Here is a 121,896-nt window from a genome sequence, read left to right on the forward strand (position 1 = left end):
AATCCAGGACACATCGTCATCATGTCGGATTTCCTATTTTCGGTATGAATATGCATGATTCAAAAACACGGCTCCTTGGTGAAATATTCCCAAAAACAAAATTTTCAAGTACCGTAATTAAACATGCCTAGTCAGGGCTGGACTGCGCGTCTGCAATGCCACGGCTAATGTTGCACAAATGGACCCAAGGTGGTGCTAAAGCATTTGCTACTTTACCCGAAAGAGAAAAAGAGTGACGTCAGGCAGCTAAGGGAAAGCAGTCATATGCTCTCTTGGATGAAAACAAAGCCAAATGATTACCCTAAATTCCGGACTCCAGAGCGCACCTGATAAATAACCACAGACGCAAATTTAAGGAAGAATTTCAACTTTGTTATTGTACAAGCCGCACCACATTTTAAACTGCAGGCTTAAACTGCGATAAAACTGTTTCTTACATTAAAAAAAATCAGCGGGGTAATGTAAAGAAAAGTAACACATCATGCCTTGTTGAGACACTCATTTGCAGACTGTTTCTACACCGGTCAATCTTAATCAACTAGCACAAAAGTCAATATCAATTCACTTAACATATATGCAGGAGTGCCAAAAAAGCTAATTCAGATTGATCTCAAGCTCTCCCATCCCTTCCGCACATGACTAAGTAATAAATAAGAGATGGAAAATAATTAGACATAAATAAATGTTTGGAATCTTCTAACAAGGGTTGTCGGGTGATTGAATATTATAGTGTTGCAGCACTATTATCGGGTATAATTTTCTTATCTGTCCAAAAACGGTGATGTTATCAAAGTCTAATACCAGTCTGATAATGGTCAGCCTAATTAGTATCGTGTATCCCACCTTAGTTTTAATACATGGCCGCTTTCTTGTGTCCCATTTTATCTGGAGGGACGAAAGCATGATCAACTTGGGTGCCGAGATGCTTAACTTGTTTGGGCGTTTGGGCATTTGGGTTGGCCATGGTCAGATTTTTTGTGTTTTTTGCTACTTTTTCTTTTCTTTGTTTTTGTGTATGTTTGTCTTGCTGTCGGTCACCCATCTCGAGGGATCTTAACAAGAGAGATAGATAGATAGATAGATAGATAGATAGATAGATAGATAGATAGATAGATAGATAGATAGATAGATAGATAGATAGATAGATAGATAGATAGATAGATAGATAGATAGATAGATAGATAGATAGATAGATAGATAGATAGATAGATAGATGGATGGATGGATGGATGGATGGATGGATGGATGGATGGATGGATGGATGGATAGATAGATAGATAGATAGATAGATAGATAGATAGATAGATAGATAGATAGATAGATAGATAGATAGATAGATAGATAGATAGATAGATAGATAGATAGATAGATAGATAGATAGATAGATAGATAGATAGCAATACTTTGTCACCATCAAGTTGCGCAAGGGATGGGGGAGCTTAAGATCAGTCATATTGTTGTGATTGTACAGCCTATTGAATTTTAGTCAGTACAGTACATTTAATTTTGTTTTGAAAATGTTCTTGTTGCATCACTGTGTATATTTTAATACAAGTTTAATTAAAATTGATTGCTGCGCTAGTTAATTAGGATGGACAGTCCAAAAACAAGTGTCTTAATCACGGCATAATGTGTTACTTTTCGTTCTAGACATTTCCCTGCTGATTTTTTTAAGAATGTAAGAAATGGATGTGAATGAGTTCTATTAATGGCTGTTTAAGCCTGCAGGTTCAAATCCCAGGCGGCTTGCACAAAAACAAAATTGCGTTTTTTCGTCAAATTTGCGCTTACGGCTTTTAACGAGGAATCCGTCCGGAATTGACAGAGTGTTTTTTCTAAAGTACCCATACGTGCATGCCACTGTTCAGAACCATTGAACGTCTATAAAAGTCAAAGCTTTATTTTAACTTTCATTCTAATCATTTTTCTTCATTGTAAGAGAAAACTTTCAGTCCAGCCCTGCAACTAATCAATAGGCTGAAGATGATTCTTCCACAAGACTGATTTGCGCACCCAAATGTATCAGGTTCATTTTCTCTAACATGGTGTGCTTTTATTTTATTTTCAATGACATTTTGACTGTTGTATGCGTGGAGCTGTTTCGGCTTAAAGAAAAGCTGACCTGAAAATATTTATTATTTCAGTTGTGCCCCTACTATTTCACATGTGGTATAATGCAAAATCCACTAGGATTTTTTGATTGTCTGTAGCTTAAAAATCAACCGCCATTGTTTTTTTATCAATAACATAAACTGAGCAAAACTGGCAATAAAAATATTCTGAAAAAAAAAAGAAATTTAAAACAAAGCAGGAAATTTATATTCATATTTCAATTTTAATTATAAAGCTATCGATTTATGTAAAAAAAAAAGGATATTAAAAAGTCTCATCGTCATTGATTAAATTAAACAAATAATTTTGTGGTTTTCTTGATGGTTTGTGTCTTAACTTTTAATGCTGCTTTTGTGGACTTTTCAAGGGCATTTTGTGTTGCGTAGTTTAGTGGATTAGTTTAGTGGCTATTATGTACTTCCTAACTGACATTTGAAGACGTCCTTTACTTGACCTTTTTTGACCTTGATAAAAGGCGGCGAACCCAATATGAAAGATGTTAGCCATGCATGTCAAACATATACGGCACGCGGGCCGGATCCGACCTGCCGTAAATTTCAGAGTATGACAAACAAAGAAGACAGTCTTTGTTTGTCAAAGACGGGGAAATAATACTACACTCACACAAACATACATATATATATAAAATATACGGCAATTTGTTACCAGGTACTTTCAGGGGTAACTGAATTACTTTAAGATGATGTTACTACGTCTCTATGCTGAAACACCTCAGGATCCTGTCAGATGGGCTGGAGATAGGGAGTTCTGAGCTCCCCTGCTGCCCCTTTAACCAAACCGCGGATATGCGGAAGATAATGGATGAAGTAACTGTAACCAATAATCCCTGAAAAACAAACTACATGACAAAAACCCAAAATTCAATATAAACTCTTTAGTGCTATAAAAAGTGTTTAAATATACACAATTCTAACTATTCAACTGCTAAGCAATGTTGACTGAAACATCAAAGAACCTCTGAGGAACAAGAAAAAATATAAATTAAAATGTGTATAACAAACGTAACTAAATCATCTCTCCTGCCGCTAGAGGGCAGTGTTGAGTTTGTATAGCGTTGTGAATTGGTTCAGGTGTAAAATTGCATTTACTCAACTGCTGATATAAACCAGTTAACACATTCAATGCCAAACATGAACGCCTATTGTTTGTGAATAAATGTGTGTTTGAAAATGGTTGAAATATCAAGGATAGGTTACCAATGTAGGCTGAATGATACCGCATAATACTGAAAAACAAAGCTAAAAAATTGGAGTTGACAGTCTTTCACTGCCTCAAAAAAGAAAGTCTGGATTCGGCCCCGGAGCCAAACTGAGTTTGACATCCCTGATTTAAAACCGTTTACCTGTTGTCAAATATGTGCTGCAACTTTTCTAAATATGCGCCATATGTTTTTAAATTTGCAGTACTCTTCACAATGCAATACAGAGGATAAAAAAAATGCAACCAAAATCAAATTATGGAAGACCGCATTGTGAACCAGTGGGAAATGGCCCGTTCGAAATGACGTCAGCGTGTTTTTCATACCCGTTTTTTATACCTTCTGTGCGTTCACTGTGATGCGGGGGCGCTAGCCGTTGTTGTCTCGTTTTTGCTTCATCCAATCACAAGTCCGATTGTACAGTACAGTAATGCCTTGTTTTTTGCAGGGGTTGTGTTCCGAAAAAGTCCTGCAATAGTCAAAACCTGTGAAGTACAAATGTTTTTTTATTTATTAGATATCCGTTACATACGATATATACGATTGTAACAAAATAACAACTGTAGATCTTTCAATGGGAGAAAGCAATGTAGAGAGCGGCCAGCTAGCTGCACGCTAACTGCACCCTAGCATTGGGGAAACTCACATTGAGCTAGGTCTCCGTGATGATTAAAATACAAGTCATGAATGTAGCGGTGTCCCATGAGTTGTAGCTCCAGGTCTTCCGTTTCATAGGTAATAAATCTGGCGTTGGTGAGATACAGGCTCGGCAGGGGTGGCTTAAGAGAGTTGTTACGTAGCCTTGCAGTAGCAGTAAGCCGGACCTGCAGCCTTTATATTGCTTTCTCTCCCGACCCCGCCCCAGTCTCTTCCTCGACCTGATAACAATCCACGGAGCACCCACTGGTTACCAGAGTTTTTTTGCGCTTTTGGCTTTCCTTACGAACTGTCACCGTGCTTTACAGTTTGTTTTGGGTGTACACATTGACTTGCTGTTTGTTTGACTGAGAGCATTAACAGTCGTGCACACAAACAGTCACGGCCACAAAGCACTCCGCAACCCGCCCCATGATAGCATTTGCTGAGCGTTGTCTGCTGCAGAACACAATTCATTGCACAATGATAATCCGTGAAGTACCCAAACCGCTACATATTCTAAAGTAAACTGCAATAGAGCAAGGGATTACTGTACATCAAATGTATTCGACTTGCTAGGCGGATTAAAGAGCGAACGGGGCTCCGCTTTTCTTTTCGAGTCGAGTTAATTGTCAGTTTTTGATGTCGCTTATTTGGCTTTATTGTTCTGCTTGATCATGAAAATTTCAATAAAGTTTTTTAAATCAGTGTCAGTGTTTGAGTCTCCGATGGTTGAGATAGACGACGAATCTGAAACTCTGAACATATCAAAAGTGACTCGTTCCCTGGACTTACTTCAAATGCACGCAAGCACATTCTGACCCAGTTTCTGGCTTAAACGCTGCATGCTCATTCTTAGAAAAACCAAGCACATTGACTCCCGCTGATGGCTACAAACGTTTAAGATCTGAATATTTACATTGTTTGATACTTCATTTTCAGACGTTAATTTGATGATTTGTCGTGCTCAAAAATGACATAAGGTCTTTGATATTGTTTCTGTTGAAAAGATGGCACAGCAAAAATCAATAGAAATATAAACAATAAAAAATATCAAGGATGACAATCAATTAAATAAACAAATAAATAAATAAATAAATGATTATATACATTATATTGTTGGTCATTCATTCATGTATTCATTCATTTATATATTAATTTGTTTATTTGGCCTACCGTTACACTGTTGACTACTCTGTGGTTGTCCTACCCAGGTTAGCTGATCCTGTACCTGGTTTTTAATATTAACATATAGTGGTGGAGGCCATCACGTAGATTTCTAAGCCTAGCAACAACAAGTGGCTAAAATATGATTGGTTAAATATTCAAATAAAAAAAGAAAACCTCTGGAACCAACCAGGGAGAAGTAATGAAAGGAAGCTGATTGACAATAGGGGCGGCAGTAGCTCATGAGGCATTCTCTGCTGGCCTAAAAATACCTGAATCATGTGATGTTAATTGTGTATTGTCCATCAATGGTTACTAAATAATTCCGAATTGTAAATGTAAATGAAGATCTTCACTTATATAGAGCTTCTTAAGTCACTGAAGACCTCCAGAAGTGCTTCACCCATTCACACACACTCACACACTGATAACAGCATCAGCCATGCAAGGAAACTACCGGCAAGAACTGGGAATCGAACCTGCGACCTCCCAAGATGAGCGCTTTACCACCTGGGCTACTACCGCTTCTATTGCCCATCAGCTTCTTTTTTGTTGCTTTTCCCTGGTTGGTTCCAGAGATTTGCCTTTTTTATTTAGATATTTAACTAATCATATTTTAGCCATTTGTTGTTGCTAGGCTCAGCAATCCACCTGATGGCCTTCACAAAATATCCTGAAGGCCATGTCCCGTATCATCAGTCTTCGAGGAAGCTGTTGGTTTAGCCAATAGGATTCTGAGTCAGCGTCTGAGACCCTGCCAAAAGGCCATGAGAAACGTCACTGGTATAACAAACTATGATTGGCTAGAGGGCGAGAATACACCAAAGATTGCGCCGTCAGCTGTTAAACTTAAACAAACCCAGCTGCAAAAAGGAATTATATTGTGATAATTTAAAAGCGAAAGGTCAGACAACTCCAAACCAAGCAAGCCTTTCGAAAACGGGAGAACGTATTGTCCTCCATTTTCAGCCTAGAGGTAAGATCTTGGGCCTGAGCCCAAGCCTGACGTGATACGTATTTCAAGCCGGGTCGGTACGTTCGGGTCGGGCCGGGCTTCTCCCTCGCTGTTGTTTTTTATTTATTATCCACCTCTCATTGTTTTATTACTAAAGGCAGGTGCGGGTTTCTTGGCTTACTTCCTACCTTATCCTCTCTCCCTGCCGCATTATCTGCTCCCCGAGGGGACCGTCTGGTTGACCGTACGGTGGACCGTCCGGCACCATCTGACACAGAGAACCGGGCATGCAGCAGGGGTCTGCCAGAATCACCTCTCTTTCAACCGAATACTCACAAATAAAAGAGCAAATTCAATTTAAAGAGCCTGCTCATAGAGCCCGTTTGTTACCGAATGCCCCATCAATACTTCAGACTGAAGCGTAAGGCCGAGGTGTCAAATCAACGGCCAGTCACTGTTAACAACATATTTTGAAATATAAACATGCTTAAAAAAAGAGCAACAAAATCTATGCCAAAGCACCCGAGACAGCTCTATCATGTCGCTTTTGTTTTACATCATCAAGGCTTGTTTGATGAGGAAAATGCTTCTGAGGATTAGAGGGAATTTCAATAGCAATTATTGCATTATTGATGAATCCAAGTCACTGCTTAAATAAGGGAGCGGCATCCTATTCCCAGGAGTGAACAAGTGACGTAAAGTACTGCGTGTTGATCTCGAGGCCAGTCTGATGGAGCACGATGATAGAGCTAAGTGCAGTGCAGCCTGGACTCCATCTTGAGTGATGCCTGTGGCAGATTATTTAGATGTGCGTCTGTCCTTGCCACTGGCTCACTGTTACATTATGATGCCAGCCATTATCTACCTTCTTCTTTTTAAAAAAAAAACTACTTCCAATTTTTGTTGCTGGAATTTTTCTAGGTTTATTGAGTGGTATTTTGAACAAAGGCCGAGAATTTAATGAACAATGGACAATAAAATAGACAACATTTAACATGAAATATTGTGAAAGAACACTCTTATTTGGTCTAATGCGTTAAATGCAAAGTTTAAGTTTTAACTTTCGTTTAAAAATCCAGTTTTTTTTTCAGTTTATTGACTGGTCATCTACTCTATTTTCGATTGATAGACCTGTTACTAGTCACAAAGTGTATTTATATGCGCACTGGTAAACATTTAGAATCAATCTTAATGTGTTTTTGTGTCTAAATTTAGAGTCAAACAACAATACACTTTAAATTTAAATGACAATACAATTGAATGTCAATTAGATCCATCCAATAAGCAAAGAAAACACGATTCGATGTTCTCCATTTTAGTTAATCCCAAATCCATGGTTATGTGCTATGAGCAAAACGTTGATTCTCAAAGTTCAGCAGTCCACAGTTAAGAACAAAGGAATAATCCATTCCTACCGGGACCCTAATGTGAAGCTCTATGATGGCTCAGATCCTTGTTGGATTCTTGGTCAAGATAGCTCGACACTCTGATCGTGGACATTTCCAATCTTCAGAGGAATTTTTCTGGGACTGCAAAGAGACCTAGCCTTTGACCAGGCCAGCAGAATAAATATATTCAGTCTTTTCTTTTGAGAATAGACTATGACAACACTGGTGTCAAGGAAGATAATATAGGTGACTACTCGTATCCAGAGCTAGTTACAATAACTTGTTACACAGAAAAAGGCACGTCAAGCAACAATATAAAATTATAATAAACCAATCCATCAACTATTAAAAACAGATATCAAATTTAATTCACATGTTACAATCCATTACTATGAGCAATGCTTTCTTAGTGCATAATAGCAACCTTTTAAGACTACAAAGAGAAATGGTAACAGAGAGAAATGAGAATAAACTCATCAAAACTCGTATTGTTCGGGTTTTTAGTCCTTTGTGAATCACACCGTCACCGGAGGGAGTCAAAACAAAGAAAAAGAGATTTTGTCTTCCAAGCAATGTCTTGCTAACAATTGCTATTGATAATCTAAGATGGCGTGCAAGGTTCTGCCTGCAGAGAGCAATGATGACAGGCATGCCGTCGGTTCTTGCTATGATGTTCATGATTTTTTTTACAAAACTTTATTGAAACAGAGAATCACAAATCATTGTTCAAAAATGGAAATAATTAATTTAGTTTGATGATTTTTTTTTTATATGATGAAACATTTACTACAATGTGTTTCCTAACAAACTATAATATTATATTTAAATTTCATCAATCTATTTTTAACAGCGGGTACAAACCATTTTTCTTTATTTTGGGCAACATGTTGACAGTCTTTGTCATGGACGGCATGAAATTCAGGACAATGATCTCAACTGGCACAGCGACAAGCTCCAAACTGCGGTTGTCATGGAAACAGAATGGCCCGTCCTTATGCAACGGATCCCAAAATTATTTTTTAGCAGGATAAAAGGCTTAACAATACAGGGAAAGAGCTATTTTAACAATCGCTGCTCTGGCAGGGTGCTGGTAAATTGAGACACAGCAATCATAGATGGAGCGCTTCATGAAATCAGGGTGATGACTTCATTTACTGGCCGGCTTGACTGTGTATTTCATTTCTAATTAATCGGATTAGAATGTGCACGGGAATAAACTATTTTGTCTTCACTGGGTCAATGCGTAAAGAGTTGCTGTCCTTTGTGCTGAAATGATGCCTTCTTCCAGTTATAATGGGTTACACCTTATAAAATAATGTTTAGTTAAAAATAAACAAATACATATGAAAACTACTTCTACTACTACCACTACTACTATTCATAACAAAAATAAATAAATAATAATAATAATAATAATAATAATGATAATGATAATAATAATGATAATAATAATAATAATAATAATAATAATAATAATAATAATAATAATAATAATAATAATAATAATAATAATAATAATAATAATAATAGGCAGCATGGCGGAGCAGTGGTTAGCGCGTGTGCGGCAGAGTTCTGAGGTCATGGGTTCAAATCCAGCCACCAGCCTTCCTGTGTGGAGTTTGTATGTTCTCCCCGTGCTTGCGTGGGTTCACCCCGGGCACTCCGGTTTCCTCCCACATTCCAAAAACATGCATTTCAGGTGAATTGTCCGGTCCAAATTGTCCCTAGGTATGAATGAGCGCGCGAGTTGTCTGTCCCTGTGTGCCCTGGGATTGGCTGGCAACCAGTTCAGGGTGTCCCCTGCCCACTGCCCAGAGATAGCTGCGATGGGCTCCGGCACCCCCGTGACCCTACTGAGGATAAGCGGTGCAGATAATGGATGGATAATGATAATAATAATAATAATAATAATAATAATAATAATAATAATACAACTTCATTTAACTAAATTGTACACAAAAATTGTCTCACTGACAGTCCTTATTATTAATACCTCAGGTGTTTGATACCTTTTTCTCCTCAGACTGATTACAATGTGTAGCTCATGAGTAGGCATAAGTACTGATAACCTGTGATTGGACTAACTCGTTACAAAATAACGCAATCCTGGAACATATTTACCTTTCTCAGTAATGAGTACTGTAATGCACCATTGCTAAAATGTTGTTACTCTAATGTTATCACCACGTGGTTTGTTACAGCGTTATTCAGATACTTCTTATATGCAGATCATTACAGTGTCCTCTGTTTGCTAAATAAAATACTGCAATATCCCTGTTCAACAAAGGGAGACGGCATGTCTATGTACATAAAAATTATACCTAAATACAGTTAAGGTGGTGCTGACTCGAACACATACGAGGACGCTGAATTTATCCTCATGGAGATATTTTCCCTATTGTATATACTGCATCCGAGGCAAATTTACAACTAACAAATGGACTAGTGAAATCAGGTGGTCAGTTTATATGCACATATTTGGTTTCGTGTCACCAGAAGCGAATGGTAAGCAGCGCATGGGGATGGGGGAGTCTCTTTTACCGGAACAACAAATCAGCAGAATATAAGGAAAAGGTGAGCACAGAATTTATGGTAATTTTATTTGTCAAATAAAATAAAATAAGAAGTATCTATCAATCTATCCATCTATCCATCTATCTATCCATCTATCCATCTATCCATCTATCTATCTATCTATCTATCTATCTATCTATCTATCTATCTATCTATCTATCTATCTATCTATCTATCTATCTATCTATCTATCTATCTATCTATCTATCTATCGATCGATCGATCGATCGATCGATCTATCTATCTATTCTCTAAGCAAAAAGAAAACGTTTTGGGCCAGGGGTCTCCATCTTGTTGGTGTTCTGAAAATAGCTCTCCAGTGTTGGGTCATTGTGATTTTCTAGCAATATATACAAACATTTGGTTGACTGGGTCTATTTTACACGATTTTTAATGATTAACCTGGTAATACAATGGTAATAAGGTGATACATTCTTCATCTCATCTCATTAGCCGTACCGCTTATCCTCATCAGGGTCGCGGGGGGCTGGAGGAAACCCACGCAACCACGGGGAGAACAACAAACTCCGCACAGGAATTCTGGAGCAGGATTTGAACCCACGACAGGTTCCCATGACATGAACTGTGCCGCACAAACGCTAACCACTGCGCTGCCGTGATACATTCTTATTTAGGAAATTCAAATCAATAAATTCCATGTCATGGGCTTCGTGGACAAAAAAATAGTCTATTCAAGTAGTTGTAATTATTTTCAAGCAATCAATTAAGAGAATAAAATGAGAATCTATTAATGTATTATACAAATTAATTTATTCTACTTTTGATTGATACACTTATGTCAGATGGATTTATTGCAACAATGGTAATGTACATAACAATCCATAACGTATTCATTTCTATAAGACTTTTCCATTTAAATTTTTCCTAGAGAATCACAGTGATGAGCTATTTCTGCAACTACTCCGCAGGCTACCCAGGTAGTCCTAGGAGGGCACGCTTACTGCCTGCGGGCAAGGTTGAGGTAACCCTGGGATTTGACTTCACATTCCCTTTGGATAGCTTGCCTGTCTTATCTTACATAATCTTTTCTTTTCAGCAGTATGTCAGACAAATACATTTTGTCATCTTATGATGTAATAGGGATAGACAAGCCCATTAACACCTGTAGGCACGCAAAACATAGCACACCCTATAACTAAAGCTTCATATGAATCACGATTGATTAGATCTCATCATCACGAGCGCCATCAATTGAGAACACTTTAAAGGTAATCCCAAATTCTTGCACATGCAAAAGGTAAGGAAGTACTACATGGTTTTTGCATAAAATCTAAGCATATTTCCTCAATATAACCCAATTATTCTCCGAGATAATTCCTTTTGAAGCAAACCTGTCTGGCTGTGACGTCATCAGAGTAACACCAGCACACTTGCAAGCCAGTTGTCCTTCAGACAGGCGGATAACCGGCAACATGTTGCACTGCTAACGTACTTAAAATGTGCCTAGATTTATTGTTTATATCCTGCTTGTCTCTTTTATCCAAACTGACACAGAAACTTGAACTACTCACAACAACAGTAGAGAGCAGTTTGTGTAAAGTCAATGCCTGCATCGTCACGAAAAAAATCCTTTTGTAGGGAATCCCAATTACACTATAACCTGAATAATTCAGTTAGATCGGGAATAAACAATACATTTAGACAAGGTTTATCTGATATTTTACAACAGTAAATATATTTACTCTGTCAGTCTTTAGTGTGGCCTGTTCCAAATGGTGTGTTCCCGACTGCGCTTTCTAACAAAACATTGCAAAATTACTTCGATGAAAAAGGGATGGAAACTCGTAACCAGATCGAACACGATCTGAGAAGAAGGGCCTTAAACACAACCTGCTAATCTGTGTTCAGGAACAAGCAGTACTTGTCTTCTCTTTGTCACATATCTCATGTTTGCCATCGTCCTCAACCAAATCCATACAGCTCTATATCTAATTCTCTGGCACTTTAACTGTTTTTTGTCTGTAGAGATGTCTGTCAGGGACAGTCTTTTGTCATAATCGGCCATAAAATCGGGATCAGAGAAGCATTGTTCAATTCAGTCGCTGTCTGTTTCGGAGCTGGCCTCACACGTTGTGTTAATGGGATTCATCATTTTGAAGGTGGTGTGATCCTTCAATGATGTCACAGCTCTAAAAGAAACAAGCAAAACTTATCAACTTTGGCACTAAATTTTTGGAGTACAAAACACTGTGCCTAATTGAAAAAAAATCAGTTTGGCAATACCCTGGTACCTTTAAAGGTAATACCAAACAAAATTTGCAGCTGCATACCACTCATTTCTGCCTGGAGGTAGGCGAGTGTGGCTTTTTTGTGTGTGTTTTTCGTCGTGTCGCGATTGGCAAAATTTTGTCTGGCTAGCTCATTGTTCACCCTAAGAACTGCGGAGGGCTTTCCTGTTTTGTTTGGTTTTGGTTGGTGCTTGTTTGCTGCGCACTGTGTGTTCTTTGGCCGGCTAGCTGGTTTTGCCATGTCCCTTGGTTTATTACCAGCTGGTTTTGCATTTATCTCTGTAGCTTTTGCCGCTTTTTGTTGTCGGTTCCTGGTTAGCCTGGCCGTTTCCCGGAAAAACGAGAGGCAAGTTAGTTCTATTGGGCTGCTCGTTCTTTGTTGTACCATTACTGCATCCAACAAAACTTTGGATAAAACACTCAAAACTGTCAATATATGGCACGCCAACTTCCCTCAGAGGGCGCCAACCAGGTGTGGAGCAAGACACACCTGTGCCTAATCTCTCCAGACCTGGTTATGACCCTATAGGACTGGTTGGACAGTATGCTGAGTCGAGTCATCATCATTATCACTATCACTATCTCCCTGTTTTCCGTTTCCAACCTGGTTTGTTCGGTTTGCTATTGTTTCTAGTTTAGAAAGTTTTTTTTATTTTTTTTATATTTTTTTGTTTTTACATTGTTCCTGTGTTTTTTTATTCAACGTCATCTTTTTTTTAAGCATGCCAGCTTTCGCTTCCCTGCATTTGGGTCCACCCGAAACCATAACAGTAACCTCTTTGACTAATAAACACGAAAAACACTGCGGCGACTGGCTTGCAGGGGTGCTGGGGTTCCTTTTGATGACGTCACAGACACGCTGTCATCAGGATACATTACCTTGGTAAATAAATGAAATACCGACATACAGATTTTATGCAAAAACTATGTACTCTTGCCATACATTTTGCACGTTTAAGAATTTGGGAATACCCCCAATTGCTGGCTGATCTCGCAAATCCTCCCCACCCCGTGAACATACAGGGCCTAATTAGGTCTGCTGTCAAAATGAACAGTAGTATACACAACCATCGTTCTCCCTAGCAAATGGACCAGAGGGAACGCGATACTTCTGCTTTCTGGGGTCCACTACAGGCGTTTTCCCTTCTGCGATGAATGTGACCTGACAGTCTGGGCTCCAGCGCTGACAGTGATCCGTGCGGAGGGAAGCTTGTGATTGTCGGCGCGATGTTTTCTCCCCGAGACACCCCCCACCCTGCACCCTCATCCCTGCCTGCGCCTTGCCCAAATGCTCGCCATGCGCTCGGCTTCACTGCAGGATCGCTACCGGCCAAATGGAGTGTCCTGCAAGACAAACGTAGGCGGCGACCCCCACCCCCCAATTCTGTGTCTGCATCCTTCCACGCGCAAATACGCACGGATTACACCCTGCAGCGGGAGTCGATCGAACGTGACATTTTCGTTTCTACACGTTGATTACCTTGCACTAGACTTCTGCAAATAGCAACCTTAATTTTAATCACGAATCAGGCTGTATTCAAAAGCATCTTTAATAATTGGCCGTGTATAAACCCAGCACCCCATGAAACCGACACCTCTTTGGGAGGATGGATAATGGGTGGGGGTCGTGGGGGGGGGGGGGGGGGGGGAAGGGGGTCTGATGGCTGAACCTGAGTCTGAGTGCGCGCAAGGGTGGGTTGGAGCTCTCTTATGTCAAATCGTCAATATTAAATGTAATGGTATCCGGTTTTGCCTTTCAAAATAAAAATCGGAATTCTGAGACTGAGCAATGTGTCCCAACTTCACAAGTTACTGTAATTTATTGTATTTTTTGTAGCTATACATTTTTTTAAGACGAGGGTCAGCAACCAGTGGCTCTATAACTTGATGTGGCTCTTTAGCACTGCCCTAGTGGCTCCCTGGAGCTTTTTCATAAATGTTTGAAAAAAAAAAAGATATGGTGTGTATGTGTGTGTTGGGTGTGGTTGGGGGTTGGGGCGGTCAAATCTAGATATTTATTCTTTGTGTATGATGGATTTCTTTAAACACATTTTTTATTATGAATTCCGTTTTTGTTCTAATTTACAAATACGTTTTGAAAGGCTTTTAATTTTTGCCAGCTCCAGACATTTTTTGTCCATCATGGCTCTTTGAAAAATTTGGTTTGCTGACATTTTTAGGGCAAAAGCATAGTTTGGGCATGAACAGAGGGGACATGCCTGCACCAATATTGAGCATCATTGCTATGCTCACAACAATTTCATGCAATTACTTAAAAAAATGCAGCACAAATGCAAAGACCAACCAAACCGATGCATTTGGTTTAGGGTCTGCATTTAAACTTGTTTTCGGTTGTAAAACAAAAATAGTCAATACAAATAGTACAAAGTAAAACAAATATACAGTAAAACAAAAGTAGTCCTAAAATGTAAAAAAAGAGTCATATAAATGTAGTAAAATATGAACATTATTGAAAGGAAAATGCTTATCTAGCTATTGGTTATGATATCTTTATTTTTTCTGCAGGTAAAAGTAAATAAATACATTGATTTGACAGTGCTGTAAGGAACTGATTGTTTGATTTACTTTTTTATGTTTTCTTCTGTTCATCAAAAAAAAGCTTACAATGAATCCAAAATCAACAACTTTGACAGAAGGAAAAACCAAAACGGCTGACGGGAAAGAGTCGGATCTCATCCAAAAACTAAGGAAGTGGCTACAGGTCAGGGATGAGACATACAAAATCTTAACCTGTCGTGGATTTGTTATGTTCTAATATCTCATCTCATCTCATTAGCCGTACCGCTTATCCTCATTAGGGTCGCGGGGGGGCTGGAGCCCATCCCAGCCATCTCCGGGCAGTGGGCAGGGGACACCCTGAACTGGTTGCCAGCCAATCGCAGGGCACACAGGGACAGACAACTCATTCGCTCATTCACACCTAGGGACAATTTGGAGCGGCCAATCCACCTGAAATGCATGTTTTTGGAACGTGGGAGGAAACCGGAGTGCCCGGAGGAAACCCACGCAAGCACGGGGAGAACATACAAACTCCGCACAGGAAGTCTGGAGCTGGATTTGAACCCACGACAGGTTCCCATGACATGAACTGTGCCGCACAAGCGCTAACCACTGCGCCGCCGTGCTGCCCTGTTCTAATATTTTCCCCAAATATTCCACACAACTTCCTTTCTTTTATTCTGAAAGAACACCATGCTACAATACTGCTCGCTTGACACATCTCACAGCTCTAGTGGCGAGGAAACACACCCGTCAGCAGCGCGCATTGGAGACGAGGGGGAGAAAAAAAAGCGCATCACGGACAAAGGAAATATGGGCGAGCTGGATAGAATTTGCAACCGAAGAGTCCAACAATGGATGAGCGAGTTCTGTTTCATCCAGCTGGGGTCCGTCTAGCCCACCTTAATGAGGTGCTGGGACGCGTGGTGCTGCAAGCTAAAACGGCGGAGGGCTGCTTTTAATCCGTCTGCGAATCCTATGAGTTTGCGATGGCTGTTGCGGGGATACGCAGCCGGCTAGGGAGCAACGTGCCTTTGTGTTATTTTGTGATAGTCTCCTTATGTTGTGGCCTTTCGTTTGGACAGTTGCGCTATTCGGTCAATGAAGAACTGGAAAATGGGGCGCTGGTGGGTGATCTGGCGCAAGACTTGGGGCTGGATATTCGAAAGCTGGCCAGCCGAAAAATCAAGGTAACCTCCAGCAGCAGCAGCAAGCGCTACGTGATTGTCAACCCAAAAAACGGCAAACTGCTGGTGAATGAGAGAATTGACAGGGAGGCGCTGTGCGATTTATCCAGCAGCTGCATCATCAATCTTGAGGTACTAGTGGAAAATCCCACCGAGGTGCACCATATTGTGGTGGAGATCATGGACGTCAACGATAATGCGCCGCAGTTCCCCAGGGACGAGTACCAAATTGAGATCACGGAATCCGCGCTGCCAGGGTCCCGGTACCCCATTGAAAACGCCCAGGATCTAGACATCGGGTCCAACTCGGTCCGGATATATCAGCTGAGCACAAACGACCATTTTGCGCTAGTGTCCAACAAACCATCCCTAAATGCCAAGCACATCGAGCTAGTGCTCAAAAAGCCAGTCGACAGGGAGCTGACGCCTTACCACCAGTTGGTCCTAAGCGCCATCGATGGCGGGACACCTGAGAAAACCGGCACGGCTATCGTCAACATTCGAGTCCTGGACTCCAACGACAATATCCCCGTGTTTGACAACTCGGTGTACAAGGTGAAACTGTTGGAGAATTCCCCCAAAGACACCCTGGTCATCAAACTAAACGCCACAGATCTGGACGAGGGCACCAACGGAGAGGTGTACTACTCTTTCAGCAGCTACACTCCAGAGAGAGTGAGACAGATGTTCAGCATGGACACCAACACGGGAGAGATAAGAGTAACCAGCAATGTAGACTACGAAGAGACCAACTCCTATGAGATGTACATCCAAGCAATGGACAAAGGCCCAGGGGCGGTGGCAGCGCATTGCAAGGTTGTGGTGGAAGTGGTGGACGTGAATGACAACGTCCCCCAGATTGTCATCTCATCTCTGTCCAGCCCCGTGAGAGAGGACGCACGGGCCGACACTGTGGTGGCCCTCATCAGCGTCACTGACCGGGATTCCGGTGCCAACAAGCAGGTGACTTTAGAGATCCCGGCTGGCCTCCCGTTCAAGATCAAATCATTCCGAAATTACTACACCCTGGTTACCTCAGCATTCCTGGACCGCGAGACCACCGATGCCTACAATGTCACTCTGAGCGCCACGGACGGGGGTAATCCTCCTCTTTTCTCACGGAAGACCATCCAGGTGGATGTGGCAGACGTCAACGACAACCCACCAAGGTTCGAGCAGACCTCTTATACAGTTTACGTAACTGAAAACAATGCCATCGGGGCATCTCTGTGCACCGTGAAAGCTCAAGACGCGGACATAAAGGAGAACGCACGCATCACCTACACTGTGCTCAACGACAACAACCATGGCATCCCCGTCACGTCTTATGTATCGGTCAAGGCCGACACTGGTGAGGCATACGCCCTACGAGCCTTTGACTATGAGTCACTTCGAGAGTTCCACTTCCAGGTCAAAGCCCAAGACGGGGGCATCCCCCCGCTCAGTCGCGTCGCCACTGTCTACATCTACATCATGGATCAGAACGACCATGCGCCGCTCATCGTTAACCCTCAAGGCAACGGCACTCGCTCCTTGGAGACGGTTCAGAAAAACGCAGACCCCGGAGCACTGGTGACCAAAGTGGTGGCCTACGACGCAGATGCCGGCCCAAACGCCTGGCTGGTGTACCTCCTAGAGACCGCAACAGACATGGACCTATTCAAGGTGCACGAACACACGGGTGAAATCAGGACCACTCGTCGGATTCTGGAGGACAACTCCACCTCCTTTGCGCTAACGGTCCTTGTGAAAGACCATGGAAAGCCCGCACTCTCCTCAACCGCCACCATTAATGTGGCAGTCATGGAGGTGCCCCCCAAGGTTGTGCCAGACCCCAAGAGAATCATCAGACCCCACAGTACCCTGCTTTTCTCAAACGTAACCCTCTACTTGATTGTCGCTTTAAGCGCCACAACCTTTGTTTTTCTGGTCACTGTGGTTGTGTTGGCCATTGTGCGCTGCCACGCCTACTGCACACAACCCGGTTCCTGCTCCACTTGCTGCGGCTCACAGAAACCGCCTCCAGATGGCGGGAACGGTAGCGTGAGCGCCGGTGTTGTCGGGGCTGCTGGCGGAATGGCCGGGCAACCGAATAACAATGTGGTACTCCGGAGAGACCTCAAAGTTGAACCTCACTATATCGAAGTACGTGGTAATGGCTCGCTAACAAAGACGTACTGCTACAAGACATGCTTGACGGCCACCTCTGGCAGTGACACCTTTATGTTCTACAACACTGGAAGGCCCATCAGTGGCACCTGGGGTAGCGGCGCCGATCGCTTCTTCACAAGTGGGAGCGGATTTGTCCGCAGGCTCAGCATGCCGGATGCCTCCCTTCAAATCTGCCCGGAGGTATGTTTTCTATCTTTCTGACTTCTATGATGCAGTTGAAAACTTATAGTATCCATCCAATTACATCTTTGAAACAAGAGTACCATCTAGAGGAGTCATAAAAAACTGCAAGAGCTTTCTTTATGCTTAATGAGGGTTATTTTATAAAGGTATTATATATATTTCTAGCTTAAGACTCCATGAAGGCAGAGCCATGTATTTGATTGGTGTGGCTCTTTGGTAGAGTGTTTCTTTCACAAACCAGGGGGTGTAATCATAGGACCAAGTAAATATTTAAGATTCATTCAGATCAAACCCCTCCAGCACACAACACAATCAGTGCTGGGATTTGTTGCTTTAGTCCAGTTTGCCCAATTGTTCCGTGCAGTATCCCAGCCTAACCCAGCTCAGCACTCACACCGCATTAGCGTCAGTCCTGATCCTTTCCCACATCCCCGTGTGATTTCTGATGATTCAGAGATTTACGTCTCCGTTTGAGCCTGTCATCACATCCACTCTCGGAGCGGGTCATGTCGTCTTTACCTCTTAGCTCTCGATATCTGACCAAGTGGGCTTCAACTAAGCGTGCGTGTGCTTTGGAACGAGACGACAATTTCACAGTCGGATCGGTGAACTTGACTGACTCGGGTAAAGTTACTCTCAGACTAGTTGTCAAGCAAAGTTAACATCAGGCTGTGGGTTTTTGGCTCATTTGCGCCATGGGTGCGAAATGCACCAAGCAAGCTACTTTTGATATTAATTATTTTTTAAGGTTCTGTTTTTCAAATTAGGATATAGATTAATCACCAAAACCCACCACTATATTTCCTTATCAGGTGAAGCCATTTTGTCCTGCTATTGACTGAAAATTACAAGGCAAAGGCTGGCATCAAACAAGATTGGCCTAGTTCCAAGTTTTGTCACGTACAATTGTCAAGCTTGGAAAAATTACATCCAGATTGTTGTTTTTAAAAAGTAAAAGTGTTCTGGCACCAGGAACTATAAAAAGTAGGTAGTTAACGATAATAAATGTAAAATCGCCACACCCCTTCTTTTAAAGTAGTTCAAAAAAAGGTGAGATTTTTTTCCATTTCTGCTTTTCTGTTGCACACCAATAATTATTTTTTATCTGGAATGTTGAGACCAATGTTTCAGTTTTGGCTTCCATGAATAAGAAACACAGCAAAAATATTTTTATATTCAACCTAAACAAATTATTTGGTCCAATTTAGACTGAAGGGAATCTACAGAATTAGAAAAGTACACGGTAATAATGTTATAAAAAGGGCGGCAACTAAAGAGTCTTTTAATAGTCCACTAGTCACCGACTATTGAAATTAGTAGTCCAATAATGGGATCATTTTTTTCTTAAATTTAACATGTAGTCTATTCAAATATGTGACAAAAGTAAACACAAGAAAAGCGGGTAGTATGAAAAAATCTTTTGTTGAACATACTGCAGATTCTTACAAAAAATGAATAAAAATGTCCTATTCAAAACCAATTAGGCACAGTTCTCCGTCAGTAGAGACATCAATCCATAAATCAACATGTCCATATTTTGGTAACAGGCAAATAAATAATAACCAAAAATTAAAATTAAGTAAACATTTTTTTTAATCTCTGTAAACCGAGAACAGGCTAATAAGCGGCAGGATAACAGTAAACAAAACAAATATGATATGCGTTTCATGAAGTGCATTCTGTTGTCAACTGCAAAGTCCGTGACAAAATAACTTAACGATTCTCAACACTTTGAAAACATAAGGTTTTAAAAACTGACTATTGTTCTCCGTACTGCATGCATTTCATTTCAAATATGTTTGTCAGGCACAGTCTGGCATAAAACTCAAGCCCTCTTGTATAGAAAAATGAATGCGCATAAAATGCATAATGAATGTCATCAAAATCAAATTGGCTTTAATGCTACTTGTATCTTACAGAGGCGAGTCAGACTCAGATTTGTTTAATTTTTCTTTAAAGGTTCGTGGTTCACCAAGGTTCTGCCATGATATGCAAGGTCTGCTTGGCAAACTGTGCTATTAGTCTTTTTATTAGCCGTATCCAGGCTAAAATTGTCCCAAACTTTAAGTTTCATTATGCTTTTTTGATGTTGACGCCATTGTTTCTGTATGTTACCGCTCAAGACAGAGACGTTATTGCGCATGACGGACTCTTAGCAAAGATTATAATCACAATCGATTTTTGTCATCAATGTCAACTAATCGTTTGAGCCTGAGTTTTAAATGTATGTATCATAGAAGTAATCTGCCTCCTTGTTATGGATGATTTACTTTTCAATCTTGAAGACTTTCATCCAGTTGCAGTGATTTCGTTTTGGTGACATGTTGAGGTAGTGTTTCAAAGAGTCTAGTGTGGCAAACGAAATTTGATTAACCTTCTACAGCATCCGTTGAACAGCCCTGCAAATTAAATCTGGGCAGAAAGAGAGAACAGAAACACTCCCCGATGAATTATAGTGTGGTGATGTGGATCCTTTATCTTGGGCATTTGTATCTGGCAACCTTTTTTTGGTATCCAAAACACAAAGTAACGAATAGATACTAATACTCTTTGAAAATATATATTCAAAAATAGCTAACAACCATCCTTACATATTACCATTTTGTAGATACTTTCCAACCTCTAGCCTGAAGAAGAATTGCAACTTTTATTTCTCACGTATAAAGTCGAGGTGTTTTTCTCTCATTTTTATAACTAAAAAGCTGATTTATCTTGTTTATATAATAAAATAAGAAAAATATAAAATAATACATTAATACATAAAATGTATAATACATAAAAAAAGAATGCGTAAAATAGGCAAAATTAACTGACAGTTTCCTTATTTGATACATAAAAGCTTCAACATTTTCTGCAGGGTTCTTTTGTACTGCATTAAAAACAACAACATACTAAATGTAAGTTATTATGATGTGTCTCTTGATTTTTGTTTACATTCAGAACAACCTTTTACAACTTTAGTCTTTGAAAATTTCATAGCACGGCTCCAAGTTACCAAATATTGTTCATTTTTAATGGACCAATAACTTTTATGTACATTTTCAAAATCCTCGGTCTGATAGATATTGGTCTACTAACTATTGTTTTGTTGGTCCTTGTCAAAGACACAAAAATGAGTAATTTTATGTTCTTTACTCAACAGTTCTTGTGCATAGGCTGTGTGTAACCAGTCATCATGAGGATGATAATAATAATAATAATAATAATAATAATAATAATATCAATAAAAGCCTGACAACAATAGCTGCAATTACCATCACGTGTGATGTCTCCTTATAAAAATCTAGTATTGATACGATTGCTGTTTTTAGTTCTTACAGATCCCTAATTTTAGGGAACTAAATTACAGGTCATTCACATAGTGTCAAATAAAATGAGGCATCTACAGTACGTGACAAAAAATTTATACCGACATTTTATTATAATGTTTAATAGAATAATACTGAAGAAACATCGCTTTGCTACAATGAAGAGAAATCTGTGTAAAGCTTGTATAGCAGAGTAATTGCTCCCCCCCCCCACTTCATAAAACTCAACTCCAAATCTAGCCATCAAGAACTAAACCCCCTGGCAACAATAGTGAGTACACCCCAAAGGCACTAACACCGTATATTGTATATCCAAACAAAGCACTGCTTGCCATTTTCCCTTATAAATACCATGTGAATTGTTACTCTTTCTAAGTCTCGGTATGAAAAGGAAGCAGGTGTGTTCAATTTGAAGTACACTCTGTCATACTGAAACAGGAACTATGAAACTCCCAATATGGCACACCATGGCAAAGAACCCTTTGGGGACCTAAAAAAAAAGAATCGTGGCACTATATAAGGCTGCCCAAGGCTACCAGATGATCATAAACACCCTGAAGTTGAGCTGCAGTACAGTGGTCAAGATCCCCTAGCGTTTTTCAAATTATTAACAAGCTAACAGATAGTCAAGCCATCCAGTAATATTTTCTTGTTGCATGGACTTTTTTCATAATGGAAGATTGCATATCCATTGACTCTTTTATTCAAAAGGCTCTATATTAACATATTACTGTGCTGAGCATCTACAGATGCAAAGTGAGGCACACAATACTCTTGCCTCATGGCTGATGGCGATAGTGAGAAGAAAGATTCTGATATGCCACACACATCGGCCACAAACAAATAAAATTTGTGTTAGCAGGCTAACAGCATGTCAATCCATTTAGTAAATTGGTTCCTGTTGCATGGACTTTTCTTTCATAATGAAGGACTTCCTACCTACTTAGGATATTTATTCTATCTTTTCCTATTTACTTTCAAGCTTTCAATGAATATGGCTGTCCCTCACTAAACACATACCTCACCTCACGTCAACGCGCTTAATATCTTTACAATTTGAAATCTGTTAGACTTACTCACCAATTCGACAATAGCACTTGCCAGAAGGTTTATTTGGTAATATTTCACAGCACTCCTGCCAGGAACATGGCCTGCTTCCAAATCTGGGAAACTCCAACATGGCTGCATCTCTCCTTCTAACAGCCAAACAAAAGCTGTGAAAGTCAATCACTTATCTTATTTAGCACGTTTCAGCATCTACGTGTTTCTGTGTGTGCTCTGAGCTTCAATGTGTATCATTAATAATTGATGAAGCTAAAGACTGGCTTGCCTCTGCATTGTGTGTGACTGAACTAAACTATTTTTGTGTTCTCTCTCTCTTCCTCTCTCTTTTTTTTTATTTTTACCTCCCTCCCTCTTTATCTGCTTCCGCACTCACCTCTTTGCACGCTCAGCCCAAAGCCCCAAATGCTGACTGGCGTTATTCTGCATCTTTGAGGGCCGGGGTGCAGAGGTAAGTAGGAAACAGTCGCCTGATTTAGATTCTCTAACTCTAAACTCATAAACATCAGCACAGACCTCCATATTAGCCAGTGGCAGGTCGTGCATTTCACACGTAGGCCCTCAGCTCCAGTCTGAATTAGTGATTCATTGTTAACAAACCAGCATTTTGAGCCAGCTCTTGGAAGAGGACGTGCGACACATAAAGCCTGTCTTTAGTAACAAAATCCAAGTTGAAAAAAGACTGTATAAACCAGGGCAAAAGCAAAACAAAACAATGACGAGTGGATCATAGAAAAAAAAGTCAGTGAGAAAGAAGCCCGGCCCGACCAGAATTTAACCTTAAGATCTTACCTTTAGGCTGAAAGTGGCGGACTAAACTTTTCCCCACATACAAAAGGCTTGCTTGGTTGGGAGTTGGCCGACCTTTCTTTATGATATTGATTTTTTTTCAAAAAGTTCGTCTTAAAAAATGTCTTTGGCAGTAAATCTGCAACCAAATACATTTTTGTCCTCCTTCAGCCTTTGTGTGTTGACAAAATCACCACTAAATCAACACAACAATATATTTCCTTGTGCAGCTCATTTTCTTCGAGTTTCATGGCTGTTGGCCCGATCGCTTTGGTGGATAACCGCCCCTTAGCCAATCATAGTTTGTCAAATTCTTGACGCTTCCTTACACCTCACAGAAGCCCATTCCCACCTACTTACAACACTTTTTTCGAACACTGATGTAATGGTACATGGCCATCAGGATTTTTTGTGAAGGCCTTGGGTATATTTCTGAGCCTAGCAACAATTAACAGCTGAAATGTGATTGGTTAAATGCTTAAATATTAAAGCACTCATCTCTGTTCAACCAGGGATAAACAATGTAATTAAGCTGACAGACAATTTGGAATTCGTCATGAGTATTGATGGACAAAATATAATTAACAGCACATGATTTACATATGTTTTAGGTCAGCTTTGCATTCCCTGACTATCCACCTCTAATATTTGCCTTCCAAAAAAAACTGCAATTTGCCTCTATCTGCAGTGTAACACTATATAGTCTACTGACATTCCCGGCATCACATCCCCCCAGTTCTAGTCTTGAAGCAGGAAGCGTGAAGGACAAACGAGTGATGACCTTTTTGCAGATTATCTCATGTACGCACACATCAGTGTCTGTTCGTACGACGCCCCTGCACGCGCTATGTTTATTTATATACTTTTTTGAAGGGAGGGGAGGTGTGAAGTTGTTAAAACAGACATCATAGGACATTCCAGACTGCAGTAACGCTTGATATTATGGGGACAGAAATATTGTGGCGCTTGACCGTAATGAAGTAGACTATAGTTGTACCGTAAGCCCTCGTTTTTTCGCGGGGGTTGCGTTTCAAAAAGGACCTTTAATAAGCAAAACCCGTGATGTCCAAACATTTTTTATCATCAAATAATCCATTATACATTTAAACCAAACAACAAACCTTATTTGAAGGCTTAAGCTTTTGTTTAACAAATAAAAGTGCTGTACTTTATACAAATAACTTTTATCCCGTCAAATTAAAACTTTAAACAAATATTGCTGCTATACTGTAATTCACTATAGCATTGAAAATGATTTCAGGACACAATTCTACTTTCAGATTATCAAAACAAAATGTGGCCTAAAATGCTTTTATCTTTAGCATGTAAAGAAGTCCAAGTTTATGGCCGATAAAAAAAAAACAATTCCTCGGCCTTTTGGTGCTTTTGTTGGTCCAGAGTTTTTTGTAAGTCTTATTTTAAGAAAAAAAATCAAAAGAATCTGTTGTTGAATTTTTTTTTTCGGTTGGACTGAAGTGAAGGGAAGGAGGAACTAAGGTGGGGCTGCTCCAAATCAGGATGACATTAAACAACCAAACCAGGAACAAAGTAAAGAACAAACAGGGGTCATAAAACAAATAACATGTCCAAACAAAATCAAACCTGACAATATCCAAACCAGAAACAAAGACCAAACCGAAAATGGAAATGCGAGGGGCTTACGATATATGCTGTCTAAGCGATCACTATAAAGTTTTGGATAATTAGGGACCGCTGTGTGGAGATTGAGCTCAGCACCCCCCCAAAAAAAACCCTCTCACGGCCCGGATGTGGCCCCCTCTGCCTTGACTTTTGCATATGTGGGTTAGATAAGCCATTTCGGTTTATTTTTTACCCAAATGCTTCCAACTTAAATGTTTTAAGTAATTTTGCATCAAAATGCTGATTGAGTTTTGTGGATTTGGTAAGTTTGTCTTTTGATGACCCCTGTGACAGGAAGATACTCCAACTCCTGATTAAGTAGCCTTTCCCCTCTCCTTTGTACTTAAAGGTCTTAATTTTATGCAAACAAGGATGACATCTCTCTTCCACACCCTCTGCTCCATCCAAGTTGACTTTAATTGGAAATTAGTGTTGATTTCCATGGTGCGGAAGTATCCTAATGTGCATCATGTCACCAGGGACTGTAACATGATGTGGATTAACAGAAAGCATCAGTGCGATTTGCTGCCATCGCCGTCTGCAACATGTCACAGTCCGTAATGTTCACAGACAGAGGAGACGCTCTCATTAACACTTGACCCCACGCAAGCGTACTGTAATCGACTTCTCGTTACACTTTTCAAATGTAGCACCAAATTGGCTGACCCATATTCCTAGGACAAACAGCAGGGGGCAAATGACATATTTTTCCGGACGCCATCCCATGTCAGAGGAAAGTTTTAGCAAGTCAAGGAAGCCATTTTGTATTCATGCAACATCCATCCCCAACTTGCGTGATGCGCTAAAAAGATTCTGGATGTGCTGCATTGCAGAGGGCACTGAAAAAGAAATTCCATGTTCCACAGGACTTCACTAATTGTGACGGTGCCAAAGGAAAGATGTTAACAAAATTGAATGTTATTTTGAGTATGGCTTTCGAGCAGCAGAAGTGCTTTTGTTCCTTTTTCCCCCGTAAGTTTGACATCAAACAGATCAACAGATTAAAATAAATAAATACATAGATTTAAAAAAAACTGGGTAACTAACTGCTAACTATCTAAAAAAAGTATATAAAATCATTACATGAAAATAAGCAACCACCTGACTGGCTGGCTAACTAACTAACTAACTAACTAACTAACTAACTAACTAACTAACTAACTAACTAACTAACTAACTAACTAACTAACTAACTAACTAACTAACTAGAGATTGTGATTATTTTTGGCTCGTTATCACAATGCACAAATGAATACATGAATAAATAAACGAATAAATAAATACATGCATAGGGATGCAAAAATATGATAAAATCAAATATCACAGTTGCAAATAAAATCAACAAAATGTAAACAAACTAACCTCACTAACTTAAGAAAGAAGATCAATACATGAAAATAATAAAAAAACACAACTAACTAACTAACTAACTAACTAACTAACTAACTAACTAACTAACTAACTAATTGTGATTGTTTTTTGTAATAAAATGAATAAATAAACAAAAAAAAGCAAATTGGTAAAAAATATGCCTAAATAACCCCAAAATAAAGTCAAAAATAAAATCAACAATGATGGATTGATGGATAGATAGATAGATAGATAGATAGATAGATAGATAGATAGATAGATAGATAGATAGATAGATAGATAGATAGATAGATAGATACAGTGCATCCGGAAAGTATTCACAGCGCTTCACTTTTTCCACATTTTGTTATGTTACAGCCTCATTCCAAATTGTATTAATTTAATCTCTTATCTTAAAATTCTACACAAAATACTCCATTATGACAATGTGAAAAAGTTTAACTTTTTTTTAATTTATTAAAAATGGAAAACTAAGAAATCACATTTACATAAGTATTCACAGCCTTTGCCATGAAGCTCAAAATTGAGCTCAGGTGCATCTTTTTTCCACTGATCATCCTTGAGATCTTTCTACAGCTTAATTGGAGTCCTCCTGCAATAAATTCAGTTAATTGGAGATGATTTGGAAAGGCACACACCTGTCCCACAAAGGTCCCACAGTTGAGTGTGCATGTCAGAGCACAAACACCAAGCATGAAGTCAAAAGAACTGTCTGTAGACCTGCGAGACAGGATTGTCTTGAGGCACAAATCTGGGGAAGGATACAGAAAAATTTCTGCTGCTTTGAAGGTCCCAATGAGCACAGTGGCCTCCATTATTCGTAAATGGAAGACATTTGGAACCACCAGGACTCTTCCTAGAGCTGGCCGGCCTTCTAAACTGAGCGATCGGGGAAGAAGGGCCTTAGTCAGGGAGGTGACCAAGAACCCGATGGTCACTGTGTCAGAGCTCCAGTGTTCCTCTGTGGAGAGAGGAGAGCCTTCCAGGAGGACAACCATCTCTGCAGCAATCCACCAATCAGGCCTGCATGGTAGAGTGGCCAGACGAAAGCCACTCCTTAGTAAAAGGAACATGGAAGCCCATCTGGAATTTGCCAAAAAGCACCTGAATGACTCTCAGACCATGAGAAACAAAATTCTCTGGTCTGATGAGACAAAGATTGAACTTTTTGGTGTGAATGCCAGGCGCCATGTTTGGAGGAAACCAGGCACCGCTCATCACCAGGCCAATACCATCCCTACAGTGAAGCATGGTGGTGGCAGCATCATGCTGTGGGGATGTTTTTCATCAGCAGGAACTGGCAGACTACTCAGGATAGAAGGAAAAATGAATGCAGCAATATAAAGAGATACCCTGGATGAAAACCTGCTCCAGAGCGCTCTTGACCTCAGGCTGGGGCGAAGGTTCATTTTTCAGCAGGACAACGACCCAAAGCACACAGCCAAGATCTCAAAATATTGGCTTCAGAACCACTCCATGAATGTCCTGGAGTGGCCCAGCCAGAGTCCAGACTTGAATCCGATCGAACATCTTTGGAGAGATCTGAAAATGGCTGTGCACAAACGTCTCCCATCCAACCTGATTGAGCTTGAGACTTATTGCAAAGAAGAATGGGCAAAACTGCCTAAAGATAGGTGTGCTAAACTTGTGGGATCATATTAAAAAAGACTTGAGGCTGTATTTGCTGCCAAAGGTGGATCAACAAAGTATTAAGCAAAGGCTGTGAATACTTATGTAAATGTGATTTCTTAGTTTTCTATTTTTAATAAATTCAAAAAAAGTAAAAAAAAAACTTTTTCACATTGTCATAATGGAGTATTTTGTGTAGAATTTTGAGATAAGAGATTAAATTGATATAATTTGGAATGAGGCTGTAACATAACAAAATGTGGAAAAAGTGAAGCGCTGTGAATTCTTTCCGGATGCACTGTAGATCTATGTATACAGATACATAGATATAATGACCTACTAAATTATTCACTAACTTACTTGAAACTGTGGTTAATATTTGCCATAGCAAGCACAATAAATGACTACATAATTAAAAGAATTAATGAATATATTTAGGTAATTATGGGTAACACGGTGGATGTGTCGTTAGCATTTCTGCCTTAATTTTTAGACTTTCTAAGTTCAATTCCAACTGTGTTCAGGGTGTTGTTTAATACAGTAGAGGGGAAAAAAAATGCCTGGCAAATACGGTTGCTAAGAAAAAACTATTGCCGTTGATTTGATTCTATTCCCATTGGCTCCTTTGCGATAATTAAATAACATTTCTGGATGAAGAATAATGTTTTTATGTCCTCTCACATCTACAAAAATGATTAACTTTACAAATGTCTCCATAAATATTGAAAGATAAAATATTTGCCTTCTATTTCCTGCCTTGCGCTTTTCAGTTCGGTCCACATGGAAGAGGCCTCAATGATGCAAGGGGCCCAAGGAATGCTGGTCCAGAATTGGCCTACCGTGTCGAGCGCAGCAGGTGATTAACACAGATGATTTTTTTTTTTTCTGTTTCTACTGAGAAGTGATTTGTACTGCATGAATGGAAAAGTTGAACATCTGCTGCAACAAAAGCGCTGTACATAGTATTGACCCCACGCATGACCCCAGCTTCATTGTTTACACACACATGGCTCAGTGCTAATTACTGACAAACGGCTTCTGTTGGCATTATAAGACAGATTTTCCACAGTACACGATATCGGTTTGACTCCTGTTTGCTGCCTTTTACTTGAAAGGTTCGCCTGAAACTCAGCCTGGTTCTTTTATCTTAAATTTTAAATTTTCTGGATGCCAGAAAGATTGAACACGCAACATTGGAGCCTTTTTCAGCATGATGCAGAAGAAGTTTTGTCTAAAATACATACCTGTCAACCTGTACGTTTTTGCTGTACAAAGTACGTTTATTATGCATTTTAAGACGTGTACATATACAAGAAAATCTCTACGGAAAAACGCAAATTTGTCAATCATGGGTACCATACGGTAAACACCGACTATCACGAAACGGTAAATCAATGAAGTCTAACGAGTTCGCCGTGGAAGCCTGTATCTCGGTATCGTTTTTTTTCATTGCAAACGAAGCGAGCAGTTTGATGCTACTGTGCGCATGCGTCTGCCGCCTGTGGATTTCCCATCATGCATCATTCCGAAAAATAAATAAATGTGGTGTACGATTATTTTGTATTTTGTACGGGAAAATACGACAGTTTGTAAGGGCATGGAGCCGTGGAGGTTGACAGGTATGAAGATAGTTCCTAGTCTTATACTGTCTTGGCTGTCCACCCACACAGCAGTGGCACCCTGGCCTCTTCCATGTGCCTTTGCATGAATCAATGGTTGTAACTGGTTCAAACAGGATAATAAGTGCAAGAGTGCTTTTAGATCGTAATATGCCAAGCAAGAGAGGTCACAGCAACCTAGCGGGTCAGCTAAAGTCGTCTATCTAATATCTGACAGGCCTCAACTGACATAGACATCGATTTTCTGACTGGCTTGAGGAATTAGTGCAGGTGTACTCACTCCAGAGTGAGATGTTTTATTACAGTCACTCAGTTTGAAGCTCACTAAATGTGTGAATGTATTTTGATTATTATTTTTTGAACACTGTGTTTTTCCTTAATATTTGACATTTGCTGTGGGTGTGATGAGTTCAAACTTTACTGGACACTCAAAAAAAAAAAAAAAAGTAATGCAGCATCAATGGAATTCGAGCCCGTAAGGAGGAAAGGAATAGAACTTATCAGATAAGGAATTCCAACTTGTTTGAAAGGTCTTCCCTGAGCCCTTTCTTTTTATCACTGTATTTTCTGCACCATCAGGTGCACCAACTAGATACAATGCACATTGAATAACTTGAAATAAATAACCGCCTAACTAACTATCCATCCATCTATTATCTGTACCACTTCACTCAGTAGGGTCGCAGGGGTGCCCATTTTCGCTGTCCTCGGGCAGTGGGCAAGGGACACCCTGAACTGAATGCCAGCCACTCGCAGGGCGCACAGAGACAGACAACCATTCCCCCCCTCATTCAGGGACAATTTGGACCGTCCAATTAACCTGACATGCATGTCTGTGGGAGGAAACCGGAGTGCCCTGGGGAAACCCACGCAAGAATTGGGAAAACATGCAAACTCCGCACAGGAATTGATCCCATGACCTCAGAACTGTGCCACGGACGCACTAACCACTCAGCTAACAGATTTTAAAATATCAAAACATACACATTAGCAACCACCGTCAATAACTCACTAACAGACTAACCGAGTGATTAACTAACCAGGTTACTAGCCTACTGACTGACTTGCTGTGATCTGGGTTTGATTACTGTCGCATCCAATTTTTGCAATTGTGATCAACAATATATTTCGACTGATCACTCAAGACACAAATAGGGTACCTATCTATTTTTAGTGCAGGCCTAGCCTGTACTGCGGTTTTAATTACATTTTTATCAATTATATGTGCCTTATAGTCGGGTGTACCTTGTATCTGAAAATATCACAAAACATTTGGGGTGTTTAATTTGGTGCAGAAAATACAGTACATATTCTATCGAACTATCTAACTAAGTATCAAACTTGAAATTGTGATTTCTTTTTGGACTATGTAGTACAAAGAATAAAAAAATAAACGTAAATAAATAGATAAATAAACAGCCCCATTTTTGGAGGTATGCTTTATAATTTGGTGCACCCTATAGTGCAGAAAATGTGATCCATATCCCAGGTTACAAAAGCAGATCCGCCTTCAAGGGTGTGGTAATCAAGGAACAGAAACATGACCAACAAACAAAAGAGTGCACGACAATTGTCAAAATAATGGTAATAATCTTCTTTGCAGTTGTTCAATATTAAAAACAAAATAAACATGCACCAGTTTTTAGGTTGATATTTGCTATAATAATAATAATACTACTAATAATAAAATAATAATAATAATAATACATTGTATTTTGAAGCACCTTTCAGGACTCCCAAGGTCGCTGTACATATGAGTAGGACACAACAACAAACGTAGAGTAAAAAAAGCAAGTAATAAATAGCCAATAAAACCCATTATAGTTAAAAGTTGCGGAATGTGAGGCAGATATGCATCAAAGTGCCCAATATTTTTTTCTAGGTTTAAAATCTACAGCCAATTGTCCATCCATCCATCCATCCATCCATCCATCCATCCATCCATCCATTATCTGCACCGCTTATCCTCAGTAGGGTCGCTGGGATGCTGGCGCTCATCCCAGCTATCTTCGGGCAGTGGGCAGGGGACACCCTGAACTGGTTGCCGGCCAGTCGCAGGGCACACAAAGACAGACAACTCTCTCGCTTATTCACACCTTGGGACAATTTGGACCGGCCAATTAACCTGACATGCATGTTTTTGGAATGTGGGAGGAAACCGGAGTGCACGGAGGAAACCCACGCAAGCTCCACAAAGGAAGGTTTGATCCCATGACCTCAGAACTGTGCCACACACGCGCTAACCACTGTGCTGCTGGGCTACCTACAGTGAATTGTCATCACAATAAATACCTCCAACAGGGTGTGATGAATATTAATTTTGGCCGGTTTCTGTAACTTTACATACATATACATACATACATATTAGTCCAAATAAAGAGACGTTTTTCTACTGACATGAACACAAAGGCAAACACTAGTATCGATAATAAGCAACCGGGGGGAAGGAAGCAGTAATATCGAAAGTAATTTAGGAGTGTGAGCGCTAAGGAGGGGTACAGAAAAATCAGTGGGGGGGATTGGGGGGAATCAGAAAGGTTAAGAGGATTGGCAAGTTCCTGCAGAACTGTTGTTGCTAGGGAACACCATGTGACTTGTTGCCTGGCAACAGCGCCTAACGGAGAGATTACTGCAGCAGCCGCACCCTTCATCAGTGGGGAGAGGGGTGAAGGCTGTTCCCATGGCAACCGCCTCATACCTTTGAATGGAAGAATTAGAGACCCGAAAGGAGCCATTGAAAATGTAGGATACTGAAAATGCAAGAGGCACGAGAGCCCGTTTTGAAAGTAAGAAATCGGCTTACTACTTTGCTCTGCCATCAATCAACGTCAGGCGTCATGGCAACCAGCTCAGGGACTCACACAGCACAGCTCCACTGCACTTTCCCTTTCTTCGTTTCTGGTGTTTCGTTAAAACGAAGCAAGGTCTGCTATTTATACCTGCGCCTGGATTCAGACATTTGTTACTGTCACCGCTGGAGGAGATATCTCATGAGACTTGGACAAAATTCACTTGATTAAACTCGGCCACTTGACATTTTGCTTCAGCAGTTCAAGCGTTAGAAATTAAATTGCTGCAGCACACATATAAAGGAGAATTGATGATGGAGCTGCACGAACAGAATATTTGTGTGTTCAGCAAAACTGGCAGTGTTAAATTTAATCTGTATACACGTTAATATTGGCCACTAAAAAAGCCCTAATTGTTTATTCCTATATTTGTTGAAATCTGTACCCATACACAATGGGAGCCAGAACAGAGGCAGGTGTGCTCAAAAAGAGGGATGGTATTCAACAACAATAGGTAGACTTTTTGGACAATTTTACAGGCTCGAGGTGTTGGTGCTGTCATGCACTTTCTGGACAAACCTTTACATATTATTTATGATTTTATTCTTGATGTTTAGTATATTTTGTGTATTGTTACCCAATGCTTAATCTATTGTAGCCTGGTCATCCCAGAAGAGGGATTACTGATTGTGGGGTCCCTTCTGAAGGTTTCTTATTTTTCCCATGCTAAGGTTTTTGAGTTTTTGCCTACCCGCATGTTGGTTTGAGATCAGGGGATGATGTAATTGTAACCTGTGCAGTCCTTTGGGACATTTTGGGATTAAGATCTGTACAGAAAATCTGACTTGACTTGAGTATAAAGTACCAAAAAAACAAGTGGTCACAAAACAACAGAATCTCCAAACCTGGCATGATGGTGGAAAAACAGCAGTAATTACATGGTTATGACAACCAGGATGACAATGGCAATAACCCAACTCAGTGTTCTATCCGAGCAGTTAATATTTAGCCTTGGGATTATGGTGTGGGGAGATTTGGCACAGGTGTATCCAGGTTCTCAACTGGTCGGCGCCCTCCGGGGGAAGATGGTATGCCAGATTGTGACATTACCTCCCTCTCAAAGGCCAAATGCCAGACAATCCAAAAAACATAAAAACTAAAAAGATGGAGGCTGCATCAAATAGACCTCCCCTGAAACAGGGGGTGGGTGAAGGTCCTTGTACGTCCGCGCTAAAACAGGGCCAGAAGCAGCCGATAACTCCTCTCCTTGCCACCGGGACAGCGAACTTCTTGCAAACGGTACTTTGGCAGTCATTGTCCTTTCCAGGCGGGTGACTTTCACCTTGCCTTCAGGACAGGAACTTTCTTGTTGTCTGGACAGGGACCTGAAGGGAACGAGGCCAGGACTGAAACAGAAACAGACTAGGGACCTTGTCCTTGCTGCCGGGACAGGGTATGAGTCCTTTAATGCAAAAATAGGGATACAGGAGACAGACGCATCCCGCTGGGTCCTTTGGTGGTCGGGTGATTCTGTCACTTTTTTTGCGGGTGGACCCAAACATTATCTTTAATTACATGCCCTTTCCTAAACAAAAACAACACATATTTTATTGATTTTCTATTTCATTTCTTTCTTACTTATTCACGATTTTAGTGGAACTTATTCTGATTCATAAAATATCCTTAAAACATAAAACAAATTCTGTAAAACCAAGAAAAATAGAGTAATTACATTAAAGGGCCAGTGTATTTTTTGTTTGTGTTTCCGGCTTTTTTATTTAGGCAGGCACAGCATAAAAATGGTCTAATATACAGTATATCTGCATCTTTTCGTAACTAGGATGGTATTTGCTAATTTGGATTGTATGCTATTTATGTGAGGACTCCAGCTAAAATCATGGCCAATAATCACTCAGACAAACTTAAACTCTTGAATATAAAATTAACACCATCCAGTATATCAGTCTTTTGTTTGACTCTCTGGTTTGTTAAGGTTTGACATGCTGTATATACCATTATACTCCAATAGAAAAAGAAACTGAGTAATTTGAATGTTTGTTTTTAAAGTATGCCCTTTGTTCAATGGCCATTAAGAAAAAGTCATACCATATCCCTAACGCCAAACCTTGTGCCTCTCCCAGGGATTAATCGCTGGATTAAATGCAGACCGTCAAATGTCATAATCCGCAAAAAACAGATCAGCATTACAGTATTACAAGATTTACTCCACTAATGTTCCGATAAAATCATCTTATCTGACACCGATGTATCATTAACGAGCTCATTTACATGCAGTAATTACCTTCTTTTAGCGCATTGAAGAATATAATCCTAAAAAATGGCTATATATATTGTTAGGATGCTTTTTGTACCAATGTTAAAACCAAGTCGTCCACTGCTGGTCGCAAATCTGAGCACGTGCATTTCTTGGACTCAGTGAACCCGTTAATGATGCGTGGCAAAATTTGGACGAGACTGCGTTTTACGGCACGCTTCTCCCCTAGGGAGAGCGGTGAAAAACGATTTCAGCATTCCAGTAATATCGTAGATAGCCCACAAAGAAAAATCAAAACGAATCTTTTGGCAAGGGCCTGTTTGATCTAAATAAAATCCTGCCGGAAAGTAGGTCAGAGCAGAGAGAGGGAACTGGTGTGGGCATGAGAGCACCGTGTCTGCGATGCTGTCCCCCGCCCCTTCATCCCCTCCCACCCCCTTCTTCCTCTCTGCTTTTCTTCTCGCTGTCTACATCTCGCCGCATATCATCTAACATTCCCTTTGCTTTGTTCGTTTCAGCTTTTTACGACCTTTTGACCCTGCTGATTTAGATATGCCATGTGTTGCTGTCCAAGCTTAAGCTAATTATTGCAATCTTTTAAATGGAATTCTGATGGATGGATGGATGGATGGATGGATGGATGGATGGATGGATGGATGGATGGATGGATGGATTTTTTGATGGACCAATGGACAAATGGATGGATGGTTGTATATATGGATGCTTGAATGGATAGATGATAGACAAATAGACAAATATACAAATGAATGGACTGTTGTATGAATGGGTAGAAGGAGGGATGAATGGATGTATGATGGATGGATGGATGCATGGATTGATGGATTGATGGATTGATGGATTGATGGATGGATGAATTAATGGATTGATGGATTGATGGATTGATGGATTAATGGATTGATGGATTGATGGATTGATGGATTGATGGATTGATGGATTGATGGATTGATGGATTGATGGATTGATGGATTGATGTATGGATGGACGGACAAATCCATGCAAGGACGGATATTGAATCCGTTTTAACCAGGTCAATCACAGTTTGGTTTGGTCGCGTCAATCAGAAAGAATTGTCAAAGATGGAATCAGTAGTGAGGACAGCAGAGGAAATAATAGGTACAGGCCTCCCGTCCCTGCAAAGTATCTACATCGATCGAACTAGAAAACGGACACTAGAAATTATAGACGATCCCAGTCACCCTGCTCGCAGGTACTTTGATTACCTGCCGCCAGGTCGCCGTCTTCGCTCCATTGCGAGCAAGACTTCACGTCTTAAAGAGAGTTTTTACCCTTCCGCTATCCGTTGTATGTTCAACGGGAATTGATTTAGGTTATTATGCATAGTATTATTATGCCAACGGCGTTCCTCCGACCTATTCTACTCTAGTCTTGTTATTTACATATTCTTTCTTTTTAAACTATTCTATATAATTACCTTGTATTATACACTACAATATCTTTTTTACTCTATTCTTTCAAATCCATTATTTTATCATTATTGAGTGTTCGCGTGTCAAATGATTTCTTGTAAATATCATGTTTATGGTTTATACTGGCTGAATAAATAAATACAATACAAAAATAGATGTAGGGCTTTATGCATGGACAAATAGTTGAATGAACGGATGGTGAAATTTCAGTAGCTGTCCAATATTGAAATTCTGTGTAAATGTGCATCCCGTCTTTGTATTTGCACAGATGGTGAGGGCGGCGGTGAGCTTTCCCCTCCGGTGGGCGCCGGCGTGGACAGCAACAGCTGGCACTTCCGATACGGAGCCGGGCAGAGCTACTGCCCGCCGCAGGGCCTGAAGCCCGGCGAGATCCCCCCCGAGGCCTTCATCATCCCCGGCTCCCCAGCCATCATCTCCATCCGCCACGACCCGGGCCCCGTCGACGACAAAGGGGACTTCATAAGCTTCGGCAAGAAGGAGGAAGCCAAGAAGAAGAAAAAGAAGAAGAAGGAGAAGAAGGAAAAGAAGGGCAAAGGGAAGGATGATGACGGCGACGATTGAGATGCTATCCTGAATACAGAGCCAGAAAAACAAAACAAACACAAGCCAATCAATATGAGCGAGGGAGTCTCTTTGCAGTATATGCATTGCAGTACACACTAGATTTACACTGTACAGTCGCCAAGCGCTTATTTGGCCGGTCCCGGCTCTCTGCACAAAGCAAAACTGCTATACAAAAAGTTCCCCTCTCTCCTTGGCCTCATTTGGCCTACTACTTTGATCCATACAAATCCATTTTGTTCTGATATGCTTTCAAAAGGCATTAAATAGGATCGGTATAGTTTATCTATTTCATCCCTGTAGAAGCCAATAATAAAAAAGCCCATTGCGTAATAAATTTGTCCTATTTTATACGACCTACTATTTAATATCCAAAGGCCAGTAATATAATGAATAATTTGCCACTAATATTTTAACTATTTACTCGAGCGATATAGATTTATTTAAGTGGATGCAGATATTGATTTTTTTTAAGGGAAACAAATTGCTAATTAAATATATATGATGGATCAAATAAGAAGAATGCAGTAAAAGTTTTGTGTTTAGTTTTATAGTATTAAACTCTAATTAGAAAGCTTTAAATACTTTATAACCCCTTAGCAACAGCAAAGCCGCAAGCAAAAATAACATTGAGGAAACATTCAAAATGCGGGAAACTTTAAATCATTGCCAAAATATTTGATGTTAAATGTTCACACATTCTATATTGGCCAGTTGTAAGGTTTTGGGCATTATAAGACGTTGAAAAAAATGTCACATTTATCTATTACGCCTTGGGCTTTTATTATGTCATTGGCTTCTTGAATTCCTCCCTCCCTTCCCCCTTTCCAAGTTTGTATAAAGAAAAACGAAATCCCGTTGAACAAAAAAAATACGTGAGTTAAATTTTCAGAATAGCACCTCAGAAATAACTAACTCAACCTTACGCAGATAAGTACAAAGACGAACCTAAACAAATGTGACTTTTTCCTTTCTTGTTAAGCTAATGTTGTAGAGATTCAGAAAATGTGAGCTTTTCTAATGAAAAAAAAGGAGAAAAAAAACATAACTCGTATGCAGATATTGAGTTTACTACTTGAGGAAAACTCAAACAAAACATGAATGAAGAAAACAATGAAATAGTTCATACAATAATAATCAAAATATTATCAGGTTGCCAACTTTAAGTCTATCACTGTGAACAAATTCAGTGTTATTTCAAAAATAGCCAATCAGGAACCTCACTTGGTTTCTGCATGGTCCAGGTCACTTCAAGGAATTTTCATTTAAATTTGTAAAAAGTGTATTTTTAAAAAAAGGTTAAGACCATGTGATACTTCCCCTCCACTAATACAAAATACAGTGACTATACATTAAGCAATTCTACCCTGGAACTAAGATTTTTTTTAATCCATATTAATAATCATGCATCAGTCTTTGAAAATATAAATAAATGTATAGCATGGAAAAAATAATTGTGGAATATATTCAACTCATTCCCTACCAACGACGACAAAAGTCATGAAGGATATGCACTACCATTTAAAAGTTTGGGGACGCTTGGAAATTTCCTTTTTGGACGGAAAAGCACTGTTTAATTCAATGAAAATTACATGAAAATAATCAGGAATACACCTATATTTTTTAATGCAAAATCTACATAGGTGTATAGAGGCCTATTTCCAGCAACCAGCACTCCAGTGTTGTACTAGTACATTGTTTGCTAATTGTGTTAGAAGGCTAACAGATTATTAAAAAAAAAAACCTTGGGCAATGATGCTTGCACAGCTGAAAACAGTCAAGCTGGCAATAGAAGCAATGACACTGACCTTCCTTTGAGTATGGAGTGTGTGTAATTCAACTTTCAAAATGGCCTGAAAAAGAAACAATTCATGTGAAACTCAACAGTCTATCCTTGTTCTAAGAAATGAAAGCCATTCCATGTCGGAATTTACAAGAAACCGAAGATCTCTTACAACAGTGTGTACTACTCCCCTCAGAGAACAGTAGAAAGAGAAGTGTTAAGATGACAAGTGCATTAGAGTCTCTCGTTTGAGAAATAGACGCCTCACACGTCCTCAACTAGATGTTTGGTTGAGTAGTACCGGCAAAACACCAGTGTCAACATCTACTGTGAAAAGGCCACTTAGAATTACTGGCCCTAAAGGCAAACTGGCAAGGAAAAAGACTGGTCAGGAAAAAGGAAAAGATTAAAACGAGCAAAAGAACACAGACATTGGATAACTCATTTGTTAAATAAGTTTGACATTTTTATGGGAAACACGAGATTGGTTGACTCCGAACTTTTCAACGGTAGTGTATATTTTTTTTGTGCTAGCAGCTAATACATTCAAAGTTTCGAGATTTTTTTCTGCAAGAGCCCCGACTTCTAAACGGCTCATTAGCTTGCATTTTGGATCAAACACCCAACGGTTCGAATCAAAGGCTGTAGTTGGGCAACTTGGCCAGAGGTGGCAGTCATGACTGAAATTAAAAAAGGTTTCACAACGTATCTTTTTTTTATCCAACATGTTTGGGGTAAAATTTAACATCAGTTGATGCGAAGACGTATAAAGCATTCTTGGTTGCTAGGTTGGTACGTAACCAAGTGTGAAAGTATCAATTCGCACGAACGGAACAGCTTGTTCTTTATAAATGACTACAATGTAAATGAAATCTTTTCATTTTTGGTGGCTGCAGTTGAGTGACTTATTTGCGCCGGCTTTAGTGTTAGCTTAACTATTTGGTTTTTGCCTCTTGTACTCTTGTGCCGCAGCATAAGATATTGTACGACCCCACCACCGCCTGATCGGTATCGTACCAAATCCAAGACTTTTGTAGAACGAGGAATTCCGAACACGGACTGTTGTTTTTTTCTTCTTGGTGTTTTCGGATCTCTGAGTCTAAGGGTGGAACGCTGTTCCCAACGATACGATTATACAAAGCAGCAGGATGCTTGTTGGAGCCTGATCCCTCTTCTTCTGTCTTTGAATGTTAAATAGATGTTCTTCAAGCTCTTCATCGCTTCGACCGCTCCAGTGCTTGTAGGACGTGCTTGCCCATCTGGCGCTTGTTTCTACGCCCCTGCCTGTCTACCCGGACCTCTTATGTCAGAAAGTTAAGAAAAAAAAAATCCCCATCACCCTCTTCCAAATCCCGCCCTCCCCCAAATGTTCTCTGCAGTCATGTCATGTTGTTGCATATCCATAAACGGAAAACCTTCTCGAGTTGCATTAAAGTCCATCGGGATACTCAAGTACTCCAGAAAATACCTGGTGTTCCAAAAGTCTTGTGCACATTTGAAGTCCCCATGTCTCCTTAACTATGAATGGTAGTAAGAGTTGTGCCATTTTAACAGTAACTACAACTACGTTTTTGTAAGGCTTTTGATTTTCTTTCGTTAACTCAACCAGAAAGGTGTTTTGTGTGCTTGAATTTGAAATGAATTATGGAATTTTCAATGTGCATTTCACAGAAAATTAGGAAAGGATCCACCAGAGAAGAAGTCTATAGTTATATGGCATGGTAAATTCAAAACAGACGGGTGCTTATGCCCAGAAAAAAACCTGATGCTCCTCAACATCAGAAGATGCGATAGAACAAGTTCAAACAGCTTTCCAACAGAAGTTGAAAGATGATGGATTTGACGACCATCTTCTTTTTAGTGATGAGGCAACTTTCCACGTAACTGGCATAGTTAACAAGCATGGCACTTGCATGCGGGTTACTAAGAACCCACTTCAACTTCTTGAGCATCCTTGAAATTCCCCAAAGGTGACTGGGTTTTGTGCTATTTCAAAGAAAGTAGTCTATGGACCATTTTCCTTTGAAAAAGCAACAGTCAATGGTGGGACAAACCTCTACATGCTGAAACTCAAGTAATGTATGGATTGAATGAGAAAGAGTCTGGTGAATGGAGCGCCACCACATTGGAGACTCAGGGTTAGACAGTTTCTGAACACAACACTGCCAGACAGATGCATTGGACGGTCTCGGCAGGATGATTATGATCTTGTGTCCTGGCCAACCAGATCTCACAGCATGTGATTTCTTTTTCTGGGATTTGTGAAAATATGGGTCTATGTGCCCCCTATTCAAAGAGACGTGGATGAGCTGAAGGCACAAATAACAGAAGCTGTTGCAACAAGAGACAATGCAATGCTGGGACGCGTTTGGGAAGAATTTGACTATTGGCTTGATGTGTGTTTTGTGACTAATGGTGCTCGCTTTGAACATTTTTGAACATTCCATGTAAAAATTGAGATTACATCCTGGATTTACCAGATGTGTTTTTACATTCCATAGTAGTTTCCAATATATTCACTGTCAAAATGTGCCCAAGACTTTTTTAACATCCTGTACTTTTAGTTGCTATTGTTCCGAATTAGGGGTCTCCACTGTGGTGCCCGCAGGCGCCACGTAGCCCCCCGAGAACACCTGAGTAGCCCACTGGCAGGTTCCGAAAATTGCTCTTTAGTAATGGGTCATTATGATATCCTAGGAAATTTGATTTTTAGCTGGTACTATGTTTTATTATTTGAATGTGCCCATTTTACTTCTAATAATTACAACCTGGTAACAACAGTAACAACATAGTAATAAAATAACTTGTTTTAGGAATGTCTATCAAACTGGTAGCCAAGCTTCAAGCTAATCAGTTACAAAAAGCAGCCCATAGCTTTACATTACAATTGATTTTATGCTACAGACAGCATGACAGAAATTCATTCATTTATTTTTTTAATGATGGTGAATATTTTTCACCTCATTTATTTATTTATGCATTTTTGCCTTTATCTTTTAAATGTATTTTCCATTTTTTGGAATGTCTTTAATTTTTGTGACCATTGTTTTTATCTGTGTTTATTTTTTACATTTTGTTGGCTTTATTTGCAACTGTGATATTTGATTTTGAAATATTTGTGCGTCCTTATCGATATATTTTATTTATTTATGTATTTATTTATGTATTTATGTATTTATGTATTTATTTATTTATTTATAAAATCAAATGCAATATGTTGACTATAAGATGGGTTAGAATTTGGAGGACGTTCATGCACTTACAAATATTTTACCTTTTTATGGCGACTGTAAACAAGTTTTCTTTTAAGGGTTTTTAACTATTCGTGTACAAAAAAAATATATGTTTTGCCCTTTCTTGAGGAATCTTGTCGTAACTTGGACTAAAATCTCTAACTAAGAGTTGTCTTACCTGCTAGCGTGACGTTTTCCTCACGTACTCGTTTAGGCATCAAAACCATGACATCCTCATGTTCCCTTCCTGACCCTTGTTACTTGTCCATCGGGTGTACTTCTGTGCTGTCAGATCACCGGGTGTTTGCATGTTATAAGAAAAGGAAACAGATAATTTATACATATATATATATAAGAAAATAAATACTATATACTGTATACTTATACTTTGTCCCAATGGGAAACACGTATTGGAAACGTCAAAGCTGAAAAAACGTCCATGCACATATAACCCGTTCCAAACAAAACCACAATTTGTATCAAAACCTAAAAAGTATCACTTTTTTATTCTGTAAAAAAAAGCATTGGGTCATCTATAAGCAGTTTTCAATATGCTATTGTGTAATGTGATTAAATGCTTTTTTTTGCATCTGGTTTCCGAAAATCAACCCTTCACCTTTTGAGAAGATCAAACAAACACTGTTTTGAGCTCATGCACACGCCCGCCGTAACTATCATTGCTTAAGAAACAAAGGTTGAAAAAGTTGGTTAAAAAAAAATTACATAACAAAAAAATGCTAAAAAAAAACTTGTTGATGTATTCTCTGCTTGTGTATAGTGAGTATTTGTCAGCCACTGGGCGTGGCAGTGGGTGGCACATGCTAGTGGACTGTGACGGTGCAAATCTGTTCATAAAACGATTTTGTACACCTGCTTATTGTCGAGGTGATAATAGTGGTTCTAATGAGTTCATCAACCTGGTCATGTGTTTTTGTTAATAAATCACAAATAAAGTTTTTCTTAACAATCTCTTTTGGAGTGTTTTTTGTCTAATTTGTACTGTCTTGTATTTGAATGTAGGTTTTAAATAAGGATTGGCGATACTGTAATTTTTAGTATCGACACGATCCAAGTAAATAGAGGGTGGTATTCTGCTTGGAAAAGTCGTGATCATTGAATAATTGAACCCTACCCCTTGAGTTGGTTTATATTTACGATAAACACAGCGCTGTCAAGACCACAACAGGAGGAGGACCCAGATGCGTAATGTTTACTCACAAGTTTATTGAGATAACTGTCAGCGATCCGGTGCTTGCTGGATGAGGGAAGCAAGCCGTTCACGGGATCGGAGCGGGTTCGGAATGCGGAAGTGGATCTTCCGGAGCGGGAGATCGTAGTGTGGTCAAACGGGAAAAAACAGGTCGTTAGCCAGGACGGGAGATCAGAACGTGGTCAGGGTCAAGAAACAGATCGTAGCCGGGGACAAAGGGGGAAATCCCAGACGAGTGGGAAACGGGTGACGAAACAGGACCGACGGGAGTCAGAGTCAAAATGCTTGCCTTGTGTAAACAGAGGTTTGCCGACGGACTGACAAAGGGAGAGTGAAAGCACTAGGCTTAAATAGGAGGGGGAACCAATCAGGTACCCAGCAGCAGCTGGCGCCAGACGAGCGGGAACAGGTGAATGTAATGAGTAATCATGACACAGCGCAAAAATTTTAGGAATCAAAAATTATTTGTTTTTAGTTCAATAACTACAATTCAAACTTTAAGAGTATAAAAAAATAAATACGAATATTTCTTGTCATGGTTTGGTGCCTGCAGTACCTCCCGTTCTCCAAGAAATGGCAGCTTTACCCATTTACCAGTGTCCCTCTCGACTCACCAGTCCAGGTGCTCCCAATCATCATTGGCCATCTTCTGCTATAAACACTCTGGTCTCCCACTCCATGTTGCTGTTTGTCATTGTACTCATTGTACTCATCTTCTGCTCCAAGCCACCTCGAGATATTCCTCAAATATTTGTTCTCCATACTTGCACCCCAACCTCAACAAATTTATCTTCCAAGATTCCTCTCCTTGGCTGTTCCATTGCCGTTTTTCCTCGTCAGTAGTGAGTTCCATATTGTTATTAAACAAATGCCTTCTGTTGGGGTTTGATTGCATTGTCCTTATGTCTTGCCTTTGGGTCTTTCTGACATTTCTATTAGAACTGTTTTAGAACAAAAGGTAAAAGAGCCAAATAAAAAAGCAATGTAACGAAACTACAAATATAACAATGTCAATATATCAACTATACCTTTCATTGCACAATATTTAAAAAATAAAACCAGAAAGTGCTCTTAGCTTCTGATAAGGCAGAATTTGGCCCTCACTTTTGCCTGGCAGGCAGGATGTAGTCGCAGGCCAGGTAGGAAGAGATACTATAAGTGAGCCACGCAAACAGGCATCATTTTAACGTGAAAGAGAGTAGGTCTGCTCTATCTACATATAGTAGAAGAGGCTCTTTGAGAGAATTGGTCTAGGGGTGAAGGATCAATCCCAGGACAATAGTATCAATCCAATCCAAGTACTTAATTAGAATTGATAACAATATTTGTATCGACATGCCCAGCCCTACTTTTAAACCAAGTGGGTGAACATTGCCTGCACTTTGTCCAGGGAAATGACCACCGAATAATTTTTAGGTCATATCAACAAATGTTAAAACTGTTTGGCGATTAACATATCTTCATGAGTAGAATAGGCTTTTTTTTTTTTTTTGGAGAACTTGAACTCATTTCAAAAGTACGCTAGAATACATGGACTATTATAGAAAATGGGCATTTGTATAAATACCTGTAGGTCGAGATATTTGCATGTATTTAAAAGAACATGAGCTTCACCTAGATGCGGAAGACATTGTTGTCCTTCATCTTGCCACGAGTACCCTAAAACCTCAAAAAGGCTGGGCAAATAAAAAGCAAAGTAAATTAAAATAATTTGCCTTGGTCCCTTTGAGTCTCACTTGTCTGCGATTGCATTACGCTAAAAGTATCTAAATCAATTGATCTTTATTATAGTTTGTCAGTGAATACATGTGAAATATTTCCAAATTGTCTGTATGCTTTGTTTCATTGCTTCTCCCTGGTTATGCTGCTTCCGGATATTTGCTTTTATAGATAAGTATTTAACCAATCATATTTGAGCAATTACTTGTTGCCATGGTCGGAAATCTACCCAGAGGCCTTCACAATCGGCACTAAAGGCCCTGAAGCATAAAGCGGTTGGTTTCGACGATCACATTACCGGAAATATAATAAAATAATAATTTCCCCTAATTTTGCTTTTATTTATCATTCCTTTAATGTCAAATTCCTGATTCTAAACTTGCAGCTCATACTGGTATTTCCTACCATCCCGAAAGCTGGTATCTACACCAATACCGATTAACACCCATGCAATCACATTAACAAATTACAAATGCACTGTGTGCAAATATGGCATCCACATATGCATATCAGTCGATGCTGGGTGGCTATTCAAGGACGCTCATGCTCACAAGGGAGGCTAATCCTCTCTTCCGTTTGAACAATGAGGTTTCATGTTAATTGCTGTCTGTGAGGGGGCGTCTGCGAGTGGGTTTGTGTGTTTTTGTAACGCGAGCGCCATCTGCATGTAGACTGCAGAACATCCTTTATTTCTTGACTGAATTCCCCCCGACGTTCTTGTCCTAAGCCATCTATTTTACAAGGCTGCTATCTACTGGTGGAAGTGAGTACAGTCTTGTTTAGCATCTCCTTAGAATGTTTAAGATTCCTCATTATAATGTTTGGTTAAAAGAATCTAAAAGCAAAAAAAGAGAAGCTGATATAATAGTCTATTATTTAAAGGAACACCAACAGGGATGAGGACTCTGGATCCCCCTGCAAACATGAAAACACATGGTAAGTGTGAAGCACATTGTAAAGCGCTTTAAGAGGTCCAGTGACTTGGGCTATATAAATGCAGTCCATTTACCATTTACCATTTAAACATTTACAGAACCAGTGTTAGGAGTACCACAATACCAAACAATGCGTTCCTGGAACTCAATTACTTTTCTCGGTAACAAGTACTGTATCAAGTTATTAATGAAATGCTATAACCCAAATGTCATTACAATAGAGTGCGCTACTTTTTGAAAGCACACCATGGATTACCAAATTTTGTGTTCTTTAACTGGTCCTCCCCCGCTCATGATATAACGTATAACTCTCAACTCATCATCAACACAAAGCTGGATACAACATACACTAAAGGTAAGCATTTATATGTATATATATACATATATATATATATATATATATATATATATATATATATATATATATATATATATATATCCAGCATATAAGACAGTTTTGGTGGCGCCGTCTCAATTACAGAGTACGAGGAGGCGTAATTTCTCCCCATTGATATCCTGATCTTCACCAAAACCTAAATACTCTCATATAAGCCACATTTACAACTATACAATAATATACTGAAATCAGGGAGTCAGTTTTTTGCACATATTTGGTTGGGTGTCATCAATAGTGTATGGAGGGCAGAAAGTGGGGGAGGGGGCGTGGCTTATACAGGAACAACAAAATCAATTGGGCAAAGCTGAACACAGACTTTACAGTAAAAGAGTGCTGGGCTATGGTCTTTTTATTTCTAAAATTATTGTTGTAATACACTCTGCTTAGAAGGGCGGCACGGCAGCTGAGTGGTTACCGCGTCTGCGGCACAGATATCAGGTCATGGGTTCAAATCCAACTACCAGCCTTCCTGTGTGGAATTCGGATTTCCGTCCCGTGCCTGCTAAGATTCCTCCAGAGACTCCAGTTACCCCCCATTCTAAAAACATATAAGTGAAGTTAATCCGTTGGTCCAAATTGTCTCTAGTTTTAAATGAACGAATGAGTCAGTCTATGTGTGCCCTGTGACTGGCTGGCAACCAGTTTGAGGCGTCCCCCTGCTCACTGCCCGAAAACAACTGAGAATAAGCGGTGCAGATAATGAATCGATGGACTAATCATCGAGAAAAAAATGTATTCAACATTTGGAAAAATGAATATTCAAGTGGCTCGAAGACAAAGACCAAAATTGATATGGAGTGTCTCAGCTATGTGAGTTTGCAAACTCTCAAGATTGCACAAGCCAATAAATATGAAGGCTTCCATAGGTTGATCTACACATTTTATTCCTTTTCTTTTATTACATGGTCATTTCAAATAAATTTTAGAGGATTGACTTGTATGTGACTATTTACGGTAAATTATAATCTAGTTTTGGGTGTTTGTAATCTGGTTGCCTATTGCAATAACTTCTTAAATGAAGTAACTATTAACTGTCAATAATTACTTCTTTTTTTGGTAGCGCGCCCAACGCAGTACAGCGTGCAGTTGGACCCAGAAAAGGATGTCAGGCTAAACATTTTCAGTCCGATATAATTACTAAAATCGCTTCCCTTGGGGGATGAAACAATCTTCTGAGCTCAAAGGAACCGTTGTTGTTGCCCACATCGGTTGTAACGGAAAATGAGGGAGCTCTAATGAAGACAACACACAAAGGCGTTCTATTAAACTCTGCTCGGCCAGTCTGAGTAAAGCTAACTGTTAACAATAGCTTGCTAGCTAAGTGCATCATTTTAGAAATATTTCTCTTCATAGAAAACAAATAAAAACATTATTAAGTCAAGTCAAGTCACATTTGTTTGCATATCCCTTAATAACAACAATTTTCAAAGGACTGCACAGATTCAGATTCAGATTCAGATTCAGATCTACTTTATTGTCATTCTAGTACACGTGTATACAGAACGAAATGTCGATGCATCTGACCCCCACAGTTTCCTTGAATGTACAGATATAAATAAAGTTGTATTGTAATTGGCTACGTATAGTATTTTACCATAGTGCCGATAGTGCAAGAAGAGTAGCTAACCAGATGTGCAAAATGGGCAGTCAGGTTAACAAGTCAGGTACACAGTAACATTAACACTGTAACAATAACGCTGTAATTACCATAGTGCAGAGAGCAATGTGCAATGAGTGGCAAGCTATAAAAAACTGCCAGTAGTGCAAAAAGTCAGATTAGCAGCCGTTTAGATTTAAGTTAACTATATGTTAGATTGACCATTTAACAGTCTAATGGCCAGGGGGACTAGACTATTGCGGAGCCTGGTGGTCCTGCACCGCACACTGCAGAACCTCTTCCCAGAGGCTAGCAGAGTGAACAGTCCATGATGGGGGTGAGAGGGGTCCCCGGTAATATTCTTAGCATGGGATAGGCAGCGCTTCTGGCCAATGTCCTGAATGGAGGGAAGTGTAGTCCCGATTATTTTCTCTGCTGTCCTCGTTACCCTCCTCACACTACCCCAGTCGGTAGCGCTGCAGCCTCCACACCACACAGAGATACAGCTGGTCAGGATACTCTCTATGGTGCCCCTGTAGAATGTGATGAGGGAGGGTGGGGGCAGGTGGGCTCTCCTCATCCTCCGCAGGAAGTACAGGCGCTGCTGTGCCCTCTTAACCAGTGACCAGACCATAGACTATTGCAAACTTGAGACTATTATTACTCCATCCCCTGATCTAGAACCTAAATGAGGGCAAGGAAAAACTCACAAACCTCAGCATGAGGAAAATGAAGAAACCTTTAGAAGAGACGTCACATGAGGTAATCCTCCTTCCAGGATCACCAGGCTGGATGTTGTATTAACAAACAATAAAATTAAAAATAGAACATAACATAGTTAAAGTATGATATAAAATAAAAAATACAAATAAAATGAAAAGCATGACCAGGTTGCAATGGAAGTAGCATTAGCAAACAATACTTCTATTGAGATTGCAGATCTGATCTCAGGTGGCAGAGCATTCCACAGCACCAGGATCTGGATGGGGAACACTCTCGAGCCTGCAGATTCCTTCCCATGGAGTCACAAGTAGACCAAAAATAATAATATTCGTTTTATAATGCAAAAATGCTGTGATTTTCAAAAACAAAAAACCCAAAGAACCTCTGTATGTAACACTGAACAGGGACCGCCTCACCTGCCTTCCCTGACTGCACATCATTTACTCACTTCCCTTTATATAAAACACTTAGTTTTCTATCTTCCAAAATATTTCTTCTTTAATAGCTCCTTTTGGTAGCATTTGCAATCTTTAAGACATGCAATGTCATTTATCTACGGTCCCTATCCTACTGATGCAAATCACATCCCACCCCCTTTGCTCCTATCTCTCTCCACTCAAATCTCCACCCAGCTGTTGGATCAGGATGCTGAGATGTGAGAGGACTGGAGTGGGAAATTATCGAGAGAAGACTCAAGGGCAGCAGCAGCAGAAGCAGCAGAAGCAGCAGCAACAGCAAAAAGTCCGTAAAGATTCAATTTAAAAATGACTCCATCAGATGAATATGCATTTGAGTCAGTCAAGCAGGGATGCAGGAGTGGATAACCGGAGACTCCATTGACTTTGAATTGTTCAAAACTGCAAGCCGAGGGACTTCAGAGGAAGGCGACGGAAGATCCCAGACTTAGTTTCTCATACAGACGTCAAACAGGTATAATATCGATGGCTGATATAAGGATACAGATTTGCATGAACTTGCATGAGAACCAGTCACTTGATTGAGTTCAAATTGCGGCCACCCAAATGGACTGTCCCTATGGGGTTGACTGACTACGTGTCATTTCCACAGTTTTGACATGTCTGGATGGCGTTTGGTGACGGGGATGAAGACGAAGGCCAGGGTGAGAGGAGTCTTGTCAGAATGTATTTGAGCAATTTGTAACATTTTTATTGACTCATCCAAGTAAACGGTCTGTTTTGGAAAACATTTTTCCATCTGGCTGTTTTACAATCCCAATGTCGATATGAACTTACTTTGAAACATCATTTTCCCATTGACAGATTTACCTAACAATTTTCAGCTTTCAATATTTAGTATGAGTTGAAATTTTCATGACCATATTTGTTTCCAGGACCTCAAATCAAATTCGGTGTTTGTAATGAATGGGAAAATAAACATTTGCTTTATAACATTATGCATTTCTAATTGTGGGTTGGATGACAATGCCTTAAGTTTCTTAGTCCCATGGAACTCTACTGACATCTCATTACTTGACAAAAAAACCCATCGGAATAGTCGTTTTGTATCGATTGATCCGTCAGGCGAATATGAATTGAAGATTGAAACATTCTTAGTGTTGAATCTTTACCAATGCTTTCACTTTTTAAAGGTCAAATGTGTAATATTTGACCACTAGATGGCACTGTGTTGCGTGGTACAAGCAAGGGCCAGTGATCCATGGCAGAGCATGGCGGCAACCTGCCGGAAGAACATGCCACAAATCCAAGAAGGCGTTCCACAGTGAAAAAGACATACAAATTTCTCAACCTATGATTTAAAAAAAAATTACATTGGTATGATAGTTCATGTATTTTTGCCCAGCATTCAAATCATTTTCTTAAACCAGATGAACGTCTGTTTGTACTACTAGGAGGCACAACATATTAAACATTTTATCTTTAAGGACGGAAATAAATTGTATAGACTAATGTATCAGTTAAGAGCTGTCTCGACACCGATTGTTTATTGAGAGAGAGAGAGAGAGAGAGAGAAAGAGAGAGAAGGAGAGAGGGAGGGAGAGAGAGAAGGAGAGAGAGAGGGAGAGAGAGAGAGAGAGAGAGAGAGAGAGAGAGAGAGACACCTATTTCAAATATTTTACGATTGGTTTGCAATCGGAGCCCAAAATGAATTGACGCATAATACTACTCAGTTGGACCATATTGATTCTTCCCCCAATAATGAAAACACCCCTGTGTGTACAATAATTTGTACATAACTCTCTCATGTTGAAATTGAACTGTGTTTGGTTGTTGTGTTTCCAGGAAAACAAAAATAAAGCCTTTTTAGGTCCAAGGGTCAAAGCCGATTAAATTCCTTGTCAAAAGTTCAGATCCTTTGTACAACTCCAGTCACAAGTTTCACTCTCTTGCACAGCTTTGTTCATAATAGTTGTATCGCGTTGTGCAATCCTTCACAGGCTTCATCTTCATGTGCCCCCAGATGTATTCCCCAGTCCAGAAACGATCCTTTGAGTCGTAAAGCGTTAAAAGGAATCAGCCTGAGGATGGGGAGACGAGCGGCTGACCTGACCACCTCTGTACCAGTTTTCGGCGTCCCGGCATTGGTCGGAACGCGTAACTGGAGGCCAATTGATGGCGATGGTACCAGGGGAGCGCAGCTACAGACGTGGAGTCTTCAGAGCGGCAGCATTGGCGTGCAAACGTCCCTGGGGAACAGAGCACCTTCACAGTTTATGTATGAACTCCGCACGCAATCACATCATGGCTATAAGGAGTATAAAGGGATACTAGTAGTGACAAACAGTGTCAAGGAAAACAGGGAAGCGGGTATAGACTTGAGGAGTAAAAAGGAAGTGACTTTTCAGGGGCTCCAAGAAGAAAATTATCAGGACCACAGACATTACAGTCCCACAAAAATCAAGTCAACCATAAAAAACAGTCCAAAAACCAAACCTTCTGCTCGCTACCGTAACGGTAGTGTTGTGGACTCAGAGGCAATGGGCGGCATTAGCAGTGAGTATGATGAATTGACCCAAATTTACAGACAAAACCGAAAAGGACTACAGAACCAAAACACTGAGTCAAAACTCTTTGGACCGCAAAATATATGCAACCAGTGTGGAGGCAGACAGGCAGCGGCAGTCCAGATTATAGGAAAGAAAATGCTTACTCCTCTTGCTTGCCAAACAGAGAAACTATTTCATCCAGCTCAAGACTTGCGTTCCTCCAGGACACGTCTTCACTCCCCCCATAATGAGCCCGACATCCGACCGAGCAACCAACAACCGCCCGAGAATTTATTTAACAGAGATAAAGAGACAACCTCTCACCAAGGATCATATCCTAGTGGGAAAACACAGCACCCTGCGTGCCCGGTCCATTCCTTTCAAGCATTCCCTGCCTCAAACGTTACGTCGACCGTCCACGCTAATGAAGTCAAAACTAGCTATAACAGTTCCGCAAACATCCCTGTTGAGGACAAACCCCTCAAAACAGGAAGTCTCCCGTCGACACCACTCATGGCCACAGCCACTAGATCAAACCACCCGCAAGCAAAGACTCACCCCAAAGACAAATATAAAGCATCTCAAAAGGTATGTGTCTCAGTGCATGCTGTACAGGAAAACACTCCCTCATGCTTGTACACAACACCTAATGGAAACACTTCAGGTAGCTTCCCTAAGACCATCCAAACCTTGAATGATACTCTCATGTCTACAAAAATCCACACATTTCCCCGTCGCGTACCCCACTCTACCACGCATGACCAGCGATTATACCCGGACCAGCAATCGGGACGACCAGTATCTTCAAATCTCAACCACGTAGTGATGCCAAACCATGTCAGACATCATACCGACCTCAAAAGGAATCCCAACTCAAGGGCCGAACACGACCCTAAATCAGTGTCCCTAAATCCTAAATTAACACATCTTGGGAAAGCGGCGGTTCTAAATGCGGCTTTCCCAACCTCTGATCCTCAATTGGGGATGTCTGCTCCTATCTCTACAAGTACTAATTATGCTTTGTGCAGAAATGCAGCCCTCAGGAGCTCTTCGAATGTTCACCCTTTATCTACTCTAAGATCAAACCCAAAGAACTCCTGTATTGCATACCATCCTACGCAAAAAATGAGTGAAGAGTCACACGAAGACAACAAATCCATGAATCATAACGGACTTCCAGGCTCAGACGAGCCTCGCCAAGCACAATTAGTCGACTTAACATCTGAATTCTCTTCTGAACTTAATCCTCAGAATCAGGAATCGAAAACCCTTCTGACCTTGTTACCAAACGCGTCCAAAAGCACTTATGTATCAAATGTGATAAAAAACAATTTAAAAGGAAGTTATTACTCAGGAATGGAATCTGACGCAACCTCACAAGAAAGCGTTTGCCCAATTAAGTGCAATGGTTCTTTTCTGCAGTCGTGCATGTACGCAGAACAACAAATGGGTAATTGTTACCAAGGAAACTCAGTAATAGAACAAAAAGGACAGTGTGCCTCATGCCCGAAGCAGATCCATTCAAAATCAGAGGATCTCTCCTTGGGTATCGCAGCCATGCACGCAAAAAGTACCGCTGAATCAAACATGGAAAAACATGCATCACCAAATTACCCAACAGAGGAAGAAAGTCTCAGGCCCATTATCTCAGTTCTTGAGAACACAAAATCCCATGACCATATTCAAAGGCTTCAATCAAACAAACCACGGCTTCAAAAGTCCCTTAAAGACACAGAGACTTGTAGAATAATACCATCAGTGCGGAATCCCACATCACTCCGTCACATCGGGCCTGAGGCAATCATTGGCCCTGGTTCGGAGTTTGCTGCCAAGCGGCAGGGGCCCGAACTGATCCCGGTCCAATGTTACCCTACCGAGGCGTTGATGATTTCCCCTCGTTGCTGTAAATCGGCAACCGTGCAGCACAGGCTTGAAAGTGTGCAGGCTAGTCTGGCAGCCAACGAGGACAGAATCGCTACTCTGCTGGACATCATCCGTGACCTGGAGGCCAGCCACACTGCCAAGGGGTACGAGCATGTTTGTGTGTGCGTTTGTGTGCATGCATGAGAGGCCATATGTGAATTAAATCAAAACAGCTCTCACATTAAACATCATACTCTCACAGATGCACAACTCGAGTGTCATACAGACACAGTCATACCCATGTACAAACATTACTATACTCTCTAATACTGTATGCTCTCACACATACTACTATAGTCTCATAGACACACAACTATATTCTCTTACACATGGTACCATACTCTCACCCACACAATTCTATGCTTTCACACACATACTACTATACAGCCTGCAGGTCATTGGTGAGAAACTTATTGAGTTTTTAATTTTGGTTGAACAGATTTTTTTCTTGGGATCAAGTTAGTTAAGTTAACCGTTATGGGTCCGATATGGCTGTAATAGGAAATTCATTTTGGTAATTGACACTAGAAAATAAGTTAAAAGTTGTGTTTAAAACAATATTACAGTGTTTTTTCAAGAAAAAACCCAACTGAATTTAACAAAACTTACATTTTTCCTGTTTGGTACAAATTTGAATCTACTGAAGTCAGGTCCCAACTGGATCCTAGAATATTTTAAGAATGTCTTACAGTTGTGCTCTGGGCTAGTGAATCATCATCTGCGCTGGCCTGATTTCTAAAAGCTCCGTGTTCAACATTTCGCTCCATTTGAATAAACATTCGTAAGCCTATCTGTGAATAAAATCTTTTTTTACCCACAAAAAAGACTTCCACCCATCACCCGGAATTCTAAGGCTTTTTTTTTTAAGATGCAAAGTGGAATACATTTCAAAAATTATGACGGGCAGCTGTCATTCTTTCATGCTTTAGTAGCTTATGGGATGGTCAATAGCCATAGCATAAAACAATACATTTTGACTACCGGTAAGTGTAATATGATCACAAGTATTTTCATTTGGTTTCTTTTACTGATTACTGAAGTCCATCCATTCATCCATTATCTGCACCGCTTATCCTCAGTAGGGTCGCGGGGGTGCTGGACCACAGCCAGTCGCAGGGCACACAGAGACAGACAACTCACTCGCTCATTCACACCAAGGAACAATTTGGACCAGCCAATGAACCTGACATGCATGCTTTTGTAATGTGGGAGAAAACCGGAGTGCCTGGAGAAAACCCGCACAAAGCACGGGTAGAACATGCAAACTCCACACAGGAAGGTTTGATCCCATGACCTCAGAACTGTGCAGCACACTCTCTAACCACTGCCCTGCCGTGCTGCCCAATTCCTGAACTCATGTTTCCTAATTATTAAAGAAGGACATAATAAAGCTGCGATTGGGCTTCCAGCAATGTGTCTTTGTCTATCACTGTCATCATATGCTGTGACTGTCTGAGGTCACGTTTCGGACCAGATTTGGTTTGATGTTGTGGCATGACATGCGTGTAGCCATTTTGCCTTGCCAAAAAGTGTTCATAAAGTCTTTTCTGCTTATCTTTTATGCATCAGTCACAGTGGTCAGTGCTGCAAAACTGGACAGGACTTCAAAAACTGTTCCACCTGCCAAAAGACTGCTTGCGTTGTCTACAGGTTTGTAATGATTGTGTTTTGAGACTTACTCAAAAATTTAACAAATGCCTTACATAGGATGGAGTCCCTTAGAAACACCTAAACAGGGGAATTATTTAATATGATCATTTACATTCGATTACTATACATTACATCTATTTCAGCCTCATAGTGGAGCCTTGCATCAGCATAACAGCGGTGATGAATTGTAATCCCCTGAGCCAGGTATTCTGTTTGTGGAGAGGAAGTTAGGAAGAGCACAGGATGTAAAATTCTTCTGATATCGTGCTTTACAAAGAAATGTCTGAGACCCTTTTTTTGCTGCGGCTGATGATGATGAAAAAGAGGCTTTCGATTTTCTGTTGATCTACTTTAGTTATCTCTAAATGTTTGTAGCTTACCTCATTCACAACCATCGAGATATTTTTAACATTCAGTGCCAGTGACAGTAATTAACATCAATCCACCATTTTGTATTTATGTAGGAGGCAGTTGATTACTTTAGCGGTTCTTCTTTAACTAATGTTGATATGTTTGTTTAAATATCAATAATGTTTTCGTTTTATGTTTATAATTTTTTCAGTGTCGAGTACGACTTCAGGCAGCAGGAAAGGCGGTTCTTGGAGGTTCTCAATCCACACTCAATAGGGAAAAATAATGCCAAGCACGTTTCTCAATCGTTTTCCCTGAACTTCAGTCTGCTCACAAAAGCCCTGAAGAAAGTGAAGAAGTCAAAGAAGAAAAGCAAAAAGCTCTACAAACTTCTGTTGAAGTGGCTGCCAAAGAAAACTCAGCTGATTTAGGAACTCTGAACTCTAAACACTTTTTTTCATGGAGAGGCTGTCAGGACATATACAATGAACTGACGGGTTAGATCATCTTTTACGTAAATCCTCTATGTTATGTCTAGAATGGAGTTAGTACATATTCGCTTTAGAACTGTTTGACTTTTATTTGGACATCAGTTCCTACTGAAATTACAAAGAAATGTGAAAAATGAATATATGGAATAATCAACTATTTTAATAAAGCTCTTGAATACAATATTTATTTTCATTGTGATTATTATTAAAATATATTTTGTTCATGCTCCACTCTTGATAAAATCCTCAGGATTAAAATGTTATTTATAAGAATGGTGCAATAGGTTTAATCAGTCGACGCGACTAATGACTCATTTTGAGTTGGAGATTAAGTGGCAGTGTTCCCTGGGGACCACGACAAACGGCAAAGAAGGGCAGTTTGGGGTTCACTGTCACTGTTCTTCCCAGGGGCAAGTGTCCTCTAGGGTGAGAAGCCACAATCGGCTGGAGATGCGAGGGATCAGCTTCCGTGGGATGGAAATTTGATATGACAGGCCGCAAAAGAAGAGACACGACGAGTTTTCAGACTGAGAAAGTGCTTGCCTCTGGCCTTTTTGCTCTGCCTGACACTTGCCTAATTTTTGTTGAAACGTGCTTTATGAAGAATGTGATGATGAATACATTTATTCAAGAATGTGTTTCATATATACATGACTTTTGCAACTCCAAAACATGATAGACGGACAGGTGGATGGATGGATGGATGGATGGATGGATGGATGGATGGATGGATGGATGGATGGATGGATGGATGGATGGATGGATGGATGGATGGACGGATGATGGAATGGAGGGAGGGAGGGAGGCTTGAAAGGAAGGTGGGGTTGGATGGATGGATGGATCAATCGATTAATGCAGTGGTTCCCAACTGGTCTGACTTCAAGACCCACCATTCCACCGTAATGACAAGCTGTCACCCTAACAAGAAAACATCCACATTTCTAATGTATCCAATAAACCGATTATATGGATAATATATTCAACTTTTAAAGAAAAAAAAAGCATATAAGCCTACATCGCAAATAAGTGACCCCCTAAAAGTTTTTTATAATAGCCACATATCGAAACTAATTCTAAGTATTTAATCAATTGTGGACTTGATCGTTGCGGTCACTCTTTTCAATAACATTCTTGGGACTCATTGTTATGGGAAGAAAAAGGAAATAAATACAAGACAATCAAGATAAATGTGATGATGTCCCCTCTCAAGCGTCTCGATTGACTGTACTGGAAGATGAGAACAAGCAGAGCTCTACCGCAATCTACTGTTAAGTAGTGCCATCGAACCTCCATTTTTTCATCTAATTAGCAATATTTTGTCAAGGCAAAGGCCTTGGACCCACTACAATCAATGATTTTTGTGGGACTGTAGTGTCTGTGGTCCTGATAATTTTCTTCTTGGAGCCCCTGAAAAGTCACTTCCTTTTTACTCCTCAAGTCTATACCCGCTTCCCTGTTTTCCTTGACACTGTTTGTCACTACTAGTATCCCTTTATACTACAATCTTCTTCGTTACCAGTTGAGAAATATTCGATTAATGGATGGACAGAGGGATGAATGGATGGGTTTTAGTTTAATGGATGGAGGGATGCATGCAGAGATGGGTGGTCAGCTGCATGGATGGATGGTCAGCTGCTTAGATTGATAGACATATGAACAGACTGCTGCATGCAGGGATGGATGAAACAATGGATGAATATAATAATAATAATAATAATGCATTTTATTTAAAAGCGCCTTTCAGGCCACCCAAGAACACTGTACAGACAATGGAAAAAATACAATTTAAAAAGTTGTAAGCGAAATAATAAATAAAAACAAGACATAAAATCATAAAAACATAGGAAATGGAGAAGCTATGTGTTGTAGGCAGTCCTGAACAGGTGTGTTTTTAGACGGGACTTAAAAGTGGAGAGAGGTGTGCAGTTTTGGAGGTCCGGAGGTAGATTGTTCCAGAGCTTGGGAGCAGCGCGACTGAAGGCTCTGGCTCCCATGGTGCTTAGATGGGCAGGGGGCACTGACAGTCGGAGGGGAGGACGAGGATCTGAGGGAGCGAGTGGGGACGTGCACCTGGAGATAGATTAAGGTTTAATGGATGGACAGGTGCATGCAGCGATGAATGGTCACATGCACAGACAGATCCATGCAGGGATGGATGGACAGATGAATGAATGGATGGATGATGGTTTGAGGGACGATCAGATGTACACAGGGATGATTGATCATATGCATCGATGGATGGATACATGCACAGACGGATGCATGCAGGGATGGATGGAACAATGGATGAATGCATAGATTATGTTTAAATGGAAGGACAGATCCATGTAATGAAGGATGGACGGATGGATGAATGGATAGATGATGGTTTGACGGACGAACGGGTGTATACAGGGATGATTGATCAAATGCATGGATGGATGGACCGATGCACTGACAGATCCATGCAGGGATTGATGAAGATGGATGAATGGATGGATGACGATTTGATGGACGAACGGGTGCATACAGGGATGGGCGGTCAAATGCATGGATGGATGGACAGATGCATAGACGGATGCATGCAGGGATGGATGAACAGATGTACAGACAGATCCATGCAGGGATGGATTGACAGATGCACAGACAGATCGACACAGGGATTGATGGACAGATGGATGAATGAATGGATGATGGTTTGATGGACGAATGGATGTATACAGGGATGGATAGTGAGATGTATGGATGGATGGACAGATGCACAGACGGATCCATGCAGGGATGGATGGACAGATGCACTGACAGATTGATGCAGGGATTGATGGACAGATGGATGAATGAATGGATGATGGTTTGATGGATGAATGGATGTATACAGGGATGGATAGTGAGATGTATGGATGGATGGACAGATGCACAGACGGATGCATGCAGGGATGGACGGACAGATGCAGGACGGATCGATGAATGGATGGATGGTTGGATGAAGATATTGACAAACAGATGGACAGTTGCATACTAGTAATGATGGCTTTCTTTAATCAAAGCACAAATGCTGACAGTAGCCCGCTTGGATGCTGCAGTGGAGCCAAAACTACAGGCACGCCAGCGTCAGGCCAGCATCCTTGCGAATTAGCTTGTTAGTCACAAACATCACCTCAGGGTATCGCTCAGCAGCAAAGAAGAGAATGACTGACAGTCAACACAGCTAGGAGGCGCCTTTAATTACTGTTGTCGACTCATAATCAGCTGCAGTCTGCAACCACAACAACTTTTACAATGATTATAAACAACTTTAATGAAGTGTCATTAACCCCTGCGCACAAAACGTATGTATTAGATTATATAAATGTTGTGCGCTGCCTGAGGGGCAGGTTGAGTTGGAAATGAATATGTGATTTGATTACTTTCTCTCAGGCAAAATCTTGCCATCTAGCTGATGTGTTTGTATCAATCTATCACCTATTTCGAGCCCGGTACAAACCGCTGGTTAGCTATTGTGTTGTTTGTAAATGATCTATTATGTATTTGTGCTTTTATGTGGCTCACTACTGTATCGTTCAAAAAACAGCTCAAGAGGAAGAAAGGTAAAAATAACAAAACTGTGTTTGGCTTGTGACAGACATTATTTGCCATCTGAAAAGACGTTTCCAGACAAGATGAGGTGAGTCATTTGATTCAATGCAAATAGGTAAAAGAACTCATGTAACCTTATTTCGAAGTTTATTCCGAAAATTGATGTCCTGTAACCCGGCTGGCTTTTCTCTCTTCAAAAAACTCATTTGAGCCTCACAGTGACAATGAAAGCATGGGATTGAGCTGACAAATGTCGGCGTATTTTTAACCCCTATCTGATTTTCTGCTTATACTTTGCGTGAGGACATTTGAATTATGTGTTTGAAAAGCTTAAGGAGGTTTTGATTTTACTCATCAGGGTTTTGATGGGATATGTTTTGGTTGTTCCTGTTTATAATCACCCACCCTTCAACAAATACATTTGAGACCTTCCAAACAATTGTAATCGCAATGCAACTGTATACAATCAACTACTTGTCTTTTTTTTTTTCTCGCGCTGTAAATATCAGTGATTCATTATCTGATTGACAGAGCAAGAAAGCAATATTGAACTAGCATAGAAAAAATATTTATGGTCTTGCCTTAGCTTACAACTAATGACTATACGCTGTTACTTTTCAACAAAAGCATCAATAGATAAGTAATCTTTCATTATGAAAAAAAATACTGAACGGCTTGACTTGTTGTTAGTTTATACTATCACTAATTCCATTGCTTGATGCAAAATGGCATGCCAAATATCCTTGGTTTCACTATCTTCACGAGGCAAAATCATTGCGTGTCTCACTCTGCATCTGCAGACCTTCAGAACAGTAATAAGTTACATACTAGTTGGCCTAATATTCATAATGTAATGTTAAAATTCAGCCGTTTTCAAAAACAAAATCTAAATGTTGTGAAGTTAAATGAGAAAGAAGAAAGTTTTAATTTTATGTTTCCGTTTGACAGGGGAGATATAGCCTGATCTGCCTCCCCTGATTGCACGTCACTGATTAAGATTCATACGTTTGCTGCATGGGTCATAATGAATAAATAAATGAATGAAAGAATGAATGGATGGATGAATGAACTAGTATGGCTGTGCACATTTAGAGCGGCACCAGTGTTAATGCGAAAGCGTTTTTTATGTTGCATTTCCTTTTTATTCTGGCCTGGTAGAAAAAAATGTCTTTCTGGGAAACCTGCTGTGTCAGCAAAACCAAAAATGCCATTTCAGCTATTTTTGCTGTTTTCACATCTGAAGTAACCTACCTGTCTGCCTGTAAAAGATTGTGATGATACACGTCTTTCTGGCCGGGAGAGTGGAATGTCAACCAAAAGTGCTATATTATGAATATTAAATCAATTAGTATTACTGTGCTGAGCGTCTGCAAATGCTGAGTGAGACATGCAATAATTTCAGCTCGAGGTGATAGCGCTCTTTGAGGGGCTTTTTCACATCCAGGGTAACCTACCTCACTGCCTGTGAAAGATGGTAGTCCTTTCTAAACTCATTCTTCCTTTTTTTGGGTGGACGGACACTCAAATAGACAAACCAACAAACAAACAGATAGATATATATACAAACCAAAACTATAGCACCACATTTGCTTTGCTCGCAGGTTAGAAAGAACAAATGAATGAATGAATAAATCAATGAATAAAAATTAGATTATACAGTATAAACTGCTCTACTATTTGTGCCTTTTAAGTGTGATAATATTCTTTACTTCATCAGGGACTTGTTGACCCGAAAGTCCGAGGACAAGAAAAAAAAGTCAAAGGCCGGAAGGATTTTTACATTCTGTGTTCTATGAATTTAACCCAAGAAGAGCAAGCAAACGGCCCTTGGACTCGAGCATTGTTTCATTGACTCATCATGTTCCAGACCGCTCTGCGCTGGTTCTTCCTCGTGTCCTTCATTGTCTTGACCGTTGTTGGGAACGTGCTGGTATGTCTGGCCGTAGCGCTCAACCGCAGACTGTGGCGCATCGCTAACTGCTTCGTGGTGTCACTAGCGGTGACGGATCTCCTGATGGGCTTGCTGGTTCTCCCCTTTTCTGCCACTTTGGAGTTGCGTGACAGCCAGTGGCCACTCGGGGGCACCATGTGCAACATCTACGTCTCGCTGGACGTCATGCTGTGCGCCGCTTCCATACTGAGCCTTTTATCCATCAGCGTGGACCGCTACCTCGCTATCTCGGCACCCCTCACTTACGCTGCGAGGCTTACCCCTCCGAGGGTGACGACGGCCATCGTGGCAATCTGGGCCACGTCTCTGGCTGTTTCGTTTGTGCCCATCCACTTGGGCTGGAACACTGTGGACTACAGGGTGCAACACTTGGACTGGCGCACAGGGCAGGGCCACAAAGAGGGACAGTATTGCCAGTTTGAATGGAACAATAACTACATTATTTTCTACGTCATGTGTTCATTTTACCTTCCTCTGCTGGTTATGTGCGGAATGTACCTGTGCATCTTCAGAGTGGCACGCCAACAGGTGAGTATTTATATCACTGTATAGGTATTTATAAAGCTGCTGTTCAAAAACATGTGGTACCTCTTTACACAAGCACCTCTTCAAACTAAAATTTCGATATAGGAGTATTCTGGTGAATACCAATATGGGCAAGACGAGATCATTCTATGAAAAAAAAGGAATCCTGTATAAAAATCGTTATACGGGATACACAATGTGAAATGAACAAAAAACTGAGAAAACGTATAGTTTGACAGGTATGCCATCTCCATGGCTCCTCCTGGCATTAGCTCAGGAGGTAGAGCGCTCGTTTTGGTACCAAGAGGCTGCAGGTTCGATTCCCGGCCCCTCTGTGTTATATGCTGAAGTGTCCCGATAGCAGGTAGTTGCCTTGCATGGCTGACGCTGCTATCGGTTACTTAGTGTATAAAAAAAGGGAAAAGTGTGAAGCACATTGTAAAGCGCTTCATTGACTTGAAAAGTGCTATATAAATGCAGACCATTTACATTTACTCCTTGCAACTGCCCCCACCTCCCTCCCTTCTGCAACACGTGCACACAAAGTGTCAAAGTGCTCATAATAAACTCACGTTTTATTTTGTTAATATCATATTATTTATTTTATTAATGTATTTATGTATGTTTAATTACCATTTGAATGTGTTTTAGTGAGGGAAGTGTGTTTTATAGCTGTTCTCTTGGGCGCTTTTGGGAGGATGCGAACGCACAATTTCGTGTTTAATTATTTCATATGGAAAACACACTTGTTACACGAGCAATTCGAGCTACAAGAACAATCCTGGAACGAATTAAGGTTCTAAGAAGAGGTACCACTTTATTTATTTTTTGATAAAACAGTTTTCAGATTTGGTTCAAAAGTGTTTCCTCAATTTTCATGTCGAATCTGTTCCATAATCACGCAAATGGAGTGAAATTTAGCCACGTATTTACATAAGTGTATTATAATTTCACTGCACCCGCTTTGGCTTGGTATTGCAGTGTTTCTAAATAATTTTCTTTGATACACCAGCAGTGATTTTTTTTTTCCAGCCAAGTCACAAGTTTCAAATCCGCGGGTTATTTTGCCCATCCCTATAAATAGAATTACGATACATATTTGCTTTAGCGACTGCTGGAACAAAATAGGCCTACTTCTAAATTTCGGAACAAAATAGTTTTTCCACAGTAATTCAGGAGCTAGTATGAGTATTGTCACACTTACGTTACTGACCTACAATCCCGAGGTCCGGCAATGCCGACGCTTATTTTCAGTTGCATTACACAATACAGTGCTGTCCAATGCTTGAATATGATACAGTATCCCTTTAGTAAAAATCATTGGCTAAGTCCTTTTTGAATCTTTTTGGGTTGACACAGACCATATTGGTAGTGGAGAAATGCTCCTTGTTTTGTTCTACTGATTACAGACGTTGCCCTACTTACGAACAATTCCTAGTAAGTTGAATTTGTTTGCAAGTTGCTCCAGTGCTATATTTTGTATGTTTAAGGTTAGTATATGTAGGTTTAAGGCTTGTATAAGTAACCTCTATTGTTTAGTACTAAAAAATAAACATTTAATAAAATAATATGCTCTATAAATATAAATAAAGTTAAGTTTAACTTACTTTTGGAAGAGGAGCTTCAAGAGGTCCTCATACGTGGTAGAAAGTGGCCGAAAAAAAGCGATCCAACAATTTTTTCAACCGCATCAAGCTTTTTTATTCCACTTTCATTTAAAATGAAATGGCTCGGCTCTTCTTTACGTTTCACACCAACCATATTGAACGAGATATTAAACAATAAGAATGTCAAAGTTCTTAGTGCTACAGTAGAGAAATTCTACACACGAACTAGGAGGAGGAAGCCAGATTTCTTCTTCTGGTGGATGCTGTGTGACCTCTCACAGCGCCAACACACGCCGGTAGCGGCTGAAAGAAGCACTACAGTAATGTCTTGTATCCCGAAAAAGGTGCACACAATACAAAATCTAACTTACAGCAATGTCCGGATATTTTTCGACATCCCCACAAAAAATGTTCGCATCTACCATTTTTCGTAAGTCGAATGTTTGTAAGTAGGGGAGCGTCTGTACAAACAACCTAACCGCCATGGCATGTTTCAAAAACTTCGACTCATATGCCAGGTGCTACGGATCCGTGCCACGACACCGTCATTTGCCCGAACGGCGTCCACCGCGGCCATTGCTAAAGAGCACAAGGCCACCATCACACTAGCCGCAGTGCTGGGGGCCTTCGTCATCTGCTGGTTCCCTTACTTCACCTATCTCACTCGAATGGGGATCGAGGAGCAGATGAACCCGCCAAGCACGCTTCATTCGGTGCTCCTGTGGCTCGGCTACTTCAACTCGGTACTCAATCCGATCCTGTACCCGGCCTTGAACCGGGATTTCCGGAAGGCCTACGTGGAGCTGCTTTGCTGCAGGGGAGCAGTGGGAAGAAAATGGCGAGCGAGAAGGAGCTCGACCCTCTCGAACGGACCAATGGTATCACTGAAGCTTCTGACAAGTAGAATTCAGGAAAGTGGGATAAACACCTTGGAGATAAAGAACTAAAACAGACTTTTGAACCATTATCACTTTAAAAGTGGGGTACGTCGTTTGAGGTGTCCTTAATAAGTTGAATGTTAAATATTTCCTCTATTCATTTTGTGTGAACAATGCCCAATCGAGTTCAAAGAGCCCTATTGATTATGCATCTATCTGCTTTTATTTTACTTTTATCAAAGCTGGGCAGAACACATTAGGTTTAAGGAATTGGGGTTGGAGAAAGTGCCGGAGAGTGACGTCATGCTTGCCCCTGCAGGCTTTTATTTTATTTCTACTCATCAGTGTAGCATGAAAATGGTGAAATTAAGAAAAGGCCCGCTTCTAGCTTAGTCAAAACACCAACCCAAACCCCCAAAAAATGAAAATAGAAGAGTTTATTCATGCACTTCTAAGAAATACACGTACTTGTACACGCATCATGAACAATCTGACTGAGGCTGCAATGATGACATGAGCCAGGAGATGGCGTGCAGAGAATAACAAAGTTCAAAATTCCATTCAGCTCCTTTCAAGCAGCTGCTTCAAAAGAAAAAACTATTGGGCCAAGAGTGGACTAGATCGGTAAATTCGACCGAACATAGATACTGTAAATTCTGTGTTAGCGAGGGCACCCGATTAAAAGCCGATTGGGCATGTTTGAGTAAGAAACTCAACTTTGTTTTGATACTTTTATTTCTTATTTGCAGCCGCCGGCTCAAACGGCCATAAAAAATAAACTTGTTCACATCCATTTCTTGCATTTAATAAAATCAGCGCGCATATGTCGAGTATCGAAAAATAACACAGTGTGCCACGATTATGACACTTGTCAATTAGCGCAGTAGTCAATAATAATTAAATTGGGATAAACGTATACGCTAGAGTGCGACTAAAACATTCTCAAAACAATCCCCCCCAATCTGGGTCAATCTATCTTTTTTTGTTAAAAAAAAACAAAAAAGATCAAGCTAATTTGACTTTTTCAATAGTCTTTGAATTGAGTCAGAGCAGTGGTTAGTGCGTTTGCGGCACATTTCTGGGCTCGTGACATCGAACCTTTCTGTGCGGAGTTTCATAGAACATAGATTTTAAGACATCTGCTTTCACAACTAAATCAATTTCAATTATTCATAGCTACATGTACATAGAAACACGTCATTATCGTTATGCATTTCCGATTGTATTTACTGTCTTTACGATCTAAAAGCGCACTTTAGAATTTTGGGCAATTATTTTTTTTTTAGGTGAGCGTTTAACTCTGAAATATACAGTACTTTTATGGTTTAACTGCGTATAATGAACTATTCAAGATGTGATGTTTGTTTATTGCATGGAATCAGCTCACTTTGATATTGCATAACTGTTTGTGACAACATCAGCGGTTAGGGTGGTTAGTGCGTAGCCCCACAGTACGGCGTTTCAGGGTTCAAACCCAGCTATCGTGGCCTCCCCGTGTGGAGTTTGCATGTTCTCCCCCTGCTTGTGTGGGTTTCCAGGCAGGCTGGTTTTCTCCACATTCTCAAAATCATGCATGTCAGGTTAATTGGCCGGTCCACATTGTCCCTAGTTGTGGATGAGCGAGTGAGTTGTCTGTCTCTGTGTGCCCTGCAACTGGCTGGCAGCCAGTCCCCTTCCCAATGCCTGAAAATGACTGGGATAGGCTCCAGCACCCCCTACTGGAGATAAGCGCTGCAGATAATGATTGAATATTTGTGACAATTTTTTTCCTCCTTCTTCGTCATAAATAACGTTTTGTTGACTGATCATTGTCAAATGGGTTGAAAAAAATCTTGTTTGAACCGAAAAATAAATGTTAAATTAAAAATGAAAAAAAACATAAAAACTGTTGATAATTGCAATGTTTATTATTATTATTATTATTATTATTATTATCACTATCATCATTTTTGTTACATTTTGTTGAGTGAAGAAGAATAAATTCGCAAAATAAAGATTTATAAGCTTTGTCTGTATTTGTCCACGAGGTGGCAGCCACATGTAGCAAGCTTGTAAAACGAATCCCGTTAATGCCCAACGCTGAATGCTTCAGACAAGTAAAAACTCATACCTGTTTAATTCAGAAAACATTTTAAACTGAAATCAGGAAAATTCAATAATAATAACAAATAATAATACCTATCAACGTTAATGAACTAATTTTCCAGAAAGGTCCCTGCAGCATACCAACATGAATAAATAAATGCCCTTAATTGTCATCATACACATATAACGAAATTCCTAAGAACAAATGATACATTTATAAAAATGGTTAAAAAGGGGATTAAAACAGGTTTGAGACACCATTGATTGTTTGTATTTATTCACAGTAATCTATTCACACATTATGCAACCGTTTACAGTAGGCACATGTAGGTGGTGAGAAAAAGAAAAAAATAACACCCTTTTTTTTCCTCAGTCGCTATTTTGGTTGCAAATTGATTCTTCACATTTGTAACTTGAATGAAGCCAACCAGTTTATAAGCATTATATACTGTAGTCCTAAATATCAAATATGGTATGCTTTGTACAATTGCCATGGAAATTACATTTCCTAACAATATGGCATAAAAACTAAGGAAAACACATAAGAAAAGAAAAGAAAGAAGAGGAGAGGAGAGGAGAGGAGAGGAGAGGGGAAGAGAAGAGAAGAGAAGAGAAGAGAAGAGAAGAGAAGAGAAGAGAAGAGAAGAGGAGAGGAGAGGAGAGGAGAGGAGAGGAGAGGAGAGGAGAGGAGAGGAGAGGAGAGGAGAGGAGAGGAGAGGAGAGGAGAGAAGAGAAGAGAAGAGAAGAGAAGAGAAGAGAAGAGAAGAGAAGAGAAGAAAAGAAAAGAAAAGAAAAGAAAAGAAAAGAAAAGAAAAGAAAAGAAAAGAAAAGAGAAGAGAAGAGAAGAGAAGAGAAGAGAAGAGAAGAGAAGAGAAGAGAAGAGAAGAGAAGAGAAGAGAAGAGGAGAGGAGAGGAGAGGAGAGGAGAGGAGAGGAGAGGAGAGGAGAGGAGAGGAGAGGAGAGGAGAGGAGAGGAGAGGAGAGGAGAGGAGAGGAGAGGAGAGGAGAGGAGAGGAGAGGAGAGGAGAGGAGAGGAGAGGAGAGAAACATCTTCCATAACAACATAGATCAGATACGGAATTCCAGGATAAACACTTAATAAAGGCCGAAAAGAGAAAAATGACATAAAAGAATGTCTCTATCATTTATTTTGTAGCAATGAATGCACCCTATGATTATCGATATAGTGGAATATCATTATTTACTTTATGTACTTGCGTCTTGTTTTAATCACTTGATGTCTGAGTATATCCATTCATCTAGTTGTTGTGTAGTCTCAATCTTATTTTAAGTGGTGCTCTGATTTACTGTTGGAGAGGAGTCCTTGAGTCTTACCTTGAGTCTTATAAAACCACCTGCAGTATTCAGTCTGGACTGGGACTGGTGTGAAGCTGAGATTTGAGGAATTTTCCACTGTCTTTTGTTTTGTTTTTGCCAAAGTCCTCTGTGATCAGCCCCTCTGGTTTATAAATAATTGTCTGACATTTTAATTGCCCATTCGTGAAATCATGCCCCGTGAAACCCTGTTCTGCACTCACCAGCCTTAGTTTTGTTTGTTTTGTTTTTATTGGAATAAAAACTTCAACAGAACTGTTTCATTCCAGTGTTTGGTTTACCCATTGAGTTTTGCAAGCCGGATTTTAAACGAACATGCCCAAGAAACAAATCCTGTCGTCCTTCGATGTATATGTACATTTATAGAAGATAAACAAACCAACGGAAAAGAAATGATAGAAATGTAAGCACAGGATTTTGGTCTTTTTATTTCTAATATTTTTTTTGTTAATACACCAAACCTAAAGAAAAAAGAAGATGTCTTGGACAGTTCTCAGAAAAGAAGAATGAGATATTCCAATGGTTTGAAGAACAGTGATAAAATGGATATGGTGTGCAAGTGTTCGTTTGCAAGCTCTCAAGATTGTACAAGCCAAGAAATTGTCATGATTACCTATTTGGTTCACCTGTGCCCGCTCATTTGGCGCCAGCCGCTCCGGGCTATCTGATTGGCTCCCTGTCCCTTTTTAAACCCAGTCCTGTCACTTTTCTTTTGTCAGTCCGTCTGCAAACCTCTGTTGATACAAGGCAAGCCTTTTTGACCCCAACTCCCGCCTGTCCTGTTTTTGCACCTGTTTTTCCACCTGCCCGTTCCTGATCTCCCCGTTTCTCTCCAGCTACGACCTGTTTTTGATGGGGCGGCATTAGCTCTGGAGGTAGAGCGCTCGTCTGGGGATCAGGAGATCGCAGGTTCGATTCCCGGCTCCTCTGTGTTGTATGTCGAAGTGTCCTTGGGCAAGACATTGAATCCCTAATGCCCAATAAGCAGGTTGTTGCCTTGCATGGCTGCACGGCTGCTAGTGGTGTGTGAGTGTGTGTGAATGGGTAAGTGTGAAGCACATTGTAAAGCGCTTTGGGAAGTCTTCATTGACTTGAAAAGCGCTATATAAATGCAGATCATTTCATTTAATCCCGACCACGTCTGCTTTCCCGCCCCGGCTATGGACCTGTTTTTCCATCCCTGACACCGCCGTCGCCCGCTACGGAAGATCCATTTCCGTATTCGGACCACAATCCGGTTGTGAGAGTGACTTGCTTCCCACGTCCAGCAAGCACCGGATTGTGGGCACAGCCCTTCCTCTTTCTTTCAATAAAACTTGTGGTTAACGTTACGCAATTGGGTCCTGATTCCATTCTGGTCGTGACAGAAATATGAAGAGTATACTGCTTCCACAGATTGGTGTTCATTTTTTCTTCTATTTCTTTTATTATTTGGTTATATTAAAGCGGTTTTGATGGTCTATGCGAATATAAATGGTAAATTGTAACTAGATAGTTTATTTCTGAGTAATCCGCTACTCTTTGGGTTACTGTGTTACTTTTTAACTGAAGTAACTAGTACTGTAAATGTGACAAATTACTAGTAACTATCAGTGACGACCCTTACACTGCTAATAACGATGGATCTGAGTGTCCTCGGAGTCTCGGCTCGGTTCCTCTAACGTTCCCTTGGAGCTTACAAAAAAAACCTTTAAAAATCAAACATGGCCAAAGGGAGCGACGGAGGAAGGGAGGTTGCTGGTTGATGAAAAAGGAAGAGGAGGAGAATGGAGCAGGCGGAGATAGAGGGGGCGTATAAGTGCTGTTGGCACTCTCAAGTCTGAATTTGTTACATGCACCATAGGAAAGATCTTCCACAGAGAGCTCGATTGCACTTCCAATAGCCTGCACATGTGAATTTAATTGATTTTTCTTCCACAAGTTGAGATCAGAACGGACTTTTTAATGTACAATCGTGAGCTGAAGTGATTTTTTCATCAATTGAATTCTTACGATAACTCAACTGGGTGAGTGCATGATCAAGTCAGATTTTTAAGTTGATTTTTCCTTTTTCTTTTAAGATGATCGCATTTAATCAGGCACTTTGGAGTGTGCAGGGACTATTTCGGTGAAGCGAAGCGCATCAAGGACTTAAAATTAGAAGAAAGATTTTTCTCTTGGATTTGTACATTCGTGCAAGGAATGGCTGGCTGTACCACCCGCTGCCGCCAGGGCGTGCTCAAGTTGATCCAGTCTGTTCGGAGATTGCTTTCGGGAAGCCTTGCAAAAGGTACTGGTGCTCTTTTATAGGACACAAAAAACATTCTGCCATTTATGTATGAACTCAAAGGGACAGTGTGTAATATATGACCATTTGATGTGTTATCAGTAGTTCCAGCAAAATGAGTGCCTGAAAGCACAAGGGAGAATACAAACTACAGAGACTTGAATTTTTATTCTCATATTTTTACCAAGTTTTTTATCTACTGGGGGGACCCACAACAGCAAGATGGCGGGAAATAATGTCAGTTCCTGATGTGAGGATCATGTTATGTAAAATAAATGCAGATTTATTGAACTACAGGTATCTTTTTAAAATCCCGTTTGTATCACAGTTTGTGTATATTTGCCTATTTTCCAAATCAATATTGTTTTTTTAACAGATAGAGGCTTTTCTTTGACCACCTGAAGGCGCTACACATTACTCATTGTCCCTTTAAGTAAATAGCAAAGCAGGTCTGGAGCATCCTGATCCGGGTGGAGAGAAATAAATCACAAAATGTAAAATCATGTGACTATGTGCATATATTTTAGCACCACTCAGAATCAACTACTATTTGTATTGATTTTTTTAAATGGGGAAACAAAGCATCATATTATTTAATATTGTTTTTCTCTCTACATTTTCAAATATTGCACAAAATAAACATTATCGTGACAACAAATGTAGAGCCACAAATATCGTAGGGATAGGCAGCATCAGTAAATTCTCCCAAATTCCAAATTTTCCAACATTTACAGTGCATCAAATTATATGTGCTCCCTATAGACCTGTATGTATTGGTACAACACACACACACACACACACACACAAATACTTTTTGTGGATACATTATACTGAGAAAGGGATGTTCAATACCACTTTTTTACGGACTGACCCAACTACCATACTCGACTTGAGTATTCATCAATACCTGATATCTTATACCCAGGGTTGGGTAGGGTTACTTTAACTTGATTACTTTCAATTACTTTTGGATTACTCCAATACCAAATATGCTAATAAAAGACAAAATAAACTAAATATGAATAAAATTATGACTCACAACACGTGGTAAGCTTTCTCTCCTGGCTTTGATCTCCGGCAAAACTAACATAAAATGCGACAGAAACAAAATGAAAATAAATCCAAACAGCTTGCCAACATCATTTTTGCCGTTCCATGTATTCCGTTACTCCCCAAGCCTGCACAAAATTTGGTAATTTTATTCATATTTAGTTTCTTTTGTCTTTTATTAGCATATTTGGTATTGGAGTAATCCAAAAGTAATTGAAAGTAATCAAGTTAAAGTAACCCTACCCAACCCTGCTTATACCGATACCATTATGCATAATGATACCATTAAAACATAACCGGTCATTTTCCACCAAAAGCAGTATAAATATTTCAAGCTAGAAAAATCCCATTATTTTTAAAGAAGCATTAAATTAATGTCGGTATAATATTGCTTGACTGTCATGTTATATCGATCTATCCATCCATCCATCCATCCATCCATTAACTGCACTGCTTATCCTCAGTAGGGTCGCGGGCCCATCCCAGCTATTTTTGGGCAGTGGGCAGGGGACACCCTGAACTGGTTACCAGCCAGTCGCAAGGCACACAGAGACAGACGACTCACTCTTTCATTCACATCTAGGGACAATTTGGACTGGCCAAATAACCTGAAATGCATGTTTTTGGAATGTGGGAGGAAACCAGGGTGCCAGGAGGAAACCCATGCAAGCACGGGGAGAACATGGAAACTCCACACAGGAGGATTCCATCTCATGACCTCAGATCTGTGCCGCTGATGCGCTAACCACTCAACCGTCATGCCGCCGTATATATATACATAGAGTACTTTATTGCTGAAATAGCACTGGACAAGAGGTAAGATTGTGGCTAAAAAATCCAGCCTGACCCGGCCCGTGGGTGTAAAAGATGGAACCAGCCCGAGCTCGGGTGACGATTTGTGTGACCTGGCCCAATGTCAACCCAAAGCTGCACTTTGGCGCCAAAACGCGCACTTAGGCGGCAAAATGCACTGAAGTACCCACAATGCCTAATTGCAGTGCTATGGTGCAGGTTCGGGTTTATATAGGGCTCAGTCCCTCGGAAGAAGTTTGCTCTTTGGCGCCGAAGTTCGGCGCTGAAGTGTATGCTTCGGTGCTGAAGTATGTTATTAAAGTTAAAGTACTGCTATTTAAGAGTAATATTACTCAAGTAGATATAAAACGTAGTCATCCAAATAACTACTTAAGTGATTGTGTCGAACAGCGTTGATGCGGTGCAGATCCTCCCTGGAGGGATAAAAAAGCGAGGAGAGAGAAAGCCGGCCCGGCCCAACTCAATGAATAACATTTTATGCCCAAAACTGGCCCAAAATTTGGTCCGGGTTTTGGCCGGGTTAGGCCAAGGCCCAAAATCTTAAATCTTTACTGGAGGGTATCCAATACTAGTATAAGTGACCGTTATGAGCCCCAATAGCTTAATCTTGGGTTTCACAACCTTTTTTGAGCCAAAGTACGCATTTTTTCATCAAAAAAAGGCATACTATCCTAGAAAATGTTTAAAAATAATTACAAGCACCATTTTTTGTCGTCTTTTTTTAAGCTTAAAGGACACTGTGTAATATTTAACCAGAGGATGTCACTGTAGTGTGTTGTGCAACTGAAATCCAGTGATAAAAATCACATATAAGACTAAAAACTATAAAGACTAATAGTGACCAAACCGCAAAATAAATTTAAAAAAAACAGACTTTCGCAAGGTTTTGGGTTTTTGGGTACGCGTGGCAGCAAGGTGGCCAACAATGTCAGCCCCCTTTGCGTAAGGCTCATGTTATGAGAAAAATGATTCAATTTTCTCAACCTACAAGTATTCAAAGAAAAGAATGGTTATATGATAGTTCATGTGTTTTGCTTATTATTCAAATCAACATGTTTTTTTAATGATTTAAATGAACTCACAGATCCCTTTACCGCCTGGGTCGTCGGGTCACCACTGCCGACGCAACTCAGGACAACTTTCTCCACTACTGACGGTTCCTGGCCCGCGTTTGGGTCGTAGCGAATTTGCCACAAGTCCATTCCTTGATGTTGTCTGCCCAGTTATTTTTATGTCTCCCTCTTTTGGCCCCCTTGGACTGTGCAGAAGAGAATTGTCTTGGCCTATCCTGATAATCATGTGATTTGAAAATACCACTGGAGATTCCATCTGCCAGAGTTGACAACAGTTCTTCGTAAGGTCCAATAAGCGTTCTCATGGTGTTGTGCACTGTTTTGTTTGTCACATGGGCTATTTAGCTGATGCCTAGAAGTTTCCTGTAGCATCCCATCTCCATGGCTCGGATTTTCCTTTCTAACTTTACTGTGAGAGTCCATGTCTCACAAACGTTGAGGAAAATGGAAGTAACCAGCGCTTGCATGACTCTGATCTTTGATTTTGCTGCTATGTTCTTGTCCCTCCAGGTTTAAGTCTGACTACTGCGGCTGTAGTTTGAGCTATCCTGGTCATGATTTCTAGTTCTGATCCCTCTTCTGATATGACAGCTCCAATAGAATTAGTTTGGTGACAGGTTCAAGCTCTTGGTGGTTGACGGTGAAGTTTGTGGTGCTTCCTTGGGGATTGTTGGTTATTACTTTTGCTCTTTTTCTTTGGTGATTTCCATCCCATATAGGGTTAATGCTTTGTCCAGGCTATTTATCAGATCTCTAAGTTCCTGTTCTTTTCCTGTCAATCCAGCTACATCATATGCAAAATGGAGGTTAGTAACGTTTTGTCCCCCAATGCCGACTGTACCTTCTTGCTGGTCAAGGGCTTTAGTCATGATCCTCTCCACGAAGATGTTGCATAAACTTAGAGAAAGAATGCAGCCTGGTCGCACACAGACTTGGGTTTGCAACCACGCTTCAACAGTATAATTAATCGGTACCGCAATGTTGGCATTGGCGTACAGCTGTTCAATGGTCTGAATTAGTATCTGGCCCATGTTGTAATTCCGCTGGTTGGTGCACACGGTGGCTTGCAATACTCTGTCAAATGCCTTCTTGAAATCCACAAAGACGTGATAGAGGTTACTCTGGTGTCGTTAATTCGTCTTACAAGATTGAACATCTGTTCTGTGGTGCTCCTTCCCTTCCTAAAACCTGCTAGGAGGTTTTCAACCTGTCGTTTCAGTCTGTTAAGAAAGACTTTTAGCATAACTTTATTTACATGGCTGATGGGTCCAATCGTTCTGCAGTTGGAGCATAGCTGACGGTTTCCCTCTTTGGAAGCATAAATAATCACAATTTTGTCCATTCAGATGACCACTGTCCTGTTTGCCATAGCTTTTTGCCAATCTTTGTCAAGATAGCTAGAGTTAATTTACCACCATTTTGTATGAGTTTTGAAGGGATGTTGCTGATTCACGGAGACTTTCCGTTCTTTAACGAGTTAAACGCTGCCTCTACTTCTTGAAGGATATGACAGTCCTCACTTTACCTCGGGCTGAAATTCTTAAAGACGTCAGGATTTCCTCTGTGTCGGATGGTTGTAGAGTTTGCTCGAGTATTCTGTCCATTTATTTATGATCCATTTTTTTCATTTAGCTTATTCCCTGATTCATCCTGAACACTGCAGATTTTGCTTGATTTGTTTGTGTGAGGTATTTTACAATCTGAAAGGCTTTCTTTGAAATGTTCTTGTTGAGGCGCTTTTTGAGATCCGCGCATTGGTCTTTGATCTACTTCTCCTTTGTCGTTCTCAAGTTTTTTTTTCTAATTTTCTGGTTGGCTGCTCAATACTTGGCCACACTCGCTACGATAGTAGAAAAGCTAACAGGCTTACAATCGCTTAGGAAGTAGTACAGGTTAATCGTTTAGGTTAATAATTATGCTGTGAGTTTGTATTTTGTTATATAAAGTTTTTCAAGGTTTTACGATATCTTTTAATCTTGTTTTTATCAAAAAATAACCTAAATAATCACGGCAAAAATAATCAGTGGAATAAAATTTGCAATAGTTTCATGCGGGCAAACTAGACAAGATCTCACAGCGCACTAGTGTGCAAACATGTCCTCAAAGGAAGGCTGGTTACAACAACGATACCCACATGGTGGAGTCAGTACATGCTTCATTCCTCATATCTATGCAAAATATATATGTATGCACACATAGCAACATGTTTTAGTGCAAGCAAGTCCTTCCATTTCTGCTAAAATATGCATTGAGGCAAACATGAACTCATAGCCTGCACAAATGTATTCGTATCGTCAGGCACGCAAGCACGTCAGTTAAACCGTAAAGCATGCAGAATCCTCTCCCACACAGTGTTAATTTCAAACCCCTGCCCTCTTTCCACATACTGAACGCACTGTGATGTGAACCATGAAAATCAGCTTAGTCACCTTTAAACCGCTTCACTTGAGAATGGAGCAGAATCCATATTCATGTTCATTATTTAAACATTCGCGGCTAAAAAAGAGCCGGGCTGAGGGAGATCTTCTCACTGATAACCTTTTGTGAACTTAAGAGCTTCATCTCTATGTTATTGTATCTATCTTGCTCTGTTTTTGAGATGTGATACTATGCCATTTTTCGCTCTACAGTGAACCTTTTACTAATTTAAAATTTGAACTATTCTTTAATAAGCAAATTTAAGCATCAACAATGTAAATTAAAGATATTTATTTTTCAGTGCAACAAGTAAATGATAAAATACAATTGCAGCTTTTCTAACAAATTTTAAGTGAAACACAGGTTCCCTGGGAAAAATGCAATAAAAAAATAGATTACAAGACAATAATGTTTTGGCTTTTTTACAACACATTAAAAGTCAAACAGCAACACATAATTCCTTAAAAGTGTAAATAAAAAGAAGAATTAAAGATAATAACGCTTTGTCGCGGTTGCCATGGCGCCCAATTGGCGCGGCCTGTGTGGCGCCGGCTGCGGCTTGTTGACAGATTGGTTTTCCGTCTGTTTAAGCTCAGTGCTCTAACTCTTCCTTTGTCAGTCCGTCAACGAACCTTTTTCCTTTTCAAAAAGGTCCTGTTTCCTGTTGGTATTTCATGTCTGGTATTGTTCCCGTTTATTCTGTTTAATATCGATTTCCAGTTTCGTTCGCTTCTATTTTTGTCCTGTTTATTATTCTCTCCAGTTTTCGTTCCCGTCTAGTATGTCCTGTTTAATTTTGATATCCTGTTTCATTATCAATCCTGTCTGTCCCGTCCTGTCTGGTATCGACCCCATCTGTCCGATATCTACTCGGGTAATTGGTATGGATCTCGTTGGCCTCTGGCTTCCTATCATTCTACGCCAGACTGCCGCCTAACGTGCATGACTCCCCATTTCCCGTAAAATAAAAGTCTCAGAAACATCACGCATTTGGGTCCTGATCCTGTTTCGGCTCTTAACATTATTGTTTTTAAAAAAAACAAAAAGAACGAAATCCAAGAACTTTTAACTATTTTCAATTTAACTTTCAGCCACTGTATTTTCCGGACTGTACAGTATGTCACAAAGATGGGTACACGCCTCACATTTCATTATAATGTTTAATGGAACATCACTGAAGAAACATCACTTGGACACAATGGAAGGTAGTAGGTAAACAAAGACCATGGCTTACTGAAAATACGCAGGGGCTGGATTCTAAGATAGTTACCTTTTCAAATGATTTAAGAACGTGAAATTACAGGCCAATAGCATTCATAACTCAAAATAAAGGCTGTCATAAAGAAGAGCGACTCACTGGTTTCTGTTTTTGCAGCACACATCAATTATGCCAAAGGTAATGTGATCCTTAAACATTTTTTCCTATCCGTGGTTGTGAAGGCAGTGAACTGGAGCTGCGTCTCACAGCTTTTATTTTTTTATGTCAGCTCTCTGCCTTCTTTTTTGTAACTGCCGCTGTTGAGATTTATTTTTGTGGCTCTCTCGCCATCAAGATTATACGACTCATACCACTTATACCACTATTTTATTCCTATCTTAACACTACAATAAAGCAGCACTGTATTATACTCCCTATTTAAACATTTGAGTGACCTTTAGTAGTGTGGCGTGCTATCTTTTAGGAATCAAGTGTACTCTATACACACTTTTCAGTGTAACGAGGCACTCTACTGCCACCTTCTGTTGAGATTGTCATGATTGTTTTCTGTTCTTAGTGTCAATAAATTTGTTCAAACCAAAAAACCTCTGTTCATACTGCTTAGACGCTTCAATAGATGAATTGAAGTTCCCAAGACTGTTTTTCAATACTGTGTGCGCAGTAAATCCTTTTTAAAACTATTTTAAAGAACACATTTTCTAGTACACAGTATTTCAGAATTCATGTTTTGCATTTACTTATTATAGTGTTTAATTGAATTGCTTTTAAGAGACTGTACACATTTTTCTAGTAGCTAAAATATGCAATACAGTATATCTCATCTTATCTCATTAGCCGTACCGCTTATCCTCATTAAGGTCGCGGGGGGGCTGGAGCCCATCCCAGCCATCTCCGGGCAGAGGGCATGTATTATTTTATTTGTTATGTGCCTATGTTGATTTGCGATTTCTAAATAGGTTAGAAATCAAATTTACAAGAAAATCATAACTCTAGTGAGCTATATTAAGAACTGGTCAACAGGCTCCTTAGGTGTTCTTAGCGGGCTACCTGGGCACTACATTGGTGACCCTTCCCTTAGAATGGAGGGTTGGTAAATCATTGGTAATTCGTTATTTCTAGGGGAGGGACTCGTTAATTTTGCTATTACAAACCCCCTACAGCAGGGGTCCGGAGCCTTTTGCACCCAAAAAGCTAATAGAGCAAAATATTTAGATTGTATTTTTCCTTAAGAGATCCTCACCATGTATTTTACGACAAAGTTCAACAAAACCTCCAAACCAGCTCTCCACACAAAAGCCAATTCTTCAGCGCATTTATTTTATAATTATTTGATTTGATAAAATCTATGAAATAATGATAATAATAATGCCATTGCATGTGTTCCAAATATATCACTTAAAATGTGTCCCTCTTCCGCTGTTACTTTTGGATTTCAAGGCTCATTTCAAAACAAGGTTCTTTTGTAGAAATACACGGATGTATTTTCCGTCCATGCAAAGAGCGCTGGGCAGAGAAAGAGTGCGCTATGTGTGCAGACATCTGCCCAGCCCTACCGCTTACCCATTCAAATTGCTCCGGGTGCTAGGCTGGTGTTTTCGGGTGTATACAGTTTGTTTTGTGGGTTTTCATTAAAGTGTATTAACAGGGAACGGATAAAGGATTTTTTAGAGATGTACAGCCAAAACGTTCTGCTGGTGTAGCACTGCAACAGTAAACTGTAGTTGAGGCTGTGCCATATATATTTTGGACCGAACCTTTTCCTTTCCACTTCCACTTCGTATGTACTTGATTAGAGGATTTGCATGGGTCATATTTGATTTCCGAGCCAGATGTACTCATTAAAAGAGCCAAATCTGCCTTGTGAGCCATAGGTTCCCGACCCCTGACTTACACCTTTTAGAACACTATGTAGAATATAGGGCGAATCATACATTGGAAAAAATACAGATCTACTGAGGCATCCTCACTTTTTCGGCCCAAAGGGTCAATGCATATTGTTTGGTAGAAAACCACCTAATTCATTAAAAAAAATCTTGCTTCTCCAAGTACCCAAAAAAGCAGGGCAGAAAATTACCGGTAGAAGAAAAGTTTTGTGGTTTGGTCACTTTCAGTATCCGTAGTTTGAATTCTTCCTTACGCTTTTTAGCACTTGTTTTTAGTTGTGCTACGCAATACAGCACCATAGAGTGATCAAATAATACACACAGTCCCTTTAAAACAATGGTTCCCAAACTTTTGCAGGCAGTAAATTCCCAGCGCCCCAGCATTGGTTATTTCTTTGTGCCTTTGCTTTTTTCATACGGCGTGAAGAGCGCAAATGCTACTTTGATGGAGGCTTGTTTCCCTCTCAGTCCTCTTGTAGATACAACTTCTTCGTCTTTTACTTGTAATCCTTTTTGAGATGCTGTGTATTGTAATATGTGATCATTTTTAAGGTGCTGGTACAAATTACTTGTGTTTCCTCTGGACCTAGCCACCAAGCGGAAGCAAAATCTTCAACGGGCGTTTTCTTCTGTTCCACGTCCGCTTCATCAAAACCAGAATAGGTCCAATCAAGTGATATACCGTCCTTCTTCGGTGAAAGCTTCGTTTCCTTCTCATTTGTTGACTCTGGGACTATGTTTACAGAGTCCGCCATGACACTCAAAGAGCTCACACAGTGGGTGTGGCATAGTGTGGTGTATGCAAACTTTGAATCGCGTTTATTGGCTTGTGCTATTACAAAAACTTGCCTCTGATTGGTCGGCACTTTTGAAACAGTAACAATTGTGATTGGCCTAAACTCCATCACTCACCAAGAAAACTTGAACCAGTGCTTTGCGGTTACACAATCACACTACGTCACATCGCGATAATGATTCGATTTCATTTAATTGTGCAGCCCTTACTTGTTGTGTACAAATCAGAAAACAAACGTTCAAACTTCTGACTTCGACTTCGAACTGCCACCCTCCTACCGCTCCCCTTTCTTCCTTACCGCCCCCAGGGGGGCGATACAGCCCACTTTGGGAACCACTGCTTTAAAACTGCTTATCAAAAACTGACATTATGATATTCCGCTACTTGGAAAACTACGTCTAGAGTGTTTTATAAGTTAGTGACTTACAAAAATTAGTGGTATCAGATATCTATACTTAATAGCTTTAAATAAGCCCAGCTATCACGAAAGAAATAACTTTGATAGTCGTCCTACCTATGCCTAAATAAGGAATTGCTTCAGAAAAATTACCTGGCTATATATTTCTTATAGTCTGAAAAACAATTCCAGGGGTATATTTCATCTACTTAGCGTTTATCAAGAAAGAGGTAAAGTAGCGACGAAGTTGCGGTTCTGTGTTGCAGCCTGCAGCTAATGAAAAGATAATGAAGTTACAGACTGCAGTGCAGCAACCTTGGCACATAACCGTGTCGGCCTTAATGTAGCATGGAGACGGCCGACCTCTGTCAGGGGGATTGCGGGGGTCTGCTGGCCTTCCGAACGCAGGCTTTGATTTCCATTCAGAGGGAAGGACTATATCTGTAAAAATAAAATGAAAACAATGTCAGGCAAAAATTGTGGATGCAGGCCATGCCTAGCTCAGGGTTGCCACAGGACATTAGCTAAACGCAGGTGCCGACAAAACAGTGATGCCTGTCATAAGTTTGTCCGGCGCTGGGGTGGATAAACTACGGCCCAGGAGCCACATACGGTCCATCGGGCTTTTCTATCCGGCCTGCCGAATGAAACAAGATATCTAATCCAAGTTCTCGCTCAGTATTGATAATTTCGATAGGCCCTCCCCTAGAATATGAATTACAGTAATCCCTTGTTGAATATCGGTCCACTTATAGTGAGTTCTGCAATTCATGGATTTTCATGGTGCATTGTGTTATGCATTTTGATTGGCCAAAGAGTTGCCCCGCCCCTCTTCTGCCTGCGTCTGCGCGTCATTGAGAGTGCAGTCCGAGTAGTACACAAACCTATAACAGCTTGACGAAAAGAGATTACGTAAGCGCAAATCTTTTTTGATTTCACGTTTCTCTAAAGCCATCATGTCAACAAAATGCTCTAGACCGACAACATACCAGTTGATTTATATTACTTATAAGGCTTGTATAAGGGTTTTTTTGTGTCTCCAGACATATTTATTCGGTTTGTTTATTTTGTTCCAAGATGGCTCTTTCAACATTTTAAGTTGCTAACCCCTGCCTAAAGACAGGTAAAAGCATTTTTCCATTAAAGCCACTTGGTGGCGACAAAATATCTCCTAAGTAAAAACATTTGTGTCTTGAAATCATTTTAGTGTAAAACGTGTGGCAAGATTATTGTAAAAAATGGAATTTCACAGTACAGAATTATTTGCAAAAAAAAAAAAAGAAAACGTTTACAAAGTACAGTACCGTATTTTCCGCACTATAAGGCGCACCTAAAAGCCTTTATTTTTTTCAAAAACTGACCATGCGCCTTATAATACAGTGCGCCTTATATATGGATCAATATTAAGTCGCAAGCTCTCGCAACAAAGGAAAGCAGCCGCCGACTAGATTTTTCCTCGGAGGCGATGTGGTCCACGGTGTATGCTGGGATACATATGCCGGCGTTTCATTTCCCAGCCAATGTGTCAATCATCATTTGAATCGATCACTATTGGCTAAAGTTATTCGGAGGTAAAGGGGGCGGATCCTTTTTATCATTTACAGGCTCGCATAGGCTAAAAGGGCAAAACAAAGCCTGCAATTGGCCGAAAAAGATGAATGTGAATAGCAAGTTTGGTTGTCTACGGCACAGAGGAAACATGTTTTACCATTCTGTATTTGTAAATATTTTACTCTCCTGGATTTACTACACTCACGGATATAAGAGGACCATGGTTGCACATTATTATTGAACGCACCGACTTCGGTGAGCTACTCCGGCTTTATATTTTCCAAGTATCTTGTTTCAGACTGATCTCGATGTTCCTGTGATGAGTCTATTCTTAAATTAAACTAAATTCCAAGTGTTTGTTGCCATATGCACAGTAAAGTTGCGAGCGAAAAAGGAAAATAGAAACTAAGGAATGGTTGGCATTTCTTGAATCCCAAGACTTTAACCTTCCGAATGATGTTTGGAACGATGCATTTGAGTGACATCATACGGACACCGCATCTGCACGTGTCTACGACAAGTGTTTGCTTCTTTGCAAGCTTTCGGAATATTAAGGGGGTAATAAGTTTGACTGAACTATCCGACTGTTTTGTCGACGTTTCCATTGTAGCGCCTTATAATCCGGTGCGCCTTATGTATGGAAAATATAGGACCAAAAACTATTTTTGGGGGGTGCGCCCTATAACCCGGTGCGCCTTATAGTGCGAAAAATACGGTACTTTTATTCGTTGAGCCTATAATTTGAGTTTGTTCTTTCAATATGTCGTGGTGTGTTTAATAAAATCTTCCACTTGTCAGGTTTTGACTATTGCGGGACATTTTTGGAACGCAACCCCTGCAAAAAAACAAGAAATGACTGTATTTTGATTAATCCTGTAGTCGCAAAAGAAAATAATGAATTTAATAGTGTTATACTAGGGATGTCAAACTCAGTTAGGCTCTGGGGCTGGATCCAGATTTTCTATTCTGAAGCGGGCCGGATCAGTAAAAGATCGTCAATCTTGAAACCGTTAGCTCTGTTTTTCAATATTATGCAACCTACCCGATATATAATAATCACGGATGACAAGGAATCTTTTCCAAACACATGATATTTATTCACAAACAATAGGGAAAAGAAGATGTTCATGTTTGTTATTTACACCTGAACCAACTCACCACGCTATACAAACTCAACAATGCCTCCTGGTGGCCAGATAAAGAATTTTGTTTGCATTTATCCTAAAAATCATCACTTTTGATAAGAATGACCCAGAGACTTGCTTCTTTTTTGACATACTAAAAATGTATGGCAGGCTGGTTAAAATCATCCAACGAGCAGGATCTGACCTGACATGGCTGACCTAAACAAAGTGTACAGTTCTGTAAAAAAATAAGAACATAGGCTCACTTATCACCAGCACTGCTTTGAACAGGATGATAAAGCTCACTGTGTCTTTCGGTGTAAGAAGAAGCTCAGTGCTCTTTTGTAAGAAGATAGGTCATGTCTTTAGAGGTCCCTTAAAACTAAGAATAACGGAATCCGAAGGAGGTTCTTTCCTAGAGTCATCACCACCCTCTTCTTTATTCTGATTTTTCAAATTGTCATTGCACTTTTTTCATTGATTCCTGCAGTTGCATAATAAAAACGATGAATTTAATAGCGTATTCGGTAATAGCTTTGCACACATGCGGACGAGTAAGGCAGTTGATGATGACAAGTACAATAAACCATTTTAGCTGCCATACACTTGGCCATGTATGGGCAAACCTAGGCCCGCGGTCCACAAACTTTTTCATCCAGCCTGCCAAACAAGCTGGTCAAACTATAATGGCGATAAGTATATAGTCATTATAGTTTGACCATAGTAATTTAAGTACTACTAATTTTTTGTTTCTTGTTTGGGGTGCCAACTTTCTCCTTATTGTCTGTCTAGAACAAAAATGCTTTGACATTAAATATTACAAAAATACTAAAACAATTAGTACAAAACTAAATATCAAATTTAGTGCTTAAAAACAGGGACCTAATATTTTATTTTGCTTTCGGACTGAAAAGAAAAAATACTATAGAAATACTGCAAAAATACTACTACAGTAATACAATAGTACGAAAATGCGACTTCTGAAATATTCAACATAAATTAAACGAACTACATCTGCAGGGTTAGTACAAAATACTTCTATGGATAGTATAGAAATACTACAGATGTACTGCAAAAAGTCCACTACGGAAAAATACTACAAAATTGATGCTATGGAAATACTCCTGCAGCAATACTTCAAAAATACTACAAAAATAAAACTACAGTACCGTATTTTCCGCACTATATGGCGCACCATGTTATAAGGCGCACCTTCAATGAATGATATATTTTAAAACTTATGCCATACATAAGACGCACCCCATTATAAGGCGCTATAAGTGCATGCTGGTTTAAGATCAGGTAATTGTGCAATTTTGTAATTGTAATCCTGTGCAGTCCTTCGAGACATTTTTGGGATTAAGGGCTATTTACGGTAAATAAATGTGACGACTTGACTACAGTAGAGAATGTAGTTACGTTATGCAACCTCTAGATGTTGCCACGCTCAAGGGAATGTCAACAAAACATTCAAAAAGGTCAAACTTTATTAACAAACAAGCTTTCCACAACTCCATTCACTCCCAAAATAAATAAACAGCCGTTTTATTATTTTCTCTGAGGTAAAGCATTTTCGTGACACATCTTTAACATCTTTGAACAACATCGACATATCGTTTTATTTTTTGTCCATTTAGTCAACACGCAAAGAAAAAAACGTCTGATACTGTTATTTTAAATGAAACGTTAGTGCAATCGCAATAAAGTGACACTCGTAATGTGCAAAAACAACGAGTGCAAAACGATAACAATAAAGCAATAACATAATAACTGTAAAATGTAAAACGTAAACACACAAAAGAAAAACAAAGATCACTCTATAAGCTCCTCATCGACGAATCCCTCGAATTCTTCTTCTGCTGTGTTCGAATTGACCATATCTCAGTGAATGGGCCATCCAACACGTCCGGTGTTTTTGTGCCAGCGCTGTTGCCTTCATACGTATAGTTATCGTACTGACACTTCTGCTTGCCGCTCTTTGTTGAACAACTGTTCAAGTGTCTCCTCTAACTCTGGCCATCTTGCTTTATTGCCACGGAAACTTTGTTGAGTTTTCCTTACTTGGCGGAGCTTATCTTCATCCTTTCTCAACTTCCGTACCATCGATTCATTTAAGTTTAACTCTCTCGCTGCCGCTCTATTGCCGTGTTGTGCTGCGTGACTGATCGCTTTGAGTTTAAACTCGGCGTTGTACGCGTGTCTCTTAACAGGAGCCATTTTTTATACAAATGCACGTATGAAAGAGAATCTCGCTCTCTCTCTCTCTCTCTCTCGCTCTCTCTCTCTCTCTGTCAAACGTGACATTCTGAATAATTCTGCGTTTGTTTAAGGTAAATTGTGCTTTACATCTTCACCAGTCAAAACCCTGGATTCAGACAAATACTGTATTTGTTGAATATGAATTAAGCAGTTTAATGGGGTAGCCATTTTGCCACTTAGTAAACAAATACAACACGAGCCCCGGCAACTACCAATCGTTTAATATTTCCCAGTATGCACAGCGCGAAAAATGGAGTCGGCGGCTGTTTCTCGTAGTTGCGAGACCTTGCAAATTTAATATTGAGCCATATATAAGGCGCACTGTGTTATAAGGCGCATGGTCAGCTGTTGAAAAAAAATAAGACTTTTAGGTGCGCCTTATAGTGCGGAAAATACGGTAATACTAAAAATATATTCCATATATAAAGCAAAATCCGGTGGCAGAAATCCTGAAAATAAAAAAATACACCTACAGTAACTCTACAAAACTAAATATCATATTTCATGCTTAAAACTGAGCAATAATAGATCATTTTTGCTTAAATTGTGAGTGTTTTAAAACCAATATGATGAAACTCATTGAAATAAAAACAAATATGAAGAAATATAACGTGTAGATCTCTGCAAGTATATTTATTCATAAATGAAAACATTGAATTTATCTCCAGGATCGGCCCCTTGGTCACATTTTTTAACCCATTGCGACCCCCGACTCCAAATAGTAGCCCACCCTTGCACTTGGTGCTTGCATCATTAGTCAGGACTGCATCAATAGACCCACACGTCACAACAGGATGAGGAGGCAGGGAACTGGGAAAAAAATGGGGAGGGCGAGAAAGGGGTACAGACTGTCAAAGCCACAGAAAAGAGGGAGTGGCGCAGAGGAAGGCAGAAGCATCTCATGTGTGTCTTTGAGAATGTGCTCGGAACGCAAGAGTTGGCAAGAGAAAATCCATACCCGATATCAACGGCTTTGAGACAAAGACAGGATTTGACGGAGACCAAAATCGAAATACACTACAACTTCAACCTGGGCTGGTTACTGCGGTGACATGGGTGCAGTGGTTGGAACTTTGACCATGCAAACCAAGCAGAGGAGACCGACGAGAGGTACGTCAACATTTAAAGAGGAGGGATTTAGGGAAGTCAGGACTCTTGTGTTTTGCCAAGTGCAACATGTGCTTGCTGGACAGGGCTTCTTAATACAGTAGATGTGCTGAGAGCAACATGTTCCTTGAATAGAGAGTGAGAAAAAAGAGGAAAATAGATGCCGGAATAGAGTGGAGCGAGCTCTATCACACCCTCGGTGGTTACGAAGGAGAGATTAGTGTGCTGTCCTTGTAAATAAGTAGAAAGCCAAATCGGCGTCCCTGACTCCTGCAAGAAGGTTAGGGGGCGGGGATGGCACATGCACCATCGGGCATCTCCGTTTAGAAGGCGAGAAACAAACGTCGCATGCGAATTAAAACCCAGCTCACATATCATAACCCCTCCGTTGTCATGGAGACTGGGTTGAAGGGCTGGACGAGAGTGAGCAGTAATGTGTCAGGATGAATGATACTGTAAGTTTGATCTTGCAGATGCAAACATCTCTGATTTGTTTACATTTTTAGAATAAGTTTTATTATTATATTTTGTTCAAGCAGCAACCTGAGTACCATAAAGTGCTGGGGATAAAAATGTAAAAAGGGTTATATTTTTAACAAATACATTCATAATACTGCATATTAACCCGCTTTTTTAAAATGAAAACATTACATGGAGAATGTGTATTATTTAGCACCTCCTGCAGGTAAAATATACTTCATTAAAAAATGATGATTTGAATACTAAAGAAAAACGCAACTTTTCTGACTTGCATAATTACAATGACATGGTTTTAAATGTGGCAACCATTTATGAATGAATCTTCTTAAGTGCTTGTCAGAACCAGAGCAGAAGAAGGACCCAGATGCGTAACGTTTTCACACAAGCCTTATTTTACGGGAATGGGGCAGTCATGCGCGTGAACACAAACACCAGTGATTTGGCGATCGCTGGGCGGAAGAAGTAAGACAGAAGTCCGGCGTGGAAAAATAGGAAGCCAGAGGCTGACGGGATCGATACCAGATACACGAGCAGATAATGGACAGGCGGATTCGATACCAGACGGGACGGGACAGCCAGTATCGATACCAGATACAGGAGCAGATACCAGACGGACGGGAATGATACCGGACAGGACGGGACAGACAGGATCGATACCAGATACTGGAGACTGGAGTCCGATATCAGACAGGACGAGACACATGAGATCGATACCGGATACTGGAGACTGGCACAGGATATCGGACAGTATGAGACAGGCGGAATCAATACCAGATTCCGGAGACTGTAGCAAGATATCAGACAGGATAAGACAGACTGGATCAATACCAGACACAGGAGACTGGAGTCAGATATCAGACCGGACGAGACAGACGGGATCGATACCAGACACTGGGGACTGGAGTCAGATATCAAGCAGGACGAAATAGACGGGATTGATACCGGACAGGATTCACAAGCAAGATACCGGACAGAGTCAAAACACACGTCTTGCGGGTGCAGAGGCTCGTTGACGGACTGACAAGGGGTGAGTGAGAGCACTGAGCTTAAATAGGAGGGAAGCCAATCAGGCAACGAGCCGCAGCTGGCGCCAAACGGGTGGAGCCAAGTGAGGGCAATGGGCAAAAGTGACACTGCTGAATAATTTTTCATAGTGATAGCTTGTTCTATAAAAAAAGTTTCCATCATTTTTCTTTTTTTTTAGAAACCTTAGCTCTTAAAGTAATTTAAATTTAATGCGTCATACAGTATAGTGTGTTGTACTTTATCTATAAAAAACATTTCACAAAAGACTATCATTAAAGGTGCGCCATATAAACCGATGCACCTCATAATCCAGAAAAATATTTTACTTTAATAGAAAAAAATTACAAATACAATGAATACTTAAAATAAGATATCGTAAAATAAGATTATTCTAATTTTCTACATTCTGGGTACTTTTGTGTTTTTGGAATATGAAAAATACATTAAAAAAAGACCACAGTAGATGGCCTTTTTGTCCGATTCCATTGACATTTCATGATGACATCATGTCATTTTCTGATGATAACAGACAGGAAAATGGCCGCTGAAGTTGATTAAACTGGCTTTTGTGTTTAGTTGTAATGTTGCATTTACTGTGCGTAGGAATCCAGTTAGAGTCATATGAAATTATTGCCGCTATACTACAAGATCCAACACTGTTGCTCACAAATTAAAGAAAGATGGGGGAGGGAATTATATCTTTGTTTTAGCCTCTCACCGGTATTAGTTGTAAAAAGACAGGATACAGGTTGTCGCTTTAACGAAGCAAAGTACTATATTGCGACGTGAAGTTGTGGCTCTCCGGCATGAACTCCTGCCAGCAGAACTTGGTGAATATGCAAAACTTCGGCACATCTTTCCTCCGCTTGTTTTCCTCTCTACCACGTCCGCTATGCTAAAACTGAGCTGTGCGGGCCTAAGCTCCGCCCTTTTTAAAGCGGCAACATCACTATGTAACTCAGCCTCTCGCTACTTCTTAATTTCAACACAGAGGTCACATTAAACAAGTGATAACAAAATCCTTTCATAGGCACCTTATAGTAACAACATAGCTGTTTTTATGAAGTGACTTCTGATTTTGTTAGTATATACTGTATTTCGAATGTCAGATAGTGATATTATTGGGTCTTGTTGCTCAGGCCCAAGGATTACTGTGTTGATTTGATATCAAGAGAAAGAGAGAATAGGATGCCTGTGCATTTCACACAAGCACTGAGTTGTTTGAGATGTGCACATAAATCAAAATCAATCTGTAATAATTTGACATTTATTACTTTACATTTTAGTTTTATAAGTGCATGCTGCGTTTTAGTGCACTCTTTTACTCCCAGATTAGAGGTACATTATGCATTTTCCATTTGTTCTAATCCTCAAAATAGTAATAACATTAAAATTTGGATTTCAACAAATCAAATCAACAAAAATGTACTGTAATTCATCCATTATCAGCACCACTTATCCTCAGTTGGGTCGCGGCAGTGCCAGAGCCTATTCCAGCTGTTTTGGGGCAGTGGACAGGGGACACCCTGAACTAGTTGCCAGCCAGTCATAGGGCACACAGAGACACCAACCATTCACTCGCTCATTCGCAAATAGGGGCAATTTGGACCAGCCAATTAACCTGACATGTATGTTTTTGGGAATGTGGGTGGAAACCGGAGGAAACCCACACAGTCACAGGGAGAACATGCAAACTCCACACGGGGAGGCTGCGCTAGCTGGACTTGAACCCTGAACCTCCGCACCGTGGGGCTGTGTACTAACCACACAATCGCCGCGGCGCCCTACTGTATTTCATTAATATTGCAATGATGTCAAACTTGAGGAGGTATCCTACAACAGCGTAGTCTCGTGGTGCATCATTCTCCACAGGATGCGCTGCATCCAACTTAGTCTTTTTGCTAGTCAGGTAATAAAGTTATTCTTGTCCTTTTGCACACATTTGACCTAACCAAGTGACGACACCATGACTGACAGCAGTAAACTGTAGTTAACAGTGGGTGAGGCCTGTAAGTGGTACACAACAATAAAAACAAAAACTATACTACTCCACACCATTGGCAATGACTCGCTCAGTCTCCTTTTGTCTCGAGAGACAATGGACTGCGCCAGAAGAGTCTGTTTGATATGCGCTATGTTGAGAAAGACTGAACAGTCCGATTCTTGAATGACAGTCCTTATCACAGTGCTTGCATGTAAAGGCACTCAGTGGTGCAGGTGTTATTATTGTAAGGAATCCCTGGTTAACCGCAACCAAAGCAGCGCATCTACATAAAGAAATGGAAATGGTAAAACACTAACATTAGCTAGTTACCAGTAGCTAACTTATTGCATTGAAAGTCTTGGACGAGACTCATACCTACTTAACATAACATTGCTCGGAAAAAATCGAATATACCTTTAAAAAAATCTTTGCTGCATCTTGGAATACTTGAGGGCTACCACCATTCCCTCTGATTAATTGCAGATAAACATCGCCGTCTTCCGTCTTCTTCAAAAGGGATACAAATACCCAAATCTGGCTTAGAACCTTGCCAGTTCGCACAGCCCAGGCCACAGCAGTTTATTACCATTGTTCAAAGCAGTGGCTATATTCTTCTGTCTTTATTCATATTTGTTTCAACTCAAATGGCCATTCAAGTACTCTCTGCTAGGGTGCTTCCTGCCGTCCATCATGGCTCTCATCCTGCCAAGTAAAGCAATGTGACGTCACGTGCAACAGGTTAATAGATACATAAGGCATGTTTTGCATTCATTATAAGGCTTATAAAAGGCTTTATTTTTTTGCAGCTCCTGACAATTTTTTTTTTTTTTTTTGGTGCAATATGGTTCTTTCTACGTTGTGTAGCTGAACCATTGGAGGCAGGCGGCACGCATACAAAAAAACATCTGCACTATTTGTGCTAACAACACTAGCTGGTGTCATTAACAAGTGACGCAATTTCCTCGGGGGGTTTTCTCACCACCTGAAACGTTTCTAATTATCTGCGTATCAATGCCAAAACATCTCACGCCTTGAGCAATCATTCCCAGTTACACTCTTTCCAAAAGAAATGCTGATGATGATTGCTAATTTTGTTTTTTAATTAAGCTTTTAGCAAAGGAAGTTATTTCAGGGTGTGATATCCTCAAGGCATTTTGACTGCAAAGAACTCGTCATGCTTCTGACATCAGTGTGCGTTTTTTCAAATAACCTTCAAGCTGTTAAATAACCTCCAAGCTGCTGTCTGTTTTCCTCACACTCATTCTCTCTATAACATCATTTTATCGAAACTGACCATTTTAATTCTCATTTGGATATATTTTCGTAAACACATTCATACATAACCCAACACACTTAGATAGATAGATAGATAGATAGATAGATAGATAGATAGATAGATAGATAGATAGATAGATAGATAGATAGATAGATAGATAGATAGATAGATAGATAGATAGATAGATAGATAGATAGATAGATAGATAGATAGATAGATAGATAGATAGATAGATAGATAGATAGATAGATAGATAGATAGATAGATAGATAGATAGAGAGAGAGAGATAGATAGATAGAGAGAAAGAGAGAGAGAGAGAGATAGGTCAGGTATGGGAGCACACGCCACTAAGGCACTTTGCCGCGCTCACCTAACCCCTCCACTCCGCCGGCCTTCTCTGGCCATCACCCAGGCAGACGCCCGGCCCATGCCACAGCCCTCCATGTATCCTCCCAGCAGTAAGAGCCACGATACACTAGGCGACCCACTCGGCGGGTCTAGCCACTCGGATCTCTAACACATAGGATTCAAAGAGCTGGGCCTTCTGGCGGGAACCGCGCCACATGTCCGTAGAAACGCAGCTGCCGCCACCGAATCTGGCATATAACACGTCCCATCTGCGCCCTATCGGGCACCTGTTGGTTTGACACGTAGTCATTCAATTAGTACCCATAGATTCGCCGAAGGGACCTTGTCACAAAGTCAAGTCAAGTCAAGTCATGTTTATTTGTATAGCCCTTAATCACAAAGAGTCTTAAAGGGCTGCACAGATCATTGCAAACCACAGACTATTGTTACAGAGTATTATTACACCATCCCCTGATATAAAACCTAAATGAGGGCAAGGAAAAACTCAAAAACCTCAACATGAGGAAAATGAAGAAATCTTGAGAAGGGACCGCACATGAAGTAATACCCCTTCCAGGATGACCAGGCTGCAATGGATGTTGCCATAACAGATAATACACAGATATTGTCAACATAAAATATAGGTTATTCATATGCTATAGAATAGAAGTGTGTTTTAAGAATAGATTTAAACAGTTCCACTGAGGTTGCAGATAGAATCTCAGGGGGAAGAGCATTCCACAGGACTGGGGCCCGAATGGAGAAGGCTCTCAAACCTGCAGAACGCTTGTTGGCTCTTGGGATCACTAGTAGACCAGCATTTTCAGAGCGAAAGCTCTGGATCGGAACATAAGGCGAAATTAAATCTAAAAGATCTTAGGGAGCAAGTCCATGCATGATTTTGTATACCACCAACAGAACCTTAAAATTACATCTTAAGCTAACAGGGAGCCAATGAAGGTTCGCTAAAATCGGGGTAATATGATCAAACTTTCTTGTCTTAGTTAAAAGCCTCGCTGCAGCATTCCGTACCAGCTGAAGGCTCTTGATTTTCGACTTCAGGAGACCGGAGAGTAGTGTATTACAGTAATTGAGACGGGAGGTAACAAACGCATGAATTATAATCTCCGCATCCAAGGAGTCCAGTCTAGGCCTCAGTCCCTCGGTGAGCACCAGGCTTCACAAGAGTGAAGCAAGGTCGATAGAACAGACAGATGATTTGAAAAATAAAATACAAAAAATGGGAACTTGGTCTCACTATCGCCCTCTGCCATGAGGCAAGAGAATCGCATGCCTTACTCAGCAGTGTAGTACTCCACATACAATTTGTAATAATGATATTCACAGTATAATGTTGTTCCAAAAAGAAAAATATAAAAATTGTGAAGTCCCAAGGAGGGTCCGACTAGCGAGAGAAAACTGGTCACCTGTTTTGACTCAGATATATTTTTTTCGATTCAATATGATACGCCGTGAGTGTATAGTCAATTAGAATTTGTTTTGGATTTTTTACACACATTTGAACTTGTAGAAACCGTTAACGTTATTTTACTCTCCAGATGCTCGGTCAGCCTAAGTCATCTTCAGAATATTGACGCCATCTTTCTCAACAGCCCACACTCTGATAACCTTGTTACCGTTCATATATTTCCACAAATTCTTGCAGGGAATCAATATTGTCAATTCCATACAGTTTGAGGTTTTTTTCCCCTCCGTTAGCATCCGCCTCTGCAGCCAAATCACATTAAACGTGTGTTCACTGAGCCGTAGACTACAGAGTATTGCAACTCCCACGGTTGAATGAAGTCTTTCAACAGGGAGACATTTTATCCTATTTTGTTGGATTCTCTGCAGACAAAACAGACGATGAGTTTGAGATGACGACAGTGTGCCATAGGCCGGAGGCACTCGAGCAACTGGAAACCCAGACAAATTTCTGCAAGCAGGAGCTCCAGATCCTTTATCGTGGTTTCAAGAATGTAATCACTACTTCCTTCGATGTATTCACAATATTTCAATCCGTAAGTCTTTAATGCGTTTGTCTTGTTCCTTTTTTACAGGAATGCCCCAGTGGTGTCGTAAATGAGGAAACGTTTAAACACATATACGCACAATTTTTCCCCCACGGAGGTAAACTGCGTCGTTTGTCATTTGTGTTTTTTCTGAACAGGTCTCACATGGTTTTGTGTATTGTGTTGCAGATGCAAGTATGTACGCGCATTATCTTTTTAATGCTTTTGACACGACAAACAACGGTTCTATCAAGTTCAAGGTAACGCTGGCACGAGAGATGCAATTGAAGGGGATGGGGGCGATTCGTTATCTGAGGCAGTAACGTTTTGTTTTTTTGCTGTCAGGACTTTGTCATGGGTTTGTCGATCCTGCTGAGGGGGACCTTGAGGGAAAAACTGGAGTGGACGTTTCAGCTTTATGACATCAATAGAGACGGCTACATTAACAGAGAGGTGAGTATTTTTTTTCTAAGTGTAATGTTCGTGTTACATCCAGGTTGTGAGACACGACAGGTATGATAAACATTTGAATGAAGCAATTCCGCTTAAGGTTTTATTACGATAAGATCAAATGAAGACAAAAGAAAACAGAATATAATATATGAGCACTGTCACGACCAGAACAGAAGTAGCACCCAGATGTGTAACGCTACTCACAAGTTTATTGAAATATAGAGAAAAGGCAGCGCCAGTGATCTGGTGCTCGCTGGACGCAGGAAGCAAGCCGATCACGGGATCGGAGAGTGTTCCGAATGCAGAAGTGGATCTTCCGGAGCGGGGATCGTAGGCGGAAAAACAGGTCGTTGGCCGGGACGGTAGATCTGAACGCGGTCCGAGTCAAAAAACGGGTTGTTAGCAGGGACGGAAAATCAAAACGTGGTCGGGGTCAAAAAAACGGGTCGTAGCAGGATAGAAACGGAAAAATCAGGAACAGACAAGTGGAAAACGGGGAAATGGGTGACAAAACGCGACAGACGGTAGTCAGAGTTATAAATGTTTGCCTTGTGAAAGCAAAGGTTCGCTGACGGACTGACAACAGGCGAGTGAAAGGACTGAGCTTAAGTAGGACGGGGAACCAATCAGATAGCCAGCAGAAGCTGGCGCCATACGAGTGGGCACAGGTAAATGTAATCAGTCATCATGACAAGGAGAAAGAGTTACACTGTCGTGTCCAGCATGGTCGCCGTGGCGACCGGCTGGCCCCGCCCCCTGGGCACCAGCTGAAGCAGATCGCCTAATTTGCGCGTTTGCTTCTTAAGGGGGGTTTTGGGTTTTGTGGGTGCTGGCTCATTGCATTTTCTGTCTGCATTTTCTGTTCTGTTTTGCTCTGTCCTGTTTTGTTTGATTCGGAGGAAACCTGTGTTTTCACGTTTTGAGTAAAAGCCTGTTTTTGTTCTGTTTTGTCCCTGAGTTTTGGACGACTTTTATTTTGCTAAATCAAAGTTTTGATCGTCAACGCAAATGAGTTCTCCCTTCCTGCCTCCTGCTTCCGTTCTGGTCCGGTCCGCGTGACATACACTTGGTATTTCTTTGAAACACATACCTGTCAACTTGTACATTTTTGCCGTAAAAAGTACGTTTATTATGCATTTTAAGATGGGTATGACGTAAAAGAAAATCTGTACGGAAAAACTCAAATTTGTCAATTAAGTAGCTCAGGAGGTAGAGCGATCGTTTTAGGATTAAGGGATCCCAGTTCGAATCCCGGCTTGTCCGTGTTACTTGTCGAAGTGTCCTTGGGTAAGACACTGAACCCCCAATTACCCCCAATAAGCAGGTTAGCGCCTTACATGGCTGCACAGATCACGGCCGCTATTGGGAAATGTGAAGCACTATGTAAAGCGCTTTGGGAAGTCATTGACTTGAAAAGCGCTATATAAATGCAGATCATTTCATTTCATTTCATACGGAAAAACTCAAATTTGTCAATTATCGTTAACATCCGGGGAACAGCAAATCAATCAAGTCAAACGAGTTCGCCGCAGTAGCCTATATCTCGGTATCGTTTTTTTTCGTTGCAAACGAAGCGAGCGGTTTGATGCTACTGTGCGCATGCATCTGCCGCCTCGGATTTCATGTGGTAGTTATGTAGTGAAAGGAAGTCTGTCTCTTTTTAGAGAACTGGCTTTTTCGGCCCAACTCATTAAAGAGAGCCGGCTCTCAAACGGCTCATTTGCTTTGATGCATTATATTACGAATCATTATGGTTGTATAAAGAAGTTAAGAAAAAAAGGAAGTAAAAAAGGAGAAAATGAAAAAAGACAGGTCTGTGGTTATCCCTTTAATCAGTATATTACCAACAATAATTTAATGCAGAAAATGAATTCATAATTTGAATAAGAAAATGTATTATTCTACTCAATTATATTTGCATGTATTTTTCCTTCTGCAGTGAACGTCCAAGCTACTTAATTTTTGAACTTTTTTTATGATAAACCTCATTCATGTCAAGCAACTCAGTATCTCACAACAAAATGTTAATTAACAATATACCGTATATGATATAACGAAATACATGTACAATATAACGTGTTGAACTACATAAACAAACACGTTTGAAAAAAAATTATGGTGTAAGATTATTTTGTATTTTGTAAGGGAAAATACAACATTTCGTAAGGGAATGGAGCCGTGGAGGTTGACATGTATGGAAACATGAATTTCGGGCGCATTTATTCCCATTTTTTGAGTCAAAAATATGTACATTTAAAAAGACTTTTCATTGACAACAAAAAGCATTTCATTATTTTGTGCACTATCAGAGGCTAATGATTACAGGACGTACTCCACTAGTTAGATTTGCATCTTGATTTCGGCCTAAAATATATACGTATGCCCACAATACTGGGCATAACAAGTTTTGAATACTTAAAAGTCTCTTCCAAGTGAGCAGGCACTGGTCCTTATTCCTAGGTGACCTTTTTAATGTTGTATAGTCCTGACAGGAAATTTATATACCGCTACTGTATCTTCGAGGAAAATGACACTAGGTCAGAGAGCAAGCATCTATGTGGGCAACCTGTTAAAAAGAGGCCTTGAATCCAGATATCACCGGAGCATCTCGCCCTTTGACTTCTTTGATAACTTCAACAACACACAAGTGGTGTGTAGTTTATAAGCACGGCCATATTTCATATATTGAAGTTGTGACTGTAGTAATTGAACAAGCATAATACTAGGATAGCTTTTCATCTAAATGTTGAATGAATATGAGCTTTTTTCCCTTCTGCATATTCTAATCAACATTTGGGATGCGAGACTAGATGAGTAAAACAATCGCAGTTCCCAAGAGATTTTTATTACAGTACAACAAATACAATAAAAGCCAAATATATTCTGGGTTTGTGAGTACAGAACGAAGCTGTGAGTGTGTCATGAGAGCCTTGATAAAATGGCTGACAACTGTTTTTTATGGAAAATGGGTGGGGTTTGAAAAAAACAAAGCGGTAGTGGTACAGTGGAAAATTCTCCAACCCAGTCCTGTTGTGACTGGATCTTGCCGTATTTTGAAGGTGGTTTGATGGGATCCAGGGCAAGACTCAAGGCTTCTCCCTTACAGCTAACCAGATACCGCTTGGAACATTGTAAAAACTGTATAATATCTGAATGAATTAATTATTTGAGACATCAAGTGGATACATTGAAAAGGTATATTAGTAATGGGTATTAACATAAATGTGTGATGATTCAAAGAAATAAAAGGTTTCAACAGTGAAAGGGAAACTAACACCAACTTAACACATTCTTGCCATCAACTAATAATTGATAAGTCACTAATAAACAAAAATGTTTACAAATTAAAAAAAAAAAACATTTACCTGCATTGTTTTCCTAGCATTTTCTTTGCTGGTCATTCCAGCTTGTTCTTGCTAGCCGTTTTTGCTTGCTGCTTGCCAGGGTTTGGTAGGGTTACTTTAACTTGATTACTTTTGGATTCCTCCAATACCAAATATATAATATAATAATAATAATAATAATAATTTCCTTGTATTGTCATTCTGTGTAACAATGTACACAGAACAAAATGTCGATTGCACCTAACCCGTTGTAGCGAGCCGATGCAGGCGCAGCCAACAGAGGGCGCCGCCGACCACTTTTTAAGTCTTAGGAATGACTCGGCCGGGGCGCGAACCACCGACCTCCCAGTCTCAAAGCGGGCGCCTTACCATCTAGGCTACTGAGCTGGTACATTGTATTGTCATTCTGTGTAACAATGTACACAGAACGAAATGTCGATTGCACCTGACCCGTTGCAGCGAGCCGATGCAGCCGCAGCCAACAGAGGGCGCCGCCGACCACTTTTTAAGTCTTAGGAATGACTCGGCCGGGGCGCGAACCACCGACCTATATGCTAATAAAAGACAAAAAAAAACTAAATATTAATAAAATTACTAAATTTTGTGCAGGCTTGAGGAGTAACGGAATACATGGAACGGCAAAAATGATGTTGGCAAGCTGTTTGGATTTATTTTCATTTTGTTTCTGTCGCATTTTATGTTAGTTTTGCCGGAGATCAAAGAGATCAAAGCCAGGAGAGAAAGCTTACCACGGGTTTTGAGTAATAATTTTATTCATATTTAGTTTCTTTTGTCTTTTATTAGCATATTTGGTATTGGAGTAATCCAAAAGTAATTGAAAATAATCAAGTTAAAGTAACCCTACCCAACCCTGCTGCTTGCTGACAGTCGGTAGTAATTTGCAAAGTGTGGTCTATTCAAGACACTGTAGTTGTATTATTGGGTCACCAGTGTTGGGCAGTTACAGTTACTAGTTACTTTATTTAAGAAGTTAATCAGACCAGAGTACTGACACCAATAAGTAGTGTGTTCCTCTGATAGTAACTATGTTGTTGCAAATTACCATACATACACGCATGAAAGCCGACCCCTTAAAATTGCTTTAAATGGCCATATGGTAAAAAAACAGAAGACAATGTGTGCACCAACAGTGGCCTTTTCATATTTTTGGGTTTTGCAATCTTGAGAGCTTGATAATAAAAAGTTAGCCGAGCAACTCTATATCAATTTTGTTTCTGGGCTTCATACCACTTGAAGAGCTCCTTCTCCATTTATGGGCAATACCCAAAACGTTTTCCTTTCTCCATGTGTGGTGTATTGCAAAAATAATCTTACTAAAAAAAAACAAAATCCAGCACACGTTTCCTGTCAAGTCTGATGTTTTTTCACATGTGTCTTATTCTAGCTACACTATGTTTCCCAAGTAAGTATATTAAATTGTGTGAATTGTCCTGTTTTGTAGGAAATGACAGAGATTGTGAAGGCCATTTATGACATGATGGGAAAGTACACTCACCCAGTGTTAAAGGGAGATGTTCCGCAGCAGCACGTGGACGCTTTTTTTCAAGTGAGTCAATGATTAATTTGGTGATGGACAAGTTCATATGAGGCAGTTTTAGAAGGGCCCTACGCCTGTCTTTTGTAATGAAATCCAAGTTAAATTGACTGTATAAACAGAGACAAAGAATAACAGGTGGATAATTCTGAAAGAAATCAGCGAAAGAGAAGCTCCACCTTACCGAACATTATGATTGACATATCAGGCCCGACCCTGCCTGAAATTTGGCTCCGGCTTCGTCTCAGGTTTAAGATCTTATGTCTAGGTTGAAAGTGGCGGACAAAACCTTTTCCGGCTGGCAAAATACTTGCTTGACATTTTCGCCATTAAATCAACACAACAATATATTCCCTTGAGCAGCTCAGTCATTTCAAGTTTAACTGGTGTTGGCGCGATCGTTTTAGAGGGTTCCTACCCCCTAACCAATCATAGTTTGTGAAACCGGTGACGTTTCCGCTCCGATGCCAACTTGGATTTATGGGCTGAATGAATAGCTTTCTTAAACACTGACGGTATATGTCTCAAAGCCTGCAGAAGTCTTTGTGAAGGCCTCCGGGTATATTTCAAAGCCAGGCGACAAATGAAGGCTGAAATGTGATTGGGTGGATGCTTCAATATGAAGGCACACATCCAGAAGCAGCGCAACCAGGGTGAAGAGATGGAGACAATTATTTATCGAAAAAAATTAAATTAATATCGCATGATTCAGATATTTTAGGCCAGCAAAGAAATCCCTACACTCACTGACAGGCCAGCACTAGTTAATTTTTCTTTGATTAAAAATTGGATAATCTTAATCCAGACTAGTAACTGCCATTATGTGTTTTTGACATAGAAAATGGACAAAAACAATGATGGTGTGGTAACTCTAGAGGAGTTTGTGATCGCCTGCCAGGAGGTACGTGTTTCATGCTAAACACTGTCTAATTTCTAAATCCAACTTTGCGATGGTAAAGTATTGCATATTGCATTTATTGGTTTTACAATTGTTACAATTTGTTTTCTGTTTTAGGACGAAATCATGATGCGATCCATGCAGCTCTTTGAAAATGTGATGTAGGGCAAAAGATGATATCGACACCCGATGTATATGAGGGTTGACTTCTTGTGTGCAAAACCAGACCCTCCTCTCGTCCTCGTATCTGACTGTGGACTGGATATGGACGGGCCCCCTGCAAAGACAGACAGAAATTCTGTCTGGATGACCCAAAAAAAAAACAGAGGAAAGCATTGTAGTAAAACGGTTCTGTGTTTTACAGGTGGCCCACTCAAAGAGGAAACACATTATTTCAAACTGCCTCCCTCCAAAGATTCTCTTGCCTTGTTTGCATGGGACCACCGTCCTGATTTATCTGCAAATATCTCTCGAATTATAAAATGTGTGTGTTGTGCTCTAATGTTATATTGCTATTAATTAGCCAATGTAAAGGTTGTGGTTAACAGTGTAACCATTGTCTTTGACACTTGTTTTTAATGTGCTGGTCTGGATGTAAAATTGTGAATTTTGTTATTTAAACTGTGTATTTTTATATGCTTTGATTTTAGTCCAGTCTGTGTGTTTTGAATATTGAAATGTTAACCATGAACCATAGGTGTATAATGAAGCTGGTGGCATATTACAGAGGTGATTTTAGTCTGTATTTGGGCAATTCATATATGACATGATGATGACTGCAACATTGCATCTCAATAGAAAGGAACATTAAAATCATTTAATGGACAAACATTGACACCATTAAAAATGCCATTCATGCAACAGTAATACAAATGTATTTCTGTACTTGCCAGCAATTCTAGTCTCCTGAGGTGGTAAATGTTTGATTTTCAAGCCATATAGTTATATATATTAATCATGGTTGTATTTTGTATTCAATTTAGCCTTTTATTTCTATATATATGTATAAAGAGAGATTATATTATTTAGGACCAATCCTGCCACATGTAGAAATAAATGTAAAAATACACGAATACCTTCACATACTCTGTAGGCCATATAAATAAATGAACACGTAAACAATTTAGGTATAAATAAATATTTGACATGAATGCAATTTATTCATCTATTTTGTTGTGTATTTTGTCATGTATTTTGTCATTTACTTTGTCATGTATTTTGTGGGCAGCACGGTGGAGCAGTGGTTAGTGCGTGTGCGGCACAGTTCTGAGGTCATGAGATCCCCTGTGGAGTTTGCATGTTCTCCCCGTGCTTGCGTGGGTTTACTCCGGGCACTCCGGTTTCCTCCCACATTCCAAAAACATGCATGTTAGGTTAATTGGTCGGTCCAAATTGTCTCTAGGACTGAATGAGCGAGTGACTTGTCTGTCTCTGAGTGCCCTGCGACTGGCTGGCAACCAGTTCAGGGTGTCCCCTGCCCACTGCCCGAAGATAGCTGGGATGGGCTCCAGCACCCCCACGACCCCACTTAGGATAAGTGGTGCAGATAATGGATGGATGTATTTTGTGGTGTAATTTGTCACAAGACAATATTATTTAAATGAGGAGGAGGGTCAAACTAGCTGAGCTTTTCATCTATTGGTGGTAAAGCATCAATCATTAGCGGCCCCATACTTTAAGATGTGCATTTATGTCATATATTTAGGTATTACGTGATTTGTGTTCACGTATTTATATGGCATATACTTTTAGGCATTTATTCATATAATCATATGGCAGGATCGGTCCTTTGTATTTCATAGGCTCAGGTCTTGGCTTGAAATAAATGTGTTTCATTGTCACAAATACAATCCTAAGCCATACAAATAAAAACATTTGAAATTCTTAAATTAAGTGTTTCGTAAGTTTCTGGAAAGTGAACAGGCCTTTGTGTCAGAACCACAACAAATGGTAGACCCAATCACGTTTAACACATTTTTGGGGGGGAGCTTGAGGAAACAACCACCAGCAATCCGGTGATCGCTGTACAGGAGAAGCACGCAGCTTACGAGATCGGAGCGTAGTACTGTATTTCTGTGGTAGTATTTCTGTATTGTATTATTAATTTAGTTCTATTTTTATATTAGTATTTCTCTATTAGGAATTACTGTAGTAGTATTATGTAGTATATCTGAAGTACTATTTTTGTTCTTTTACTGGAGTAGTATTTCTGTCTTATACTATTAATGTAATTGCATTTTTATAGTAGTAATATTTCTGTAACAGTTCTGTAGTATTTGTGTAAGTCAGACTTGAAAAGAAAGATAAGATATCTAGGTCAGGATAAATGGGCAAAAAATATTTACAAGGTTGTGCTTGGAGACTGGGCGAGGTTGTAAGTGCATCGTAATAGTAGTGCAATAAAATATAGTACATTGTTAAAGTAATGCAATGAAAAAACGCATACATGCTAATATTCTGCCATTACATAGCGGTCAATTTTAATTGCACTCTTATTTTATGCATAAAACACAATCCACCTCCAGATAATTAAAAAAAATGTTGGTGGCCTTTAGGTTGAAAGAGTGATTCGACCACAAACTACATTTCCCACAATGCCTGTCAACTAAGTGACTGCTATGAATGCCAACGAGTGGAATTGAGAAATAAAATGTCCCCAAAATACCCACGATTTTTTCATATTAACTTTATAACATAGTACAATGGGACCTCTACTAACAATTTTAATTTGTTCTGGGAGCAGCCTTTGTAACCTGAAGCATTTGTAAGTAGAGACGCCTTTTGAATGTAAATGCACCAATCCATTCCAAGCCCCGCAAAAGTATGATGTATTTTTAAAATAAATCATAAAAGAGCATCGAAATGTGAAAGAAATACATGTTAAAATGAAATTACCGCTTGATATACGTAAAATTAGCGGCACATAATGTAAAAAAAAAAGAATAAAGGAAACAATTAAAATAGTCATCGACCTTTTAACTCTAACTGGAGAAAGAAGAGCATGCCAGATTCACGCATATGCACCGGTTGACAGGTAAAACTCTGGGAGCGGTCAATATCAGCGCATACTTTACTGTATTTTTGACTATGTATCCTGAAACGCCTGTGTAACTAGAGGCAATATTTACCCTTTCAGATACTTTGTAACCTGAAACGTTTGTATCTATAGACATTTATTGGTAGAGGTACCACTGTATATATGTGTTTGTGACTTAAAAGTGAATCAATTCAGTTAATTTACATTAAGGAGTAGGTAAATTTGTTTTACTTACCATTCAATTACATTTAGTTACATTTATCAGTTACATCAGACGCTTTGAGGCAGAGCTAAGCGGCTGTTTAGGGCCCCGCAGCCACTAGGGGGCCCCCAAGAGTGGTTAACATTTTTTTGGTCCCCTTTGTAACTTTGTGTATCCACTCAAAATACTTCTACAGAAATACAACAAAAATACTACACAATTACTACAAAACTAAAAATCAAATATAAAACAGGGACCTCATATATTATTTTGCTTTCATTCTGAAAATAAAACCATTGTACAGTATTACTACAAAAATACTACAACAGTAATACTATATTACAAACTACTACTACAGAATTATTTACTCCAAAACTACTACAAAAAGACAATTACTGTAGTATGAAAAAAATACTACTATGGAAATACTACGAAAGTTCTATCTACAAAAATACTACTAAAATACTGCTTTGAAAATACATCAATTATACTTCTACTGAAATACAAAAAAAGTACCAATACATAATCGTATAATATGAAAAACTACTAGAGGAATATTATTACAAAAATACTACTACAAGAGGTTTACAACAGAGATACTGCAAATCACACCTAGTGATACTACGAAAATTCTCTTATGGAAATTCCACAAAAATACTACAAAAATAAAACTACAATGACACTGTGCTATGAAAAATACAGCAATACTACGGATATACAACAAATATTCGTATATGGAAATACTATAAAATGCAACAGAGATGGTTCAAAAATACTAAAAAAAAACAATACAACAGTAATCCTACAAAAATATTATAATCATAAAACCACTGTAATAATACAAAAATGCTATGAAACTACTAAAGATACACAACAAAAAATCTAACAAAAATACTAAAAAACTACTCCTATGGAAATAATACATGAAATTACTTCAGGAATACAACAAAAAGTACAAAAATAAAACTACAGTAACAACAACAAAAAAATACAGAAATTTATCAAATCTGACTTTGGAAATACTCAAAAAAACAAAATCCCTACGGTAATACTTCAAAAGTAAATAACACATTTAGTGCTTAAACAGAAGTACAATATGTCACATTCGGCCCCCGACTCCAAATAGTTGCCCACCCCTGGAGTAGAACATGGAATGAGTTGAACAGGGTTGGGTAGGGTTACTTTAACTGGATTACTTTTGGATTACTCCAATACCAAATATGCTAATAAAAGACAAAATAAACTAAATATGAATGAAATGACTAAATTTTGTGCAGGCTTGGGGATTAATGGAATACATGGAACGGCAAAAATGATGTTGGCAAGCTGTTTGGATTTATTTTCATTTTGTTTCTGTCGCATTTTATGTTCGTTTTGCCGGAGATCAAAGAGATCAAAGCCAGGAGAGAAAGCTTACCACGTGTTGTGAGTCATCATTTGATTCATATTTAGTTTATTTTGTCTTTTATTAGCATATTTGGTATTGGAGTAATCCAAAAGTAACTGAAAGTAATCAAGTTAAAGTAACCCTATACAACCCTGGAGTTGAAGTAGGTATAGAAATTATCAAGTAATAAGGGGCCCCATATCTAATTTTGCTTAGAGCCCCATGAAGACTTGGCCGGTCCTGCTTTGAGGACAGCCATCACGCTTTTGAGGCCCTCGTTGAAAATGAATTTGACACCGCCGATGTAAACCATTTGATGAATCAAACTGTAATTAATATTAATCTATGAGTGGCAGTAATGCATTACATCGGTTTGCGGACCACAGATATTCCCAAAGAAGAAGAAGAAGGAAAAAGAAGAAGAAGAGCTGTGGGGAGGAGTTTAGATACCGCGTCAGGCAGTTAGCTTTCCTCACTCGTGCGTAGTCTTGCAGAGGTGAAGCATCTCTGTGTTAGTAACCTTTATATAATTTTAAAATTTCCACGTTATAATCTCTTAACATTATGGAACCAGCCATGCCCCCTCAAACCTTTCTTTACGGTGAGTCACGTTCAGTCTTTTCAATGTAAAATACTGCGCATGTTCATTTTTTATATTGAAAACCGCATCAAATGTGTAGAAAATGGCCATTAAAGTGGGGTTTTATTTCGCAGTAAGAATAAAATAATAAAGAAATCGTAAGATTATGCGTTACGTTAGAAAGTGTGCCGCTCGTGCTGCCACACACGTGTTTGGCCCAAAGCATCATGGCGGCTCTCACACACGAGAACCAGTTAGATACAATTTTAATTTTCTAAAACATTTTTTTTTTGTATTTTTATTAAAATCATTTTTAATTTAACGCCAATGGGACCTTTACATTTTTTCTCATAATTTCATTTTGAAGAACTCGTGTTCCCTACAACGTGGGTTCTCACGTGAGGTACACGGTAGTCCTTTTTCTTTCAATTGTCTTCGATGTTTTACGATTTTTGTCGTAGCGCTCCCCTCAATTTATCCACTTAGTGACGAAGTTGCTTTATGAAAATGCGCATTGTTAATGCTCACACATCAAAGACCCAACTCAAGCTGGTATTAATACAACGCTGGTTACGTCATTGTGTATGTTAAAATTTGCTGTTAATTATATCCCGAATGCCAAGTGCGTCATTATACGTTTTGCACTTTAATTTAGTATTTTAATTGACTGTAAAGGCTAGGCCATGTGGGAGATTTCCACGTTGGCGCTCGTGCGCCCCCTGGATATAATATTGTGAATGTGCTTAATTGCTGTTGAGATTGTCATGATTGTTTTCTGTTTTTAGTGTCAATAAATTTGTTCAAACCAAAAAAAAAATGTGGATCTATAAATGAGTTCCGGAAGTGTCATGGCGACGCCTGTGATCACTTAATGCCGGTGGAAGCGTAGTCGTCCGATGGTCTTCTTGTGTCAAACCATACTGCCTTATTTTATAAATATTAAGGCAATGGTGGGAGATAACAAAGAAACGAACGCAGATTTTCTTTAAAAATTCAGGGGGAAAAATAAAAACTTAAAGAAATGAAATACATGTTGGGACTACAAAGAAGACTCCAACGCTATTTTACCCTAATACAAAAGGGGATCGAATTCAATGTGAAATCAGAGATCAAACAAGAACTAAAAGCTTTGGCGCAAATAAAGTGGAAAGGCAGAATGTCACACTTTCACTTTACCTCCAGAAATCTTGTCAGAATTTGATATTGGGAAATTGTGAATGTGTTTGATTGCTGTTAGAAGTGTCAATAAAATTGTAAACTTTGTGAATACTTTTAAAAGGCGGAATTGTCTCAATATGAAGTTATTGCATTGTTTCTCACAACATTTTGATATCTGGGCAATGCGCCCTTATAATTTTTTTTCCACTTTAAATTTCAATGCACCGATCTGGTGCATTTTTATACCATATTCAGAGGCTTGAGCCATGAGGAATGCTCACTTATTTACAATTTGAGAAGCAGTGACTCAGTACTCACATCCACAAACTTAAGTATACGCGACAGAGGTTTTAAGCTGGTCATCTACTGGAGTTCTTTCACACTGCACGACATGAATGCGCCAGGATACTGATTCTCTTGATCGACGGTTTACGTGTTATCATAATGCATAACGTATGACAGTTTCCTTATTTGTCTTCATCAGGTTGTGTGCTTGAATCTGGAAAGGACGTTGTCTTCAAACCTGAAGATGATGGCCTTGAGCACCTGCTGGATCTTCGTATGGTAAGAGATTTTACACTTGAATGATGGCTGGTCTTCAATACAGAGCCTTGTTTCCATTTTTAATCTTAATATCCCTGTACAGGCTTGTGCTGACCCAACCACAAAAGATGAGCTTCATCTGGTGGAGGTGGAAGCTATAGACAACGATGGTAAGAAGGTGACTGCCACGCTGGTTTCTCTCAAGCCCTCCACCCTGCCAAGTGTAAGTCTTGTGAACACAACTCGTAGGGTGTTTTTTTTTCGTGTGTTTTTCTAATGGTCCCCCGTCCCCCTCTAGGTGTGTCTCGGCGGATTCACAGTCACAACACCTGCAGTGCTTCGTCTGAAATCCGGTTCTGGTCCGATCCACATCAGTGGGCAGCATCTTGTCAGTAAGTGTGGTTTAAAATTACAATATAAAATTCTGCATCATTTCTGTAACCCTTCCTGAATTTTTTTTGATGAAGTGGACAATGATCAGTCGTTTGAGGAGGAGGATGATGATGAGAGTGAAGAAGAGGAGGAGGATGTGGAGGATGAAGAAGATGAAGAGGAGGATTTAAAAGTGTCCAAGAAGCGACCTGCCCCCTTTCCCGCTCTCAAATCTCAGGTTCAGACATGAGAACATTCATATCTAGACCGGGCTCACTCTCGTCGAATCATTATTGTTGTATGCTAAATGGGACTGCAGTTTATTTTAAGTCGACTAGTCGCAGACTATTAAAATTTTGTGTAAAATAATCAGAATATTTTCTTCCTCGTCTAGCATAGTTGCAATAATTATGAACGCAAATGGCACAGTGAAAAATACATAATCTGAAACCCATTTTGAAACAAGTTGTTATTACAGGGCTAAACACACAGTATAAAAACTGGCTGGCGTTCGATCCATTAATTTTCAATTGTCCAGCGGCTGCTCAGTTTCCATTTTCTTCCACAAGTTCAGTGTCGTTAGCACATTCGTCTAATGTACGAAATGTCCCGGGCTCCAGGACCCTACAACCTGTGTGGTTAAGGGATCCAACCAGTGTAGAAATAAACAGCTCTCAATGGAGGTAACGTGAGGTTTTGGTATTAATTCACATTTGGTGGTACAATTCTTTTGCTGCCGGTAGCACAATAACTTTGAAATTGTTAGACAGGCTATGGCTTTAGCATCCAATGCATTGCGCGTGATGTCACACCATATCTTCTGCACAAGCGGAATATGATGGCAATCGAACGGGACGCCTAAGAGTCACAGGAGACTCATAAAAGTAACGCTTTTTCAATTTCAGTTAAAACAGGATTTCCCTATGATTTAGTACGTCTTTAGTATGACTTGAATCTGTGAATTTCCAGTCTCGGGAGGGTGCCCAACTTTAAGACCACCAAGCTGCTATGCCGCTTTACTTGAGAACCGAGGCGCGCATTGCACAATGCTCAATTTGAGAAAAATCGTAGACTTTAATGAGTGTCTTTTTAATCCTGGGAATTCGGTAGTCGTACTTTTATATTTATGCTCTTCCCAGGCAAAATGTGTCCAAATTTGAGTTTCCGTTTATGTTCTTGTTGAAGCAGTCGTTTCTGTATGTTACTGTTCAACATAAACGTTATTGAGCAGGGGCGAGTGACTCTGGGCTAAGATTACATTCATATAAACATAGCTCACTCGGTTTATGAAAATAGAATTAGTTTTCCACAATTTTTTCGATTTTCATCCACAATTATACAAATAACAGATAAATTGTGTCTGCAGAAAAAAATGAGGAAGGAACTTCTGTCGTCCGAAGCAGATGAAGAGGATGATGAGTGAGTATATGAAATCTGCATTTCAAACTCTTCCTGGGCAAATGTAAAATATTCAAAAAAGCTTCATCTTTGTGTTTTCGCTTTCATTTTAGCGATAGTAAAGGAGATGACGAGGATATGGAAATGGAGACAAAATCTCCAGCTAAGGTGAACATTTAAATCTTGTCTGCATGCTGCAGGGATTATTTTCTTATTCTGATTGGCTTGTACAAAAGCTTCATTGTTTTTAAGAGCTGGATTTTTTTTACACTTCTGGCTTGTCATCACTGCAGCCTCGGTTAAGATCGTTCATGATGTGCGTTGAGGTTGTCAGACTTGAGGCAGAAGTTAATTTAAAAATAGACACTCCATTCCATCCATTATCTGCACCGCTTATCACAGAAACATCGAGTTCAGTCTGAAACAAGATACAGGGACAATATAAAACCCGGAGTAGCTCACCGAAGTTGTTGTGTTCATAATAATGTGCAGCCAATGTCCTCTTATATCCGTGAGGGTAGTAAATCCAGGAGAATACAATATTTACAAATACAGAATAGAAAAAATGCTTTCTCTATGCCGTCAGCCACATGCTATACACATTCATCAAAGAGCAGTGTAAAAGGGCAGTCGGTCAATACATGGATGTGTGTATTGCAAAAAAGACATCCTTTCCATTCCAGATGGTCAAGTCATTTACACAGAGTTTACAAATCCTCAGACCAGGGCATTCATCTTTTTCGGCCAATTGCAGGCTTTGTTTGCCGTTCAAGCCAATGCCAGCCTGTAAATGATAAAAGATCTGCCCCTTGACCTCCACATAACTTTAGCCATTAGTGATCGATTCAAATGATGATTAACACATTGGTTAGCCAATGAAACGCCGGTAAATAAATCCCAGCATACACCGTGTACTACTTGGTGTTCGGGGGAAAATCTAGTCGGCGGCTGCAAGTTAGTTGCAAGACTTTGCGAATTAATTTTGTTCCATAAATAAGGCGCACTGTATTATAAGGCGCATGGTCAGCTTTTGAAAAAAAAAATAAAGGCTTTTAGGTGCGCCTTATAGTGCGGAAAATACGGTAAGTATTTTCGTAAACTTAATCTTGCTATTTAATCTCAATTCACTAATTGTACTTTATTAAGTTATTCATGTGTCAATAATATACTTGAATATTCAGCATGCCATCATTCACTTTTGAAAAGTGAAAGTTGGCATTACCTGTTCTTGAAGATTAGTTAAAAATCAAGATGGGCTGGTCTGAGCGTTTGGGGATTGTTCAAATATTCTCACTTTGGTCTGAGGATTTGTAAACTCTGTGTAGATGACTTGACCATCTGGAATGGAAAGGATGTCTTTTTTGCAATACACACATCCATGTATTGACCGACTGTCAATCTCTCGTGTTTTGCAGGCAAAGCCGGCAGCAAAGGCCACTCAAAATGGCAAAGGCCCAAAAAGCCCCAAGCCCCAAACTCCAGCAAAGGAGGTAAACTGGCGTTTCGGTGCTGTTGATTTCCAGTTTGAATTTTCAATACTATGTGAGCGCTAAAATGTATCCTCCTAAGGGGAAGACGCCCAAACGGAAAGCGAAATCGCCCAGAACACCACCAACCCCCAAAGAAAAGTTGACGCTTCCCGAGATCCAAGTAAAGTTGAGCGAGTCAGTCAAGAAGGTTTGTAATGTCCTGCCGATGCTTCCTTTTCATTCTGTCATCTTGTCGGTGTCTCGCTAAATTGTCATTTTTGTATTCTAGGGAATGGTGCTTCCTAAACTCCAGCCAAAATTTGAGAACTTCGTGAAGAACTCGTATAGAATCTCTGATCCTAAGGTTGTGCACAATTTTAAATTTATCCACCAAGAGTTTGGAAAATTAAATGATTTTTATTCTATTCTCAGGTTATTTCTGAGCTGTGGACGTGGAGACAAACTGTGACGGACCCAAAATAAACAACGGCTTTCTCTCCCCACCCCTCAAATATACATACCATTTTAATATTTTGTTTTAACTCCCTAAATTCAAAGTCTCGTCTAATATTTGATGACCAATAAGAGGTTATTAAGATGTCACGTGCATCCTTTGCTGCTATTAAAAGTCAATCAGGACTTGCTTGCAAATGTGATTAAGTGTAAAGGGTATAGAGAATTTTGTGGGCAGAGAACATCATGTAGGAATAGAACTGACAACTGCACGTGACTGGACATTGTTGAGTCCACGATTTTTGGGTGTTTTTCTTTCTGACCGTCCGTTTGGAACTGAAAATTGTACTTGTGCCTCAAGATGATTATGTGAATCTTTCCATTGTATGTAAAGCGTTTGGAAGTAGTGATGACTACATAACGGTTGTTTAGGTAATGACTAATATTTCAATAAAGATGGTTGGTTACATGTGGCTTTCTGGCTATTTTGAAAGATTTATTTCGTGATCAGTGATGCAAGATGTTTTCCTAAGTGAAGCAGAACCAAATGTATAATCGACATATTCAGTAATTCATTATAAATGTGAAGTTTTTGTCGACAAATGCATTCAAAAGATGGAATTTGCCACTTCAATATGGCTGGTAAAATTTGTTCACAAGCTGTAATAGATGGCCCCACCAGGTGGCAGTCTAATAAAACTCAGTTCTGCAGCGAGGAAACGAATGAACTTCAAATCGAGGCAGCAAATGTAAAAAGGGACAATGTGTGTTAAGCGTTTTGTGGTAGCAAACCTTTGGATTATTAAGGGGCAAAGACACATGAACTATTTAAACATGCGATTTTCTATCTACCTTGGTCATACCCCTCAAGAGGGGTGGCTGACAGCAAGACAAACATACAAAGACAGTTATCAGTTTAAACATACGTTTTTAATGAGGTAAAATCTATTTTATCCGGGGTTCATCTATAGGAAGATGATGTAATTGTCATCTTGCTGCTACGAGTATTCCCCCCCAAAAAACTTGCCCTTCAACCTAGATTTCTGATCAATAGTTTTTTTTTTACTTCATTAACAATTGACAAGGCTAGCACTCATTTTTACCTAGTATAGTGACAATCACTAGGTATTACATTTTAACATTGGAGAATAGGATCTAAAAATTCCAGTTACCCTTTATATTTGATTAAAACACGCAATTCAAAGTCTTTGTATATGCTGTTTCACTTTATAATCAATACAAAAGCAAAAGGTTTGTAATACATCATGAATCCATTCAAAGCAAAATTGTATTTTAAGATTTGACTTACATAACATATTCAAATATTCTGAAACAGTCCATTACATTTTAAACCCTACTGAGGATAAGCGGTGCAGATAATGTTAGAATATGTAGTATCCTGCACAGCACCTGGTGAGACCTAAGAGGATCCAGGCCGGGATACACACCCAGAACCTCCAAACCTTACGGTCTACGCTCCAAGGCAGACCCTCAGCACATCGTCGCATATTGTGGCACGCTGTCATAAAAGAGTCAGAATGGCAACAGTTTGATGGCGTTTACAAACTCCTGAAAGCGACAGCTAAGGATGATGTCCACTATCGACTTAGGTCAATCGAGCATATTTATCATTCCCATCGCTCAGACGGGTTCGGTACAAAGGAATAACTTCTTACGAAGACAATAACTGCAACATCCATTTTAAAACCAGTGGGAGTACTGAGGAGCCAGTTCAGAAAAGCGAGCGAGGAAAAGGTAGCCATGGCAGATGTGAGGAGTGTGGTGAGGGACAGGCTACACACTCTGCTGAGTGCATACCTGTCAACCTGTACGTTTTTGCCGTAACAAAGTACATTTGTTATGCATTTTAAGACGAGTACGACATACAATAAAATCTGTACGGAAAAACGCAAATTTGTCAATGATGGGTACATTGACTATCACGAAACGGCAAATCAATCAAGTCAAACGAGTTCGCCGCGATAGCCTCTATCTCGGTATCGTCTTTTTCGTTGCAAACGAAGCGAGCGTTTTGATGCTACTGTGCGCATGTGTCTGCCACCTGGAGATTTCCCATCATGCATCATTCAGCATCAGATTTCATGTGGTAGTTGTGTAGTGAAAGGAAGTCCGTCTCTTTTTAGAGAAGCGGCTTTTTCGGCTCAACTCATTAAAGAGAGCCGGCTCTCAAACGACTCACTTGCTTTGATGTATTATATTATGAATTATTATGTTGTATAAAGAAGTTAAGAAAAAAAGGAAGTATAAAAGAACATGAAAAAAGACAGGTTTGTGGTTATCTCTTTAATCAGTATATTAGCAACAATAATTTAATGCAGAAAATGAATTCATAATTTTGAATAAAAAGTGTGAATGAGCGAATGAGTTGTCTGTCCCTGTGTGCCCTGCGATTGGTTTGGCAACCAGTTCAGGGTGTCCCCTGCCCACTGCCCGGAGATGGCTGGGATGGGCTCCAGCCCCCCCGCGACCCTAATGAGGATAAGCGGTACGGCTAATGAGATGAGATTATTCTACTTAATATTTGCATGTAGTATTTCCTTCTACAGTGAACATCCAAGCTACTTAATTTTTGTACTTTTAAAATAAACCTCATTCATGTCAATCAACTCAGTCTCTCACAAAATGTTAATATATGTGATATAACAAAACACATGTACAATATAACATGTTAAACTACATAAACACGTTTGAAAACAAATATGGTGTAAGATTATTTTGTATTTTGTAAGGGAAAATGCGGCATGGACCTGTGGAGGTTGACGGTTATGCGAGTGGCACAGGATGAGTGGAAAGGAATGAGCTTGTAAGTGTAGTGTATTCATTGCAAATCCATCTGGATTCACAAAAAAGCTGATGGTCAGCACTCATCTTGGAAGGAGGACAACAGTCGCCACCTTAGGAACGCCTGAAGCGTGAGAGGGCAAGACCTTGGCCACTGCTGGTGTTTCGCCTCCTTTTTAAGGGAAACACACTTTTGATGCAAGGGCAGGGGTGATTCTCGTGTTTTCAGTCTTGCTAAAGCGACATTTTCGATCCGTTTCATCTGCTAACAAAGTTTCCTCCGCCGAAGTTGCATATGATCATGTGATGAGGCTGCTACGTTTGGTTAAACATGGTAGAGCCTGCATGCGAATAAATGCGCCTTAGCGGAGACAGATGGAGATTTAGTAATGACTTCAATGTTGCCTAATATAGCAAAGAAAATTTAACGTTTTTTTTCTTCGTGTAGGGATTTAAAAATGCTCCTAGAAGTGCAAAATGTCACAACTTACTCAAGTAAATAAATAGCGCAAATGTACTCCGTTAATACCAGAGGTGGGTAGTATTTAATAATAGTTTTGCTATACGTTTTTGACATCACGTTTGGCTTGAGTTTTAAAAGCATTTATAAAAATACATTCTATAACCCCTTACAAAAGAAGACAGGAAAAAGAAGACAGTAGTTTCAACTTGCTTCTGCGAGTTCTGGTATCAAATCGTGCTGCTCTTGCACAAGATTGTGAACAAACATGTGATGCAGTTTCAGAGCTCGGTGATAAGTTAGTGTGAAATGACAAGACAATATGATTTATGTACAACAAACTTTATCACAGATTAAAAAAAAAAAAAAAACATTTAAAATGGGAGTGCATCGTCCACAACTAAAGAGGCTTTCTCTTTAGTTGTGGACGCATGAGCATTATCTCAAATGGTTAACTCAAACAGTCACTGACTGATTTGATAACATTGGCAATCCTGCAGAAAATAAAAAAAAATATTGTAAATCACTTCAGTCTGGCACTTGATTTAGGATGAAAACTGCTCACTTTGTTATCAATAAAAAATAAAAAAACTTTGATGCCAGTTGATTGACTTGCAAGGATTCTGCGCATTAAAATTACACACGAACATCACACATTCTAAAGCACTGGACAAAGTCCAAAGCAAAACTTGACTAGATTTATGCACAGCCCAAACAAAACTCAGTTTCAATAGTATAAAAGCCTAAAAAATAACATTTTTCCTGGCTATTCAATAGCTAAAAACTTTTAACGCAGGAAAAACGTTACAGTAACGCATGAATATTGCCCTGATCTAAAACGGGTTCCAGGTCGTCTTCCTGACCATTTCCAAGCTTAAATAGGTTCCTGACGTCGTTCTTTTGCTCAAACGTATTCCTTGGTGCTGCTGGGAGGTCTGGAGATGGGATACTTGGGTGAAGGTTTGCCCCTCGGGCAAGACGCAGCCAGCATTCCGCCACCGATCGCAACCAAAAAGGATCCTGCCCAGGCAATGAAGATGGCAGACCCAAACTCATACCTTAAGAAACAAATTAAAAACAATCAGTAAAATTGAGAATACCGTAAAATTCAGACTGTAAGCCGCGACTATTTTCCCAACGTTTAACCCTGTGGCTTATGCAACGATGCAGTTAATATATGCATTTTTTTCTAACGGCCGCCAGGGGCGCGCCTGAGCAGTAAAGGTAAGAATGAAAGATGTGGAATCTATGTATCGAGGAAGACCGAAGTTTAATGTAACTTTTTGCATGCGTAAAACTAGCATGAACAGACCCTCATCATGGAAAGTGTCAATCGAAAGGGGAGCGCCAACAACCATATTGGGAATCATTTTACAAGTCTGTTTATTTGTAAACAGAAGTAATATAGCGAAACGATCATATTCTCAGAAGCAATGTCCAATGAAGCAGAAATGTTTCAGGACGATTTAGTTCACACGGTTTGATTCTATGGATTGTCCTTAATGCAACAAAGCGATTTTCGCAGGCATTTAAAGACGTTGAAAATGGCCAGGGGACGTACTAGCGAGCTGCGCCGCTTTATAGTCTTCGGATATCTTGTTTCAGACCGATCGTGATGTTTCTGTAACTGGTATGTTTTGAAATTGTCATCATTTCTTGAATCTCAAGAGTTTGGGCTTTCCAATGACCGGTCATGACTTAATTCAGTGACTAGGGACATGGTACAGACACGTGTTCGTTTATCAAAAGTCCGGCAGCCCACCGGCAGGCCGTCAGAATGTTAAGGGATTAAGGTACCGTGTATTATCAAAACTGTGAACGGTCTTTCTTTGTAAATATCTAATGTTTCAATGCGGCTTACAGTCAGGTGGAGCTTATGCATGTACCAAATGTTTCTTCCTCAAAAATGTACCGAATGCGGCTTATAATCAGGTGCACTCTATGCGGATCTTACAGAAATATTTTTATTACAGTGTTTTCGAGACTATAAAAGATGAACTCAAGAACCCCAAATCGGCCAGAAATTTGAAAGTGTACCTTGTAATCCGGTGCGGCTTATACACAGGAAAATACAGTAGATAGAATTGGAAATTAATAGTTACAATGCCGCCCTTTGAGACTCTTTGTAATTAAGGGCTATACAAATAAAAATGACTTGACTTGAAACTGCATACAGTAACTGTTCTGCCTTTGAAACATGTAGAGAGTGATTTTGGAGTGCCCTCTTGTGTTCAACATGTTAATTGTTTATTGCCAAAAGGAAACCAAAGAACTTGGACAGCAACTCAGACGCCATCTTTCCAACGCTTATTGCAAATGGCTCTTTGTGGTTCCGTTTGGCTTTAATTGTCCCTAAGTACGAAGTGTACCATTATTACTTGAAGATTTTTTGTTCATGGTACACTGTTGTACAAAAATTCCATACTCTTGTTTGAATTGTTGATAGCAGCTAATAAAACGTTTTTGTACTTTGTTTTTAGTTTTACAGCGACCTTTTAAGGGTAATGGTTCAGGACAGGGATCGGCAAGCCAAAGTGTTTAAAGCGCCGTAATGGACAACGAAAAAGAAATGTATGCCTGGAGCCGGAAAAAAATGTAAAGCCTTCAATAAACCCATTATTAATTTAAAATGGAAAGGGGTTTTGTGCTTAAAGATTAGTAATTTCATATGTATTTGAAATGTTTTTTAAAGCTTTGCAAATTATTTAGAATGTCAGAATACCACAAAATATACATGTAATCTCCTTTATTTTTTTTCATTTTCAAAAAGGCACAAGGGGCCACACAAAGGCATTGCTAAAAACCCACATATTGGCTCCAGAGCCAAAAAGGTTGTGGGCCACCAGTTTAGGCCACTGTATGGATAAACGGCAACAAAAGAAAGGAAGTCTGGTTATCTAACTGTCATCCCCTAGCCGTTTAGTTGGCGAAAAAAGGGTATTCTTTGGAGTGAGGACAGCACAGTAAATGAACATTTTTTCATTTTATTTAAATGTATTCATTTATATTCAACCCTAGCTCTTACTATAGTTTTAATTCGATGCACCTTGTATATGAAAAACATACCACAAAAGACCATCTAATAATCCTGTGTACCCTGCAGTATTAAAACAGCAATAACTCACTTGGTGTTGACGGGAGTAAAAGGGTCGTAGAAGGCTCGGATGATGTCATGAGCGTACCAAGAGCAGGCAACGATGGAACACAGAGCTAGTGGGGAGAACCGAAGAACACGCTCAAAAATGCGAGACTTGCGTTTGTGCGAATAAATCTAATATTACCTCCAATCAGCAGGATGATGCCCCCCGTCATGGCGATGCGAGATTTGCGTGTCTTGTCGTCACCGCCGCAATTTGTGCACTTCATTCCCATGCAGGCCGCGCCCAAACCGGCCACCGTTACGATAATGCTCACGATCATGAGGGCACGTGTTGCCTGCAGGGCGCCTGAGTTAAAAATAAAAGAACATGTCAAATGGTTAACAAATATGGATACAGCCATAGAACTCATATGAATGTGTGTTTCTTTAAAGCAGGGGTCTGAAATTCAATTGACTTGGGACCATCAGAGGTAGGGTCTTGGCGAGGGGCAATGCTCCCTCTAATCTTCCACGGGTCCGTACGTTCACACAAAAGTCTGAGCGTCACTTGGAATAAAAGTGAGCAACATCACTCCCAAGTGAGGCAACGAAATCATTAGCAAAAATGTCCAAAACCTGTATCAAGTTACACTTTGCAGAGTTTTCTGCAATGTTTAATAATTTTTCACATTTTAAAGAATTGACAAATGTACTTTTAAAAAGGAGTTATGGCCAACAAAAACCTAAAAAAAAAAAAAAAAAAAAGGAAAATAATACTAACATTTGGGGGGGATTTATTTAGTTGCACAATACCAGAACTGTATTTACGAACACTTTTTAGTGGCAGTACAATGTTGGCAAAAAGATTAACTTGAAATATTTCAGAATAATTTTAATGCAACACATGACCATTTAAAGAGACCCCCCCCAAAAAAACTGCCCCTTTTCCCCTGTGCCTTTTTTTATTTTCCCTGCTCTTTATACACTTTCTTTCTCATTTTGTTTACCTTTTTTGCTGCATTTAACCCCCACTTTAATTCTTCAATTCTTTCCTAAGCAGCACAGCGGCACAGTTCTGAGGTAATGAGATCGAACCTTCCTGTGTGGAGTTTGCATATTCTCCCCGTGCTTGCGTGGGTTTCCTCCGGCACTCACACATGCATGTTAGGTTAATTGGCTGGACCAAATTGTCCCTAGGTATGTATGGGTAAGTTGATTGTCTCCGAGTGCCCTGCGATTGGCTGGCAACCAGTTCAGGGTGTCCCCTGCCCACTACCCGAAGATAGCTAGGATGGGCTCCAGCACCCCCGCGACCCTACTGAGGATAAGTGGTGCAGATAATGGATGAATGGATGTTCTTTCCTTTTTTTCTAGCTTTTTCCTTTTCCCCCCCTTGCTTTTGCTTATCTTAGCTTTGTACTTTTTTTTTAATAGATTTTTTTCTTTATTCCCCCCTCCCTCTCTAAAGTAATTTTATGCATTGTTAATATATGGATTAAAGCAACAAATACAATCCAGAGATATGTTTGGGAACTGGAAGAGCTGGCTCCTTTCAGTGAGCCGAGCTGAAAGAGCTGGTTCTAGAAAAACTACACTGACCTTACTCAACTTCGACATTTACTTCAAAACACTGCATTTAAAACACACCACCAGGGGAACCAATGTTTTTACTGAATACACCATATTTTGGCTAAACTACTACTAAGCTACTAAATTCAAAATTTGAGCCCTTATTTTTGAATTTTTTCTTGTGCGCGATTGCGCACAGTAAAGAGGGAAATTTGGATGCAGGGGTCCTACATTGGGTTTTTTCTACTGAAATGTTTGCATAAAAGCACTCAGTCCACTGTTCTCAAATATCGTTTTTAAAAATGCCGCACACTAACTTAAATATATTAAAAAAACTATGTAAATCAGTATTAAATGAATCCATTATCCCCTTGTGCTGCACTAATTTTTTTTTTGTTGAACAAAAGACTGGGCAAAACTGGCAAAAATAATGGTGCAATTTGTCAGTCTGTATTTTGTCATCTTTGTGCTTTTTAGCACTTGTTTCTTCCGGCGCCGTCACGAATGGCAGCCACTCCAGCAGCTCCCGTGTTATTTTCGATTGTTCTCGATTGTTTGTTCTCAGCTCAGGGATGCTGCTGGAAATGTGAATTTCCCGTCGGGGATGAACAAAGTATCTATCTATCTATCTATCTATCTTGTTCTCAGTTGCACTACATAATAGGGCGACATCTAGTGGTCATATTGTACACACTGTGCATTTAAGTATTTTCTCAATTAGTATTGTTCTTTAAAACTAAGGCGCTAAATAGTACACATTGCCCCTTTAAACATCCATATTAAAGCGGGGGCCTAAAATTATAATCGCAGGTGCCTCAATTGCCCCGCGAGTTTGAGTCTAAAGGATCTTATTTAGAGTAGATGTTGGGTCTTTAAGTGTGCTAGTGCGACAGAATGCACGACTCAAACAGGTCTGACCAGGTTTCAGGTTGCATCATGGCGGACACACCTGATTTCACATGGCTACAGGTTAACATTTTACAGCTTATGACCTCTGTCTGCAAACAAAGAAGTCCTCTGTACCCTCTTAGCTGCCCCCTGTAGGGCCATTTTTTCAAATGCAATTCTGACTTAAATCTTGGTTGATCAAAACTGGCTGTGTTTAAGGGCTATACAAATAACATGACAAAGATAATCTGAAACTTTGTTGTGAAAACTCAGTTGAATAGATTGGAACAGGCCAATCAAGCCAAAAATACATGTCAACCTTTAGACATTTAAATGTTATCACACACGCCGGTTTCATGCACAAAACACAATCGGTATCAAGAATGTTAAAAAACATCAAAACAAACATCAATCTCCAGGACCCCGCCCACTTGCTGTGTTCTGCCTCAAACAGCTTTGCTAAAAGTAAGAAAATCAGATGAGTGCAGTAGAAAATAATGGATAAAGGCTCTTTGATTTAATTTGGGCTTTGGTAACACATACTTCATAGAAAAAAAATTGAATTTCTTTAAGGACACCTCCAACGGCGCATTCGAAAAAGTAGTTATTTGTTTTAAAAAATGGATTGGTTGATTCAAAGCTGGCTGTGAGTATGTGATAAGATTTTGTAATCTAAGATGAATGGAATGCAACTGGCCTATCTCGCTACTGTTTTAACACCCCATAAACAGAATAGGATCATAAAAGGTAAGGTTGGGCAAATTAATCCAAATATCGATATTACAGATACTAAGCAAGTACTTGGATCGGACCAATACTATTGTCCTGGGATTGATAATACACTCCACCAATTTCCATTTTAGAGCCTCTCTCTACTTGTCCTGCTTCTGCTTTCTGTCTGTCAGGAAGAGAGGGCTAAATCCATGTGCCCTCCACTACCAGAAGTTGAAAATGACGAAAAGGGTGGGGTCATTTGTGTGGTTAAGTTGTCTGCTTTTGTGACAACACCAACAATTTACATAGACAGATTAAAATTTACCCTGCAGAGTAACGAACTGCAAGATTTAAACACGTTACTGTTCTTGAACAAGAAGCTGTAAATCCACCGTCACTAAGGGAACAGTCAACCAGAAACAATGTTATTGAGTATTTTCAAATGTTGTGCAGTTGCATGTATTTAGGTGTCTTGTTCACATTGTACAGTATGTTTTTTTTTCTCTCATTGCCGCTATTTCGGTTTGACTGTCTTGGCTTTTGTTCTGAAACACTTGTATTAGAAATATTTTCCTTTTTTATACAGTTTAAGCTTAAAATGTAGATATCAAATTTGAAAAAAAATTAGTGCTTAAATCTGCGTTAAACGTAGAAATATATTAACTCAAGGGGGGGGGGGGGGTTCAATTATTTAATGATCATGACATTTCCAAGCAAAAAGTATCAATATTGAATCAGTATCTATGGATACTGCCGTGTATTTACTCAGAGTGGATCGATACCAAAATTTACAGTATCGCCCACTCTAAAAGGCGGGTAGTCAAGTCTACCTAATCACACTTCGTTTAGTGCAGTTTTCTGGAAATGTCCGCCAAAAGATTTAACGTCCATTTTAAGGCTTCATACGTAAAAACCAAATTTTTTTTTACACATTTGTTGAGCCTTTACATCTCCAAAACAAACTTTAAAATATATATTTAATAAAAAATTAAAACAAGTTATCGACTGAAACGTTGTGCGTTTCTCAAAATAAAACTGACTATTCATAAATTCAGCATTTTCTCGCCGGGGGTGAAATATCAATCAATTACTTAAATCTTGTTTGATTCAGAGCTGGCTGTGCGCATTTGTAACAAAAGTGTAAACTTAGTTGATTAACTACAGTTTTTACAACACTCTAGATAAGAATCTTAGAAGGCGGTTAGTAATGTCAACATAAACGCACCTTGTTTTACATTCTACCACTTCCTGAAAATGGCCGCCAAAAGACTTAACGTCCATTTTAAAATGCATCTTTGGCATGTTTGTTCAAAATAAATATAGAATATATAATCCATACCAATTTACTGAGCCTTTACATTTTCAGAACAAACGTATGTTAAATCGCCCTATTAAAAAAATAAATAAAAAAAATTAAACATCACAAGTTATCGAACGTGCTGAAAACGAGACGGTGCTTATTTTTTCCCCAAAAATAAAACTTTCCACGACTTCTAGTAAATATAATGTGCTTTTTTTCCAGCCAGGGTGAAACATTAACAAGTGACTAAACTGGTTTAGCGAAGAGAAAAAAGGTACGAAAGTGCGGTTTGTAAATTAAAACAATAAAAAGAGGTAACGGCCTCCTCGGGAGCGGGTTGGGAACTTCCCTCTCGCAGGTGTACTTCATTAGCATACTTTTGTTTCTGTGTTGTCACAATTAATTCACATAAGCCATCTAAAAATATAACACACTTGTTAAAATATGAATGGCTCAGTAAAGAATGATAATCCCATTCTTAAAAGAAAACTAATTGAGCGATTTGAATGACTTACTGTTGAGCTGGAGAATGGAGTCGTAAACCTTGCACTGGATCTGGCCTGTGCTTTGAAAAGCGCAGGACATCCAAAGGCCTTCGTACATGGCCACCGCCGTGATGATGTTGTCCCCTACATAGGCCGACATCTTCCATTGGGGCAGGATGGTTCCAATTATCAAACCGATCAAGCCGATGAGCGACAGGACGAATCCGAACATCTGCAAACCCGAATTGGCCATTTTTTTCCGCCCTCTCCCTTCCTTCCTCTTCGACGACTTGAGAAACAGTAAAAAGCGACGTCCACTTGCTCAAGATTATCCCACCGGTTAAAACCTATAAATGATTCTAAAAACACTTTTTGATGTTTTCAGATAAAAGTTGTTTTGTCTTTTTTTGTTTAGGAGCCGATGTCACCTTGCACCTGTTGCGTTGCCGCACCTTGAATAGGGAGGGGACAACGGGAGCGCGCTTTTTAGGCGGTTTCAGTTGCTGGGTGGGCGGACGCGCGCACGTAGTTTCGACGCGTGCGTCGATGGCAGGAGCGCCTGGAGTTTCGTGGCGTCACCACTTCCGGAAAATTAAGTCTGACGCTGTGCAAAACACACCGTGACGTCATTTCGGGATTTTTTTTTTCTCCCCCCCTTGGCTTTATTAAAGGACATAAAATTTCATCTTTTTTTCTCTTCTTAATACATTTGAAACATTTCGTTGATATGCCTACCAAACAGTGGCGTCACCAGACATCAGTCGCAGGGGGATAGGAAATTCACAGGGGAGCACCATTATTATTACCCAAAGTTGATTTTACACAGCACTAATGCACGTAAGCAGCGTGTATCAGATTTTATTATTTTAGCAGCTTCTAG

The 121,896-nt window shown here is 39.9% G+C and overlaps 7 protein-coding genes across 9 annotated transcripts in view; 6 read left to right on the forward strand and 1 right to left on the reverse strand.

Moving 5' to 3' along the window:
- LOC148349477 (protocadherin alpha-C2-like) overlaps nucleotides 1-1,124 on the forward strand; it is a 7,577-nt gene extending 6,453 nt beyond the window's left edge. The window contains exon 3 of the mRNA XM_088321316.1: nucleotides 1-1,124. This exon is cut by the window's left edge and continues 154 nt beyond it. The gene's annotated coding sequence lies outside the window, so the exon portion shown is untranslated.
- Nucleotides 1,125-15,562: 14,438 nt separating this feature from the next.
- Nucleotides 15,563-42,860, forward strand: LOC148349478 (protocadherin alpha-C2-like). Its single transcript, XM_088320813.1, has 4 exons — nucleotides 15,563-18,359; nucleotides 23,125-23,183; nucleotides 28,933-29,018; nucleotides 36,562-42,860. The coding sequence occupies exons 1-4, from the start codon at nucleotides 15,810-15,812 to the stop codon at nucleotides 36,873-36,875; spliced, it is 3,009 nt and encodes a 1,002-aa protein (XP_088176939.1). The 5' UTR covers nucleotides 15,563-15,809; the 3' UTR covers nucleotides 36,876-42,860.
- A 6,279-nt stretch (nucleotides 42,861-49,139) lies between these two features.
- LOC148349479 (uncharacterized) lies at nucleotides 49,140-55,968 on the forward strand. 2 transcript variants are annotated; one of them, XM_088321133.1, is made up of 5 exons: nucleotides 49,140-49,402; nucleotides 49,541-49,592; nucleotides 50,912-53,464; nucleotides 54,930-55,010; nucleotides 55,573-55,968. In XM_088321133.1, exons 3-5 carry the CDS (start codon nucleotides 50,976-50,978, stop codon nucleotides 55,790-55,792), a joined length of 2,790 nt encoding a protein of 929 aa, XP_088177259.1. In that variant the 5' UTR covers nucleotides 49,140-49,402; nucleotides 49,541-49,592; nucleotides 50,912-50,975; the 3' UTR covers nucleotides 55,793-55,968. The 2 variants fall into 2 exon arrangements, with proteins under 2 accessions (XP_088177259.1, XP_088177260.1); XM_088321134.1 differs by having other exon boundaries at nucleotides 54,936-55,010.
- A 5,297-nt stretch (nucleotides 55,969-61,265) lies between these two features.
- hrh2b (histamine receptor H2b) lies at nucleotides 61,266-64,437 on the forward strand. The gene is made up of 2 exons (XM_088321682.1): nucleotides 61,266-61,886; nucleotides 64,009-64,437. The coding sequence occupies exons 1-2, from the start codon at nucleotides 61,266-61,268 to the stop codon at nucleotides 64,435-64,437; spliced, it is 1,050 nt and encodes a 349-aa protein (XP_088177808.1).
- Nucleotides 64,438-69,605: 5,168 nt separating this feature from the next.
- Nucleotides 69,606-101,009, forward strand: kcnip1b (Kv channel interacting protein 1 b). Of its 2 annotated transcripts, none has more exons than XM_088321193.1 (8): nucleotides 69,606-70,056; nucleotides 92,713-92,837; nucleotides 92,919-92,988; nucleotides 93,060-93,130; nucleotides 93,216-93,323; nucleotides 98,130-98,234; nucleotides 99,061-99,123; nucleotides 99,238-101,009. In XM_088321193.1, the coding sequence occupies exons 1-8, from the start codon at nucleotides 69,969-69,971 to the stop codon at nucleotides 99,283-99,285; spliced, it is 678 nt and encodes a 225-aa protein (XP_088177319.1). In that variant the 5' UTR covers nucleotides 69,606-69,968; the 3' UTR covers nucleotides 99,286-101,009. The 2 variants fall into 2 exon arrangements, with proteins under 2 accessions (XP_088177319.1, XP_088177320.1); XM_088321194.1 differs by lacking the exon at nucleotides 69,606-70,056 and adding an exon at nucleotides 85,486-85,746.
- A 3,155-nt stretch (nucleotides 101,010-104,164) lies between these two features.
- Nucleotides 104,165-110,188, forward strand: npm1a (nucleophosmin 1a). Its single transcript, XM_088321457.1, has 11 exons — nucleotides 104,165-104,347; nucleotides 105,969-106,048; nucleotides 106,131-106,250; nucleotides 106,326-106,419; nucleotides 106,495-106,637; nucleotides 107,766-107,818; nucleotides 107,911-107,965; nucleotides 109,213-109,287; nucleotides 109,367-109,474; nucleotides 109,556-109,630; nucleotides 109,699-110,188. The coding sequence occupies exons 1-11, from the start codon at nucleotides 104,311-104,313 to the stop codon at nucleotides 109,747-109,749; spliced, it is 891 nt and encodes a 296-aa protein (XP_088177583.1). The 5' UTR covers nucleotides 104,165-104,310; the 3' UTR covers nucleotides 109,750-110,188.
- A 3,116-nt stretch (nucleotides 110,189-113,304) lies between these two features.
- On the reverse strand, nucleotides 113,305-121,494 carry LOC148349483 (claudin-7-B-like). Its single transcript, XM_088321110.1, has 4 exons — nucleotides 121,047-121,494; nucleotides 116,263-116,427; nucleotides 116,107-116,191; nucleotides 113,305-114,039 (listed from the first exon to the last, which is right to left on the reverse strand). Exons 1-4 carry the CDS (start codon nucleotides 121,267-121,269, stop codon nucleotides 113,886-113,888), a joined length of 627 nt encoding a protein of 208 aa, XP_088177236.1. The 5' UTR covers nucleotides 121,270-121,494; the 3' UTR covers nucleotides 113,305-113,885.
- Between the last annotated feature and the right edge of the window lie 402 nt (nucleotides 121,495-121,896).

Source organism: Urocampus carinirostris, chromosome 17 (assembly GCF_059441175.1).
Source record: "Urocampus carinirostris isolate Australia breed hairy pipefish chromosome 17, RoL_Ucar_1.0, whole genome shotgun sequence".
Lineage (NCBI taxonomy): Eukaryota > Metazoa > Chordata > Actinopteri > Syngnathiformes > Syngnathidae > Urocampus > Urocampus carinirostris.

Bases quoted from the DNA above. Each gene is read 5' to 3' on its own strand.
- hrh2b (XM_088321682.1), top strand. From the start codon at position 61,266: ATGTTCCAGACCGCTCTGCGCTGGTTCTTCCTCGTGTCCTTCATTGTC. The intron at 61,887-64,008 runs GTGAGTATTTAT...CTCATATGCCAG, and splicing joins TCAGAGTGGCACGCCAACAG to GTGCTACGGATCCGTGCCAC.
- LOC148349483 (XM_088321110.1), bottom strand. From the start codon at position 121,269: ATGGCCAATTCGGGTTTGCAGATGTTCGGATTCGTCCTGTCGCTCATC. The intron at 116,428-121,046 runs GTAAGTCATTCA...TTTTTAACTCAG, and splicing joins CTCCATTCTCCAGCTCAACA to GCGCCCTGCAGGCAACACGT. The intron at 114,040-116,106 runs GTGAGTTATTGC...TTGTTTCTTAAG, and splicing joins TTTACTCCCGTCAACACCAA to GTATGAGTTTGGGTCTGCCA.
- LOC148349479 (XM_088321133.1), top strand. From the start codon at position 50,976: ATGGGGAGACGAGCGGCTGACCTGACCACCTCTGTACCAGTTTTCGGC. The intron at 53,465-54,929 runs GTACGAGCATGT...TTTATGCATCAG, and splicing joins GCCAGCCACACTGCCAAGGG to TCACAGTGGTCAGTGCTGCA. The intron at 55,011-55,572 runs GTTTGTAATGAT...TAATTTTTTCAG, and splicing joins ACTGCTTGCGTTGTCTACAG to TGTCGAGTACGACTTCAGGC.
- kcnip1b (XM_088321193.1), top strand. From the start codon at position 69,969: ATGGCTGGCTGTACCACCCGCTGCCGCCAGGGCGTGCTCAAGTTGATC. The intron at 92,989-93,059 runs GTAAACTGCGTC...ATTGTGTTGCAG, and splicing joins ACAATTTTTCCCCCACGGAG to ATGCAAGTATGTACGCGCAT. The intron at 99,124-99,237 runs GTACGTGTTTCA...TTTCTGTTTTAG, and splicing joins TTGTGATCGCCTGCCAGGAG to GACGAAATCATGATGCGATC.
- LOC148349478 (XM_088320813.1), top strand. From the start codon at position 15,810: ATGGCTGTTGCGGGGATACGCAGCCGGCTAGGGAGCAACGTGCCTTTG. The intron at 18,360-23,124 runs GTATGTTTTCTA...TTGCACGCTCAG, and splicing joins CCCTTCAAATCTGCCCGGAG to CCCAAAGCCCCAAATGCTGA. The intron at 23,184-28,932 runs GTAAGTAGGAAA...TGCGCTTTTCAG, and splicing joins TTGAGGGCCGGGGTGCAGAG to TTCGGTCCACATGGAAGAGG.
- npm1a (XM_088321457.1), top strand. From the start codon at position 104,311: ATGGAACCAGCCATGCCCCCTCAAACCTTTCTTTACG. The intron at 106,251-106,325 runs GTAAGTCTTGTG...GTCCCCCTCTAG, and splicing joins AGCCCTCCACCCTGCCAAGT to GTGTGTCTCGGCGGATTCAC. The intron at 106,420-106,494 runs GTAAGTGTGGTT...TTTTTGATGAAG, and splicing joins CAGTGGGCAGCATCTTGTCA to TGGACAATGATCAGTCGTTT.